At 42.1% G+C, this 134,478-nt stretch overlaps 6 protein-coding genes and 1 long non-coding RNA gene across 8 annotated transcripts in view; 5 read left to right on the forward strand and 2 right to left on the reverse strand.

Annotated features, from left to right (window-relative positions):
- The window catches only part of LOC306968933 (GTPase IMAP family member 9-like), a gene marked incomplete at both ends in the record, with an annotated part of 12,912 nt that extends 1,997 nt beyond the window's left edge, over positions 1–10,915 (reverse strand). The window contains 3 exon segments of the mRNA XM_079564519.1: positions 6,026–6,325; positions 10,710–10,785; positions 10,901–10,915. Coding sequence (XP_079420645.1) covers positions 6,026–6,325; positions 10,710–10,785; positions 10,901–10,915 — 391 coding nt within the window.
- A 1,443-nt stretch (positions 10,916–12,358) lies between these two features.
- On the forward strand, positions 12,359–14,803 carry LOC306966550 (microfibril-associated glycoprotein 4-like; the record flags this gene model as incomplete). The annotated part of the gene is made up of 6 exons (XM_079561347.1): positions 12,359–12,459; positions 12,524–12,685; positions 12,769–12,807; positions 12,874–12,970; positions 14,313–14,480; positions 14,547–14,803. The coding sequence occupies exons 1-6, from the start codon at positions 12,454–12,456 to the stop codon at positions 14,801–14,803; spliced, it is 729 nt and encodes a 242-aa protein (XP_079417473.1). The 5' UTR covers positions 12,359–12,453.
- Positions 14,804–19,429: 4,626 nt separating this feature from the next.
- LOC306970329 lies at positions 19,430–27,785 on the forward strand. 2 transcript variants are annotated; one of them, XR_013793389.1, is made up of 6 exons: positions 19,430–19,470; positions 22,388–22,443; positions 23,045–23,092; positions 24,777–24,824; positions 25,306–25,334; positions 27,684–27,785. It is a non-coding gene; the product is annotated as an uncharacterized lncRNA (long non-coding RNA). The 2 variants fall into 2 exon arrangements; XR_013793390.1 differs by having other exon boundaries at positions 19,431–19,466.
- A 13,126-nt stretch (positions 27,786–40,911) lies between these two features.
- On the forward strand, positions 40,912–43,525 carry LOC306969028 (uncharacterized protein; the record flags this gene model as incomplete). Its single annotated transcript, XM_079564638.1, has 6 exons — positions 40,912–41,116; positions 41,250–41,294; positions 41,621–41,781; positions 41,895–41,959; positions 42,392–42,492; positions 43,455–43,525. The coding sequence occupies exons 3-6, from the start codon at positions 41,644–41,646 to the stop codon at positions 43,523–43,525; spliced, it is 375 nt and encodes a 124-aa protein (XP_079420764.1). The 5' UTR covers positions 40,912–41,116; positions 41,250–41,294; positions 41,621–41,643.
- Positions 43,526–58,709: 15,184 nt separating this feature from the next.
- On the forward strand, positions 58,710–119,483 carry LOC306973710 (GTPase IMAP family member 8-like; the record flags this gene model as incomplete). Its single annotated transcript, XM_079570712.1, has 3 exons — positions 58,710–59,860; positions 59,940–60,478; positions 119,388–119,483. The coding sequence occupies exons 1-3, from the start codon at positions 58,900–58,902 to the stop codon at positions 119,481–119,483; spliced, it is 1,596 nt and encodes a 531-aa protein (XP_079426838.1). The 5' UTR covers positions 58,710–58,899.
- On the reverse strand, positions 70,818–82,096 carry LOC306969578 (actin, cytoplasmic 1-like). The gene is made up of 9 exons (XM_079565241.1): positions 82,014–82,096; positions 81,799–81,924; positions 79,958–80,068; positions 78,432–78,542; positions 77,632–77,716; positions 76,693–76,854; positions 74,890–75,075; positions 73,073–73,251; positions 70,818–71,014 (listed from the first exon to the last, which is right to left on the reverse strand). The coding sequence occupies exons 2-9, from the start codon at positions 81,907–81,909 to the stop codon at positions 70,874–70,876; spliced, it is 1,086 nt and encodes a 361-aa protein (XP_079421367.1). The 5' UTR covers positions 81,910–81,924; positions 82,014–82,096; the 3' UTR covers positions 70,818–70,873.
- LOC306968517 (uncharacterized protein) lies at positions 94,678–104,387 on the forward strand. Its single transcript, XM_079563922.1, has 2 exons — positions 94,678–95,594; positions 102,003–104,387. The coding sequence occupies exons 1-2, from the start codon at positions 94,793–94,795 to the stop codon at positions 104,087–104,089; spliced, it is 2,889 nt and encodes a 962-aa protein (XP_079420048.1). The 5' UTR covers positions 94,678–94,792; the 3' UTR covers positions 104,090–104,387.
- Positions 119,484–134,478: the final 14,995 nt, after the last annotated feature.

A 134,478-nucleotide genomic window follows, 5' to 3' on the forward strand; every position in this document is an offset into this window, starting at 1 on the left:
CAACATGCGCAACATTGTCCTCACTTTATCACTGTTTTCATTCTTAATAATAGAGCTGTCTCCAAAAACAGTGAAATTGCGAGCATGAATGAGCTTCAGGGGAATCCTCCCTCCCTCAGTCCATTCTTAAACTTGGACGATACTTTCTGTTGGTATTTGACTGAACAGCACAATCTGTAGAAGTGACTTTAATCCACTAGATGGTGATACTGTCCTACTTATTTGTATGAGGAAAAGTTCTTCTGTTCAGTGTCTGTCATGAATGAAAAAGTAACCTACGAACTTTCTCAATTCAATAATCAGCAATAAGCAACATTTTCATCAAACTTTATTATTGAGAAGCTAAAGTGTACAGCAGTTCTCACAGAGCATCTGCTCCTTAAAAAACAACATATCCAAGCATTATCTTCACAAAATATCTTCACAAGTTTCTACAAATCAGTGCTATTTACACCCCAACAAAACATCATGATATACAATTACAAACCAAACACAATATGAGCTCATTGTGCCAAAACAAGACTTAAATAATCCTAAATTGGGACAAAAACAAGGATAAAATGGACGTAAAAGAGGAAATCATGACTAAAACAGATATGTATGAAACATTTTTAAGGCTGTGTTTTTTGGAGATACATTTTGGCTCCTTGCCATGTGGAGATTGTGCCTGATATTAAAATACTTAAATAAAAGTAAATCATTGAATTGCCATGAATGGTAAATGTTCTGAACTTATACAGCGCTTTGCTACCTTCATTAAGCCCAAAGTGCTTTACAGCATGGAACCACTCACCCATTCACTCTCCAGTGTACGCAGACACTGGAGGCGACAAGGGTGAAGTGTCTTGCCCATCGACACAACAACAGTGTGCACCTGCGGGAGCACACTGTTGTTGGGATTCGAACCCCCGACCTTCTGATAGTGACATGATCTGCGCCAAACTCCCCCCCAAAAAATCCAACACCAAATCAAGTTGTAAGTTTGTGTATAAGATCTGCAGTAGTGAGTTGTTCATGTCGTCAAAACAAAACACAAGACAATGAGAAAAGTGAAGGAAAAGGAAATCTTTGACTGCACTTTTGCAATATTACTGTTTTCAGTTTATATTTAACCAAAAGTTAACTCAGTAGTAATTCTAAGTTTTTTTGAAACAGTATTATGTACTACAAACATATTACATTTGTAACTAATAAAGAATGTATTACAATGTTACAGTAACTTGCCCAACACTGATTTTAACAGACTTTTCCAACAAGTCCTCCAAATCCATACGACACAAGTGGTCGTTTGTCTTATCCCTTAATTACGACCATATAAGACGTTTACTAAAACAGCGCCCCCAAGCTCCCATTGAGGGTATGTACATTACATTTAACCCAATTCAGAAACGACTTTATTTTACGTAGTGTTTTGCGATGACGATTCCAAAACTCAAACGCAAAGAAATAAATCACAAACTTGCAAAATTAGCCCCACATGCAATAAGTAAAGCCGTCCCAGGTCTTCAGCCCCGCCAGACCTGTGGAGGAACTGAACGTCCAGCGGTGCCAAAGGCTCTCCAAGCGCGCTCTGCGCTATTACGCATCACACCTCCCCAACCGCAGCAGCGGCGACTATTCACCACTCTCATCATTTATTACATTATATGTGTGAGCTATAGGTTATCGCCATTTTACTCACAACAACAGCGACACCAAAGCACAACTCACCATTGACGCCTTCGTGTCTTCTCCTCCACGCGCGTCACTGCCAACTCCATAAACTCTCCTGTCACTTCCATCTCTGTCCTCAAACGTCCTCGTGTCTCAGACTCCGTGTCTCCCGTACGTCCGGGTGTCCGGTGACCGCGGCGATCCTCGGATCCTCCCCGGGTTCCAGTGCGCATGATGCGGGGAAACACCTCTGTCATCCCGACAAAGTCGGGCCTCTGCTCCGCTGCTGTTCTCCACAAAGTCCTGAGAACGTGCTGCCAAATGTCCTGATCAAACTGAGCTCGTTCATTTCTCCGCAGTTTCGTCATTTAAGGATAAAAACATAAAACATTACAGCTGTGTTTAGCTCGCGGGTTTTTCCAACAAGATTTGACGGACATTCGCTCTGTCCAATGAAAACACGTGAATCAGCTCGAGGGCGTTTGGGCAGGTGAGCCTGCGCTCTGATTGGCTGAAGGGTCAGCTATGTCATATCCAGTAGTATTTGTTAATAATTATCATCATTATATTATAAACAATCTGAAATAAACTGTTGTAAAGCATTTCCTCTGATGCCTGTGATTTATATGGACTAAAGCAGGATTTAACCCTATAGCAAAAGGTGCACAGGTGGGAAGGAAAAAAAAGGGTTTATGTATTTGATTTGATTTATTTATTTATGCATTTCTTATTATCTACTACTTGTGCATTTATATATTTACCGCAGCAATAGCTATTCTTTCTGGGATCCATTTATTTATATTTTTAATTGTTATTTGAGTTTTTTACTTTTACTCAAGTAATATTATTTTGAAGTAGTATCTGTACTCGAGTGTATAGTTCTCTTTTTACTGAGTAAATCTGCAAGCGGCAAACTGAAGAAAAAAATGAAAATGAATCAAAGCACAATGAATCTAAACCTGTATTAATTTTCTTGTGTCTTATCAAAAGAATTGTGATTTATTTTTTTCTGGGGTGTTTTTTACACATATCAGAATTTTCAACATTGTTTTATGTTTTTTCTCTGCTTTATCAACACTAAACCTTAATTAGACAAACATTTGCTCAGGGGTTATGATAAAATTAAGAAACAAAAACATAATTCTTATAGTTTTCATCATGTCACGTTTCATCTGGACCGTGAGGGTTCGCACATACATGTGGGTGCATGTGTGTGTTGGTTGATAATAGGTGTGTTTAAGATGCCGTTGCGGCTCGCTTGGATGATCGGCGAGAGTAGCCGGCGCAACGGGGGCGGAGAAAAAAAGTCTGAAGCCAATCCGACCCTCCACATGCAGAGAACAACGAGAGCGGCCTCAGATCACGCAGCGTCTCGTTCAGATATCGCGTTCATTTAAAGTTTATCCTAAATAAAAGTCATTCACCTCCTGCTCTGTTTCCTTTACTCCAGAGACATCATTCTTCATCAGAGAAAACTTTCCCATTCGTTTGTTTGTTCAAGTTTGTGATAAAACACGTCCTTTTAAATCATGAGTTTGTTCTGAAAAGCATCAAACATGAGCTCTATTTTGGGGGCGATGCATAACTTTAATAGTTTCAGTCATAGTTTATTTGTTCAGATCTAAAGAGGAGAGGGGAGGGGGGCGAGGGGCACGTTTCTGATCACAGCAGACTCGTATCCAATCACCTGAGCGCGAGCCGCGGACAGGTGAGCGTTTTCCCATCATGCACGGGGCCGTGGAGCCCCTGCAGTTGCCTTTGGAGAGATGCAGCTGCTGATCCAGTCGGCTGCTCTCGTTGGGGTCTCACGATCTTTCCGTGCCCCACGTGCCCCTCACATCAGAGCCTCTGGAGCAAGTCGGACAGAAATCTAACCGGCACCGAGAGTCTGCAGTCGGCTGTAAAAACTGCGTCCGTCTGGCTCATCTCAAACACACCTCATATGTGATGTCAGTGGAGCCACAGGAGGAGCCACAGGAGGAGCTACAGGAGGAGCCACAGGAGAAGCTACAGGAGGAGCCACAGAAGGAGCCACAGGAGAAGCCACAGGAGAAGCCACAGGAGAAGCCACAGGAGGAGCCACAGGAGAAGCCACAGGAGGAGCCACAGGAGGAGCCACAGGAGGAGGAGCCACAGGAGGAGCCACAGGAGGAGCCACAGGAGGAGCCACAGGAGGAGCCACAGGAGGAGGAGCCACAGGAGAAGCCACAGGAGGAGCCACAGGAGGAGCCACAGGAGGAGCCACAGGAGGAGCCACAGGAGGAGGAGCCACAGGAGGAGGAGCCACAGGAGGAGCCACAGGAGGAGCCACAGGAGGAGGAGCCACAGGAGGAGGAGCCACAGGAGAAGCCACAGGAGGAGCCACAGGAGGAGGAGCCACAGGAGAAGCCACAGGAGGAGGAGCCACAGGAGGAGGAGCCACAGGAGAAGCTACAGGAGAAGCCACAGGAGGAGCCACAGGAGAAGCCACAGGAGGAGGAGCCACAGGAGGAGGAGCCACAGGAGGAGCCACAGGAGGAGCCACAGGAGGAGGAGCCACAGGAGGAGGAGCCACAGGAGAAGCCACAGGAGGAGCCACAGGAGGAGGAGCCACAGGAGAAGCCACAGGAGGAGGAGCCACAGGAGGAGGAGCCACAGGAGAAGCTACAGGAGAAGCCACAGGAGGAGCCACAGGAGAAGCCACAGGAGGAGGAGCCACAGGAGGAGCCACAGGAGAAGCCACAGGAGGAGCCACTGGAGGAGGAGCCACAGCCACATGTGGATCATCAGTGTTAAGTCATGTAACATAAAAGTGAGTGTGTACATTTGACCATCTCAGTGTCGTACACTGGCTCACAAAGGGACCTGAAGAACTGGACACAATTGGACTGTCCAGAACTCCATGAAGCACATCTGTCCCTGCAGCTGTTCATAAGATGTTTACATCATAGGGAATGATGATGATGTTCCTCTGCACAAAACAGATCAGAAAGAATGCAACCTCCTCATTACTATTTGATAAAGTCATGTTTACATTTCTATATTTTATTAAAAGTTAAAACACACTTGACAGTCGCCTGTATGATTTACATGACGGCGGCACATGTGGCTGAGTGGTTAGTGCTCTGGCCTCACAGCAAGAGGGTCCTGGGTTCAATTCCCTTTCAGTGTGGAATTCACCTGCACCCCAACTAAAGATAAGATAAGATATGATAAGATTTTTTCTTGGCGACAGTGCCGCTCATCTGCGCACACACAATCAGACATGACGAAACATTCACACTGAACACAAAGTGCCACATCTGCAGTGTCTCTATTACATTTGCTTTAAACATAAAACATGTGCATTAGGTGAATCCTCCAGCAGGTGATTCTGACCATCAGCCTGGCTCCACATCTGGATATGGTCCCAAGATGCTACACGCTCCTGCCCACTGCTCCTGACAGGTCGCCTCAGTCGAAGGAGGGGCCAAATGCAGAGACACATTTTGTAATGACACATAAATGATCTTAACCTTTATCTGCATCATGTGTTTAGCCCATTATGTCATAGAAACACATACATGTAGAATGATTATTATGACCAAGACATTTATTTTGAATAGAAAAATAATAAAATGTGTAACATTGTTCATATAAATCACGGCATCAGAGGAAATGCTTTACAACAGTTTATTTCAGATTGTTTATAATATAATGATGATAATTATTAACAAATATTACTGGATATGACGTAGCAGACCCTTCAGCCAATCAGAGCGTAAAAAAAAGTAACTGGGGGAAATGTTGCTTATACTGCGAGTACTGAGTAACTATTTGAGCGTCTGATATTTTCCTCAAAAATGCAAACCTGAGAAATATTCTGGTATTAGGTTTATTTATATTTTGGCTGGACCAACACCACTGTTGTTGTTCAAAAGCAATAATTAAAGCAGGACACTTGTCTAAGAAGAATGGGACATTTTATGACTAATGAAGTAGTAAAGAACACATCGGAAAATGTCGGCCAGAACCTGCCCTATCATGTCAATGATTGTCTCACACATTTCAGCTTGTCTCCTAGCCATCCGTCTAAATCTAGCAATTAGTTGTCCCTCTTCTTCAGCATACCTACGCTTCAACGCTCTAAGTCTGTTCTTTTCATTTATTTTTTCCATTTCCTGTTTGTATTTCATCTCTAGCTTTTCCTGCTCTCTCCTGATCTCTTCTTCCTTCTCCTTCATAATCCTCTCCGTCTCTCTCTGAATGGCCTCTTCAGCCTCTTGAAGCATCTCACTGGTGTAGTGGCTTCCGCCGTTTATCATCACCATATTGTCAATCTACTTCCACAGCTCTTTAGCCTGGGTGCGGTCTGTCTTCTCCCTGTTATTAAACACATGGAACCTGTTTCCACAGTCGGCGACCAGCTTCTTAAGAAATTGAGAGTGATCTGTGTAATCTTCAATAGTCTTCTCATCATGCTCCAGATCATCTCCACGTGTGAAGAGAATCATTATGTACTTATCAGCATCCTCTCCAAAAACCCTCTTGATATATTCTACTGCAGCCTGTTCTTCTGCTGTGCATCGGTTTATTTGTATCACCAGCAGAAAGGCCTGTGGTCCTGGAGCCAGAAGACTGATGGCTTTAGCCGTTTCTCTCTTGATTTCCTCATTGGACAGTGAGGTGTCAAACAGACCGGGAGTGTCCACAACTGCGACACAGCGGCCGTCAACCTCAGACTCTTGTTTTTGACAGAGCTTAGTGATGGATGTTGGGCTTGCTTCGGCTGTAAACGCCTTTCTTCCCAGGATGGTGTTTCCAGAAGAGCTTTTTCCACTACCAGTTTTTCCAACCAGTGCGATATTCAGAACATCGTGAGAGTCTTCAGTACCTGCAATTACTTATATTTTAGATTATATAGGTTATGCATGTGATGTCATAAAAACAGCATATTAGTGAGCATTCCATTATGATAACAGCAGCAAATTCAGTGGATTTTCCTATTGAGCAGCGTTCAATCCTAACGTAACTTTTCAGAGTCCGTGAGCCTGCTCAGTGTTGCTATTTTTTTCTATCGTTGTTAGCATTAGCCGTCAAACATCGCAAAAGTTAAATGCTAAATCAAATTCAGTTAAGATTCCACATCCAATAACCAATAAACATCATCTTATAAGATGTTATGATACAATAAAGAAACCACAGAAATGATATAAATGCCATGAGCAGTTTTGAGTAATCCTCAAGCAAAGATAAGTTAAATTGATCTGTTTCTTCTTCTACGGCAGGGGTGTCGAACTCGTTTTGGGTCGTGAGCCAAAATTCAGCCCCCACAGTGGGTCACGGCCCGCACATATTGTAAAGGACTGTGGCCTCATCAATAACTTACACTTAATGCACTTCATCAGCCTGTGTCACACATTTCTCAAGGTGCTACATAAAGTCATTAATCATTCACTCCACGCTCAATGGCAGTAAGTTACCACTGTAGCCAGAGCCGCCTTGGGGCAAACTGACCATTTACCAAATGGCTTTAAAGGGACTATACAGAGTTTAAAAATGTTACAATTCAGTGTTTTCCTCCCCCTACATGTTCCAGCCATGTCCTAGTGTGTAGAAAGAGCTCAGACCTGTTCACCACAACTGCCTCTAAAATCCTGCACTGTCACTCAAAAAGGTGTTACTTCGTCATGCACGAGTTTAATATAGAAACTGCAGTTACGCTTAAGACCTGAAGAGGCAGTAGCGAGTATGAAAATGTCAACTTCCATCTAGGGCAGGGGTGCCCAAAGTGGAAACAATTCTGTTGGCCCGCCAGAGGGTGACCTACTTTTGCGCAGAAAATGGTTAATACTAACTCTCTCTCATTCATTTTCAATGGTAAATTTGGATGCAGTACACTGTTTGGCCACCAGTGTCAATTTGGGGGCACTGTTTCATAGCCTGATAAACCACACCCACCTTCTTTCTGCACGAAAGAAGGTGGGTCTGGCCACGCACGGTAGACAAGTTGTTGATTGGCGGCTAAGGCCTAGCCGAACCAATCACGACCGTCACAGAGAAATGAGAAGGTTGCGTCACTCGCTGCACCTCTATGTTTTTAGTTCAATTAACGTTAACATCAGCCAAAACTAATCATTGGATGAAGTAGTCAAGGATTTTGCCTCGCGTTCTCCGCGTGAGTTTATATTCACTTTATATTTGTTTAATTGGACACGGCTGTCGTCACGTCCGCTAATCGCTAATTGGTTTATTCCACTGACAATCTGTGCGCGTAAGGCCCGCCCCTTCAAACTGCTCCAATTGCTCCGTGACCAGACTAATTCCCTGCATGGAATGGACAGGGAAGAGTATGGCAGAGCCAGGCAAGCTGTTTCACTCCTTTCGCAATGTTAATATAGAAGGTGCAGTTACACGTATGACCTGAGGTGGCAGTAGTGAGTATAAAAATGACCAACTTGCATCTAGTCCCTTTAACATTAACTGTGTTTTACATTATTCAGGTGATGATGTTATGTGAGTCTGCGCAAATTGAATCTGTTTCTGTAGTTTTGGCCTCTGATGATTTTACTCTAATTTTAAGTGGGTCTGCGGGATTTGTATTTATTGTTTCAGAATGTTTTACCAATTAATTGCATTATTGTTAAATGAGTCATTCATATACACACTACATTGTGTAAAACGATAATAAAAATACATTTAAAATAAATGTATAATTAAAAAATATTTAAAAAATACATATTCAATTCGGGATGGTTCACATCCATTTCGGGACGATGTCAAATGGTTTTCGGGGCGGTGTCGGGACGGTCATGATAAAAGTTAGTCTGGAGCCCTGCTTGAATCGTTGCATTCCCACATACGAGCGATTGTGATGTCGTCACACGTTTCAAGTATCTCTCTAGCCTCACTTTGCCATCTTAAAGACTATCACTTTAAAGGTGCATTATGTCACTTTCATGTGATGTTAATGTGTATTTGGCCTTCCTCTCTTTGTTTTTCCTCCTGCAGAGGACCCAGAGTAACTGCTGTATCAGTATTCTGTGTTCCAATTTTCATTTTCCCACAGTGTGGCTCAGCATTTGGTCCACAGCCTGGTGCTATGTTTTAAGCTCAAATGTGAAGGGATTTTGTTTTGTTGAGTATTTATTTGTCATGTCTATTGCAAACTGGTTTTAGTTACAGGATCTGGCAACCCATAAACAAAGAACCCAACGTTGCCGTCATGTTACCGCTTACCTCCCCAATTATAGTTAATGTGTTCTGCAAATTAACAAAAGCAACTCAGCAATTATGAGCGACAAACCCAGTCCTATTTACGGTGTAAACACACGTCTTCAAAACACCAACAACCATGTAATCAGGTGCAGGGAGCGGCCTCACTGTGCCCCACCTCGCAGAGTTAAAATGTTCTGTGAGAGCGTGTCCACACCCTGTTGTGCATTGTGTTATGACCTTTCTTTTGTTCATGTGAAGACATAGCTGAAGCAGACACTGGAGATAGAAGTCGTCTCAAAGATAAGGTGTTTTTGCTGTTGTTCCTACAAAGCAGTATAACCACCTGGTGACACTTCTTTTTCATCCTAGTTTTGTACAGGGAGGGTGACTGCCGATCAATGAGCCAGTTGTTTGTAGCTCTGTTTGTTCTTTATCTGTATTATATTTACATTATATTATATTATCTGTATTTCACGTTATGTGAAGAATGACTATGATGATGACCATTGTTTATCAGCTAATCTCTTACAGACATGGTCAGAAGCTTGTTCAGATTTAGTTTAATCCGGAATATTTTTTTATTAATCAATCAATGGTTTTGTATAGCCCAATTTCACAACAGGAGTTGCTTCACAGGGCTGCACCGAGGCAATAAAACAAAACAGTAAATAAGACAATCATAAGTTCAGGTGAATGAAGTATCCAAGCAAACATAATAACAGGTGGCGACGAGCAGCGTGGGTGTCCCCTGTCCTTAGACTCTCCAGCACGGCAAGGAAAAACTCAAAAACACACGGGAAAACGGAGAAACCTCGGGGAGAACCACAGAAGGAGAGATCCACTCCCATGGACGGACAGCCTGAAGAGACCCAGGGCCGATGGGAGTCCCTGAGCCGATGGGCCAAGATCGCAGACCATCCAGTCCTCAGTGTCCAATTCCAGAATGTAGGGTTATTCCGTTCAGCCGGGTTCCTCCGTGCGATCTAGACAGGCACTCCTGAGGGGCAGTGGGACAGGAGACACCATGTGAACAGTGATGAACAGACTACAGATAAAGGGCTAGGAGTTTATTCCATAAAACCGGAGCTTGAAGCTGAAGGCTCTGCCTCCTACAATGATTTTCGAGGCTCGAGGAATCACTAGTCCCTAAGTTTTGCGAGTGGAGAGCTCTGGTTGGTCAATATGGAACGATAGCGGAGCTAAACCCTTGATGGATTTAAATGTGAGGAGCAGGATTTTAAATTTGATTCTAAACTTAACAGGAAGCCAGTAGGGCTGTCACGGTATGAAAATGTAACCTCACGGTTATTGTGACCAAAATGATCACGGTTTCCGGTGTTATCGCGGTATTTTTTAATGTGTGTTAATATGTTCAGAAAGCACAAGCTGAAATAGTTTCAAAAAAGTTTAACAATGCTTATTATATTTTTAAAAAAAATACAGACAAACCCTTATCAAAAGTTCAACTTTTCACATCAAAGTAAAGGAACTATAACGATGTGTTGTTGATAGTTTCGCGGGTATTACATGTACTATTTATAGCGTCAGAAACAAAGAAGAAGAATATTTTTGAACAAGATAAACCGTCTATATCAGGAATAGTGTTCTCAGTTTGTGTCCTTCCAGTGAGCTTTCACTTTGCAGATTTGGGAAATTGCCATCAGACAGTGATTATTGTTAAATTCATAATACTGCGGCGAGAGTGAATCTATTGCAATCTGCCACCGGGAGCCCTGTAATGTTTGTGCCATTGTGCGGAGGTATCCGGACACGGCTTATATGCTGGCGGTGGCGCTGCAGCCGCACTATGGGGCGACTCGTTGTCCCTCAACCCAAAGTCCCACATCAGCATTTCAGCTAAAACGCCAACGTTAACTTACTTGCTATGCAGTTGTGGAGCCGGTCATGCAGGTGAGTCAGAGGTTCGAAGTATTGCTGCCTTAGAGACACTTGTTCCTGCACGTTCCGCAAACAGGAAAACTGCCTCTATCAACTGTTCTTCAGCTTTCTTAAAATACCCAAAACATGCCCAGACTTCAGGCTCAGTCGCTGAGGCTGATCGATCCTGCACTGTCGTGTCGGACATGATTCCATCTTTGAGAAAGTTTTGTTTTGGTTGAAAATAAATATATTTTTAAAATATTTTTTATTTTCCTCACAATATAATTTTTTCATGTTTATTGCATATTAATTTCATTATTATTGTTTTCTTCATTTTGTGATTTGTTCCCTGGGTCTGACTTTGTTGATTTATGAAGATAAAAGTTAAATGAAGTTAGTTTTTCAAATGCATTAAAATGCATGGATGTACGTGGTGAAGAAGGTCCTGGGTTCGATTCCCACTTTGTGGAGTTTGCATGTTCTCGTATCTGTGTAGGTTTGCTCTGGGTATTCCAGTTTCCCCTACCACTAAAAACATGTACAATAGGACTATCAGTGGGACTTTCCTGGTTAAGTGAATTCCCTAAGCATGAAGCGGCTTAAGAATCAACAGAGCTGTTAATTAGCAACATGAGCGGCTGGTCTTGTAAACACTGCAGACCCAGTGCGACTGTGAAATGAAGAACATTTAGCTCTGGTTAAATCCAGCTCAGACTCTGATATAGCGAGTATAGTCTGTGATAAAGTCAGCTCTATGTGGAATATTGTATTTCCACAGTTCCTAAAGTTTGCCCTGGATCAACCAGTGCATTTGATCACACTCCTTTTTTATAATTTGCTCATGACTCCTAACTTTGATCTATAGAGTTTGAGATCGTGACGTCATATCGCTAAGAATCATGGGATTGGCAGTAGTGGTATACTAATAAAGATTTTAAAAGAAAATGCTGGAGTTATTGTTCACATTAAAACACTCGGACACCACAGTGTGTTAGATGTATTCACCTTTAGTGACTCAGCAGCGAAAGGAGTTGTTCCATGGCTTTTTTTCTCCACTTTTTATACTACAACGCCCTGTACAAGAAGGGCCAAAGTGAGGAGACTGAGGTCCTTCTGAGGAGACTGAGGTCCTTCTGAGGAGACTAGACCAGAAAAAGCATTACTAAAGAAAATCTGATGTTTGTTTGATCAGATGTTTAAACAGAGCCTGGTAGTCAGCTCTACAGCAGGCTAAGATCAGCTAAATCCCATCAGTGAACAGGGCTAAAGCTCCATTGGACCCGGAAGTAGAGCGATGACATCATCACTTACGTATTGGCACCTGCCCTCCACCCGAGGTTGTGACATCATCACATTCTAGAACGTGAACGCCACCTATTGCACTTTTGTCTGAGTATATGATTATTTGTTTTGGGTGGAGCTCACTGTGCAAATAAAGGCTATAATTATAATTTAATAATCATCATAATCTAAGAAGTCATGCTGTTGTCTGGTTACATTCTCCCCTTTCATTCAGTTATTTAACAACACTGGTTGTTAAAATGAGCTGGGCTTATAAAAACAGTGACACGGTGAGTCTCATCACAATCCGGAGCGCACTCTGAGTCCACACTTCAGTCAAAGGTAAGACCCAACTCGGACTGTGCTGAAGATCTCACGAAACTACTAAACCCTTTTGTTTTCACAGGAAAATCTACAACTGAAAGAGAAGTCACCATCGGTGTTTTCAGCTGGAATCTGAAAATGACGGTAATGACTGAAGGATGATTGTTGAATTCATTGACGCATGTGTTGACAGTTTTTTCTGTTTCAGCCTGTGGTCGTCCTCCTGTTTGTGGCTCCTCTGTTGTTCAAAGCCACAGCCAAACCTATGACTTTAAAGCCTGTGGACTGTCACGACGTCTTTCGCCAGAAACAAGCAAATCAGAGTGGAGTCTACACCATTTACCCATATGACCCTCGCTTTGGAGTTCAGGTACAATGACACCAAATGAGAGCCTACACAGACACCAAATCAAGGATATCCATCAAAGTTCCTAATTGTTTGTTTTTGTGCAGGTCTACTGTGACGCAGACACAGAGGGAGGAAACTGGACAGTGAGTATTTCAACTAAAGACTACATTCTTGTAATTCAAATCAATTAAGCAGACCTTTGTCTTCAGGTGATTCTGAGGAGGTCCGATGGCTCTGAGAACTTCTACAGAGCCTGGGATCAGTATGTGGCTGGATTTGGTGACACTGATGCAGAGTACTGGCTGGGTAAGGAAACAGTTTATCTCCAAACCAGGCACTAGAGTGGTGGAGGTGGTCATGGATTAGAAACTACACACAAAGCCTGCAGTTGTTGGTGACGCTCCCAAAGATGTGCACGCTGTACTAAAGCAACAACAGGACGACTGAAAGCGTTTCAAATGGTGGGGGTTATGGACTTATCCAGAGGTCCTAAAGCAAATACTAGAGGAAAGAAACAGCTAAAAGATGAACTATGAAGGTTGAAAAAAAAAAGTTGACAGAGTAGGTTTTTCTCCTTCTATTCAACTATTACTATTTTATTCTTTTTGTGAGGCAGGTTTGTTTACCTGCTTTACTAGTTTCGATCACGTCCTGTGATCTTCCTCAGAAGCGTCACCTGGTTAGAGGTGACATGTCATAGGCAGCTTATCAGTCAGTAGGGAGAGCATACGTATCCCAGGTTTGGGATAAGGTGTACGCTCCGTCGTCCCGGTTCATAGATGTTGTTGCACGTTTCCTGATCTTCTCTGATCCAGCAGTGGTACTTTTTACTTTCGACACAGATGACCGTGGAGTAGGTTTGTCTTCCACTCTGGGTTTGCCGATTTGTTCAAGAGTGCTTCGCTCACCAGTTCTCTTGAGAAAACGCGTGCGGTGCAGAAGAGCCCTTAGTGTCGGCTCAGCACTTTGGCCACAGCCTGAGAACTGTCCTGGTCAGACCAGTTTGGCCCTGGCCTTTGTTACGGAAAAGCTCGACAAAGTGGGTGAAAGAGCCATTCGGCGCACATGCGAATGGAAAAGCAGCTTAACTGGGTAGACCAGAAACTGGGCTGGGGAGTTGCCAGTGGAAACAAGGCTCACGTCTGTCACAGGCCAGGCCTCTGCAGAAGTGCAAAAGCCTGTGTTTTCCTCCACGATGCCGCGAGGATGTGAATCGTGGCGCAGGGTCGAGTGTCACTTCACGTCACTGGAACCTCGGTGTGCGTTCTCTCATAGAAACCACAAAACGTTGGCCTTTAGCCTTGATGTTTCTTATAATGATGTACTGTCTACCAAAATACCTCCTGGTTTTAGACAAAGGCCCGGCAGGAAAAGCAAGGCCACAATCTGCTGCACAGAGAGAAAGGGAAAAAGATTATATTAATATTGCCTTAGACTTAAAGCACTTTTCCAGACACTCAAAGTTATTTTTCATGCATCACGTATGTAGCCCCAGCTGTCCTGGGGCAGACTGACAGAAGTAAGTCTGCCAACCTGCGCCTTTAGCACCTCTGAGAACCACCACCTACTCTAAACAATATCGTAAGGAGCAAGTCATTTTCTGTGTACACACGGCTTTTTAGATCAACTCTACCTTTATGTTTTGCAGGTCTGGAGTTTATCCATAAGCTCACAATGCACAAACAACAAGAGCTGCTGGTGGACATGGAGGACTTTGAGGGGAATAAAGCCTCCGCTCGCTACTCTTCTTTCTCTGTTGGAGGCGACTGTGACGGATACAGACTGAAAGTGTCTGGGTTCATGAACAAAGGAGCAGGTCAGTTCAGCAGAAACAGTATAAGGCGTGAGCAGGATCATTAACGCGGTGTCTGTGTTTGTGCAGGAGACAGTCTCAGCTTTCACAACGGCATGATGTTCTCCACTTTTGACAAGGATCAGGATGCTTGGAGCCGAAACTGTGCAAGAGCCTTCATGGGTGGTTTCTGGTACAAGTACTGCCACCAGTCCAACCCGACTGGAGTTTATCTCTGGGGGAATTCGGCTTACGGGGCTCCGTCTCAGACCGGTGTCGTCTGGAGAGCTTGGAAAGGCAACGTCTACTCTCTGAAGTCCATCGCCTTGAAGATCCGCCCCGTGTAAAGCAGGGGTTCGAAAAGCAATGAGCGGGAGAGGCCATTACGTGAAACTGATCAATTTGAATGTAACATGGGACTTTTGAATCAGCAGGTTTACAGCCTCCGGTGGCAGTAACAGCTCATTGTGTTGTAATGATCTGTGTATAGTCTATTTATTGATCGTCTATTTTAATGACATACTTTAATGAGTTGAACCACAAATAAACATTCCTTAAACTTTAACATGTTTTCTTTTTTCGTCTTGTTTATGTTTTATTTTGAATGAATCAGAGGCCATATTTCATATTTCATTTTATTGAATAATTGTGTGGGATAGCAGGAATGGACAGGAACACATTTGGATTTTGTAAAGGCCACCCTGAAAATGATTTCTCTCATTGGTGATATTATTAAACTGTCATTGTTTTATTTTTGATTACGTTTTAAGTACATGAACCACGTGCGTCATGTGTGGGTGCAGCTAGGAGGAGCTATGACGCTTCCTTTAACACAGTCCCTCCTATTTCAATGAAAACAAGAGCTTTGTTCAAAGTATAGCAGGTCATGCAGCGCTGTACTTAGAAAATGGTCAGAAAGCACAGGGTTCTGAGGGAGAATGTTTAGGTCACTCATGTCAATCCCATATGTTAAAACCAGATCAAAGGTGTGTTTATGACAGTGAGCAGGTTTATTCACATTTTGTGTAAAGCCAACCCCAGCCAGTAGGGATGTTAAAATCACCTACTATTTTGTTCCAATCCAACACCATACTGGCTAAAAACTCCGAAAACTCTGTTAAGAAGTCAGATAGGGGCCAGGAGGTTGAAAAATAATAAGTAGTAAAGCTTTTTGATTTCTCCATTTGGGACAGGTAAGAGACAGCTTACAGACTTTCAAACAAATTAAACTTTAGGTTGTTTTGGGGATTTAGAACAAGATTAGCCTGTGGTTCTCGCAGCCAGAACATGGACGGGTAGATTCATTAAGCCAAACATCCTGCTGAAGCCATGTTTCAGTTAGGGCGAGAAGCTCAATAAGAGAACTTCTCATCAGGGCGGTCAGAGAGTTAATATTCAAAATAGTAGAACAGGGAATATTTAAAATTGTTTTTTTTCTTTTGATGATATATTAGACTGGAAGAGGTCTCAGAAGGGTCTTGAATCTTGTTTAGTTTTAAATAAATTCATGAAAAATCAGTAAAAATGTACATTTCACCTAAACAGAGGAGACGGAGCAGAGGGCAGGGTTTAGTCCCAGCTGCCGGAGTTAGCCTCTGTGGGACCATTGTGTTAAAGGCCGAGCTGTAGTCCAAAATCAACAGGCGCACATACCCCTCAGGCAGGCAGGAATTAGATATTGAAAATGATCTCAGAAAAGCACTTCCAAATCTTGAGTCCGAGACAGTAAAGTTTGGAGTCTAGGAGCTGCTATAGTGGAGATGTTGAGAGTGTCTGCACATGCGTGTGGACTTCATCGGCCGGCACCTTACACACAACCACAAGTCGACAACCCGTGCTCAGTTGTACAGCCAGGGAGCCCCGGCCCCCATTCCATTCCAGTCAGATGTACCTCTCATTAACAGCCAGCAGGTGTCTCTCTTGTGCAATCTCTTTGACATGGGTCCAGCCCACTCACTGCTGTTTTCAAAGCAAGGGTCCCTGGTTCACACCTGTGTCTGTAAACATATTTCACTTGTATTTACGTAATATCGAGCTGAGCTAAACTGAATCATGTGAAGATGAGGGGACAGTTAAGCTAACACTATCTCCTCCCCTTGAGTTTGGGCTGGATCTGGTTTGCGGCATCAGGTTTTTATTGAAGTCTCCCAGATTAAACAGAGACCGTCTTCAAAAGTGTCCACTGTCTCCCGTGGCCTCTTAATGCACCACAAACTGCACAAACAACACCATGCAGAAGTCCACTGGTCACACGTGTGCATGCAGAAGTCCACCAGTCACACGTGTGCATGCAGAGGTCCACTGGTCACACGTGTGCATGCAGAAGTCCACTGGTCACACGTGTGCTTTAATTTTGAGGTATTAAAAGATGCCATTTTCAGTTGATACACCAGTCATTAATGGTAAAATGGTAAATGGTCTCAACTTATGTAGCGCTTTTCCACCTACATTAGGCACTCAAAGCGCTTTACAGTAAGGATCCACTCATTCATTCATACTCCCATTCATACACCAATGAACGCAGACACTGGGGCAATGTGGGTGAAGTGTCTTGCCCAAGGACACAACAACACTGTGCACTTTCAGGAGGTGGGATTCGAACCCCCGACCTTCCGATCATGAGACGACCCGCTCTACCATCTGCGCCACTGTCGCCCCCATGGTTAATTACTGTTTCATGCAATAAGATACAAAAAAGACAGTTTCCTTGGTGGAGGCTCTATTTTTTTCATTGTCAAAAGATCAATCGTCGGACCCTAAAGCATCACATCATCATCATATATGGCCTATATGGATGTTCTGGCAAGATTTCAAAAGAATTGACAGTATTTTTCACATTTCTAGAGTTCTTTAACACGCATTTCATCTCTGATTTGTATAATAATATTCCACAACACCATCTTCAGGGTCAGAGGTTCTCTGATGGAGGGCCGGTTTTGGCCCCCGGGCCTGACGTTGCCTATCCATGGTCTAAGCTTTCATTTGATATAAGTGTGACATTGTGTTGAGTGAACTCTAGAAGAAAAAAAGTGACAACCAGCCCCTGCCCCCCTTGTAGTTTGGGATTAACATGATTGTTAGTCAGCAACAGCAGCATCAGTAGCAGCAGTAGTAGTAGTAGTAGCAGTAGTAGTAGTAGTAGGATTAATGGAAGTAGTCGGGGCAGATATGACCTTACCTGTAGCCTACTTTTACATCATTCCTCTAAACTCCTCTTTCTGTAACCTGTTACTTGAAACAGTCTCTCTTTGTTTGTGCTTCAGTTTGAAAAAAGGGACCAACCTTCAATGCTCTAAGTAAAAACTGCCTTCACTCCCTTCTCCTCTGCAGTGTTGATTTCATCACCTCAAAGTAACATATTTGCTGACTAACATCAGATCCAAAGTACACCCTGAGGCTAAAGCTAAGACTCAAATGGAGCAGAGAATACGATTAGATCTGTTCCAATACAAAGAATATGAATGCAAAGTCGACCCAAGGAATTTCCACTTCACATTTTGAAGGAATTGTTTGCATGTATCGTCAAAAGGCTGAGAAAAGTATGTTGTCAAAATGAACCCTGCTCCTCAAGTCCATCTGCCCCTGTTCCTGTTTTAACTCAAATCAGTTGTTCACTGTTTTTCAGATCAGCGAATGGAAGAAAAACCCGAAGAAATAACAGATTAAAATGGTTGCACCTTCTGTAATGTGGCACGTTCACATCAGATAAAACAAGTCATGATGTCATTAAATGAAGATATTTACTTTGGCTTCATTGTTGTTCAGCTTTTACAAGGTTTGGACAGTAGAGGGAGCCCTTGTCCATGTATCTGGGACTAGTTTTCTGTAATACTCACAGCACAAGAAGTTGGAGAAAACAGCCCTTGACAGTCGCAGATTCCCACACAAACCTGTGGAGGAAGTGTATTCAGGCTAAGTTTATTATCAAATAGATTCTGGTGTCGGGATGTGTGTTTTAAACTTCTCCACATACTCCCCAAAATCATCTCTACACAAGCTGCTCCTTTTTGAAAAGCCCCTTCACTGTAGCTTTGTGGAAAGACTTCTCTATACACAAACTAATATCCTAACTAACTTTTCTCTTACATCTCTCATGTGCTTTTTGTTTTTTATCATCCTTGTAGCTCTAAACGAAAAGAATTCTACCTGATTCATGTTTTATTATTTATGCAAAATGTCATATTCATAAATGTACGTTTTCTGGTAAAAAAAAAAAAAGTCCCCTTATAATACAATATAAAGAATCTATACATTCCTCTTCAAACCCCAAAGCAATACACACTCTTAATGCTTTAAACCTCTTTCCCCCCGCCTTAACGGAGCACGTTTCTCCAGTTCAGTTTTACCCAAATCTAAAAACTCCTCGACTAGAGCTTAAAGCCTTTAGCCCAGTATACAGCCTTATTTGGATTGAAAGCTAAGACTTATAAAAGCCATCTAAATGTTTTGTTGCTTTAACGCAGAGTTTTTGTCACATGTTTGTTGTGTTTTCGCCACTTGTCACTTTTTTTGATCATATTTTTGTCCCCTTTTTTTTGCACTTTTTTGTGGCATTTGTGTTGCTTTTTCATCCCTCTTTAGTCACATTGTCGCTTTTTTTTTTTACTGTGTTATTGTTGCTTTTCCAGCACGTTCTTGTCGCTCTTTTTTGTCGTGTTTTCATGCTTTTTCTAAAAATGTGAAAGCACATTTTGTCCAACAGGAGAAAATGTACTCGGTTGAGGCGGGGGTTAAGAGGTTAAACTTGGTCAAGTGCTGCTGGTAAACGATGTCTCAGTTTTGTTTTTATATATATTATTATGATTTTTTTTTTAACCCCTGGCATAAGTGTATGTAACTCCAATATTACTATTTAATAATAATAATAATAATAATAATAATTAAAAAAAGCATTAGCCTTTGCTAGCACGGGTCAGCGCGGTGACGTCACGTGACGCCGTCACTAAACAAAGGCAGTTTCACTTTTGATTTGTGCAGAACTCTGTGGCGCAGCTGAAGAGCGGACCGTCGGTGAGTAAAACGCGCTGTGACTTTATAAAAACGGACTGTCTTTGACAATGAAAGGTGGAAATACGGTCGAAACGCAACGAGGGGGGTTTGGAAAGAGCTACGAGCCGTGACACTTTCGTAAAATGAAGCTAAAATAGAAATAATAATAATGTTATGCAGAAAAAAGCAGAAAACATGGCGGACCTTTAAACTGGATAATACGTCTTCACTATCAAACCATAACTTTCTCTGTAACGTGTTACTCACGCAGTAAAAAGTCATTGTTTTGCTAATATTAGTATCCAGAGGGAGGTAACAGTTACACTGAAGTAACTGTACTTCGTGACGTAGTTTTGTCTCGCATGACTTTTTACTTCCACTTTAGCCTGATTCTTTTTTGAAGTAGCAGTACTCCTACTACTGCAGTCAAACTTTAGTACTTCCAAGGGACACATGGACGTTTGATGAATTTCATGTTAACCTCTTAACCCCCGCCTGAACCGAGATCATTTTGTCCAGTTTGGCTTTACCCAAATCTAAGCGCGTACTGCCTACAGGTGCTCGTCATATAATTAGAATATCAAGACATTATTTCTGTAATTCAACTTAAAATGTGAAACTGATATTTAAGATTGTTTATTGTATTTGTCAAACCATGTGAATGCTTTAAAATGATGTTTCTCTCATCCTTGATGGTGGAGCGGGGGGAGGGAGGGCAGGGAGTTCAGCTTCCCAATGGCCCTGAGTATGAAGCTGTTCTTCAGTCGACTGGACCTGACCCGTAGATTCCGCGGTCTGCTCCCTGTAGGCACAACCTTGAAGAGACTGTGTATGATATAGACTCATTACATTCTAATTGACGAGCATCTGTATGTGCCAGAGTGACGCCTCATTTGAAAGCTAAGACCTACAAAACGGATCTAAGATTTTTCCTCACATTGTCACCGCGTTGTCATCACTTTTTTGTTCCTTTTTTTCATTGCTTCTTCAGCACTTTTCTGTCTCTATTTTGCCGCCTGTTTTTCATCCTCATCTATGTGTCTTTTTTATGCTTTTCTCAAGAAGCTTTTAGATTTAGGTAAAGTCGAACAGGAGAAAATGTGCTGGTGGGAGTTAAGAGGTTAAATGAATTTGAAATTGTATCTATTTTCAGGGAGTGTTTTTTGAAAGCTCTGAATAGCTTTATGTTAGTAACAATACTTTTACTGTTACACGGGGCATTCAAAGTCATTCAATGTATCGTTGCTAAAATCAAGGCCTTTAATGTCATTAAAAACATTACATGGGAAACAACCTGGCTTTAAATGTATTATAAAATTATGACATTGCACGACAATTTTATAAGATCACAAAAAAACATATTCAGCTGCACATTTGGCTAAAACTGACCACATTCTTTAGCATTGAGCTTCCTGTTTACTTTTTTGTTGCACTTCTGTCAATTTCTTGCTGCTCTTTTGACATTTTTTTGTTGGGTTTTTTGGCTCTTTTTATCGCTTTTTTGGTTCAATTTATTTACACATTTTTGTCTCTTTTTTGCAACACTTTCATCACTTTTTGTCACTTTCTTGCTGCTCTTTTGTCACTTTGTTGTCACTTTTTATCGCTTTTTTTGTTGCTCTTTGGTTGCTTTTTTGTGGCTATTTTTGTCACTTTTTAAACATTTTTGTTGCATTAACATCCTCATTTTCTTTTAATTTTTCGTCTCCATTTTGATGCTTTTTTCCCCAAGAAGCTTTTAGATTTGGGTAATGCCAAACTGGAGAAAATGTGATTGGTTCAGGTGGGAGTTAAGAGGTTAAGTAAACCCTGTTATGAATAGTAAGTCGTACAGTATTATGAGTATTAAAACAGCAGTATATTCAGCAGTACTTTTTTTTTTCTTCTTTTACTTAGCCTCTTAACCCCCACCTGAACTGAGCACACTTTCCGCAGTTTGGCTTTACCCAAATCTAAAAACTTCTTGAAAAAGTGTAAAAAAAAAAAAGTGACAATAACATGCTGTAAAAGCAACAATAACAAAATAAAAAAGTGACAAAAACACAACTATAAATTGACAAAAGAGCGACGAAAGGCGTGACAAAAATGCGACAAAAAAGCAATAAAAAAGCCACAAAAAAGTGACTAAAAAACTCAACAAACCAGCAACAAAGGAGCGACAAAAACCGTGCCAGAAAAGCTATACGTTTGTTAAGTGGTGACGTCACAGCTCTACTTTCAGGTTTGCAGATGTGCGAGAAACTACAAAAAACTCTTCAATACTACAATCAATATTTGTGAAACTCCACAGAGAGTTACTGAACATACGTATTTATCCGGCCCATTAGTCAAAAATGCTGCACCTACTGCTATAAAAGTCATATTTACCAAAACTCTCTACATCCGTCTTAGCAGAGATAAATGCTAACAGCGCAGCAGCTATGCTAACCCCGGGAGTACCAACTTTAGTAAATATGACTTTTTTAGCAGTAGGTGCGGCATTTTTGGCTCATGCGTCTGATGAATAAGTAGGTTCAGTAACTCTCCGTTGAGTTTCAGAAATATTGATGGTTGTTTTTGAGAGTTTTTTATGTATTTTTCTCGCATATTAGCCGGTATGCTAGGACCCGGAAGTGGAAGTCGTGACGTCACACTTAACAAACGTATAGTAACACAACAAAAAAGTGACGACCAAACAACGCATTAAAAAAAGATTACAGTCAACTTTCTTTCTTATTAGATGTTACACTGTTGCTCTCCAGTCGAGAAGCTTTTAGATTTGGGTAAAGCTGAACTGAAGGAAATGCGCTTGGTTAAGGCGGGGGGTAAGAGGTTTATTATTCGATCTTTACTAGTTAAGTTATGTCACTGTTACTGTAGTAAACATTTCTTGTTACTTTTGTTTTCTGTGCTCACTGCTTTATGTTTCTGTGTTTTGTTTTGTTTTGTTTTGTTTTGTTTAGGCCTGTTTTTTTTTTCTACCAGACATCTTGAGGAGAAAGCATCATGCTGTCGACCTGTGAGTAACACCTGTGTCTGCAAGTGGAAAATTACAACTGATATCAGCCTTAACCCAGTGCATTCTCTCCAGTTCAGCCTTACCCAAATCTGAAAGCTTCTCGACTGGAGTTCACAGACTACAGGCCAGAGTAACGCCTCATTTGAAAGCTAAGACCTACAACTTTTTTGTCGCGTTGTAGCCGCGTTTATGCCACATTTATGCCACATTTTTTTAATGCTTTTTTAAAAATGCGTTTTCATAGGTTTTTTTGGTCAATTTTTGTCGCTGTCTTTTCCGGTACATTTGTGTCACTTTTTTGACTTTTTTTTTTCATTTTTTCCCCTGTTTTTATCATTTTTTGGTGACTTTTTTTAATCGTGTTTTCATTCACGTTTTCGTCACTATTTTGACGCCCTTATCAAGAAGCTTTCAGATTTGGGAGAAAATGTGCTCGGTTCAGGTGGGGGTTAAGAGGTTGTTCAAAAACATTTCATATTTTCCCTAAGTTAATCCACTTGACCCACTTCTGAGCGTGACACATTTACTCCACACTTCCCTTTCGTTTTCACTTCTTTATTTGAGTTGAAGATCGTAATTCTTTTCTGTTTTAACTTCACAGGTTTCAAGAATGAGCCTCCAAAGGTTTTCAAAAAGGGGAAGCCCATCGGTGAGTTGGACTGAAATGACAGAGTCCTGAGAGCTGACAGTGTTAACACTCAGAGTGAAGTCAAACATTCACATAAGGCCCAGATCTGGCAGCAGGCCGGGTTCAGTCCTTGTGTAGACTGTGTAGGTAAGTTTTCTGCCATCATTGTGTCACACAGTCGACGCCATCTGGTGGTGAAAAGTGCACTACATCAGTCAACCGAAAAAAGGGGAGGGCTTTATTGTTAGAGCAATCTCTGCTTTGGTCACTCTCAATACTGGTCAGGTTTCCAGCTTAGATACATAATGTAAATGTTAGTCGTGGTCCGAACTCATTCCTAGCATGTTTGTAGCATCCCAATTCTTCACAGGGACAAGTTTATAGCCACGTTTCACAACTTGCAGGGTCACTGTCATTAATGTCATAGAAATGCTAAAGAAAACTAGCCTTCATGAGATTGTTCCAAAGGTTTTATGATTAGAGGCACAGTGTTTTTCCCACAAATGTTTGAATGTATAATATACTGAAGGAAAAAACAAACACCATTCCATTACTAAAAAAAAAAATCAGGTATAGTGCTTCTAAGGGTCTCATCTCTTACTATATTATGTACTTCTAAAGTGCGAGTTATTACAGATTGTTACAAAGCAGATACAATGTACTACATGTAGTTAGGTACAATATATCAAGGTAGTGTAAAATAAAGTGTAGCCTATTGTAATGAATGAGCCTCTTTAACCAGCTGATAATAAAGTGGTAATAGTAATAAGTTGTAGTGCAGTATGGATTATGAGAAGATCAAATATCAGAGGAATAATATAATAATCATAATATATAATATAAGAGGAACATTAATATACTCTTTGGCGTGTGACACAGTATGATACACATTGACACAGTGACAGTGACCGATCTTACATTATCATTTTGTATCTGTGTGTGTGTGTTGCTTTTTGTTTCTCGGCCCATCACTGTTTTTAAACCTCTCACCCCTGGCTTTACTCTCTGGCTTTACCCAAATCTAAAAGCTTCTCGGTGTAAAACCTCTCACACAAAACTAATCGAAGCTTTGTCCTCTTTATGATTGTCACATTTTCATCCTTTTTGGTTGTGTTTTCATCATGTTTTTGTTGCTTTTTTTTTTTTACATGTTTAGGTCATATTTTTGTGGCTTGATCACAGTTACTTTACACAAGCTAAGATCAGTTTTGCAGGTCTTAGCTTTCAAATGAGGCGTTGCTCTGGCCAATAGGCTGTAACCTCCAGTCAAAAGCTTGTAGATTTTTAGATTTGGGTGAAATTGACCTAGAGAAAATGTGCTTGGTTAAGGTGGGAGTTAAGGGATTAAAACGTTCTTCAGTTAAGAAGAAGCGCCCCAGACAGTTAAGGCTTTGGGAAACTTTCACGTTTCTACTGACTCCCTGTGAGATGGAGCCCAATACAGTGGGACTAAAGCTGTCCCAGGACATGAGGGTTTGGTTGTGCAAACATTTATACAGTCAAACGAAGCATTAGTGGGAGGATTGCCTGAATCAACAGTCCAAATACAATGAGTTATTTACATAAATACATTTAGGAAAAGTTCATGGCAGAGAGTTCCACGTCCTGCAGCTCTGACTGAGAAGCTTCTGTCCAAATGTGGAGGAGCTAAAGTTCACACAGTCTCCTGTTGTCCTGAATCCTGTTATTTTCCCCATGTTGCCAGATGATGATGAGGAGGAGGAAGAATCCAATGAAACAGAGCGTCCAGACTGTGAGTAAAACAACTGACAGCTCAACTTTCTGTTACTGAGAGAAGTACAGTGTTTGAGAAGCATTGTAGACAAATGTTAAAGACATTTGTTGTTTTGTAAATGCTACAAACTGAGCCGTTTATTGATTTTGAAGACAACTTTAACGATTCCAGTAAAACAGACAGAATAAGGGGATTTTTAGAGATTATTTTCTATTAAATAAATTGTAAACTACAAGCACATTCACTTGGTTCGAAATTTCAAGTGTGTTTTGGGACAAAAATGTTTGAATGTTTTAAACTTTATTAGAATTCAATTAGTTTACAGTAAAAAGAAGAAAATCCATCGATGTCATGAGATAAATGATAATTAAGGATTTTCTGGCCCTTAAATGGACAGGACAGTCCTGGATGCAGAGCGGGGAGAGACATTGGCGATCAAAACTATAGTTACCATGAAGAGCAAGCTGTAAATAAATAATGTTGTTCGTCTCTTTCACAGTCTGAACAATTGATGGAAGCATTGACACAGTAAGTCTCGTCTGGAACCACAGAAAAACATCACATGTTCTTAAAGGCTTTATGGCGAGATGCTGCGATGAATTTATATTTTGTCTCGTTTTCTCCTTGACATCTTTGTCTAAAGCAATGGCCGCTGGCTGCTCTGCTTTATGCCCACGACACTAGAGGCCGCCATTGCTGTTTGCTGTAACTATCAACAGCTAGATCTTCCTCCTGAGATAACGCTGGGTTTTAGGCACAATTAAAGAAACCAGGCTGGTTTTCGTAAGAAGAATTTTTGAAATCTCGTACTAATGAGGGTCGGACTGTTAGCATTGGAGCAGCGCGAGCTACACGTCACGCAAGGGCCGAGAATACAGTGAAGATCCCGCCCTTATGCCCTTTTTAGGAACATGCTTCGTCAGAGCTGGGGAGGGGGAGTCTGTAAATCCGCCATGATTCCCCCTCGACCGTAGTCATTATGGTAAACGGGGAGGAGTGAGCAGAAGCTGTCCATTAATATACAGTCTATGGTTTAAAGTCAGAAAAAAACAACCCAACCACTCCTTTTATGATGTTTATCTGATGGCGTTTTGGTTTGAAATCACTCCTCCGTCTGGTATCCATTGACAAACACTGACATGTTAGGTATCGACGTGAAGCATGGGATCCCTGCCACAACTCAGCCAAATATGGTCATTTCCCTTGTGGAACACGCCAGCCACCAAAGTCCAAAGAATATACAAGCAGACCATACAAAAGTTTAGGGCTATTTCCTCCACATGAGGTTTTCATTCCACTGTTGTAACAGCATCTCCAGTGGCATGCACAGACATTTTGAGGGGCAGGTGCTCAACCAAGACAAAAGGGCAACCCCCCCCCCACGCCGCAAAAAAAAGAAGTGATTTTTTTTTCTGTAACTACTGACACTAACAGACCTTTGATTAACACAGCAACAAAAAATGTCCAATTATGTGGACCTAATAATAAACTAGATAGACCTAGAGGACGATGTAAGACTATCACAAGGCTCTGCACTTAAGATTAGCACAAATACAAATAAATTATGCAAAGGTGCTATAGCCTACACTTAAATCATCTGGTTTGTCAATATCATTGCTTTGTCCATGTCAAAAATATCTTATATAACAATAATCTTGGGCTGTTCATGTTCCTGTGCTCCTCCCACAGATGCACAGTGTCCAGAACCCAGGCACCTCCTTTCCATTCTCTCTCCTCCTCTCCCTTTATTCTCCTCCTCATCCTCCTCTCCCTTCTCTCTCCTCCTCTCCCTTCTGTCTCCTCCTCTCCCTTCTCTCCTCCTCTCCCTTCTGTCTCCTCCTCTCCCTTCTCTCCTCCTCTCCCTTCTCTCTCCTTCTCTCCCTTCTCTCTCCTCCTCTCCCTTCTCTCTCCTTCTCTCCCTTCTCTCTCCTCCTCTCCCTTCTCTCTCCTCCTCTCCCTTCTCTCTCCTTCTCTCCCTTCTCTCTCCTCCTCTCCCTTCTCTCTCCCTTCTCTCTCCTCTCCCTTCTCTCTCCCTTCTCTCTCCTTCTCTCCCTTCTCTCTCCCTTCTCTTTCCTTCTCTCCCTTCTCTCCCTTCTCTCTCCTCCTCTCCCTTGTCTCTCCTCCTCTCCCTTCTCTCTCCTCCTCTCCCTTCTTTCTCCTCCTCTCCCTTCTGTCTCCTCAGCTCAGCTCACGCTGCTCTGACCCTGGTCTACACTTAGCACCGACTTAGTCTGAATAATACAGCTCATTTTCAGAACATTTTATAGTGCAACAAAACAGAACCGCTGAAGTGAGTGACTTCTTGCGGCTGACTTTATCTGGACAGCCTCGACGCGCACGGCGCGGGCGCTGACGTCCTCGCCCCGTCGGCCCTCTCGTTTCCTTTCCCCTTAATAATCCCGTCATGTCGCGCTGGCTCGTTCATAAAGTTCTCGGATGTACTCAGTTTACTTTACTCCCGCGTCTCACAGAGATGGGCTGTACCATCTTCTCAAACGGGGGAAACACGGGGACACCACAGCTGCCCTTTATTGATCAGGAGTCGCGGCTCGAGAGGCAGAGGAGGAATGAAGCCCGAAATGAAGTTGCTGAACATTAAAACTGTATTTTCAGCACATGTTGGCTTAGTAGGGCAAATATCTAAATAATAAAAGAAATAATACTTAATATTGGGGAGGAAAAAAAAAATGGTCTTGAGAAGGGCACTTAAAGGGCACAGGACAAATAAAAGGGGCAGGTGCTTGAGCACCACCTGGGCTCTATCTGTGCACGTGCCTGAGCTACTCCTACTCCTACTCGTGCAGCATCTCGCCTTCAGACTGTTGTGATATGTACAGTATCCTATAACACTAGTTTATTCATGTTGTTTTCTTTCAGATCTGATGAAGCAGATGTTTGTGTCGACGTCTGTACGGACAAGAACCAATGAAGCAACAACAGTTCTCCTCAGTTTCTAACAAATAAAAATGAAATTATGTCCTTTCTCTGTGCATTTCTGTTCCTACATAATGTGCGTATGTTCTGTGAAGCTTCAGCTGGTCAATGGTCAGAAGGGCCCAAGGACATCTGGATTTTTTTCCATCGCTTACCGGGCTCAGCAACTGCACCTGCTAAGTCAACTGCTCTACACACCCCGCGTGAGCGACGCACTGGCTGGCCCGGCTCACTTGTTTCATTAGGGTAGGGATCTGGGAACCTAAAGATAAATCTCAACTGGCATTTCTGAACACAGTGAGTAATAGGTGTGTAACAAATGCCACAATGTACGCGATGCTCAAATCTCACAAGTTTTAGTCATTGACTTCAAGTTTTAGTCCATATTTTATAACAGAGCTCGTGTGTCTTACTGCTAAAGTGAAGGCTGCAGACGCTCCATGATTTCATAATCCCAAAAAATGAAAACAGTATATCAACATAAATTATTGGTCTTATCATTCTTCTCCATGTGTGCATTGTCCAATCACGGTAAAAGACAAAGTTCAGTCCAAATACAAGCCTAAAGGCTGCCCTGTGCATACAGTCAAAGTGAAACTTAATGTGACAGTGCGCTGCTTTGGATTTTTGGGGGCACGTGCATTTAGTTTTGTATTTCTTAAGTATTGTGATCAAAGGGGCATATTTAATCATTGAGCAGATTTGGAAAATTGGAAAGCATAACCAATTTTAAGTGACTATTAATACCAATACTACCTAATAATAAACATAGTAAGAATGTATTTGATTACTTTATATATATATATATATATATATATATAGTATAGTTCTAAGGGGCTGCCCATTCTCAGATGATTCGCAGATAAATGCCAGCGTAGTGTTGTTTTTTTTAAGCTGCTAGAATTTTTTTAGATAGAGTTTAGAGTCTGTCATGTATTGATATCAGGTTACGTCTATACGTGATTACGTATGAGCCGGATGTGAGGATTCAAGTTGAGCCTCAAGGAGTGGCACGTTTGTGGTCCGCGTTGATTAATAAAGCAACCAAAATAATACGCTTGTCATTATTGAATTCAGAGTGCAGCGCCTTATTAAGTATTAAGGTTATTAGCACTCAACAGACTCTCGGCCTCGAAGAGATTCTGGCAAACCATCCGGTGCCTCAGGAAGGGGAAGCAGTGCTTCACTAACACTGTTGTCAGGCGGTGGAAGGAGTACTTCGAGGGTCTCCTCCATCCCACCATGTCTTCTGATGAGGGAGCAGAGGCTGGGGACTCGGAGGGGGGCTCGCCCATCCCCCAAGCTGAAGTCACTGAGATTGTTAGAAAGCTCCGACAAATGTACCTGTTTAAACCGTATTGCACTGTCATAGCTAGAAGTTGCTAATTATCCTCATTATCATAAAAATAATGACAAATTCCTTTGAATGGAGTTTTTGATTGACTTTGGGGATCTGATGTAGCCTGTAAAAGCTGCAAACATTGCCATAATAAACTTTTTATTTTTTTAATCCAGCAATTTTTTGCCACGTGTTATTTCATTAGTTAAAGAAAATGCGTGAAAAGGGGGAAAAGTTACTGTTCGTCATATGCGCTGTGTGTTTGAGGCCGTGCGCTCTGTCAAAGAGCTAAACGAGTAAACCCACTAAACATTAGACGTCGTATGGACGTGCAAATCATGTCTATATTGCGTCCGTCGGTCCAAGACCAATTCTGAACGTCTAAATGACGTGTATATTATGTCCACAATTTGGACGTCTAATTATGACTAAATTTGGACGTCAATATGCAGTTCAACATTTGAACGTCAACATATGTGACTTTTTTGGATGTCATGGGGACGTCTAACACAGGTGCAGGAAAAGGACACGTTTTATTTTTTCTATTTTTTTTTTTTAACTATGATTAAAAATGTGTTACTAATCATTTATTTCAGTATGTGATATGTTCTACTAATATAGGTATTTATTTATTTATAATTATTTGGAAATGCAATATGTTAAGTAGTGTCGTCACAGTTCTAATTCCGTAAATAAATAGGTTTAGTAACTCTACGGTGAGTTTCAAAAATATTGCTTGTTGTTTATAAGATTTTTTTAAATGTTATTTTTTCGTATTTACTTGCCGGTCTGCTATATGTGACGTGACGTCACATATAGCAACCGTTATGTGACGTGACGTCACATATAGCAACCGTTATACTTGGGCTGAGTTAAACCAGTCAACAGCACTCTGATTGGATGAAATATCACCCAACCTAAACGATTTCCTCTTCTCAAAGACGGTCATTTTCTTTCATCGCTTCGCCTACGCACGTCGTCTTTAGTGAATATAAGGTAAGTTTTGAGTTATACATCTTACCAGTAGATGGTGCTGTAGCGCTACTGTGGGGACTAGAGAGGCTCGCGCAGGCACAGCTTCAGAAGTACACGAGCTGTGGCCTGACCTCCTCTACGTCTGTCCACAGGTACGGTAAAAAGTTACTTTTGTAGCTCAATCTTGGTCCAAAATCGTTTTAATCCAATTCGAAGTGTTGAATGTATGATCTGAACGAATTGTGAAAGTGCAAGATAATTTGGTTTAATTAGAAGATGTATTTTACGTTGCGAACGTTGTTCAACGGTTAAACAAAAAAACGTTAGTTAAAAATGTCGTTGTAGAATGAATGTATTGCGAAGCAAACTGTCAATGATCCAAGCAGTGTTTTGTGCTAGAGTCCTTTGTAAAACATTTTCATGTCTAATTCGTTAAATAGTATCCAAATTCAAGTTTAGTTTCAGAGTGATGAAGTCCGTTGTCGCCAGTTGCTTTCTTTTCATGTTGCCGCGCTGCGCGTGTGTATGTATGTGCGCGTGCGTGCATGTGGGAGAGATGAGACGGAGCAAGGCGTTGAAGGGAGATGAACTGTTGGACATTTAGTGGAGTTTTTTATACACTACCGCAGTCACATGGAGTTGTAAAGTGAAGGAGTATGTGTGTGTGTGCGTGAGAGACATATTTTTGAGATGGCTATGTATTTATTTTGTCAACTGTCAATAATTGTATGTCTTCATGTATGTAAATATTGAATTGAGAAGTAAACGAGCTGTGGCCTGACTAACAACGTCTCCTCTACGTCTGTCCACAGCATGATCATAGGCAACACGCTAGTTGTGTGCTACTTGTAACCGCCCAGCTTCCCCTAGGGCTGGCGCCGGTAACAAAAGCAGTTAGTTTGTTAGCAGTTACCAGAAATGTTTGCCATTTTGTGTATTTTATGAGTAATATATTTTTATAAAGTAGTTCAAATTTTATAATTTTCTGCATCTGCGAGTGCAGACACAGTCTGCCCTCTCCGCAGGGTCAGAGCTTGATATTGCTAGTGGAAGAGAATATCTCTGCTTTTTGATGAACAATGCTTTTATACATTGGAGTAATTGTTGGAAAGCTTTAGTTTTGTGTTTCTAAATTGGGCCTGTCTTTCTTTTAGGTGGTGTACAGGACTGTGTGTTTGGACTGGGTGGAACCAACCCAAAACAAAGTAAGTGTTGTGACCTCCCTATACCCCTTACAAATGTTCCAGCGAAATAGAAAGTAAAACTAAAATAACTCGGACTCGCGTCTGCATTTACAGATGGCTTTGAAAATGAGAAAATGGCGGAAACGCAAAAGAGAACTTGATCAACTTCTCCAGTGTTCAGACGATGAACAGGACTTTGAAAATTTGAACGAGAGTGAGACAAGGAGTCAAAGTAGTTCTGTCAGTAGTTCTGTCAGTGACAGTATCCCTTGTACATCAGATACTTTTCATTTGGACACCGATGTGGAATCTTATTGTAATGACTCAGAAACGGAGCCAAGTGACTCTGAGGAAACTAGCAGTTTGGAGGATGACCTGAGACAGTGGGCTTTGGAGCACAAATTGACACACAGAGCACTTAATGGTTTATTGCCCATATTAAGGACACAAGGGCACTTATTGCCTGTCGATTGCCGGACACTGCTTGCTACACCGCAGTCTAATACAACGGAGCCTAAATGTGGCGGACAGTACACGTACTATGGCTTGGAAAAAGGGATCCGCTGTTGTTTAAGCCAGATGGAGAGTAATGATGTGCACCTTAGTGTAAACATTGATGGCATACCACTTTTCAAAAGTAGTGGTGTCCAATTCTGGCCAATACTGGTGAAGTGTGGCCATTTTGATCCATTTATTGCTGCGATGTTTAGTGGCCAAAAGAAGCCAAGTCCAATCGAGGACTATCTGAAAGACTTCCTGACAGAGTACAAACATCTCAAAGATGATGGTATTATTCATGAAGGCCAGACTTACTCGGTCAATATTGATGCTATGATCTGCGATGCGCCAGCAAGGGCATATCTAAAATGTATTAAGGGCCACACTTCCTATGAGAGTTGTGAAAGATGTGTAGTAAGGGGTTCTCGTGTTGAGGGAAGAATAGTTTTCAGTGGGCAGGAATGCACTTCTCGGACAAATGACAGTTTCTCCAGAGTGGAATACAAGAACCACCAAAATGATGCTAGCCCCTTGATAGCTGCAGGAATTCCTTGTGTTAGCTCATTTGTCCTGGACTACATGCATATGGTGTGCTTGGGAGTAGTGAGGCGCCTGTTGATTTACATGACACGAGGCCCGAAAATCTGCCGTCTATCTCCAAAGCAAAGAGATGCAATTTCTCAAAAACTAATAGCACTGAGAGGGAAGATGCCAAGTGAGTTTGCACGGCAGCCACGGTCTTTACATGAACTAGACAGGTGGAAAGCAACTGAATTACGGCAGTTTTTGCTATACACAGGACCTGTGGTGTTGAAAACTGTGTTGTCCCCAGAGAGATACACACATTTCTTGTCCTTGACAGTGGCCATGTCAATAATGCTGGAGTCAGATGATAGGATTCGCAATGCCTATCTCCATTATGCTCAGGAACTAATGAAACACTTTGTCATGTGCTGTGCTGACCTTTATGGCAAGACCTTTGCTGTGTACAACGTACATGGACTAATTCATCTCCACGAAGATGTAAGCCACTTCAACTGTTCCTTAAATGACCTGTCCTGTTTTCCCTTTGAAAACTACCTGCAACAAATTAAGAAACATGTGAGGAGTGGTCGAAGTCCCCTGGAACAAGTCACCAGGCGTTTGTCTGAAATTGAACATTCACAAAAGGGCAGAAGCAAAGTCAACCTTGAAGTGTTTGCTTCTGTTAAAGAAAGGGACTGTTGTTTTCTCTTAAGAGACGACAAATTTGCTTTCATTCGACAAAAAAATGCAGATGGTACCTTTGCTTGTGAAATCCTGCACCAGCGTCACACTTCCCCATTATTTCACAAACCATGTAGCTCTGGACTTCTGAATATAGTGTGCATAGGAAGTGGTCAAATCAGGATGAAAAACAAAGTGCTGTGCCAAAGTGATCTTTTCCGGAAGGTGGCCTGCCTCCCTCAAGAAACGGGTGGTTCTGTCCTTATACCCCTTCGCCATGGTGTGGACCCCAAATGTTAAAGGTGAAATTTTCTATAACTATAACCCCGCAGGGATCACGGCTAATCACCTGTTTCCCTTTGTTGTTGTTTGTCTTTTTCTGCATGTTCTTTCTTGCCACAATTAAACTCTCTCACCTCCTGCCACAAAATGCTTTTCCCAAAGTAACCCCTCATCCCTCCTCTGCACATGATGAAACTGTCTTGACCACACCTGTCACTTTATCCACTAACGTCACCCAGGCTGACTGTCTAATGATCTTGCTGCTATTGATGAAAATCATTGCATGTTGTGCCCTCTAACCTCACAATTGGTGATTTGTTAAATGGGCTGTGTGTCCTTTTCAATAACATTGCACTATAATTTGCTTTGTACAACTATGTCTGCCACAGTGGTTCTAAAAATGGGTTTACGGGATTCCTTCATTTGGTTCTATAGTGGTCGCTTATTCACCTTATTCCGGACGTTTGCGTGGGCGCCACCATGAAATGTGCTGGCCCCTTTTCTCCTATCAGTTAACATGGGACTGGAGAAGTCCAAATAAAATCAGTCACTACATGAAAACAAAGCCGTTTTTCGGCCACACAGAGAAACGGTGCAGTGTTGACTTGCTGGTGCAAATGAACATTGGACATTTTACATAAATCAATCGACTAAACATCAGATTTGAGCAGAGAATATTTTCCCTCGTTCTTCATTTAAATGAACGGGCTTCGTGCTCGACCGGAAGTGCCAAGACAACGCAAAAGTGGGCGGGGCGGAATAAGGTGAATAGGTCTGTATAGATGTAATATAATGAAACCAGTGGGACAGTGGGACATTCAGAGTCATGGGTCTTTCAAATTAAAAGTTTGGGAACCATTGTTGTAGTCAATGCATGAGCTAAATAAAAATGCTAACTGCAATTAACTTGTATGCTGTCTTTTCCAGATATGTATACAAGGGCTGTGTGGAAGGAGGGTGACAAAGAGGAGGAGGGTGTTGTTCCAGAAGACTGGATTGACAGGCACCAAAAAACTGTCAGATGGCCACATGACCTGAGTGCCACAAAAACAGAAAAAGCGATAAGGGACAGGATAAATCCCCAGGAGGACTGGATGACTTTCCCTCTAATTAAGATAAAAATGTCATCAGGCAAGTATTAGTGTGTGTGTAATAACATAAGCAAGTCAATATATATATTTTTTTAATTCTGAATTTTAGCTAAGCGGCGTGAATGCGCCATCTACAACTTTACAAGCCATGCGGAGGAGGAGGAGGAGGATGAGGATGAGGAGGATGTGCCGATTAGATCAAAGAAGAGGGACCGCACCAAAAAAGGACTTCCAGAGGGTTTTGTAAATGGTATGTTTCTCACACTCTAGAACAGTGTTTTTCAACCACTGTGCCGGGGCACACTAGTGTGCCGTGACATATTGTCTGGTGTGCCGTGGGAAATTATCCAATTTGACCTAGTGGGTCTAAAGAATATTTTTTGAAAACAAATTAATTATTATCTGCAAATAATGTGGCATTCTCAAGTCTCTGTGCTGTGTAATGATCAGCAGAGTGACCATGTAAAACTCTTCCATATCACTTCATTTCTTTGAGACAAGAGAATTAGTGATGCATAGATGTGACAGTGTCATTGTGGCTAGCCAGACAGTGTTCCTATTCAATTCACACTTTGATGAGAAATGTAGATAAGTATTTATATTTATCTGAGGTTCGAGAGCCGGACCACACCTCCTATACGCCTCTTCCGCCCGCCGGCCTATTTAAGCCCCCCGACTACTAACCTCGTCCTCTCGTTTGGAGTTTCCGGCCGTCCAGCTTCCGTCCCGTCTCTGTTCCGTTTCCGGCGTCGGCCTGCCCGGAGGAGTCGTTTCTGTCCTTCTCCACCCCGCCACGTCGCAATCTGTTCCTCCCAGGTCTCCCGCACGTTCTCCCCGCCGCACTCATCCATGCCAGCATGACGGCTCCCCTCCTTCTAGCGCAAGCTCCAGGGTTAGCTCCGGGGCTAGCCGCCAGCCTAGCCGCCGCTCTCCGCCGACTCGGAGCTCTCCTCGTACTCTCCTCGTACTACTGTCAAAAGCGTCATGCGCCTAGACCACGGTGGCGGGATTGCAGAGAGCGCTGCGGACCGTCTCGCGCTGTTTAGGTTGTTGTTTGGCTCCAGCCTCCTCGCGATCACCGCTCCCGAGCTTCCACTTCCGGGTTGACCTCTCTCCAGGTCGCAGCCACCGGGAGCCACGTCAACAGCGCCCCTGGCGCTGCAACAACAGGCCGCGTGTTGCCTGATATCTCTCCACCTATCTCTTTCACCACGGATTTGCCTATGGTTTCACAGCTTGTTTTCACTTTCGACCCTCGTGCCTCGTCACCTGGCACTGCGTCGGGCTCTATTCCTCTTGCATCTACCTCAGGCACTGGGTTGCCCTCTTCTTTCTATTCTCAAGGTTGGACTTGGGTTTGGGTTGCCGTTGCGTTCCAGGCTTTGCTTCCGACCGAGAAGCGGGATTGCATCGCGCTCCTGCAGCGCAATTTCCTCGTCGCCCCTCGTGTTCTAAGTGGCAGCTTTTGTCCCTTTTAGGTCACTTGAATTTCGCCATAAGGATTATTCCCCAGGGTCGCGCTTTCGGTTCGTATCTCCTGGTCCTTGCCGCGTCGTCTCCCTCACTCCACGGGACATGATATCCGTCCCGCCGACGTCCCGGTTGTATACCGCCGCTGCCCCTTCAGCCGGTTTTGGGGGTTTCTACCGGGGCAGATGGTTCGCAGCTCCATGGCCTAGCGAATCATGCCGTTCTTGCGTCGCTTAGTTTGGCACTCCATATCTAACCAGTTTATCCTTAGAGCCAAGCACGTTCCGCGTCACCACAACAGCATAGCCGACTCCCTCTCTCGTTTTGCAGTTCCGACCTTCAGGATGCTGGCCCCCTATGTAGAGCCTCTTCCGACTCCTGTGCCACCATTCTTAGCTACGATCCTCGTCTTGTGACCAGCCCTAGCCGACCTTCTGCGGATTTCGTGCTGCCCCCGCACATATCGCGCACGCTCGAGTCCATGTTCTTGCTGGCTTTCTTCGGCTTTCTTCGTTGCTCCGAGTTTGCCCCGCCTTCCCTAGTGCACAGCTCGGCTAGGCTTCCTCACGTGGGTGCCAGCCGAGGCGTGCCCGACCGCCTAATCAAGATCTTAGTCCGTTGGTCATCCACAGCATACGAGGTCTACACACGCCACAACCTTGGCGATCTACAGGAAGCTCATTCCACGCTTCTCTCTTAGACTTCTTTGGGGACGAGAGCCCGTGAGCTTCCCTATCTGAAGCCCCAAAACGACAACGCCAACGTTCTAAAATAAACATCTTTTCATACATCATACCTGAGGTTGTGGTTTTTATGAGCGAACCACTTTATATTGTGAATATAGGCTACAGAGTTAGATTTTTTTTACATTTTGTGCTGGTGGTGTGCCTCGTGATTTTTCAAAGAAAAAAAATGTGCTTTAGCTCAAAAAAGGTTGAAAAACACTGCTCTAGAAAAAAAATGCCTACCATTGTACTATCTAGCTCAATCAGAATAATTGAGAGATATGCATGGTACTCACACATGAATAGTGAGATGTTTCTTGCATTTATAGATGACTACATTTGTAACCTATTGACACATTGGGCCTCAAATTTTTGACTAATGTTTATTTTTAAAAATTACAGACTCGACAGATTCAGAAGAGGGCATCACAGGTGATTTTCACTATTGACATTATTAAGATTGTGCCTTTTTTGCTTGTAGATGGATGATTTGTTTTTTTATTTTTTTTTCTCTATTTGCTTTTGTGTAGGTGGAAAACCGCCCAGCTACCCTGAGGTACCGGAAAAGCTGGCCATTCAAGACTCCAACATTAATGACTCTGCTTGTGGGTGCTGATGACAACTAATGAAACATGGAAATGTCTGGTGTATACACAGTAGGATAGTTACAAGCTATTTTGTGTTGCAGCTTCTGAAAATGAAGCCATGACTGTTACAGTGCAGAGTATGGCCAGATCTCAGGATGGCGAAATGTCCACTCGTGAGTATTTGCACGCTCCTCTCACATCTACAATCCCATTCAACAAAGATGGTTGTGAGTTAAAGGGGGGGTATTAGGCAAAATCGACTTTTTCAAGCTTTACATCATGTTATTAAGTCATTCCCTCATTAAAAACATGCCTGAAGTGTTGCCTTGGCACATTCACGTGCTTTTGAGTAATCTGTAAAAACTCTGATGGCGGCCATTTTAGGGATAGGTTTGCCTGAGTCCTCCTAGGAACGCCCCCACCTCCTGGAGACGTCTCCGAGCTTTCGTCACCAGCCGAGTAACCAACCACTGCTCCTCAGCAGAACCCCCTCCCCGCAGTGTCTAGCCCTAAGATGTAAACAGAGTCATCATGGAGGATTAGCTTCATGTGTTGTGAACCGGAGCCACAGCAGCTCTGAGACTTTTACAAAGACACACATCAGTGTTTCTGTTACCGAAACACCCAGGATTAAAACCGGTGACAATAACGCTTATTTCAGTGGCTGGTTCTGCGATCCATAGGGCATGGCAGTTGTAAAGAGATAGCCTCCAAACAGCAGTTATTTTTCAGGCAAGAGCCCCTTCCAAGCGTCCGGTGTGGAAGGTTCGTCTCCAAATAATATCCTGTGTGGCCATTGTTCACAAAGTGATAAACAGTAGCTCCTTTCCAACAATAAAAATTAAAATGCACCGATCGTAGTTTAAATACTGTTCAGACAACGAGCGCAGTGTTGTGATGCCACAGACAGCGTGTGGAGGGGGCGTGTCGGAAAGGGTCAGGGAGCGTCTTAAAGAGACAGAGGCCTATTTCAAGCCATTTGCTACGGCCATTTTGAAAGAGCAATTTTATACAAGGCAGTTATTCTAATTTACTGCATTGACAGACCAACAGAAGGTTTCGTCATTATTGTAGTGAGATATAGACTGGTGCTATGTGGCTGAAAAAAGCATAATACCCCCCCTTTAAGCATTAGTTACCATCATAGTTGTTGTTTGTTTGATGTTTCAGACTCTAGGAATCGAGCCTCATGTCACCCGTTGAACCCTGGTGCCAAATCTCGGGACAAGGACAACGTTACTCCACTTGGGAATCGAGCCTCGTGTCACCCGTTGAAGCCTAGTGCCAAATCTCGGGACAAGGACAACGTTACTCCACTTGGGAATCGAGCCTCGTGTCACCCGTTGAAGCCTGGTGACAAATCTCGGGACAAGTACAACACTACTCCACGTGAGAATTAATTTCTAGTTCCTACTGCTCAAACTTAAAGGTCCTATATCATGCAAAATCGACTTTTTGGAGCTTTTAGCCATGTTGTTATGCTATTTCCTTATCAAAAACACCCCCAGAGTGGTTTGTGGCTTCATTCACGCAGCTCTCTCCTGGTGAACGACTGAGTGTTCAGTTGTGTCGTCACAGCGGAACGGATGTGCTCGACGTCTGTAATGTAATGTCTTAATTCTATGCTTACGGCCTGATTTTAATTTGTAAAACAGCGTTTTCATTATTTCTGTCGTAAGAGAGAAACAAAGAGAGAGAAAAAATAAAAAATAAAATAAAAAAATAATAAAAAGGATGTACCCGAGGTGCTTCAAGGTCAGCTGAGGCCAAAACAAACACCCCTGAGCAGTCATGTTTGCGCTGCAGCTGAAGATGGAGCCCATTTGGAGAGGGGAGAGGCTAAATGCTAACTAAGGCTGCAACTAACGATTATTTTTCTATCGATTAATCTATCGATTATTTTTTCGATTAATCTATCGATTATTTTTCATGTTACCGATTATTTTTTCATTTAAAATGAAGAAAAAAACATTGATGTGTCCAAATGGCATGGCTTTTATATATTTATTTACTACTAGTCTATTTTCCCCACTTTTTAAAATAGTAAATGGCAAATGGCCCATTCTCTCACTTCTGGCCCTGACCCACAGTTTGACCCGCTGATTTAAAACTAACTGAAACCTGCACCTGACGGTTATTTCTGTCTGACCACTGAGAATTAGCCTGTGAGTCGCTCAACTCGTTATAGACTGTGCACATTCAGAGAACCAGAGTTACTGTAAGTTACTGTGATCGTGTGGATTCAACTCCTCTTTGAGATAAAAAGGCCACAGACACGGCTTTACTCTCGTCTATCATCAAACTACTGTCCTGATTCTCCGCTAGACACGACAACAAGAGAGTTTAAATGAGTGTGTGGCTGATGCCCCGAGTCCGCGCAGAGAAAACATGAGAACAGCGCCCGGGACATGGGGACGGGATGCAGCCGCGCATGAGGGCAGCATGAGGGCAGCATGAGGCGAAACGAGAACCGGGAGACAGACAGCCGAGCGGGGCACGAGCGGAGAAGTAGCCTACTCGCGTGTTGGGAGAGACGGGGAAGGCGGTCGGTCTCTCCTGCTCATTCACTTCAGCAGCCTGCTCCGTTTTGGTTTTATATGCGGCAAAGTAGGCGGAGAGTGCGTGCGCGCTGTCAGAGCCTGTCCCCGTAACAACGCGTTGATTAATCAGTGAAACAACACCGTAGTTTGACTGAGATACGGGGCCCTTGCAGCCGCGGGTGTTTTCGTTTCACATGTTCGTTCATAGCCGTTGTGCTGTAGCTTGGCTAACGCCAGACTAAAATCACAAGTGATACTGCAGTTGGAAATGATTGGAGCGCACACAGCAGTCTGGCGTTAGCCAGGTTAGTTGTGCTGCTGTGATATGACATTTCCGCTCGACACAGTGTGCATACAACAACATTATTAGGCCGTTTCTGGAAATACTCCCACACTTTTGACGACTTTTGCCGTGCTTTTCCCCCCTCGGTCGCAGCGTTTGCATTACGCGCAGCCACGCTGGAAGTGAAACGTAAACAAGCGACGCGTCGACGCACAAAAACGGCGTCGACGTATTTACGTAATCGACGACGTCGACGACGTCGACGCGTCGTTGCAGCCTTAATGCTAACATCTTTGGTCTTTTTGCGTTGCTGTGCCCACACAGACGAGTTGATGCGTACCTGTCTGGTCTTTCTAAGCTCAGGTAAGAACATGTCTGTGTGGGAAACACAGTGGCCTATTCCTTTAAAGCAACTCGTGGCTTTCTGGCACATCACACTACTTTGGGTCAACCCCTCTCCTTGTGAATGTGCCAAAAAAATGAGGAGGCTGAAAAGAGAGCTAAGTGGTAGAAATGGGATTCAGTATTTGTAAGACATTTTTGTGTGTGTTTTTCAGGATCTCGACATGATGCGACAAGGGGTACCTCAAGGAATGGCTCTCGCTCAAGGTAAATTGACAGGATAAAGCACAGCATCAGTAGTGGCTGGCTTCTATCAGTTAGTCACCAGCACTTCTTGTTGGCCAGCCAGTAAGGTATGACATGTTGTTTATCCAGGTGATTTTTAAATTATTGTATTGGTACTTGGTTCAGCAGTGGATCCAGCATCGCGTTCAGAAATGGCAATGTGTCCAGTTACAGGTCCAGGTCAGGGCACAGTGGAGGCGCGAGGCACAATAGCAGATCCAGCTCACGGCACAGTGGAGGCTCAAGTCACAGGAGCAGATCCAGCTCCAGACCTCGGCACAGTGGAGGCTCAAGTCGCCGGAGCAGCTGCAGACCTCGGCACAGTGGAGGCTCAAGTCGCCGGAGCAGCTCCAGACCTCGGCACAGTGGAGGCTCAAGTCGCCGGAGCAGATCCAGCTCCAGACCTCGGCACAGTGGAGGCTCTAGGTTCACCAGCAGGTCCAGGTCCAGGTCACAGCACAGGGGAGGCTCTAGGTTCACCAGCAGGTCCAGCTCACAACACCAAAATGTTTTGAGCTCCAGGCCTGACGGGTCACGCCACAGCCCCCCCTATGACAGGCCAAGATGTGGTGAGTTGTCGAATTGCAAAGTACTTTGTCTTCCATTGTTTTTGTACTGATTTGTGGTTAATTTTTCTCGTCTCATGCTGCCCAAATCTGTTTAGTTTGTCCTCTGTTAATTTCTTAATCTAACTTTCTGCAGATGCAGTGACCAATGGAAAATGGGCATTTCCATTGCCTTGGGATGGTAAGTATTGATGTATTGGTAGTGCAAGACGACAGGTCACACTGAGTGCAAGAGTGTAACTTTCATCTTTTTTTATATTCCACCTGATGCTACAATTGTGCAAATGTATGTTGTATGAGCTAGTAGCCGTGCAGGAATATCCTGTGGGGGGAAAAAAAATCTATACCATCAAATTCCAGAACTTTATCTACTTATCTTTTTTTTTTCTACCATTAATGGTAAGGAGGGGGTTTCTATCTTTTTTTAATACTATCTACAGTGCTGATTACTATAATTGCAAACTAGCCTTGCCATTTAGTTAATCATGGACATCAACTTTATTTCAGTGTATCAGAAAAAGGTGTTGACCATGCTGGTGGACCTTAAGAGCCAATTCAAGCAATCGCAACATCAGTCTTCAGCCATCCACATTAAGAGGATGGAGACTATGGAGGATTTCGAGAGGCAGGAGCAAGGCCTCTGTGACAAGAAAGCGTTTGATGCCCTGGTAAGTTTTGCAAGTCTAAAATTATATGGATAGTGTAGCATGACAAAATACAGTGCTTTCACAAACTGTTACACTACTCTGGCATCAATTTTATCTTGGACTTATTTCAACAGGTGCTCCGCCTTTCTAGAATTGGGGGAAAGGACACAAAGGACTGTGTCCACAAAGTCCTCGACAGGTATGTTTTCTACATAGACTATGAAGTTTGTGTGCTTGATGGGGTGCTCTGTGTGAACAGTTGGTGTGGCCTGCTTGCATTCATTTTTCCCCCTAGCTTTATCCTTCTGTAGCTCATGGCACACATTTTATCTATTTTCTTTTTCTATGAAAATGTTAATGTTTGATATATAATTGGAGGCATATAGAAGAAAGCATTCCATTTTTTGTCAGACATTTTTTGCATTATAGCATAATTGTCTGATCCTTCTCAACTTGTTGGCGTTTTTTTTTTTGTATAATTTTCTATTTTGACAAGTTCATCCAACATTTTAGTAGTGAAGACCAGCTCTTCTGCAACCTTGACTACACTTTCGATTTTAGTATAGGCTTGATGACCTGTTTGTTTCTAAATATATCATTGACATTGATTTACAATATCATTTTTATTTAGGCTCTTCACCAATGGCTTGATGGCCAACTTTAATATGAAGGGAAAAGGGAAAAAGGAAAAGAAGCCTTTGGAGAAGACCCTTCTTTATAAAGCGATACAAGGTATGCACATATGTTGAAAAGGGAAAGAAAGTGGTCCCCTTCCAATTTGGAAGTAATTAACTTAAAGGAATAGGCCACCGTTTTTACATACTGAGATATGTTCTTACCTAACCTTAGTCGAGTTAATATATCCCCGTCTGGTCTTTGTCCGTGCGCTCACACATACGCAGCCTCTCCCACATGTCACATAGCTCCAAAAAAGCTCACGATAGAAGCTACCAAGCTCTTCCACGTGTTCCCTATTTAAATAAAGTTACGTGATATGTTTTCAAGTGAAGTATATTTACACAGAAATGTAGCATGTCGATTTTATAAGCAGATAAAAAGGGGGACTATATTGTGAGGCGTAATGATACAGGAGCACAGCGTCCCCCTTTTTATCTGCTTATAAAATCGACATGCTACATTTCTGTGTAAATATACTTCGCTTGAAAACACTTCACGTAACTTTATTTAAATAGGGAACACGTGGAAGAGCTTGGTAGCTTCTATCGTGAGCTTTTTTGGAGCTATGTGACATGTGGGAGAGGCTGCGTATGTGTGAGCGCACGGACAAAGACCAGACGGGGATATATTAACTCGACTAAGGTTAGGTAAGAACATATCTCAGTATGTAAAAACGGTGGCCTATTCCTTTCAATTGGACAAAACATTTAATCTCCTGTTGTAGAAAATGCAATACCAACTGTTAAACATAGCTGTCTGTAACATTGCTAATCGACTATGGTAGTGGATGTATAAGCAACCTATTTTGGGGTTCAAACATGGGGATTCTGTATGACAGCACATTGCCTTCATATCTCGTTCTGTTCTACTTGTGCAGATGGAGTAATGCAATTTGATGAAACTGCAAAAGAGGCCTCCATAAGGCTGTATGCCGCAGAGCATTTGAAACATGCGCCACAAAGACGGGGAGGTGGGAATCGGGACACAGTTTAATAAAAATAATGCACTTTATTAAGCCATGTTGGACCTGTTGGACCTGTTGGACCTGTTGGACCTGTACCTGTACCTGTACCCCTGTCTTCAATAAAAAGAGAAAAAGAATTGAATTGGGCTTTATTTGTGATTAGTAAAGCACATGGCTCCTACTGGTCATGGAATTAATTGTCTGTTCCAGACATTGGAAGTATTTTGTATTTTGTACGGTCTATAAAAGTGATATAAAATTAGTAAATATTATACGTAGAAATGACGTCGACAACGACCTAATTTCGACTAGTATTGGCCCTCATTCGGAGGTCCTGGGAACGTTAACGTTGCACGTCCAAAAGACGTCAGAAAAAAGACGTCATCTGGAGTAACAGTCTGCACCTTCAGGGGACCGAAATTGGACGTCCAAAAATGACCGAAAAAAGACGTTGTTTCAACGTGTCTTTGCGCAGTGGGAAGCTGCGCAGCACCGCGGCACGTAGCTTTTATCCATGTTCGAAGAGGAGCCATTGACAGCTTTTGTGCTGTACAGGTTATGTCTTACATCTATTTACTTTTTTTTTTTTAATTAGGGAAAGTTTTCCTGGGTACTCGAGCCCCAGGTGTTCCTGTGAGAGGAGGAAAAAGTGTTTTCGACATTGTGTTCTTAAGTAACAGACACGCTTTTGTTTGATTTGATTTGATTTGATACCGTAAGTAACAGACAAAACGCGCAACAGCTTTTCCCGTGCGGTCCACATTACCACGGATCTCGAAAATGCGGACCACATAAACGCGGTCAAAAAAACTGCTACACAAAACAAACTGTCATATCAGTTGTGGGCTGTCTACATTTATATGAGAAATAAATTAAGTTATTAAAGCCTAAAAGTTCAGTCATTATTGCTCAACAGTAACACATCATACTTCAATACTTTTGCCTACTGCGTAAGCTGCAGCAGACCTATTTCCTGAATTTGGCTTTCACTTTTGATGCCTCCTCGGGGTGGGCTCGCGAGTAAGTAACTCATTTTCTTGTTCTTATTTATCACATCCCACAATCTGGAGTCAAAGGATTCTTTTGAATAAGATACGTGTCTTAGGAAATGCAAAATATATGGTTTTAAGAAATTATGGTGTAAAAATGCGTGTTGGTCTGAACTGGTCTGAATTTGCTAAAGGCCTTTGAATTTTCCAAGGGGGGAAATGACTATATTTTATTTGTCACTCACTCAAGAAGGCTTTAACGTTTTGTCAGTGTTCACTTCTTTTCTTTAAATCAGTACGTTCTAAATTTCCATGAATTGTGCGCAATGTTGCACTGGTAACGTGAAAACAATCGGTTTATAACATAATGCAGGTTAGCATAGTGCGTCAAGCTAGTCTTTTGGGGATCTTTATCGCAGCTGTGCGCGCTCCGGGTGTGCATCTCGGCTGTCATGCAGTTTTCTGCATATCACCCTGTTATAAATTGCATGGCCTATTAATACATTATTTTATATAAAACTATTTCAAAATGTAGCTTTTCCATGTTAGTCCAGATCCATATAATCTAGTTTTGTACTTTTACAGTGATTAACCAGACGACCAAGGCGTGGACTTGAGGCTTGCTTTTATGTTGCAATGTTACACTTCTTTCCTCAACTGAATGAATCAGCTGCAGCCTGCTGGTGACTGTAAGATGGCTGAAGCACCTGGTGAGTTAATTTAAATATATCTTGTACCCTAAAGATAAAGAAATGCAACTGATTCTACTATGAGGATATTGGTGTTGTGTAACCAGCATAATAACGCACACCTCACCCACTGCGGTACTTCTCAACTGGCAAGTCAGGGCAGGCATTTTGTATTATTTTTTTTAAGATTGGTGTTGGTTCTTTTAGTCAGCTTATAGGCTTATTTAATGCTAAAGTCAAAAAATAAAAACAGTTTTTTCTTCTGTGGGTCATAGCTTGTCATTCCATTGACATCGTAAGTTCCCCCGCCATACTAGCTGAGAAGCACTGGCTTTTCGTACACATGGCCCTTGGCTTCATGGGCTGTTCGTTATTGTTTTTGAACGGGCTACTATCGATGATCTTTGTAGTAAAATAAAATCTCTACACTTGACTCATTGTTTGGGATGTTGTGCTTGATCTTTTGAACCTGAAAAATAAGCGCAAGACCTTTGGGTGCTGGGGGCTCAAGCACCCGTTCCAATCAGCAAATTTGCCCTGACTTTAAAAATAATTAAATTAATTAAAACCTGTAATCACAAGGTCTTTCTTTTCTACTCATAGGAGTGCAAGTCAGTCCATTATAGATGTAGCAGCGGCGTGACATTCAGCTGGCTTAGATCAAAAGGAGAGCAGGCAGGAGTTTCCAAGATCGATTTGAATTAGTCAAAACATGTCATACTACCATGTCATAGATAAGTTTCACATTACAAACTGTTGGAGTCATTGTTTATTCATTTCTGTTTCAGCAGATGTTTTGCCACGGAAGCGCTCCGACAGCTATGGTTTTATACCACCTGACAGTGAGTAGTTATTTATTATCTTTTTGTAAAGATCGCCCTTTACCAAACGGGTCCACGTGCCAAACCGCAGTGGTTCTCAATCTATTGGGAGTACACAAGTCAAGGAAACTCTCCAATCCACTTGGAATATTTCAATCAAACACAATAAACTGTTTCTCTGCTTAGCTTAACTGGGGTTGTCTCACGATCAGAAGGTCGGTGGTTCGAATCCCAGCTCCTGCAAGTGCCCACTGTCGTGTCCTTGGGCAAGACACTATACCCACCTCGTCTCAAGTTTCTGTGTATTGGTGTGTGAATGGGTGACTGGTTCCTTGCTGTAAAGCACTTTGGGCCAATATAAGTTGAGACTATTTACCATTTTATCATTAACTGGTGTTCTTCAAAAATAATGCAAAAAAAACCCAAACTGTACAACCAAATAAAAGAGGATATGCTAAAAATTTAAAAAATTGAAACTAAAATTAAAGAGGTGGGGGGAAAAAACACATTAACATAGAGATGCACATTAATGGAAATCTGAACCCATACTGATAACTTAAACTTTCCTCACAATCAATGCTGATTGCTGATATATACAGAGCCTCTCGAAAGTACTAATACACCTTGAACTTTGCACATTTTGTCATGTTTACAACCATTAACAAAAAAATTTTTTTTTAAATTTTTTACTGAAAGTTCACACACAAGTAACAGACAACTGGGCGTGCCGGTAGCACAGCGGTTGTGCTTGTGCTTCACAGCTAGAAGGTCCGGGTTCGATTCCCACCAAGGACGGGGCCTTTCTGTGTGGAGTTTGTATGTTCTCCCCGTGTCTGCGGGGTACTCCGGTTTCCCCTACCACTAAAAACATGTACAATAAGCCAGGGTGTGTTGGAGAGTGCGCATGGGGGACGACGGATGAAAATTAGCCTAAGGCTACAATCCGGTATGGCTTGTTCATTAACTTGCACTGCCCCCACCAAATAAACCATAAATAAATAAATAAACTGTGAAGTGAAAGCAAAATGTTACACAATTCTGTTATTTTTCAAAAAATAGAAAACTGGGGTTGACCGCAGCAGGAGCTTGGTTCGCATTGCCGGCAGTAAGTCAGACCTGTTACCGGTGCGTGTTGGTCTCCGCTAGGGATGGTCCGATATGAAAATTTTCTGCCGATACCGATATCCGATATTTGCCTCACTGGTGTGGCCGATATCCGATATTTGCCGATATTTATTTCAACGTTAAAAATCAATAGAAAGGCTTACTCAAATGTGGTAAAGTTTGTAAATTGTTCCATTATTGGAATGTCTTATGCCTGGGACACATCTCACACCAGGATGACACAATCCTTTTTATTAGAAAAATATTAAAAAGACCAAATGCAATGTTGGAGTGAAATGTAATTTTGTTTTTGGCTAAATATTTACTCAGACCTACTTATTATTATACTTTCACCCATGTCCTCTATTAATGGTAAACACTGACACTGGGAATATGCTAGGCTACTATTTATTGTATTTTTTATTAAAATATGTAGCCTACCATGTTGTTTAAGCTACATGTTTTAACTTTAAACACATCTGATAAAGTTCCTTATATGAACTTATGAGGCCAGACTGAAGATTTAGAGTTGGTTTAGAGCTGGCAAAAAGCAAACAGTAGATTTACAAGATTAGCATGAGCTTTGAACTGCACCGTTTTCAATGATAAATGCGCGAACGATCGCAAATGCGTCTAATTAAATATGCGCGAAAATGCGATATGACATAACGCCTCGTTTTCACGGGTCATTAACATGACAGAAGTGAGCAGAGTAAACGTGAATACAGACATTATCATCACTGTAGTTAGACCTATATGATGACAGAAAGGTCATGTTTACGTGTCGTAGCCTTTAGCCTGTTAGCAGCTATGCTAGCGCTAACAAACAGTTATAAATCTGGCGTCAAGACGGAGAAACTTTCGCAACACTCACCTCAGATGTAGCGACAAATAATCCATCAGAAAATGATTCCTGTTAATCCGGACTCAGAATAATGTCCATGAGGCAGTTTTAGTCCAGTTTGTTGCAGCAGCAACTTGTGGCTCTGTATCTCTGTGGTGTCCAAGTGTCCGCTCCACTTTGTTTAAACTTAGTAAAAACATACTTTCTTTTGGAGACGTGTGAATTTATGCTGGAGGTTCTTTATTTTTAAGAGCCACTGTTTATTTGAGATAATTTGAATAAATTGTTGCCCCGTCTACACTGCTGCTGCATTCAGGTGCGCTATGACATTACGGTGTAGTAAATAATTCAAAGGAAAAAAAAATATCGGCCGATATTTTCCCATATCGGACCGATACCGATATGTGAAAAAAGGACAAATATCGGCCGATAATATCGGCGGCGCCGATATATCGGCCATCCCTAGTCTCCGCCAGGGCTGCCCTTTGTCACCGGTTCTGTTCATTACTTTTATGGACAGAATTTCTCGGCGCAGCCAGAGATGCGGTCGCTGTATCGGTCTGTCGTGGTGAAGAGGGAGCTGAGTCGGGGCAAAGCTCTCGATTTCCCGATCGATTTACGTTCCCACTCTCACCTATGGTCATGAGATTTGGGTCATGACCGAGAGGACAAGATCGCGAATACAAGCGGCCGAAATGAGTTTCCTTCGCAGGGTGGCTGGGCGCACCCTCCGAGATCGGGTGAGGAGCTCAGTTACCCGAGAGGAGCTCGGAGTAGAGTCGCTGCTCCTTCACGTCGAAAGGAGCCAGCTGAGGTGGCTCGGGTATCTGTTATTTGTGTGTGAACTTTCAGTAAAAAATTCAAACTAAAATCTTTTTGTTTATGGTTGTAAAAATGAAAAATGTGCAAAGGTTCAAGGTGTATTAGTACTTTCAAGAGGCACTGTATATTTTCACCTGATTAATGCGGCACGGTAAGCACAGCGGTTAGTGCTCGTGCTTCACAGCTAGAAGGTCCGGGTTCGATTCCCACCAAGGACGGGGCCTTTCTGTTTGGAGTACAAGATGTACAAGATGATGTACAAGGATGTATGAGAGTGTGTTTGAGAGTGCGCATGGGGACGGACGATGGATGGATATTAGCCTAAGGCTACAATCCGGTGTGGCTTGTTCATTAACTTGTACTGTCTCTACCAAATAAACCAATAAATAAATAAATTACATGAGAAGAAATCAATCTAAGAGTCACAGTTCTGCCCAAAATGTATTAACTCAAAATTCTAAAACGGTGTAGGTCAGAGGTGGGCAAAGTAATTTTTTTTGCATTTTGAATTGTGTTGCAGTGTAGGCGTGATGGCCGTCCTCTGCCAGAATTGGCTCAGATGGCTCTATATCTTTCATTTTACTTTTTTTTTTACATACTACTCTGGCAGTCTAACTCAATTCAGGGAACTCCTCTTGTATTGTAAAAATCAGTTACACCATCTGAGCTCTGTGTCCTTGTCCGTCTGTGTCTTTATTTTATTAATCATTTATTTTATTACTGGTTGATTACTGGTTATTTGAAACAGTTGTAACAAAGGAAGAATATTTCACAAAGAATTAGAGGCATGTCTAACGGACACAAGTCTTTGTGTTGAACTAACATTTTCTCCAAGTACTTTCTTTTCTTTTACATGACTAATTGTTTGGGCCACTACTTTTTCCTTTAGTAAAATTATTTCAAAGCAACGTTACTTGAGTAAATATTTTGGCTACTCTACCCACCTTTGAAGTAAGAATTGAAGTAATGTGGTTATATTTGTTGTTACTATAACTGCTCAATTTTGGTCTAACCTGCTCCAGTATTCACTACGGATGCAACAATTCTGAATATTATATCGACTCGTTCAGTACACTTGTGTGCTAACCAGAGGTTACATTAACCGGAAATTCTCCGTCATTCACAGAATATTTTTAGCTTTGATGGAAAATTTTGAAGGCTATCCGTCATTTTGATGGATTGAAAATCAAGCCGTAATTAAAGTAAAGACACAGTGCTGCTCTTTTTCTGACCACACAGGGTTCTCCCTCTCTAAGCAGCTTCACTGTTTAACACCGCGAGGCTTGGCTTTGCTTTTTGCACGGAAAATGAACAGCTCTTTGTAAAATTTAGTGCTATGAGCCATGGGTCTGGATAAATATGCGAAGGACTGAGAGAGGAGAGAGAGGTGTGGAGAGCATGTGGATCAGGCGGCGTGTAGTGCAGCGATGCATGCTGCTAAATATTGTCCTGTTCTTAAACATTACGTTAAAATTGAGAAAATGCAAATAATAAACTCTGATTTACATTGTATAAGTTTAATATGAGCCTTGATATTAAGGTGCTGATGATAAGTCGGCCTCCTCTTAGACTTTTACGCAGGAGTTTATAGCTACACTACTGTTGCAAAATTCGTGTTACAAACAGGGTTTCCATTAGCCTGCGGCCTACGGGTAAATGTATAAAAGTGTGTTATTAACTCAAGAGCTAATAAATTTGATTGGATTATTCATAAACTCTCCCGTGTTTAGTGCGACAGACCTGGGAGAGTGGCCGGGTTAAGAGGCTCTTTCTGAGTCTGAGCAGGCCGTCCGTGGAGTTTACCAGTGAACGGAGCCGCTCAGCGTGCGGCAGAGCTGGGTCAGTTTGCTCTAGGCTGACTTTTGATTAAATGAACCCACGCTTCCCTCTGTCCCTCAGTAACATTTCAGCGGTGAGAGAATCAGTAGCTTATTTTACACCTCAAGCCATGTTACAGGCGTGGAAGGGCATCCTACAGCCCAACCCGCAATGTGCAGCTGATACTGCAGAATGAGCTGAATAAGGACAGAGCTGACTGAGTTATTGTGCAGATGAGTGAGGTAGGCCTACGACTTTCTCATGTCGGAGTTCTGTCAATAGAAACAGCGTTTTAGACCCATTCATTCGTATTAGCACTGCACGAGCGCTTTGATATATACTTGTATATACTGTCTTATTTAGTTAGTTAGTAGATCCTTTTATCTTGCAATCTCACATTATTCCCAACATAAATAATATGCAGCCTATATGGGTATAACATTTATTTTAAAAATTGTAAGAAAGAAATTATCCTTAGCTAAATCACTGGTGCTAACCGTAGTACTTGAATCAAGACAGCGTATTTATTTGGTTGCTTTATTAACAAATGTGGACCGCCAACATGCCGCTCTCTGAGACTCAACTTGAATCAAAACATCCATCACGATGGGGACGTAATTTAATATCAGTATATCACATTAAAGTGTACCATTTTTGTTGTTGTTGTTGTTTACATTTCCATTATCTTCCTGTCTTTTTTCTCCCAATGTACTTTTTATAACTGCCTCACAACACCAGCCAAGACCCTTTTACTTGTATTAATCACATGTTCCTATCTCTCTTCAAAGTCATGAAACCTCTCTGGTATCTCTTTTGCCCTCTGGGGTCTGGTTTTCATTTGTTTCTCTGGACCCTGAGTGCCCTCTTGTGGTGTTGGAGTGTAAGTGTCAACCTTTCTATTTACTTCACTCCCCTCCCTTTCAAGTATTGTGTCCATAATGTTCTTCTGCAGTCTCACGCATCTCATATTTTTGTGTGATGTTGCATTAAATGGTGTAGTAAACTTGTCCACTTTGTCTTGTTGAACCAGTAGTGTGTCTCCTGTTTCCACTTTTGAATACTGAACTCATTCATCAGCGTATTTTTGCCTTTCCTTTCTGTTCAGTGTCTCTGTCATGTACATTCAAAGCAGAAGTTTTTGACTCACAGATGTCTGACAACTTTGCTCTCATTTTCTGAGTAAACAGTTCTGCTAGACATTTGTCTCTGATTCGATGTTCAATACACGATAAACAGTGACATATTTCCTCAGGTCTCGTTTCCAGTCAAGTCCTTCAGCTTGTGCAATCCTGTTGTGTGATAGTGATGTGTTTGGCGATCTTCTTTTTCATTGACTTCAGCCCATTTTGGTGTTGTTGTCACATGTTTGTTTTCACAGTATTCTTTGAACTGCCTTTCTCTTGATTTAATGGTAACTGGTAGTTAAAGCAATACTAAGGCCCAATCTCAATTCTCCCCCTCAGCCCTCCGCTTAGCCCTTTCCCTTCGTTTTGTGCGTTCACGAGAGACGAAGGGGTGTCCCAATTCTATTTTGTGGTGAGGGGTAGGGGTGAGGGAGAGCGTCACATAGCCCATCCAGCGAGGGCTTTGCTGATGCACACTTCAGATGAAGGGGTAGGAGGAGTTTGACGAAACACGGAAATAAGCTGCGAAATGAATTGACGAACATCATCACTAAGCACTCGTTAAACCTTAATAAATCCTTTCTGTAGTCCCTGCGGGGGTAATACAAGTGTTTATGTGATGATTGGAGGGTCTTTCATCTCCCACTGATGATCATTATTATTATTTCTTTCATTCTTTTTCTTTTCTTTTCCCTCTTCATTTCCTTTGTTTGCCCTTCCTTCATCTTTTTGTGTCAACACATAGAAACACTTGTATGATTGAGTGTCTTGAACCTCTGGATAGAAAAAGACAAAACAGAACAAAAAAAAAAAAACGGGAAAAAACCCCCATTTCATTTCAAGCCATGACATTTCGACTATGATTGACGGAGGAAATAATTGATTTCCTCAGTCAAAATATATACATACACACACATACACACATATACATACACATATATATATATATATATATATATATATATATATATATATATATATATATATATATATATATACAGTATATACATGCACATACATACATAAATACATACATACACATACACATACATATACATATGTTTTATAGTTGAAATATCAAGTTGAAAGGTTAGCAGAGTATGCTTTCAATAGACATGGCATTTTAAATAGAAGAAAATTCTGCAAGAAAAATGTTGCTTGTAAACAAAAAGAAATTAGTTCATTATCAGAATATCAATATCTAATAGAGATTTAGTCCATAGGGAAATATTTTTTTCTTTGGCTCCATGCATTTTTGCTACCGACAGTTCCATGTTAACAATAAAACGAAAAGTATTGAATCATTGAGTGCACGTAAGATTATTTGTTGATTTCCAACGAAGAACCAACATTTTTTGCTTTTAGTCCACAGAAAACCATGTTTGCAACTTGACTGCCACCGGACCGGAGCAAGCAATACACACTAATAGAATCACGAAGAAGAAGCTAACATGCTAACGGGCAAAGCTAACTGCGGGCTAACGTCACTTTAAACAGTATTTACAGCCATGATTTTAAGGTAGCGGTCCAAGCATGTCTACAGCAGGTCGGTAGCTAAAATATTTACTCAAGTAAGAGTAACTACTTTGAAATAATTTTAGAAGTAAAAGTAGTGAGCAACATAATTACTCAAGTTAGAATTACTGTATAATTGAGCGTAAAAGTCTGATTTACTGTTCTGGGGGGACCCCGAGGTGACCCCGAGGCGACACCAGGCCAGCTCGGAGACATAGTCCCACCAGCGTGCCCTGGGTCTTCCACGAGGCCTTGTCCCACTAGGACATGCCTGGAACACCTTCCGCGGGAGGCGACCAGGAGGCATTCGGAACAGATGCCCGAGCCACCTCAGCTGGCTCCTTTCTCCCGGGTAACTGAGCTCCTCACCCGATCTCGAAGGGTGCGCCCAGCCACCCTGCGAAGGAAACGCTTGTATTCGTGATCTCAATCAATCTGTCAATCAAATTATATTTGTATAGCGCCTCATGCCACATTCAGACCTAACGCGATGGTGGAGTCAGTTGTGAGTTACATGTTATCCCTATGCCAGGGTGCGCTCAGGAGCGAATGAAAGGCCGGCGGTGTGATGGATGAGAGTAGAACGTGGCGATGAGGGTGAAGGCCGTTTAGCTTGCATTTGGAGTAAAGTGGGAAAGCAATTGAGCCTCCACCACTTTCATCGCTCGAGTTGAAAAATCTGAACTTTCCGGTCAATTCACGGCACGGTGACCAATCAGAAGATGGTACTCTTTTGTGACGTGAGCACAACATGCCGGTCACATAGCGGCCAGGGAGAGGGAGAATGAGGAGAGAAGACCCGAGACGGGGATTTGATTTACGGGCTCCGCTCCACTGTGTGTGTGTGAATCACACTACAGCACTCACATCCCCGACCCCCTACTTAATAAAGACACACATGTAACCCCAAAATACCCAGATACTGATAGAGGGAAATGCAATCGGTGACTGGGACACTACTGCATTGATAAATGTATGTAAACCAGACAAAACTCAAAGACTGGGATTAAAACACTATTGGACTTATTTATTGACATGGCTGCACGTCTCACGTTGAAAATACAGACACAATAAAGTGTTATTGGGCAGAGAGGGCTAATGAGAGGGCTGTCAGTGATTATGAGATGCGGCTGAGGGCTGCTTTTTACTGTAGTCTCTCCCAGGCAGTGGCGTGCCACCCCTGATTTCTGCTGGGCCACCCCAGGTGCCATCCGACTCATGGGGCTGAGGAAGCATGAGCAAAAATATTTGAGGCAGTGTTTCCTCATAAGCACACCCCTCCCCTACTTTTGATCTGCAGCTCTGATCACTATAGTTTCTTTATAGACCACAAAATAAAATGAATATTAATGCTATAACGAACATGACTATTACCAAGCAAAAAATAATGTGGCATAATGACTGGCACTTTGTAATTCATCAAATCCAACCCATTTTGTTGTGGTGTTAGCATTAGTTAGTTGTTGGTCCAGCAAGAAGATTGTACCTCACTGATATTAAAGGCATTTGTTCCAAACTTATATTACATAAAATTAATTAAATTAGACCTAAAGCTGTAAAATAACCTGACATTTTTAATTTGGTAATCCTCAGTTTACAAACCACAAAGTGGTTATGTATCGAGAGCTTGTGCGAATAGATGTGTCTTCAACTGTGATTTAAAAAACTCAGTGATGCTATGGAGCACAAATATAAATATATTCAGGTGAAATTTTATGTGAAAGACACACATTAAGTGACACACAATCGTGAAATAAAATAAAATGTATACATCATTTTGAACTTTTTTTTTTTATAAATAAGAAACTGAAAAGTGTGGTGTGCACAAGTATCTATACCCCCTCAGTTAATACTATGTGGAACGGCCTTTTACTGCAATTACAACTGCAAGTCTGTTGGGGTATGTCTCTACTAGGGCTAGGCCATATCATATCGTACACGGTAATACTGGTACAGTTTTTTGACACCTGTGTAAACTTTCATACTGCTGTAGATGATATAATTTGCATGTGCAGCTGATTTCAGGACCACACAGAGATCACAGCTAATGCTCAGTCACTCAAAGCAGCAGCATAAACATGACTGGAGGCTTCAGGTGCAGGCGCGTAGGAACCGATAACGTAATAACGGCCAAGAACGTAGTAACTCTGTTGAGCCAATTACGTAATCACGATTTAGCGCCGATAAAGTAATAATTATTACTGGCTGGTTATTTATTGGCCTGACAAGATGAAAGTCGTTTACAAATGTAATAACTTCAGCCTAGACTACATTCAAGTAGTGATACGTCAATTTTAATTCATTTTCAGAGGAGTTGAGGGTGGTTGTCTATGGTGGGGGTAGATGTCAGGTGTTTTTATTTACATGCTTACAAATATGGCTGTTATCAAGCTGCTCTTTATAAAACACACCTAAACACAGATTACAAGAAATGCACACACATCCCCCAAACACCCCCAGACCCCCCAAACAGACCTACACCCCGCCCCGGACAAGTATATCCCCCACACACCCCAACACACCACAACACCCCTACATTCCTCCCCAGGCCAGTATATCCCACACTGCCCCCCTTGACAATCCCCCACCAACACACCTACGCCCCAAGTCTGTATATCCCAACTCCCACCTACAATACCCCTACACCACCCCAGGCCAGTATGTCCCCAACACCCGCCCAACGCCCCCAGACCTTTCCAGACCCCCCCATCATCCCTACACCCCAACCCGGGCCAGAATATCCCCACACATCCCCAACACCCCTGGGCCAGTATAACCCCCACACACCTCCAACACACTCCATCCCACTCCAGGCCAGAATATCCCTACACACCCTCAACACTCCCTAGACCCCCCAGCATACCTATACCCACTCCAGGCCGATATATCCCCCACACGCCTACACCCCAACTGGGCCAGTAAATACCCCACTTGCTCCCAACAATCCCCAGCACCTCCCCACACACCTCCCCTAACGTCCCATGAGCCTCTTTCCACAGAAACAGCCTCACTGTGATATTAGGGTTTTCCATAGAAATGCATTTTCAGGGTAAATACTCGAAGTTCAGTTTAAACTGTAAAAACAAGTTAAGTTATACTTACTATTAATACTATTATACTATTAATAAAAATCACAAATGTTTCCTCCTCTGATCAGAAGAAACCACAAATAACCCCAAAAAAAGTTAGTTTATAGTGGGAGTCAACGGGGCAGAAAATGTGAAAACTATCAAAATCAAAGTTGTTACTGATCTTTGACATAAAAAGTAAGATATTATATATTATATTTCTATGGAAAAGTAGCCATTTTGTGTGTTCATTTTTTGGTGATTGTATTGAATTGGTTATAGAATAGTAAAATATGTTGATATTTTTTCAAACTTTGGTAGTGGATTAACATATATGTAAAAAAAGTTTGAAAAAATGTTCATCTACAATATTTTTACAGCTGTCAAAAAAGTGGCATAAAATGCCACTAACATGAGATTAGGGTAGTGAATGTATTGAATGGAATCAAAATGGTGCCCTTCATATCAAAATACATCGACTAGTGACTAATGTGAATCATTGCATCCCTGGTATTCACCATGTCACACATTCATCACAGTCTTAATGATTATGTATTTACTGTTTTATCATTGCAGTGTCTGAGCTGAGGGTGGTTCTCCTGGGGAGCACCTGGAAGCAGAGAAGCGCTGTTGCAAACCTGCTCCTTGAAAATGACGCATTTGATTTATACGCAAATTGTGAATTCTCTGTAAAAATAGGTGGACCACTCCAGAAGAAGAAAATATCTGTCATTAACACTCCAGACATGCTGCTGGCAGATCTCACTGCAGACAGACTGGCAGAGTTCTTAAAACAGATAGCAGAAACCTCTGCCCCTGGTCCTCATGTGTTCCTGCTGGTTCTCCAGCCTTCTGAAGACTTCACTGAGCAACACAAAACCAGACTACAGATAGTCCTGCAGAGCTTCTGTGAGCAGGCCTTTAACCATTCACTGATGCTGATCTCCACACCACAAGTAAAGACGCCAGAGTTCATGGAGAAATACATGAACGACCCAAATATAAAGGACATGATCAGGAAATGCAAATACAAATATCTTTGGATGAACAACATTGAAAATGATGCAAACTTGAAGGCCTTTAAACGTAAAGAGCTGTTGACAAGAATCTGTCAGATGTTGGAGAACTCAGAAGAACATCTTAACTATGAACAATATGAGGAAGCAGATTCTCAACAGGTCTATACAGAACAGACTGCACTGGCAAAACAAAAATCCTTTCTATCACTTCCACAAGGTAAGTAGAGTGGTGTCACATGTCGGATGAAATTCTAAATGATTATGTTGTGGATACATGTTTTCCTTCTTCCTGTTATTGTTTTGTGTTGTCAGTTAAAATTGTGTTACATGAGCCAAAAAGGTGATGTCCTCTCCTTGTTGGATCTGCTGTCTCGGGCTGTGGAGAGGATGTGCACATTTTAGATATATATTTTAGAAATAGGAATAGAACCATCAACCTTTTGTAACCAAGCACCCAGGGCAGCATTAAAATAATTATTTTTACCTGGTTAAAGGTTTGTCTTATCTTATCTTAATAAATTAACCTATTTGTTGCCACAACGCCACCCTGCATGTAAAGCAGGAAAAAGTATTGCCCACAGTATAAGTTACGGCAGACACAGGTTCGTACTGATTTGGACAGGAGACAGAGTATAAAAAAATGGAGTAACATTTATTCAAGTTGACATTTTGCGGATGACCCTTCTGAATAGTTTCTGGTCACAATTAAGAAAAAGACCATGACAGCCAGTCCATAAATACTGTACATACATCACAATAACCAACCAGTTGACCACTTTGTTTGATGGAGCCTTTAAAGAAACAGGCCACCGTTTTTCCATACTGGGATATGTTCTTTCCTGAGCTTAGACGAGTTGATACGTACCTGTCTGGTCTTTGTGCCGGTGGAAGAGCTTGGTCGCTTCTATTCTGAGCTTAGCAGTCGGTTAACCAGCGCAACCCCATCTTCCAGACACGCGGGTGACGTCAGAGGTGGGAGAGGTCAACGTACGTGAAAGACCCCCCTTTTATGGGACCTGGTCTACACTGATTGGCTATGTCTGGGAGCATTAAGCTTAACCCACTACACATGCATCTCAATATGATGCTGTTGCCTTGATGGTATCAAAATGACCATCCACTTAAGAGAGGGTTAAGGTTAGAAGTATCTTAACAGGCATGAACTCAAATGCATGTTTCAACTGCATGTTTGACTGCAAATCCCGTCTTGACAGCACCAACAAATCCGAAAATCAGTTAGTCAATCAGAAAAAAATATTCTTGTTCTAAGTTAATGTTAATACTGTTTGTTTGGCAGGTGTCCCTGGAAGGATTGCCTTTGCACATTTCAGCATCCCCAAGTGGAACCCTATTTCACAAAGTAAAAAAAAAAAGGTTTCTCAGGGTGAGATAAACCACCTTTTCTCTAATAAATTTGCTTTGATAGTGTTAAGTATGTAATAGTGGAAATGCAGTTTCTAATAATTGTATCTTTTTCACAGCCTCTGTTCTAAGAATTGTTCTTTTTGGGAAAAGTGGTGACAAAAAAACAAAGGGAAGTAATCTTATTGCTGAAAATCAAGACACTTACTCACAAAATACAAAACATTGTGTGGCAGCCCTTGGCAAGTGGAAAGGAAATGATGTGACAGTCGTGAGAACACCAGAGCTGTTCAAACTGCATTTTGAGGCTCTGATTGAAGAAATGAGGAGATGTGTGTCTCTGTGTTCTCCAGGACCCAATGTCCTGCTGCTGTTGGTGAAACCTTCAGAATTCAATGAGAAGGACAGAGACACTTTCAACTTCATCCTGAGTCTGTTTGGTCCAGATGCCTTTAAACATGCCATGGTTGTTATAACTCATGATGAGAAGAAGCACAGTTGCGCTGATGTCCTTAATGATTGTAATGGAAGATTTTTCAACTTGTTTGAAGAAAACCGGCAGGAATTAATGGAGGAAATTGAAAGTATTGTTCAACAAAACAAAGGATCTTACCTTACAATTACAAAGAAAACGGATATCGAAGATGCTAATATCCAACCATCTCTGAACCTGGTCCTGTGTGGGAGCAGAGGAGCAGAGAAGAGCTCAGTAGTCCAGTCCATTTTAAGTCGGGCTGCAGCTCCCAGCCCAGGGCAGTGTGTCAAACACCAGGGAGAGGTGTGTGGGCGCTGGGTGTCTCTGGTGGAGCTGCCGCCTCTGTCTGGAAAACCTCTAGAGGCAGTGATGCAGCAGTGCCTCAGCTGCATCTCCCTCTGTGGTCCTGAGGGCGTCCATGCCTTCATCCTGGTTCTACCGGTGGGTCCCCTCACCGACCAAGACAAGGCAGAGCTAAAGACCATCCAGGACACATTCAGCTCTGCAGTCAATCCCTTCACTATGATTCTGTTCACTGTGGACTCAGACCCCACTACAGCTGTGGTTCACTCTGACAAAGGAGTCAGAGACGTCCAGGAGCTGAGTCAGAGCTGTGGAGGAGGATATCTGATATTCAACACCAGGGGGCAGCAGCAGGTCTCTGAGCTGCTGGAGTCTGTAGAGACTTTAAGGGCCAAGAACAAAGCTCACAGCTACACGACAGAGACACTGGTAAAAGGCCAGAGAGAAATGATCTCCACTTTGCACGAGGAAAATATCCACTTGAAAAAAGATGGTGTGAAGAAATGTAAGTATGACCGCTGCTAATAATAATGTGTTTAGATTATTAAACGGAATGATATAACTTACTGTCTGTTGTTTTCTAGGTGTTGATGGCCTGAGTTCTGATTGTCTGAGGATTGCGCTGATTGGAAAGACTGGCAGTGGAAAGAGCTCGTCAGGAAACACCATCCTGGGAAGAAAAGAGTTTAAAGCCATGTTGGGTCAAACATCAGTCACACAAATTTGTCAGAAGGAAAAGAGTACTGTAGACGGACGCCATGTTGCTGTTGTTGACACTCCTGGTCTGTATGATACCAATTTGCCACAGGATGAAGTGAATGAGGAAATGTTAAAATGTGTCAGTTTTTTAGCTCCTGGACCTCACGTCTTTCTGCTGGTGTTACAAGTCGGAAGGTTCACACAAGAAGAGAAAGAGACACTGAAATTAATCAAAAAATGGTTTGGAAAAGGGGCAGAAAAATTCACAATCATCCTTTTCACTCATGGAGATCAGTTGGTCAACAATAACATGTCAATTCAAGATTACATAGAAAGCTGTGACACTTCCTTCAAGAAGTTAATCTCTGACTGTGGAAACCGGTATCATGTGTTTAATAATTTTGATGAAAACAATCACACTCAGGTGAAAGAGCTGATGGAGAAGATCGACGACACGGTGAGGGAGAACGGTGGAAGCTACTACACAAACGACATGCTCCAAAGGGCTGAGGCGGCCATTCAGAAAGAGATGGAGAGACTGCTACAGGTGAAGGATGAAGAGATGAAAAAACTAAAGGAGGAGATGGAGATAAAACATCAACAGCAAATGGACAAACAAAAAGAAGAATATGAAAAAGAGAGAAAACAGAGAGCGATAGACTTGAAAGAAAAGGAAGAAAAGCTGAAAAAGGAGAAAGACAAGCAAAAGAGAAAACAAGAAAAGAGAGAAGAAAATGACAGGAAGAGGAAAGAACAAGAAGAAAAACGGCGTCAGGAATCGGAACAAAAAACAAAAGCCTTGGAAGAACAAATCAAATCAGAACAAAAGTCAAAAGAAATGTTTGAAATGAAGCTCCAGGAGAGCAAGAGACAGATGGAACAGTACAGAGATCACTGGGAACAGGAAAAGAAAATACTGGGGGAAAAACGAAAAGAAGAGGATGAAGAGAGACGACAACAAGAGGAAAAACGACAAGAAGAAATGAAACAGATTGAAAGAGAAAAACAACTGAAAGAGACAGAATTAAAAGAAAAAGAAGAGAAGATCAAAGAGGAGCAAGAGCAGCGCAAAAGAGAACAAGAAAAGAGAGAAGAAGAAGACAGGAAGAGGACGGAACAAGAAGATAAACAACGTCTACAATGGGAACGGAAACACAGTGAATTGCTGGAAAAAATCAAATCAGAAGAAGAGTCAAAAGAATCATCTGAAATGAAGCTCCAGGAGAGCAGGAGACAGATGGAACAGAAGAGTCAGCAGTGGGAAAAAGAAAGAATAGAACGGTGGGACAAACAACAAGCTGAAAATGAAGAGAGACGACAAAAAGAGACTCAAATACAAGAGGAAAAGAATCGATTAGCTGCAGAAAAAGAACAGATAGAGAGGGAGCTAAAAGAAAAAGAGAAGCAGATCAAAGAGGAGCAGCAGCAGCGACAGAGAGAAGAGAAAAAGAGAGAAGAAGAAGACAGGAAGAGGAAAGAACAAGAAGAACGACAACACCAAGAATGGGAGCGGAAAATAAATGATCTGGAGGAAAAAATCAAATCAGAACAAAAGTCAAAAGAAACATCTGAAGTGATGTTTCAGGAGAGCCTGAGACAGATGGCACAGGAGAGGGAGCGCTGGGAAGAGGAAATAAGAGAATTGTCGAAAAAACAAGAAGATGAAAAGATGCAATGGGAAGAGCAACAGAAAGCGCTTGAAGAGCAATACAAGCAAGAACGAGAAGAGGATGAAAAGAAAAGACGAGAAGAAGATCAAAGCAGACAAAAAGAAGAAGAAAATTTTCAGAGAACAATAAAAAAGATGGAGAAGGAAAAGGAAGAAGAGGCAAGAGCAAAAGCTGAATTAGAAAATGATTTTCAAATAAAAGAGAAAGAAAAGATGGAGGAACATCAGAGAGAAAGAAATGATTTAGTCAAGTGTATATTTAAAAACAGTGACAACGTAGAAAAGATTAATGCAATGTTGACAAAACACAAGGAAGAAATGAGTGCTGTGACCGATGAGCAGGAAAAAGAAAAACTGCAAGAAACTCAACAGAAAGATTTGAATGACCTCATGGAGGAAATATTCAGAGCTGAAGCAAAATCACGTTTGTGCATAGTTCTGTGAAATTATGATCAACTACTAATCCTGCTGTGCAAAGTGTGTAGTTAAATCTGATTTAATTATGCAGCACATTTCATAAATCAAGACTGTTTCCAAGGTGCTGCACATAACATTACCACAAGCTATAAAAGCAACAAAAAACAACAACACAAAATACATTTAAAAGCAAAACCATAAAAGACACAGAGGACCACACAATTCACGCGGTGTTAAAAGCTCGAAAAGTGTGTTTTAAGACAAGGCTTAAAACAATCCACTGTGGGGCCATTCAGATGTGTAGTCATGAGTGTTCCACAGCTTAGGGCTGACAAGGCACCATGAGCTGGAGCAGGCCCTCAGTCCCCAGTGCACGGTCAATTTGGAGGTGGGGCCAATCCATTCAAGGTCTTCAAAACAAGCAGGACGATTTTGAAATCAGTTCAATTGACAGGAAGCCAGTGCAACAAAGATACAATCGGAGTAATGTGTTTGTGTCATGTTAAACTCTATCTACAATAGGTTTACCATGGCTAAATACATTCAAAAATAAATGAAAATCTTAACTTTAACATGGCAGAGTTCCCCAAGCCAATTCTTTCTGAGCTCAGTGCTCTTAGCTTGGTGCTTTTATTAAGCAGTGAATTTGTATCTATCACTGATGGGCCAAATGTATTAAAGGAATAGGCCACCATTTTTACACACTGAGATATATTCTGACCTTGTGTCCTAAGAGCTGTTGTAACAAGTGAATTTCTCCATTGGGAGATCAATTAATTCTATCTTATCTAAGCTAAAACCAAAGCCAGTAAGACCAGTTCTAAGTCTAGTATTTTTGTTTTATAAATTTTACATTTCATTCATTCATTAAAGGAACAGGCCACCGTTTTTACATACTGAGATATGTTCTTGCCTTAGCTTAGAGACTTCACACATGCCCTCAGTTGCGTAAACACAGCACAGACTGATTTAAAGGACCTTTGGCACTTTGCAATTCAAAGTAAATGTATTTCATTTCAACATCATGGACATTGAACAGCAAACCGGAGGGCGTAACTCTGTATTGAAGACTGGCTGGGATATTTGCACACTCATCCAAGCTGCACCAAACCTCTCTCTCTGTTCTGACACATCTCCTCTTCCAACAACACAGAGCCACTCCGTTAAAGCACAAGTCTTAACAATCAGAGGACCAAAAGACAAAGTGAACTCTTGAACTCAAGCTAAAGGTCTATCTCTTCATGAAGACCAACGTGTCAGATCCAAAGTGTCACCTGTCCACACCCAGCACTTTGAGACTGTGTTGGAGTGCCTAATAGTTTTATGTGTTATGTAATCCTTGTTTTGGGTTTTAACTGAGGATGCACTTCATCATTTTCAGTCTGTACATAATCTTCATTTATTCTTGTTTTCTGTAAGCTTTAGTTCTCTTATTATTCTGGCTAAATGTAAAACTATCATCGCTTCTGTTTTGTTTTTTGCAGAGTAGAGAGAGGACTGATGTTGTATTTTCTTGCAAATTATGCCATTATTTTCCACAAAAATGAAACTTTGCGTAACAATGTACAAAATCAACAGCTATTCACAGAAATGAGAATATTAGTGATTATTGTCATGTACATTGCCAACGCCAAAAAACATGTGAATTACTAAAATAAAGTCATATGGTTTATGTGTGGGGGATTTAATTCAGAAGTAGAAAACACTCTCTTCACTGCAGACAGACATTATTGTATTGTAATTTAGTTGACTTTGTTTAACTTTAACTCCCGCCAAAACTGAGACGATTTTCTCCAGTTTAGCTTATAAACCTATTGAAACAAGTGTCAAAACGAGATGACAATGAAGATGAAAACACACACAAAAAAGACAAAAAATATGCTAGCAAAAGAGATGAAAAAGCAACAAAAACAAGAATGAAAACTCACCAAAAAAGGCAACATGGCAAGGAAAAAGATCAGCTTTTATCTGTTTTGCAGGTCTTAGTTCAAATGAGGCACTGGCCCAGGCTGTAGGAAGCTTTTAGATTTGGGTGAAGCCGAACTGGAGACAATGTGCTTGTTTAAGGTGGGAGTTAAGAGATTCAAAGACACACGTTCTATAATCTGAAGAAATCACAGGAAACACCATTTGGAGATTTTGGAGAAAACTCGTCAAATAATTAAAGGACTAGTTCACAGTTGTTCCATACTGAGACATGTTCTTACCTGAGCTTAGACGAGTTGATACGTACCTGTCTGGTCTTTGTGTCCGTGGAAGAGCGTGGTCGCTTCTACCTTCACCCGGTTTGGAGCCATAGGAATACATTGGGAGAGGCCAAATGCCACAATCGTCGGCACAATGCTGCATTTTAGGAAACTAGTAACTGGTATGTTTTCCCACTTGAAATAGCGTTCAGTTACAATACACACACACACAAACAAAAAATGAAATGCGGCCAAAACGCTACAAAAATTCAGTGAAACCATGACAAATTCATTTCCTAAAACATGACCAAAAAGAGTTGTCTTCTTCTTCAAATGTGGCAGAAATTGCAACGAAAACAACTACAACGTGCTAACAACAAGGGAAAAGTGTAGATCAGTTTTATAGGTCTTTGCTTTCAAATGAGGCGTGAGAGAAAATGTGCTCAGTTAAGGTGGGGGTCGAGAGGTTAAAATGTAGATGGAGAGCAACTGAAAATTCCAGGGTAACTGTCAAAATGCAATTCTCTGTAATTCCAAAAACTGTCACAAAGTTCAAAGTCCTCTCTTCCAGCTCAAATGAACTATGGTCTAAGTATTTCCTCATAAAGGCCTCGAAAAGTGAGACAATACCTACGTAAAACGTGTGATACTGGTCAGTAGAAAGACTTTCATAAGAATAATATGACAGGTTTGTGAATCCAATCACTGTTAAATAATGATGAGGGAAAACATTTGGACATTTCCTTTTTAGAATTTTCTTTCAAAAACTGTTTTCCTCCCATAGATATGTATTGGCACCTGATCCGACTGAAAAACAATTCTAGGACATGAACACAACCTATTAAGTTGTGTGGAAATAAAACTGTTAATGCTACAACAGTTCGCTAACATTATATAAACAGATACAATTCAAAACAAGCTAAATACATAAATAAAGCTGCAATATCCACATTTCTCCAGTGGGGCGCCATTGCTGCCTTCATCTCGTGTCCTTGCCTGGCTCTGCCATACTATTCCCTGTCCATTCCACACAGGGAATCCGTCTGGTCACAGAGCAGTTTGAACACGCACAGATTGTCAGTGAAATAAACCAATCAGCAATTCTCTCAGTGGATTTTTCCAGCCCCTTCTCATCCATGGCCAGCAGGTGGAGCAGGTGGACTGTTAAATATTTGGGGACAGAAATAGATGCAAAACTATCCTTTGGGCATCATGCAGACTGTTTTTAAAAAGGCGCAACAGCGCCTCCACCTCCTCAGAGAGCTGAGATCTTTTATTATTAACAAAGACATTTTATCTTTGGTGTACATTTCACTCATTGAAACCATCCTCACATACAATATCTCTTCCTGGTTCAACTTTCTCATCGTCAAACACAAAGCAAAACTCAATAGAATAGTAAACCAGGCCAGTAAGATCACCCAAACCCCTCAGACCCCACTCTGCGAACTGTACAGGCGATCAGTGCGGAGGAAAGCCACTCTCATCACTGAAGACGGGGCGTCACACACCCCCTGCATCCGCTCTGCTGCATCAGGCAGAAGATACAGAACCCCACTGGCCCATAGACACATCTACAAGAAATCATTCATTCCATCTGCAGTCGCTGCACTAAATAACACCCAGTACCACTGTACTTTATGTTGATCTTTTTTCATGTGATATTTTTTAATTTTTAATGTGTGTGTTTTACTGACTTTTAATTGAGCCGTGCTTAAAGACACATTTCTGCTCTTTGGAACAGACAAGGAAGTTATATTCTGTAAATTCTATTCTATTCGGGTGTTCTGCTCTGACAAAATGTCATCCATTGAGCTGCACTGTGATCAAATAATGACACCGCTTGTTGTGGAGTGCACTTCCTGTTGATAGCATAGATACATTCAGATCGAACGCGATGGAGACAGTTCTGTTCTGTTTTATTGCCTTAATGTTTGGTGCAGCCCTGTGGTAATGACACCATCTCCACATAAGTAATACTATGGACTTGAAATTTTCCAACCTTGGGCTTAACAATATCTGAGGTTTTTTGAGAGGGATTGTTTAATATCTAAATCCTAGCCTGACTTATTCAGTTTTGAATAAAAAAAAACAAGGCAGATTATTTCCGTACGTATTTTAAAACTAAACTAGATACCCCAAATCTCCACCAAAAAGTCTTTGTAACTAATACGTTAACAAAATTAAGCCATAAAATGAACCCTTGCTATATCTACAAGGATTTCGTAAATATGGGAAATTTGTGGTATTTTTATGCATAAAATGCATCATTTTCATATAACATGAAATGACAGAAAAATTTGCAATACATTTTTCCTCCATATTTACATCGATAATCAAGAGCAAAAGTTTCAAAAGTAAACAATCAAATTCCTCCCGTCTTTAACCAGAAAGCCCTTAGTTTGCAAAATGAGGAGAGCAGGAACTGAATTTTCAAAAACAAGCGATCAAGCTCCTCCCCCTCCTCCTGATTGGACCTGACAGGACTGTTCACATCTGCTCAGAAACCCAGTAAAAACCGTCCTCAGGGAGACACTTCGTGAGCGGTGATCCATATGCTCAAAGCGAAACGGATTGTGGGAAATATAGCTGACGGACGCCCCGGGCTGTTTCTCAATCCCCAGTATGCAGACTCAGTACTCGTGAACTCCGGGGTACGGACTTGCGGGTACAGACTCGGAGAACGGACTTGAGGAGTTCACGAGTTTGGACTCGGCTTTTTCAGCGTTTGGAACGAGCGAACTCGATGACATCACAGGAAGTAGCTCCTGAACACAGGGCTGTGAGCTTTTAGTACATTAAATCACCTCATATGAAATTAAGAGGGTGACACTGCAGGCGAAGTGGAAATATGTTTTTAAAGACATTAATTATACACGTTTGCAATAAACAAAAATAAGTGTTTACATTTTATACAATTTCACATTATTTTTACTATTATAGCCTTTAAATAAGGCGTTTTGTGGAAAGTCATTAAAAAATCTGATATGCAAACTGAAACAATAATAAAACAAATAGGTCAAATATGAACTAGTTTGGGGGGTTGCAAATTATTCTGAAAAAAAGAAACAATTTAGACTTTAAAATATGTAACTGTTTTTCCCATATAAAGATGTGTCTGCAGCGCCCTCTTAATAAAACAATGTAAAAGTAAAATGCATTTGTCCTCAATGACCTGGAGACACGTCTCTGAGGATAAAAGACTTAAACCGGGAACATCTCCGCGTTTATTTACATGCGCGCGATCAGCTGTAGTTCAGCTGGAGCGGCTCAGTGCGCGCAGAGGCGGGGCCGCTGCAGGCGGGGGCTCGCGGTGCTCAAAACGAAACGGATTGTGGGAAATATAGCTGGCGGAGAACGCACAAGTCTCCTCTGATGCATCCCCGGTAAAACGGGCGGAGCAAGTTCTCATCCGGGGATTTACAGCGAACTTGCTGAGAAGCGAACTTTGAATTGGAACAGGACTTGGGCCGTGTGTGATGACGTTTCATGAGTCCACGAGCACAGAAGTCCACACAAGTACACAAACGGCTGCAGTGACCCAGCGGAGCGTTACTCCCACACAAAGTGGAACTCATACAGCGTGGCCTCCAGATTTCTCTCCATCTTCCTGCATATTCCTCCAGGTGAGTAGATAAAGATGTCTGTGAGGTAGGTCGCCGTAGATAGTCGTGGGGATCTTGTTTATCATGGCACAAATCGAGGGATTAAAGTTGATTAAAGGTGCATTATGCAACTTTTAAGTAAACTTTTATATGTGTATGTATTTGACCTTTCAGAGACCCAAGGGCTGCTTTCCATCACAGTGGCCCCTAAGATGCTCATGGACCATTTGTTTTTACGGTTTCTAGTAGCCTGGCCAGCCAGAATACAAACATTTTCTATTATTTACACAGATTTTAAACATAGGTGAATTCAACATATGTGTGTAACAGCGTTTTTAATCAATATCGTTTGGAACACCTAGGACAAAGAAAACCTTTGAGATGGCAACAACAAGAAAGTTGTCTTGGAGAAGATGAAGCATCAACATCTACGCAGGTGATAATTCAGTTCCTGTCATGACAACGCGCTCTGTGATTGATATATAAAACTTCCCAAGAGTTGATTGGCCGTTTGGAAAGTTCCATATGGTCCTGCTTTTGAACAGAAACAAACAGCAGGAGTGGATGGCTCCTGCTGTCCACTTACTGGAAACCAGGCAAGGTTTCTAGTAGGTGTTCACTTAGTGATGTGCGATTTGTGACTGTCACTTTGTCACTTAACTGAATCAAGAGTCATGATTCACCTCCTCCATTAACTCATTCACTTGTTTGGTGCAGTTTTAATATATTAGACGCCAATTTGACCAGTATTTCAACCTGGATAGACTCAAAACAGACAAAAGCAGCGATTAGGAAGATTTATTGACATGTATATTAATTTTGGCGATCAGACCCCGTGTAGACATCAATGTATGAAAGTCAGTCTGGATGAACAGCTTGGAGTTAGGGATGCCTTCCCCTGGAGCCTGGACACTGGTGGTGGTATGGGAGACCCGTGAAGATGCAGCAGGGAGAAGCCGTGGATGGAAGAGGCGGAGATGGGGTGGAGGCGGGTCGCAGCCCAGCTGGGAAGCAAACAAACCATGAATGCTGGGGCTTAAAAGCGGGACCGAGGGCGATGATTGGCTGCTATGGAGGTGCAGCTCTTATGCTGATGGCTGAGGTGGAGGTGTGGCCCTCTCGGAAGAGATCATTGGCTGGAGGTATGTGATGCTGAAAATCGTCTCCCAGGTTGAATTAACGCCTTGGCTTCATTTTATTGTTCCCTTGTCACACTAGTTGCTCCAACATTAAGTGATACTACACTGAACTTTGTGGTAAAAGAGATTGGATATTTCTGTACAAAACGCGAGTTAAGCCCAACACACGCGAGACGCTTATTTTAGTGTGGAGGCTGCAGTTTTCATTCACTATGATATTTTGCCATCCACCCTAATGTTTTCATTGGTTTAAACAGTAGTTTATGTAAGAATGACTCAATGAATCAAACGACTCAAAACACCTGATGGTGAACTTCATTTAAACTCGAGTCAGTAAAATGAATCAAACTTCACATCACTATTTTCTCCGCTGATTGAACTGTCTAGAAAACTTACGAGAAAGCACTTGATCCTGGAACATCTTCGGCCCCACCGGGATGGAAAGCAAAGGCGCTAAGCTAACCACCCATACAGTCACAGGGCCTTCAGTCAGAATCCACAATGTAAATAGACTTGAAATACAAGAAAAACCAATACATAACAAAAAGGGTTTCCAAAGCTGTTTTTACGACAGAAAATGACACAATCGGATCGTAGTGTTTTGGATGGGTATCTTTAATCTGGTTTGGAAATACAAGTAATAGTAATGTGTTAGTGTGTTTCTAAGTAAGGCCTTATACGCACATCACTATTGGTTTGCCTCACAGGTAGGGATGGGTACCGTTCGTTTTTTTTCGATACCAGGTACTTTAACGATACCTGCTTTTTGGTTCCGGTGCCTTAACGGTACTTTTTTCGATACCTATGTTATTTTAATTCAATAAAAATAACGTATTAAAAGTATAGTTCAGGATTGTTTTGAGCACAATTTCCACTTAAGCAGTAATAAAAAGAAAGAAAGGACGTTATTACCTCTTAATCTGCAGAGACAGGACAGATCCACATCAGGACATGGTTTTCTTTCAGCGAAACTTTTCTAAACACACTGTGCTGTTCGACGAAGCGAAAGCAACTTCACACGTCAAAGATCCTCACATGGTGTGAGCGCTCACTCTGCCACTAACAATTTACCAAAACTGGACCAACAATGTCTAATACAGAGTGAGCGCTCACTTTCAACAAACAACAAACAATCTTTGATATTCCTGTCGCTGCAGCTGCTGTAAAGTTGTAAACAAGAGCACGTAAGCTCAGCCTCCGGGTCTGTCGCTAAAGGTAAAGACGTCTTTCTTATTGTCACTGCTCTTTTTTGCTTTTCAATTTGACTAAAAGCTCAAGTTTCTTATTCAGTCCTGGTTTAGTCCTGGTTCATAACTGATTTTGTTTAGCTCTGGGTTTTACAACCGGTGTAGTCCACGTCCTGCTCAGTCCTGCTCAGTCCTGCTCAGTCCTGACGCAGACCGCGGCTCTGCCATCTCTACAGAAGTTTAGCAAGTTATAGCTTTGCTTCGCTATAAGTTAGGCTACATCTATGAAATATATCTTTGCTTCGCTCCATTTGCGCTGAAGCCGCTCAGTACCTGCACACGTTCATGTTGCTTTTTTAAGACTCGCTGAGGGTCATATATTGACGTTTGGAGAGAAAAAGAACCGGAAGTTGGCGCCGAAAGAATTAAAAATTTTCGATACCGCCTCCGACCGAAGCTTTTCGGTCGGTTCCAAGTAGGAACCGTTTAACGGTGCCCATCCCTACTCACAGGAAGGCAAATGTTCTACACACTGACAACAGCCTAAAGCCACACTGAAATCCAAACATACACATGTGCAACTATGACTTCAGCCACATGTAATGAGTGGAGCTGCTCAGGAGCATCTGCGGTGAATGATGGCGACGCCGCACTCTTCGTACTGAGCTTTGCTGATCCACCTCTCCTCTGCGGGCAGTCCGGCCAGGATGGAGCCCCCGATCCACACGGAGAACTGCCTATGGGCCGGAGCCAAGACCTGCAACCACACGTCACAATTCAATAGATACTCAATAGACACTCGGCAACATGTCATACCAGGGCATGTGGGCTAGCCGAGAGGGAGGGAAGTATGTTATGACAATCAACATTTTTCCCTCTTTTAGCCATTTTCTGGTGGACTATAAACATATTTATCACCCATCAATAAAGTCAAGTTTTTTTTTCACAGCAAATTGTCCAGTAGATGCAAAAAAATCCTGCACTTGTAGCTAGCGTTAGCATATGTAGCATGACGCTAATGTTATTGTAATGTTATGAACTGTGCTCTACAAATAAACTTGCCTTGCCTTCAATGTTGCATTCGCCCCGTCGTTTCTATGGTTAAAATGCTCTCACCAAAGGCCTTTAATAAAACTCTAGATCAGACATGACGCTCGTTGACGTAGCAAATGTGGCGGCCGGGGGGGCTAACCCCTATAGCACCAATGCAAAACCAGGAGCAACATTTTCATAGATTGAACGGCAGAATGTGACACACTCATTGTTAGTGACTGGTTTATTACTTCTAAGTCTCATATCTCCGTCTGGATCAGCTCATTACTTTGTTTTGTCCATTCTTTCCCCGGGTTCAGTGATTAGCACTCACTATATCACTGTCCCATGTTCAGTAAATATTGGTCATGTCGTGTTAAAAAGTACAGAAATACCGTTTAAATTAGAAAACAAATGTTATATTTGATATAAATAGAAGTGAATGATTTGAAGTGTTTGACAGAGGAAACTCCATGAACAAATGTAGCTGAAGTCTGTGCCTCCGATAAAACTGGAAAAACATTTAAAAAAAACTTTATTTTCTTGCCAGTTCTGCGATAACGTCAGTCACAATTATCAAAGAGTCAAAAATAACTCAAAATAGATCAAAACAGAATCAAGGAAATACAGTGGGAAGAAAAAGTAAATACATTGTTTGGAATTTCTTACATTTCTGCCTAAATTGATCAGGAAATGTTGTCTGATCTTTAAAATCTATTAAAATCAGAAGTGAGGAAATCATAAGTGAATAAACAGCGTCTGCTTAAACTAATGCCACCCAAACATTTACATTTAATCATATTTGTATTGGCCATAAAGGAGGAGAGTGTGGAATAAGTAAGTACACCCCCTGAATCTGACTGAACTGCAGCAGTTTTGTAAAGAGGAATGATCCAAGATTCATCCTGATCGTTGTGAGCGTCTGATCTGCAACTACAGAAAACTTCTGGATGAAGTTATTGCTGCCAGGTCTTTCTACAAAACATGTTGATAAACTTGTGAATGAATTTGTCCATTGATGATATCACGTTGTCCAGGCCCTGAGGAAACAAAACAGCCCCACACCATGATTCTCCTGCTCCAGACTTCACAGTGAGGAGAGTTTTGATGTTGTTTTTTCCTCCACACATGACGTTGTTTGTTCCTCCCAGTGTCCAAGTCCTCTTTCACAAACCGAAGCTCAACAGTTTAGAAAGAACAGACAATGTCATGTCACAATGTGGCCGCCAGAATAGCCATTCGTTCCAACGTGTTACTATGGCCATGTCCGATCTCGAGTTTTATTAAAGACCTTTGGCTCTTACTGTTTGTTTGCTTTTATTTCTGAGCACTTCATGATGAAAAATCTGACCACTGCTGTGTCTGAATGTCCTCACTATTCCCAATATAGTGAACTATATCATGGTCGTTCCATTTTGCAGTAGTGTCCGAATGTCCAGAATGTCAACATTTCCAACAATGTATTCTGAAAAGTAGCAATGGTCACTAGACGGTGAAAATTGCGCCCCCTCTCAGGCAAAAAGGCAATAATCCAAGCCGTTTTCTGAGCTGACCAATATTTATCCATAAATATTAAACTGTGTCTTGAATTTGGTCGGTCTTTGTCTCAGATATACATTATTCCCGGACTTTAGTGAACTTATAGTAAATGTAGTGCACTCTTTCTGCTGGAGTTTTGGCCTCTGGTGGTGTAAAAATGTATTACAGGTATGTACAACGGAAGGATCGTTCACGTTCACTATGAATAACCGTCCAAATGTAAATAATGATGTGCCGGCAGTACCTTGACGTCGGCAGAAGGTCCCAGAGCAGTGACGTCCTTCTTCAGCCGCTCAGCGATGCCCTGGAACAGGCTGCTGCCTCCGGAGACGACCAGGTTCTTCCACAGATCTGTGCGAATGTCCGCGCTGCACTTCATCACACACTCGACGGCCGCCGTGTGGAGGCCCAGACACGCTTTCCCTGGAAAAAACACATCCCAATGTTTGTGTGAGTTCTTTGTCATCCAGGAGTTTCCAATCGTGAAGTTCAATTTGTGGACTTCACTACGAGATGAGTATGAAGACAAAAAATATCAGCACAGTCCAGTTGACGACTTAGAAAACCTTTACTGATGGTTTCACTATAATTTTCTCATGGTATAAGAGGATAAGGTTGTGGTAATGTATTTATTTCCTTGTAGAAAGAGTAAACGTCTCTGCTCCATGGATCTACATGAGGGGTGTTAATCAGGCCCTTGTCCTGTAGAGCATACATTCCAGACTATGTAAAAAAAAGTTAGTCTCTAGTCCATTCCTGTGCGGAGTTATGATTTTTTAAAGAATAACCAGAGCCAGCTTACCACCACCGAGTGTGGAGTGAATGAATAATGACTATGTAGTACTTTGAAGAACTTGTGACACAGGCTTGTAAAGTGCAATACAAGTGTTAGCCGTTGTTATTAATGAAGCTCCAGTTAAGTTGGGGCTTTGACCAAATCACAGCTCATTATTATTCATTTATTGGAAACTTTTTCTCTATAATGCGGCCCACGACCCGACTGTGGGAGCTGAATTTCGGCCCGCGCCCCAAAATGAGTTTGACCCCCCTGATCTACATTGTAGACGCAACATTTGTGACTGTAAAACAGGTCAACTCTCACTATGAACTCCGGCTGAGATGAATTCAGGTGAACAGTCTGGATGTGTGACGGGTCTGGGAGAGCTAGAAACGAGTTTAGACAATGAGTGAGTCATGGTTTGATAACAGAGTGATTCTGGTTCCCCTAAAGCTTGTCGACTAAACTAATACAAAAAAAACAAATACATTTAAATCATCATTTACAGCTTTAAAGGCTCTATACCTGATTTGTTGTCGTCACAAACAATGAAAAAGGAAAGTGAGGAAATTGTCGTCCAAAGTCATACTTAACTTTCCTAACACACTTCGAAACTTCGAAATTCTTAACATTTCACACCCTTGAAGGTCACTGTTCAGGGTCACAGGGTTTCAGTCTTTGGTAAGTTTTCAGGGATCTAGTGTTACGGGACGTGGCTTTAAGGTGCAAACATGTCAAACTCTTTTGGACGGAGTGAATCATTATTTTTGAGGGCCCACCATGAGATTTTTTCTCAAGGCATTTAAAATGACTATTGTATAGTGTACCAGTTACCAAATGTAACTAGAGTTCTCTGAACACGTGTGAACAAAACAAACAACCCCTGTAGGTTTGTTGATGAAGAGACGACTTAAGGTCAATATAAAGTGAGAATATTAATGGTGGATGTAGTGGTGGGTGTGATGATGGATGTAGAGGTGGATGTAGTGGTGGATGTAATGGTGGACGTAGAGGTGGATGTAGAGGTGGGTGTGATGATGGATGTAGTGGTGGATGTAGAGGTGGGTGTAGTGGTGGATGTAATGGTGGATGTAGAGGTGGATGTAGAGGTGGATGTAATGGTGGATGTAGAGGTGGATGTAGAGGTGGGTGTGATGATGGATGTAGAGGTGGATGTAGTGGTGGATGTAATGGTGGATGTAGTGGTGGATGTAGAGGTGGATGTAGAGGTGGATGTAGTGGTGGATGTAGAGGTGGAGGTGATCGAGGGCATGCCGGCTCACCGATGAGCGAGGGCTGCAGCAGGGCCTCGGGGCAGCGGAAAAGCTCGGAGCCGATGGTGATGGTCTTTCCGTCGGGCAGTTCGTAGTTCTTCTCCACAGACGAAGGCTCTTTCATCATCTCTGTCTTGAAGGTCAGGGGCAGGTAGCACAGCTTCTCCTTAATGTCCTGCACCACGTCCCGCTCGGCTGTGTACAGACACAGGGGTCAGGACGGGACGCCCTCACACGTCTACATGAGGTCATCTGGTTAAGCTCTCTACAACTTATAATGAAGTAATGCTGCAGACAACGGTTATGTCCTCTGTCCACATTATTCTTACTTTCTCCTCACCGCAGACCAAACGGCTACACAAACGTGATCTGCAATCGCCAACAGAGTGCACTTTATATTTTACTATAACCTACAGTATAGTAAATGAGGAGTCAAGCCGAGGGCGGGACATTCATACACAGCCAAGTGTTCAAACAGCCACAGTCAGGAGTAGGAGTGTGACAATTTATCGATTTTCCATTATATGCGGGACGATACAATACTTTTTAATCCGATATCGATACTTTTGATGACGTCATGCATATTAATGAGCGACGGCATGCATATTAATGAGGCAACAGTGCGCCACTGATTTCACAGTCAATAGAGGCCAACAATGATCAAGAATTCAGTCAGACCAGCAGGGGGCAGCACTACAGTTTTAAACACTTGGACCAGACATTGTCACACAAATAATTACTTTTAATGATAGTTTTTGTATTCATAAATAAGATTAATTTGGGGTTGAGGTATTCCTTTTTAAACAGGACTGTGGTTTCTTGTTCATCTAAAAAAAAAATTGTGATTACTACTTTTATTTTAAGGACAGACAATGCAACAAAACAACACAATAGACAAATTAGAGTAAGAGATAATATAAAATGAAATAAAATAAAATAACATAAAATTAAATGAAATAAAAGAAAAAATAGTAATTGGAGGCTGTCTTATACTTTACATCATGATTTAATTTTTCTGAAAAAAGAAAAAAAAAACTATAGACATTACTACCTATTGTATCAATATCGAGATATCTGGCATGAATGTTAAGATATGAGATGTTGTCCATATCTTTCAGCCCAAATCTAAATGTAAATGAAGTCACTGACAGATCTATACTTATTTCAAGTGTAACACAGGGATCATTTATAGACACGATGAGTAATGTGTAGTATGTTAAAATAAGGGTTAAAAGTATGGAAAGGATGTATCGTGTGTTATTTTTGTGCAATATATTGATTGTCACAGTATCGGGGAATCGTGAGATAATCGTTATCGTAAGCCTTGGATTGCGTATCGTATCGAATCGTGAGGTATCCAGAGGCACCCACCCCTAGTCAGGAGGTCCCTGAGCGAATGAACAAACAAAATCTTCACTTCTTTAGTGTCAATCCATCTTTGAAAAGGGAAATCCTCACGGTCGGACATCCTGGACTACGAGGTGAGGGCGGCAAATATCAGCTATTCATCAAAGCGCGACACCACGAAACCACTTTGGGATTCAAATAAAGACTGCATGAGAAGTTGCACTTGTGACATACAGCAGACTGACCATATTGTAGCGCAATTCTCCTCACTTGAACTTGAAATAGCTTCTCTTACATTTGTCTAAGCAGATGGCTGGTTAAAACATCAACCACTAATCTTGATCAACAGCGTGTCACAGACTAATGACATGCAGGACATTTGCTCCGATTGTTTCAGATATTTTGGTGATTGGAGTGAAGCCGCTGTACCCGCCGTGAGGATGTTGACCTGATACTCTCCGTTACCTGCGGAGCTGAAGCTGTAGCCTCTCTCCGTCAGCATCTTCAGCAGGTAGTCCGTCAGGTCTCGCCCGCCCAGGTCCACACTCAGCCCGGCGTTGGGCACAGGGAAGCCTTGGTGGAAGGGCACCGTGTGAGTGACCCCAGCTCCGCACTCCGTCACCACTCCTGAGAGAGAGAGAGAGAGAGAGGGGGTCAGAGGAGGTCAAGTTAAACAAGGGTCCTGGTCTCCTCTAGGTGGCGTTGCAGGTCCTGTTTGTCTCACTCACATAGAAGCGTCTGGGCCAATCTGAGGTCGAGGGAGAGCTTTATAATTATTTAGTCATATGTTTCTTAGCCATGTAAATAGTTGTTTTCTGGAGTTTGTTTGGTAAGGATTTAGCTATGAGTTTGTCCATCCATCCATTTTCTTCCACTTGTCCGTTGCCGGGTCGTGGGGGCAGCTGTTGGAGCTGCCCAAATCACATTGCACTAACCCCTTATGGCTCCTCCTGCAGGTGGTGGGTCCACAGGAGGACGGCCTCACGATTCTAACCGGGCCTGTTGGTCTCTCATAAGGGGCTTCACCGCTCTTTGTCTGACCCGTCACCGAGGACCAGTTTGCCCTGGGAGACCCTACCAGGAGCACGAAGCCCCGACAACAGAGCTCCCAGGATCATTTAGCCCCTCCACCACGTTAAGGTGGCAGTTCCAGGATGGGGCTATGACTTTGTGCCATTTCATATTCCCATGCTATAAATATTAACCACTGAACCACCGCATTAACTGAACAAATTTTCTGCAGTACGACATTACCCAAAACTAAAAGCTTCTCGAAAAAAAAAAACCCCCATCAAAATAGCAACGAAAACAAGCCGTGAAAGAGTGACAAAAAATGGCAGAAAAAGTTGGGAAAAAGCAACTCTTTTTAACTAAGTATTTTTCCGTTTCCTTCGGGACAGGTACCTGTGGTGCGACCGGAGGAGAACAGCGACAGCGCCGCCTGATTCACCAAAAACAAGCCGTTGATGTTGAACGTCTCAAACATGATCTGAAAAGACAGAACAGTGAGGCTGAGCACAACACACAAAAGACACCAGTATCAGAATAAAAGACTCTTTGGTAACTGGGTCTTTCTTTTTCCGGCAGCTTCTTTTTGCGGCTCCGAGACTGTTAGCTGCCTCGAAAAACTGAAGATCCAATATCAAAGGAAAGAACTCTTATTTTTAACACTAAAGATACAATAACTTACAATTGACCTTTAGGACTTATCATTTTGAGTTTAAAGTTAAACGTTTTACATTTCTATTCTCAAGCTATACATCCATCTATCCATTTACAAATGTTTTCCTCTGTTTTGCCCAAATATTTTCAAATAGTGTTTTGGGCCATTTTTTGTTAATAATATTATCCCTTTTCTCTTTTCCCAATTTCCCCCTGAATTTTGTCCTAATTTTTATCCCCAATTTTCCTCCATTTTTGCCCAAATGATTCCCCATTTTCACAGACATGTCTTGACATTGGAGATGAACCTGATATCGTAAATGTGCAGATCTTCCAAACATGATTGTTCTGTTTTCTGGTTCTACACAACAAATATTTTAGTGTTGATATCGGAAACAAGTATTGTTGTCGAGGTATCGGTATCGAAAACCAAGAATCGTTAAAGCATCAGTATCGTAAAATATAGCAGGACCCAGCCGGAGGCATAACAAGCTGTGAGGAAGTATTTGCCTGATGAAGGATCTTTAATAACGGTGTCTGACCTGAGCCGTCTTCTCCCGGTGGGTCGCGGTGTTGAATGGGACCTCGGACAGGAGGACGCGGTGCTTCTCTGGCGCCACCTTCAGCTCGTTGTAGAAAGTGTGGTGCCAGAGCTGGAACACAGGGATCAGTGGTGTTCATGTTGTGGACAAATATAATGTAGAGTTTTTCGGATCAGAGTGAGAGTCTGTGGCATTGAGTGTGTCCGCACAGCGCCACCTGCTGGTCATGGAGTGTGCTTTATTAGAATTTTCATTTGAACCAAACACATGAACATATGGACTTTTGACTTTGGAACCTTTAAAGAAATGGAGTGGAGTAAAAGTAATAAGTTCTGAACTCCCCCAAAAAACTATTCAAGTAAAGGTACAGGTCCTTAAAAACTCTATATACGTTTTTTTAGGTTCATTTAGGTTCCTCTACTGAGGGACTATAGAGAGCATCCTGACCAGCTCCATCACTGTGTGGTTCTTCTACAGAGGGACTATAGAGAGCATCCTGACCAGCTCCATCACTGTGTGGTTCTTCTACAGAGGGACTATAGAGAGCATCCTGACCAGCCCCATCACTGTGTGGTTCTTCTACAGAGGGACTATAGAGAGCATCCTGACCAGCTCCATCACTGTGTGGTTCTTCTACAGAGGGACTATAGAGAGCATCCTGACCAGCTCCATCACTGTGTGGTTCTTCTACAGAGGGACTATAGAGAGCATCCTGACCAGCCCCATCACTGTGTGGTTCTTCTACAGAGGGACTATAGAGAGCATCCTGACCAGCTCCATCACTGTGTGGTTCTTCTACAGAGGGACTATAGAGAGCATCCTGACCAGCTCCATCACTGTGGTTCTTCTACAGAGGGACTATAGAGAGCATCCTGACCAGCTCCATCACTGTGTGGTTCTTCTACAGAGGGACTATAGAGAGCATCCTGACCAGCTCCATCACTGTGTGGTTCTTCTACAGAGGGACTATAAAGAGCATCCTGACACCAGCACTGTCTCCTGCCAAAGAAGCCTCCAGCGCATCGTGAGAGCAGCTGAGAAGATCTGTGGAGCCCCTCTCCCCTCTATTAAGGACATGTACTCCACCCGCCTCACCCGCAAAGGGGACCCTACGCACCCATCACACAGTCTCTTCAAGGTTATGCCTTCAGAGAGGAGACTGCGGAATCTACGGTCAGAAACAGTAGCTGTAGTATTTGCAGTACCTCCCAGTAGTTGTAGTATTTGCAGTACCCCCCAGTAGTTGTAGTATTTACAGTACCCTCTCCATGTGGTCCCAGTGGGTTATCAGACCAGGTCAGTGACAGTAGCAGTAACAGTAGTAGTAGTAGTAGCAGTAGTATTTGCAGTACCCTCTCCATGTGGTCCCAGTGGGTTATCAGACCAGGTCAGCGACAGTAGCAGTAACAGTAGTAGTAGTAGTAGCAGTAGTATTTGCAGTACCATGTGGACCCAGTGGGTTATCAGGTCAGCGACAGTAGCAGTAGCAGTAGTAGTAGTAGTAGTGGCAGTAGTATTTGCAGTACCCTCTCCATGTGGTCCCAGTGGGTGATGAGGCCGCGCTCGATGGGGTTGGTCAGGTCCAGGACGTCTCTCTTTTTCTGGGCTTCGTTTCCAACGTAGAAGTCCTTCTCTCCCTGAAACAACCAATGAAAACACAGCTGGTGTTTTAGCCGAAACTATCTTTTGTGACCCTTTAAAGTGATAGTCTGTAAGTTTGCAAAGTGATGAGCGCTGAAAGTAAACAATCCGATTCCTCCCCTCTTTAACCAGAGCAGCCCTTCTTAGTTTGCAAAATGAGGAAAGCAGGAACAGAATTTTAATAAACGATCAAGCCCCTCCCCCTTCCCTCCTGATTGGACCTGACAGGCTGGTTCACAGGAAAAGCTCGTCTCATTGGTCAACTCAGACTCTGAGTAGTTGCTGAGATCTGGGAAGGAGGGACTTTATAAAAAATAATATATCTATATACTATATTATTACTTACTTAATATCACAATGAAGGCCAGGTGGTCGATTTAACACATTTTATATCATTTGTAAAACATTTAGACTTCCAAACTATCACTTTAACGCAGTGGTTTCCAACCGTTATTGTCTTGCGTAGCCCTTGGGCTTTGCAGTGGTCGTCCGTGTTCCCCCCTACCTCAAGGGAGTTGCAGTTTATTTAGAAAGTAATTGCTTAAATGTAGTAGGTGCAGCACATGTTACTGCAAAATATAGCTTTTCCTATAAAAAAAATATATGTTCATTATCATTTTTAATCATCTGGCAAGAGCTTTAGAAATGAGCTCGACACCATCAGAAGATGTGGCCATTTTGGAACCTTTTTCAATCTTAATTGGAAGAAGTCATACTCAAACTATGAAAGGAATATTACTTTAATGCTTGAATAGCTAGAAGATGAATACTATCCATGAACACCCCTGAGCCTCACATTGGTATGGGGACCTCTTGCTCTTTCTCCACCTGGAGAAGATTAAATATGTGTCGGGATAACAACGTTTTTGGCATATTTCAACATAAGATGCTCCATTTTGATTAAGAACAAACTGTAGGTGAATGGTTTTTCACCAAACTGTGTCAAAATAAGACTTGAATAACAATACACCACAGCAAGACTAAAAGTAACTAAAAGAAAAAATGCAGACATTAATAAATCCAGTGCCTTTTTTTCTGTTTCTGTTGAGTTTGTCGATCTACGTCCGATGAGGATTTTAACGATGTGGCGATGTGTTGCTAGAATCACTTAATATTGTAATACAATGCAATGATATATCTTTTTTATTTTTTTAGATATATTGTGCAGCCTTATAAGTGCCATTGTAAATTCGACTACTTTTGCCAGATTTTGGTGGACGGGCTGTTGGTTAGCAGTGGAGATGGGTCGTCATAAGGCTTTATTCAGGATTTTTTTTTTTTATGTTTTTTTTTTTCTCGTTCTCTTTTTTTTTTGGAGGAGGGGGGGTCATGGGTATTTGTATTTTTATTTGGGGAAGGGGGAAATAATAAAATAATAATAAAATACCTTTGTTGTTGACCTAAAAAAACAACAACAACAACAAAAATAATGTTCAATTTCCCCATTATGTTTAATCTGAAATAGTTCCAAGTACCTCTTGCTATAGGTCTTGTACCCCTGGTTGGGAAACACTGCTTTAATGTTGTGGAACAGGAAGCTGATAATGACTGAGTACTGCACTGTACTCCTTTAATTGTATTCAAATTACTCTCACAAATGAAAGAGTAACGATACCAGAACACATTCACACATTTATGAGTTATTATAAGTAGTAAAATACTTATTCTTAAATACATGTATTTTGTTGCTACCCAACACTGGCTGTTGCTGAAGGAGGTCCTGTACCTGGGTTTGGGCGTGTCCCACGACAGAGCGGAACACGGCGCGAGGTTCATCGTCTCCAACAAAACCCGCTTTGGAGGTTTCGGAGCCGTTGTCCAGCACCAGAGCCGCCATGTCTTCAGCTGATTACTGCAGACAAAAGCTGTCATCAGTACCACGTCCCTGTCTGAGCTGTCACCACATACAGTACTATACAAGAAGGTACTTATATAGGTTACCTGTGCAGGGGGGTCAGGTTGTTCTCACACGCTGTGGTTCCACTGGTGATACAGTATTTGTGGCAGCAGAGCAGCTTTATACGCCAAGTCCAAAGTGCTGTGATTAAACCTGGGAGTGGAAAGGCAGCACAAGGTCAATAAAAACACAAATAGCCTCAATAAACCTGTCATGCCTGTTGATCTGTTATTATTATTTTTTTTTTTACCATGTTGTTTTCTCTCTCTTGCTCTTTTTTTTTTTTACATTTTCAGACTCTAAACTGTGTGAAACTGAAAGGCTGTTGGATTGAAGCGTCCTGGGCTGATGGCCATGTGTGTAGCTAATAAGAGGAAGTGTGGTCAAAGCAGGTCCATAAAAGGTCAATCAAACCTTTAGGTCCTTCCTGACACAGTCTGAACATGCTAGCTCATGTGTTCTGATCAACAGTGGTCATGTTTACACTTTTCTCACATTGGCAATATCTCTTAACCCTGATGTGCTTCTGGACACTTCAGGTCGGTTACAGCTGCTGAAAATGGCAGCACTGGGAGATCATGGATTCCTGAGCTTTATGCTTGATTTTTCTCTTTAAAGGAACAGACCACCGTTTTCACATACTGAGATGTGTTCTTACCTGAGCTTAGACGAGTTGATACGTCTCGTCTGGTCTTTGTGCGTGCCCTCAGTCATGCAAAAAGACCAAAGATGTTGTTAGCATTTGGCCTCTCCCAGTATATTCCTATAGCTCTAAACAGGGGTGAAGTTGGAAGCCACCACGCTCTTCCACGGGCACAAAGACCAGACAGGTACGCATCAACTCGTCTAAGCTCAACATATCTCAATATTGAAAAACGGTGGCCTGTTCCTTTGACAGCTACTTTGCCTAATTTCTTGTCATGTCACTTCTCACGACCCTTTTGGACAATTAAAGAACAACTTGTGTCTTTGTCAAATGAGCGTTCTGCATCTATCAGTGCATCAGTTTTATTTCTATAGTGCTTTACAGCCACCACAGGAGCAAAGTTCTCCACAGGCTACAATGACAACACAGGAAGTCACGCTACACGACGTCATTCCCAACATGTGGTCTCCACCTCTCTGCATCTGGAGCCAAACATTTGTCCCCTGAGGCTCTGATTCATTAGGATGAAAATATAGAATTTAATATAAAGGCATGGTATTTTAAAAATAGATGATTGATAATGTTGATTTGAATGTGCCAATTGAAACTTTGGGACACATTTAAGTAAAACGTGACTTGAAGTGCATACGACACTAGACACAACTCTTGCTTAAACATAGTTAACACAATTATATTTAAGATTTTGCTAAAAAAATAAAAAATGGGGGTACAAATGTTTGGCTCCAGATGCAGAGAGGTGGAGACCACATGTTGGGAATGACGTCGTGTAGCGTGACTTCATGTTGTCATTATAACCTGTGGAGAACTTTGCTCCTGTGGTGGCTGTAAAGCACTATAGAAATAAAACTGATGCACTGATAGATGCAGAACGCTCGTTTGACAAAGACACAAATCATCAAGCTGTTCTTTAATTGTCCAAAAGGGTCGTGAGAAGTGACATGACAAGAAATTAGGCAAAGTAGCTGTCAAAGGAACAGGCCACCGTTTTTCAATATTGAGATATGTTCTTCCTTGAGCTTAGACGAGTTGATGCGTACCTGTCTGGTCTTCGTGCCCGTGGAAGAGCGTGGGAGCTTCCAACTACACCCCTGTTTAGAGCTATAGGAATATACTGGGAGAGGCCAAATGCTAGCAACATCTTTGGTCGTTTGGTGTGACTGAGAGCACGCACAAAGACCAGACAGGTACACATCAACTCGTCTACGCTCAGATAAGAACATATCTCAGTATGTGAAAATGGTGGCCTGTTCCTTTAAAGAGAAAAATCAAGCATAAAGCTCAGGAATCCATGATCTCCCAGTGCTGCCATTTTCAGCAGCTGTATCCGACCTGAAGTGTCCAGAAGCACATCAGGGTTAAGAGATATTGCCAATGTGAGAAAAGTGTAAACATGACCACTGTTGATCAGAACACATGAGCTAGCATGTTCAGACTGTGTCAGGAAGGACCTAAAGCACATATGTCAGAGTCAAGGCCCAATCCGGCCCGCGAGAGGGTTTTTTCTGGCCCCTGGGATTATATAATTTTATTATTAGAACTGGCCCGCAGGTCACTGCACGCCAGCAGCATCCAGGTACTTTACAGGCACCAACGCACTACATTTCCCACAATGCAACGGCGGCGCTCCGAGCGGGAGGCCACTTCCTTTCATTATTCATCAGCGGGCATTAGCATCACTTCAAAAGTCAACTTTCAGATAGTCTACCCTTAAAAATGGCAAAACGGAAGGTGGACACTGAGAACCGGACTTTTAAAACAAGGTGGGAGTCGGAGTACATGTTCACGGAGGTAGCTGGAAAACCTGTGTGTCTTTTGTGTGGAGAAAGTGTGGCGGTGATGAAAGAGTTTAATCTGAGACGGCATCATGAGATCATTGTGGGACTCCTGAGGCAGCTGAGAGGTACCGGCAGGCCAAGCGTGCTGCAGCTCGTGTGGTCGCGGAGGCTAAAACTCGGGTCTGGGAGGAGTTTGGGGAGGCCATGGAGGAAGACTATCGGTCGGCCTCGAAGAGATTCTGGCAAACCATCCGGCGCCTTAGGAGGGGGAAGCAGTGCTTCACCAGCACTGTGTACAGTGCGGGTGGGGAGCTGCTGACCTCGACTGGGGATGTCGTCGGGCGGTGGAAGGAGTACTTCGAGGACCTCCTCAATCCCGTCGTCACGTCTTCCGATGAGGAAGCAGAGGCTGGGGACTCGGAGGTGGGCTCGCTCATCACCGGGGCTGAAGTCACCAAGGTGGTGAGAAAGCTCCTCGGTGGCAAGGCTCCGGGGGTGGATGAGATTCGCCCTGAGTACCTTAAGTCTCTGGATGTTGTAGGACTGTCTTGGCTGACACGTCTCTGCAACATCGTGTGGCGGTCGGGGACAGTGCCCCTGGATTGGCAGACCGGGGTGGTGGTCCCTCTCTTTAAGAAGAAGGATCGGAGGGTGTGTTCCAATTACAGAGCAATCACCCTCCTTAGCCTCCCCGGTAAGGTCTACTCCAGGGTGCTGGAGAGGAGGATCCGGCCGATAGTTGAACCTCGGATCCAGGAGGAACAATGCGGTTTTCGTCCTGGTCGTGGCACACTGGACCAGCTCTATACCCTTCATCGGGTGCTCGAGGGTTCGTGGGAGTTCGCCCAACCAGTCCACATGTGTTTTGTGGATCTGGAGAAAGCGTTCGACCGCGTCCCTCGTGGTGCCCTGTGGGGGGTGCTCCGGGAGTATGGGGTCCGGGGCCCTCTGTTAAGGGCTGTCCGTTCCCTGTATGACCGCAGCAGGAGCTTGGTTCGCATTGCCGGCAGTAAGTCAGACCTGTTCCCGGTGCGTGTTGGTCTCCGCCAGGGCTGCCCTTTGTCACCGGTTCTGTTCATAACTTTTATGGACAGAATTTCTAGGCGCAGCCAGGGGCCGGAGGGTGTCCGGTTTGGGAGCCTCAGAGTCTCATCTCTGCTGTTTGCGGATGATGTTGTTCTGTTGGCTTCAACGAACCAGGACCTTCAGCGCGCTCTGGGGCGGTTTGCAGCCGAGTGTGTAGCGGCCGGGATGGGGATCAGCACCTCCAAATCCGAGGCCATGGTTCTCCACCGGAAAAAGGTGGTTTCCCCTCTTCAGGTCGGTGGGGAGTCCTTGCCTCAAGTGGAGGAGTTCAAGTATCTCGGGGTCTTGTTCACGAGTGAGGGACGGATGGAGCGTGAGATGGACAGACGGATCGGTGCGGCGTCAGCAGTGATGCGGTCGCTGTATCGGTCTGTCGTGGTGAAGAGGGAGCTGAGTCGGAGGGCAAAGCTCTCGATTTACCGATCGATCTACGTTCCCACCCTCACCTATGGTCATGAGATTTGGGTCATGACCGAAAGGACAAGATCGCGAATACAAGCGGCCGAAATGAGTTTCCTTCGCAGGGTGGCTGGGCGCACCCTTTGAGATCGGGTGAGGAGCTCAGTTACCCGGGAGGAGCTCGGAGTAGAGTCGCTGCTCCTTCACGTCGAAAGGAGCCAGCTGAGGTGGCTCGGGCATCTGTTCCGGACGCCTCCTGGTCGCCTCCCGCGGGAGGTGTTCCAGGCATGTCCTAGTGGGACAAGGCCTCGTGGAAGACCCAGGACACGGTGGTGGGACTATGTCTCCGAGCTGGCCTGGTGTCGCCTCGGGGTCCCCCCAGAACAGCTGGAGGAGGTGTGTGTGGATCGGGAAGTTTGGGCATCTCTGCTGAGACTGCTGCCCCCGCGACCCGGCCCCGGATAAAGCGGAAGAAAATGGATGGATGGATGGCATCATGAGACAAAACACGCGGACCAAGCCAAGGATATGGACATGGAACAGAGGCTACAGAAGGTGGAGGAATTAAAACGAGGCCTTAAATCTCGGCAGGCCCTGTTCAGAAAAGCCAAATCACAAAGCGAGGCTGCTGTCAAGGCCAGTTTTATTTTGGCAGAAGAGATCGCTAAATCAGCCCGGCCATTCACTGAGGGGGATTTTATTAAAAACTGTATGCTAAAAGTTTGCCCAGACAAAAGGCAACTCTTTTCTAACGTGAGCCTGAGCAGAAACACCATTGCTCAGCGTGTGGACGAGCTGTCCATCAATCTAAAAGAGCAGCTTGTGAAAAAGGGAAAAGAGTTCATCGCATATTCCTTGGCTGTGGATGAGAGCACTGACATTTCTGACATTGCCCAGTTGTCGATCTTCATCCGCGGTGTGGACTCCAGCCTGAGCGTGACAAAGGAGTTTTTGGCGTTACGTCCAATGCATGACACAACTACAGGACACGACTTGTATGAAGAGGTGTCAAGATATGTAAATGAGATGGGACTGCCTTGGGAAAAACTCGTGGGTTTGACAACAGACGGAGCACCTGCGATGTGTGGACACAAGAGTGGACTGGTGGCAAGGATACGGCAGAAGATGCTGGAGGAAAACGTCCCAGGTGAGCTGACAGCTTATCATTGTATCATACATCAGGAGTCGTTGTGTGGAAAAGCCTTAAAAATGGAACATGTAATGAGCACCATTACACGCGCAGTTAACTTTATCAGAGCCAGAGGTTTAAATCACCGCCAGTTCAAGGCATTTCTGAGCGAGTTAGAAACGGAGCATGGTGATTTGCTCTATCACACTGAGGTGCGATGGCTAAGCCAGGGAAAGGTGCTGCAAAGATGCTTTGAGCTGCATGAGGAGATTTGTCTGTTCTTGGACAGTAAAGGGAAAGACACTACTCAACTCCGAGATGAAACATTTTTGTGTGAAATGGCATTTCTGTGTGACATCACGACTCATCTGAATGCAATGAACTTGCAGCTGCAGGGTCGGGGTCGTGTCATCTCTGATATGTACAGCACAGTGAAGGGTTTTAAAACCAAACTGACTCTGTGGGAGGCACAGATGCGGAAAGACAACTTGAGCCACTTTCCTTGCTGCCAGACCATGAAAGAAAAGCTCTCTGCCAGTGTGTTCCCGTGCGCACAGTTTGCCGATAAAATTAGTGTACTTGCTGCTGACTTTCGACGTCGATTTGCTGACTTTGAAGCACAAAAAAGCAGGTTTGAACTGCTCGGTAATCCATTTGCAGTTGACGTGGAAAGCTCACCACCAAACCTCCAAATGGAGTTGATCGAGCTCCAATGCAATGATGCACTGAAAGCAAAATATGCGGCGGTGGGTGCTACGGAGTTTGTCCGTTTCCTCCCCGAAACAATGCCCCAGTTGCGCATCCAGGCTGCTCAAACGTTGTCTATGTTTGGCAGCACATACTTGTGTGAACAACTGTTTTCTTTGATGAAGCTAAACAAAACATCACACAGAAGTCGACTTACTGCAGAACACCTCCACTCAATCCTGAGGATTTCCTCAGCCCAGAGCCTGGCCCCGAACATTGATGAACTTGTTCAAAAGATGAGACACCACCAAGTATCAGCCACAGCTTCAAAAACGTGAACATTACTGTGCAATGACGTATTTAGAGTTTTTACTCTACTAACTAAAAGTTAAATATTTGTTTTCACACTACATGTGACTTGTGAAAAATGTTTCATGTTAATAGATTTTTGCACTTTATTATTGTATTTCAATCCAATTTGTTTTAAAAATATTTCAGTTGAGTGAATTATAGAAAATGATATTATTTATTTCTTTGAAGTAAATTTAGGCCATTTTTGTTACTGATGGTGCCTTGAATAATACAGCTTCATTCATTTAATGTTCATGTTTTGGGGATTTTTACATAAAGCTTTTGTCCCTGTTCAAAATTAAAATTTACTGACAGAGCCATAAGAAATTATTTATTTATTTGATCATATAGTAATATATTTTTAGGTTTTCAGTCTGTTTAATGGGGATCACTAGACTATCTGCGGTCATTACATTTTTTTCAATGAACATTCGATCAGTCCGGCCCTTGGCTTGTTCCTAAATTTTTCATTTGGCCCCCCATCCATTTGACTTTGACACCCCTGATATAGTATATATATATATATATATATATATAATTTTTTATAAAGTCCCTCCTTCCCAGATCTCAGCTACTACTCAGAGTCTAGTCTCCTCCCGCATTGACCAATGAGACAAACTTTTCCTGTGAACCAGCCTGTCAGGTCCAATCAGGAGGGAAGGTGGAGGGGCTTGATCGTTCATTTTGCAAACTAAGAAGGGCTGCTCTGGTTAAAGAGGGGAGGAATTGGATTGTTTACTTTCAGCGCTCATCACTTTGCAAACTTACAGACTATCACTTTAAAGGGTCACAAAAGATAGTTTTGTCGGCTAAAACACCAGCTGTGTTTTCATTGGTTGTTTCAGGGAGAGAAGGACTTCTACGTTGGAAACGAAGCCCAGAAAAAGAGAGACGTCCTGGACCTGACCAACCCCATCGAGCGCGGCCTCATCACCCACTGGGACCACATTGAAGGGGGTACTGCAAATACTACTGCTACTACTACTACTATTGAATAAAGGGTGGGCCAACTCACCTTCAATCTGGCCCGCAAAAGATTAAAGGGCCCCATATGCATTGCCTGAACAGGGGAAAGTCTATTTCATTGACATGAAAAGAGATAAAAAGAGACTCATAACTGCAGCTATTTTTGTTTTGTTTGCTTTTAAAAAATCAGTTTAGGCAATTACAGTCTATTTGAGAATTGTACTTTATAGTTTATTGGTTTATTTGGTAGGGACAGTGCCATGGTCTGGCCCTCTGGACAAGTTAAAAAACCCAAGGTGGCCCGTGCATCAAAAGGTTTGCCCATATCTGTGATAGAGCCTTCTCTTTGAAACAGCGCCCTCTTTCGGCCAGGTTTCATTAGTACGACAGTTGAAGTGGAGACTAAAAGCACACGTCTTAAACATGTGTTTTTAGAAGTGTATACCTTCATATTTATCTTTATTTTCAAATGATTTCCATGTGACTGCACTAAAATGATGCTACTGTGAAGCACATTGGTCAACTCAAGATTTGTTTTTATTCATGTACCGTGGTTATATAAATACATTTGAAATGAATTGACCAGTGAACATTTCCAAAAGTCCATGACTCTGATGCAAAGCCTTGTCTCTGTTTTTAGCATCTGTCCTGTGGATCATCTATAAGTTTTGGCAACAGTGAGAGGTGCTTTGGCCGTTGTCTGTTTGTCTAGTATAAACAGACTTCAGGCAGCTGTCATCGTTCCCTTATCATCCACGGCCAGCAGGGGGAGCAAGTGCACTGTTAAAAATACCTGGAGACACAGATAGACAGCAACAAGTTCTCAAGTGGATTCTGTTATTCTTTTAAAGATACAGCGACAAATATTTGTTTTCAGCGGTGTGGTGTTAAGAATCTACTTTTTGAGTTTGTGCAAAAGAAATATATTTGATGCTTGGATTGTTTCCTTAATGGGGGTAGATGCAGGTTGGTCATTTTATACTCACTACTTCCACCTCAGGTCATACATGTAACTGCACCTTCTATATTAAGCTCATGCGTGACGGCACTTTGGACCCGAATTAACACCTTTTTGAGTGACAGTGCAGGATTTTAGAGGCAGTTGTGGAGAACAGGTCTGAGCTCATTCTACACATTAGGACATGGCTGGAACATGTAGGGGGAGGAAAATACAAAATGTACACATTTTTAAACTCTGTATAGTCCCTTTAATTCTCACAGTGACACTAAGTTTAGACCATGGGCGTAGGTTTGCTGTCAATATTGGTGGAAACATTTACGCTCTGAACTCTTCTGCTCGTGTTCTTGCTGCGAATGTAAATGCTCAGAAAGGAAAAGGTGTGACACAATAGGAACTGTCATTGCCGAGCCAAAGTTGGTGATGACATGTCCACACCAGGCCTTAAGGAAGTGAACGCCCATGGCTGAAACTTTTACCATGTCTCTGGTGCTACCCATTTGTTTGTCATTTATACTGTGTGCTTCCTGAAGGCAGCCACAAAAGTACTTTCACTTTAATTACCTTAATTTGAGGTGAACTGGTTTGTCCCTCGGTGAGTGTTTTCTCTTTATTCTTATATTCCAAGATTTAGACAAAATGTCTGAGAGACACAACAGATGTGTTTTAGGAAATGAACTTAGTGCTGTGCATAATTGGACAAATTGAATTAATTATCAGTTATTATTTTTAATTTCTTCTGATTTGAATAGGCAAGGTGATAGTTTTCTGTTTTTCTCTCAAAGATATTGTTAATAATCCAGTATTCAAATCTCATATTTAAATATACTAAGCTGTGATACTTTTCAATTATGAAAAATGTGTAAAAATAAAATGAGGAATTGTCATTCATCAGTTATTTTGCCTACACTGCTAAAGTAATATGAAAAAATAATATAATTCTATTTGTTGAATGTCTTAAAAAATAAAAGAAATCTATCATACACTGCACTTTCTTGACAAGTCAGAAGTGCTCATTTCAAAATTTAAGATAATTGATACCAGCATCTATATACCACTGGCATTTCTTTTGAGAGTATCTCTAGTCTAGATAATAATAGAGATGATTTTTGTTTAGATATTGTTGACTGAATGGGTTGGCTTGACTTGAGTTTTTACTTTGACCTCAATCCTCAGCAGTTTAAGAATATCAGACCTGTTTCACACACTATAGGGCTTGGTCTAGAATCCGCCCTGGAGCTTGTGATTTAAACACTTTTATATTTGAAAGCAAGAACAAGATGAAACTTTTAAAGATGGAAGTGAGATACCCTCAACCCAATCAACCCAGTCTAGTTGAGAAAACAAAGTCACTGCTCCAAGGATGTCTCAGCCTGCACAAACCCATAGATTAGACTTTAGACATAGCTGATTAACTTCTGCATCTTTACCATTTCCTGTTTCAGCGGCTTGAATCTGCTGCTGACGATTGCAAAATGGCTGAAGTACCTGGTGAGTTCATTTAAAACATACAGAACCAACAGGGACATGGAAACATGGATAACATCACTTCTTTAAGATGTCCAGTATCATCATACACTGTAAATAAAAACTGCTCACCACAAACATGACAGCATTTTAGTTATTATTCATTCTTAATGTAAGATGCTTTGAAATCACTCTCCAACCACCAGGGGACTCTCACACTGTGCTTCTCACATAGCGCCACCTTATGGACACAATGGGCCTTGACCAGCGTTGGTCGAGGCGGGACTTCGATCTTGTGTACACACAACCTTATAGGGAAAAAGTGGGTTGGCGGAGGAGTGTGCTACAAGCAGCGCTTGCTGCATTACCTTTGGTCGATCTCCTCTAAGGGCACTGTCCACGCTAGCCTTTACATAGTATCATTACATTATTGACCATTCAAAGTTCTGAGAAGTACCAGTAGCACTCATTTAAGGCGTAGACTATTTCTGAAAGCTTCCAGCCAGCCAAATTGTCTTTATTGCCCATGATACAGAAAGGTGCTGCCCCTAGAAACCACTGTATCTGTAATTTTACTCACACCATTGTGAGCTCTACACATATTAAAATGCACCAGAACAGAGTGTATTTTATGAATTTCATGAATAGCCATTTTTGACAACAGTAAAAGAACCAACTGAAAATATTACATATTACATCTGAATTCATAAAATCTTCCAACAACAATTGATGTACAATTGACTGTACTTCTGACATATGTACAGTGCCAAATACTTTTTCATATATCTTCATGCATGTTCCCTTCTAAATGGATAAAGTAATACCCATACCTAAAAATAAATCACTATCATTTTCATGCACCTAAAACTGCCCCATTCGTCTCCTACTGTTACTGAGTAAAATCATGGGCCATTTTGGACTCTAAAATCAACAAATCCACCAAACCTCCACAAAAACACGGCAAAGACATTCAGAAGTATCCAGACAGACAATATGGAAGAGAAACCACAAATGCAGTTAGCAGAAAAAGTGAGGGTATTTAACAAGTGCAGGAAACCAAACTTCATAGACTATGTTATCATAGACAGTAAGCTATCATGGAAACAACATGTAAATCAGATTTCTACCAAAATGGGTTCTGCAGTAGCGTCTATCAAAATGTGTGCACCTTTCCTAAATCAACATGCACTGAAGCAGTTCACTCAAGCACTGTTGTTATCTCATTTGGAATATTGTCCAACAGTTTGGTCGCCTATTAATGCTGACATGATCGAAAAACTACAAAAGATCCAGAACAGAGCTGCATGTTTAGTATGAAAAAGAGTTATAACATAGATATATATGTAAGAGCAAATGTAAGAGAAACGCATCAACATCTGAAAAGGTTTGTCTGTGAAAGAGCGACTACTGCAGTATATTCATTACCCACTTTCATGTGTAATGTTTCAGAAACTCAGACTCCATTTATACTATATAAACATCTAGAATTCAGCATAGGAAAACATGGATATAACACCAGACATGCCATTGGAAGAAATATACATTGCCAAAAGTGAGTACTAATGCTAGAAAACATACATCAATATTTAGGGCGACGTATGAATGGAATTGACTTCCAATACACAAAAGTACATCTATAAAATAATCTTAAAGGGGTTAGATGCAAGTTTGTGATTTATACTCACTACTGCCATCTCAGGCCTTATGTGTAACTGCAGCTTCTATATTAAGCTTGTGCATGACGGCACTTCAGACCCGAATTAACACCTTTTTGAGTGACAGTGCAGGATTTTAGAGGCAGTTGTGGTGAACAGGTCTGAGCTCATTCTACACATTAGGACATGGCTGAACATGTAGGGGGAGGAAAATACATCATTTTAACATTTTTAAACTCTGTATAGTCCCTTTAAGAGATTATCTTTGTGGTAATGGAGGATGTCAATATACAGTACAATATAATTCATTTGTCATTGTAGACGGTTGTTTGTGAATTTGTCGAACTTCATTCAGTTCATAGTTTCCCAGACAGAATAGCAGCATCTTGCTGCTGCTAATGGAATCCCTAATACCAAATACATAATAAACAAGCTTCAGAAGGGCGGAGAGAGAGGCAGCAGCCCTCGCTGAGACTCAGCTTCAGGCTGAAACAGTGGACACGTTGGACACCACTCAAATGCGCAAATTTAACGAATAAAAATAATTTCAATGATCATAAACTTTCACATTGGCTGCGGAGAAGTTGCAGAGTTCGGCAGTAGTTGTAAGGAAATGATAGCTTATTGGAACAGTTGCTACAGTTGCAGGATTCTTGGATGGGGTGAATAAATGTAAGTTTGCTTTGCGCTCTGTTTGTGAAATGTGCTTCTATCTTGGGCTGAGCTGTACACGAGGAACAACGATGCAAAAAGGAAACACAGGTCTTACTACCACGACCACCTCTGATGCTCTTCATTCATCAGGAGGTAAACGCTGCCCAGCGGTAGTGACACACAATGACTTGTAAACACAGCCGTTTTTGACTTTGTTGGCGTAACAAATGCAGCCGCTCATGACAGCTGCTTGCATCCATGCGTGTGCACAAACCTGTGCATAAATGAGCAACCGTGATGAGCTCTGACCCACTTCCTTCCAGCATGCTGAAGGGCTTTTTCGCACATGGGAATGGTCCGGATGGACAAACGTGAGTGCGCCTTTAGAGGTGACTGAGCAACGAAGGCGCTTGATGAAGTCAGCTGCTTGTACACACCACCGCCAACTCATGTTTTTCACTAGAACAAGATTGTGTTTGTGCAAGATCAAAGGCACGCCTCAACCAACGCCATCCTTGCGCCAGGCGAAAGATCGGCCCAAGATACAAATACAGGACAAATTATTACATTAAATTTAAACTACTTGAAATGTCAATTTTACAGACACACACAAAGACAAACATGTTTCCTATTCAAACAGTTGAATGTAATCATGAATGTAAGTTATTATCAATAATTGTACGATTTTTGCTTTTTCGCACAGATAAATTAAGAATTCTATTGTTTGGAAAGAGTGATGACAAAAAGATCAAGCTCATGAACTTCATAACTGGGAATCAAAGCAGAAAACCCGACTTGGAAGCTTCAGGCGAGTGGAAAGGGAACCATCTGAAAGTTGTGAGGACCCCAGACCTGTTCACTCTGTCGGTGGAGAAAGTCATTGGAGAAATTAAGAACTGTGTGTGTCTGTGTTCACCTGGACCCAACGTCCTGCTGCTGTTGGTGAAACCTTCAGAATTCACAGAGAAGGACAGAGAAACTCTCAACTTCATCCTGAGTCTGTTTGGTCCTGATGCCTTTACACACGCCATGGTTGTTATAACTCATAATGATAAGGAAAACATCTGCGTTAATGAGGTCCTTTGTGATTGTAATGGAAGATTTCACAACATGTTTGAAGAAAACCACGATATCTTAATGACAAACATTGAGATTATTGTTCAAAAAAACAAAGGCTCCTTCCTTACAATCACAAAGAAAACGGATATCGAAAATACTAATATACCACCATCTCTGAACCTGGTCCTGTGTGGGAGCAGAGGAGCAGAGAAGAGCTCAGTAGTTCAGTCCATTGTAAGTCAGGCTGCAGCTCCCAGCCCAGGGCAGTGTGTCAAACACCAGGGAGAGGTGTGTGGGCGCTGGGTGTCTCTGGTGGAGCTGCCGGCTCTGTCTGGAAAACCTCTGGAGGCAGTGATGCAGCAGTGCCTCAGCTGCATCTCCCTCTGTGGTCCTGAGGGCGTCCATGCCTTCATCCTGGTTCTACCGGTGGGTCCCCTCACCGATGAAGACAAGGCAGAGCTACAGACCATCCAGGACACATTCAGCTCTGCAGTCAATCCCTTCACTATGATTCTGTTCACTGTGGACTCAGACCCCACTGCTCCAGCTAAGATCGCCTTTGTTCAAAGAGACAGAGACATCCAGGAGCTGAGTCAGAGCTGTGGACGACGATTTGACTTCTTTCACCTCAGTGACAAAAACCAGGTCCAGAAGTTGATCGACATGAGTGCTCCAAAAGAACAGCCTCACATGTACACAACAGGAATGTTTTGGTCAGCACAAGCGGAAAAAATCAAACAACAAACTAATCTCCTAAAGACTTCCATTTGCAGTAAGTACTTTACAGTTTACTGTTTTAACAAAAAATATGGGAGGCAATTACATTAAAGTGAACTTAATTGCCACTATGATAACTCCGGTCTAAGCTTTCGAACATAATACAGGCAGAACTCTGTGGCTATAATGCATTTAATGCCGCCCTCCTTTAACCTTTTGACATTTTGCCATACTATGGACCATAAGCATTATATTTAATTGAAATGTTACGTGAAAGACACACAGTAAGTGACACACAATCATGAGGTGAAATTCAATTCATTAATGATTTGATTTTTGTTTTTTATAAATAAAAAACTGAGAAGTAGGGTTTGCAAAAGTAGCTATACCCCTTTCCTATTAGTGCAACCAACTGCCTTCTTCAGTTGCCTGATGATTTGTGAATGATCACATGTTGACCCAATGACTACATAGAGTCTACCTGTGTGTAATTTAATGTCAGTTCAAATACAGCTGCTCTGTGATGGTCTCAGGTCTGTTAGAGACTATTGTGGAGCAGAAGCATCATGAAGTCCAAGAACACGCCAGACAGGTCTGGATAAAGTTATTGAGAAGTATAAAGCTGGGTTAGGTTATAAAAACATCTCTCAAAGTGCAGTTAAATACACCATCAGGAATAGAAAGAGTCTGGCATCACTGCAAACCTACCAAGACCCGGCCGTCCTCCTAAACTTACTGACCGAACAAGGACAGCACTGACCACAGCTGTTACCAAGAAGCCTACACTGCACAAATAAGGCCATTTTGACAGAGTGGCTAGAACAAGCCATTTTTAAAAGAAAACCATAACAGCAAACAGGACTTCTTGTAGTTTTTTTTCATTTAAAATTGCCACTTTTCCTTGTGCAGTGTATGGCTGTATCCGAATGTCCACACTATTCCCTCTATAGTGCACTATATAGCAGAGGTGGGAGACTCGAGTCACATGACTTGACTCGAGTCAGACTCGAGTCGCAATTTTAGGGACTTGAGACTTACTTGACCAAAGCTCCGAAAAGACTTGACTTGACTTGGACTTGCTGTTTGTGACTCGAGACTTAACTTGGACTTGAGGCCAATGACTCTCAATGACTCGCTGTGACTTTATAGTTATTTATTAGAGTGAAACTGTCGAAAGATCAGGATTCATTTCGTAAAAGCGGCGCATCTATGTTTACATATGGTAATTAGCCACATGCGTGTTCGGTTTCCCAACACAGCACTTCTAATCAACACAGCGCGTAAAGGCAGGAGGAAATACGAGGTCGAAATACATGCATTAAAAGTTTTCTAAACCGAGTGAAGCGGTTACGGACAGAACAACTTTTGAAACAATGGGCTGGACCTACAGCGCAGACGGAGCCTCCAGAACCACCATGTAAGAGCTGATTCATCAACAGGAATCTTGGGGCTTTTCGATGTTTTAAGGCGTTCACACAAAGTTGACAGCATTTAATGGCTCTTTTACGCATCCGCCACAGCCCAGTGACAGCGGGACTGAAGGCTACGCGGAATCTACTTTGAGCAGGGGCGAATCCGAGTATACAGGGGCTGGGGCATTACAGGGGAACCACTGACAGAAAAACTGACAGAAACTAACAAAAATAAAATATTATTTTATATTTATGTTTCAGACTGCAGGGAAAAGCAGCTCATATTTAAAATACTATATTTCATATTTTTTAAGTCGCCCCCCGGGCCCCCTTCCTTAAAATGCTGTCCCAGCAATTTCGTACATAGACTGTTTATTTATAATACATATGTTTTGAATGTTGTGGCGTTTAAATATTAATTAGACTTTAAATCCAAATCCATGAGTTTTTAAAAGTTTGATTTTAGCCTAAATTTTCAAAATTACGGTATCTTGAGAAAGCACTTGTTATTTTCAAGATTAAACACATGAAGAGTAGACACGCTGGCGTTTGTGACTTGAGGTGACTTGCCGGCTAAAGCAAGACTTGACTTGACTTGACTTTACAAAAGCTATGACTTGACTTGACTTGACTTGACCCCATGACCGATTGACTTGGACTTACTTGGGACTTGGACCTTCACGACTTGGACTTGACTCGAGACTTGCATTTAGTGACTTACTCCCACCTCTGCTATATAGTGCTCACGCCATTTTGTAGGGGTGTCCTAATGTCCAGAGAGAAAAAAGTAGTCCACTCGAAATTTCCCACAATGCATCTCGAAAAGTAGTGAGCATCGATGGTCACTAAACGGGTCAATATAGACCACAATGCATTGCGAGAGTGGGAGAAGAAGGCCTGACAGAGACAGGTCTTTGAACTAAACAACACGACTGAAGTAAATCAGCTGTTTCAGTCGTGTGTTTGTATTTCTCATGAATAAACGACCAAAATATAACCGGTTACGGTGAAAAGATGCTAACGTTAGCTTCTTACCTTTAGCTTGCGCTGTTAAATGACCGACAGCTTCCTCTCAAATAATCCAAGCCATTCACGTAAAATACATGTGAAATAAAGCGTATCTGACTCGTATTTATCCATAAATATTCCACTGTCTCTGAGTTTGGTCTTTATCACAGAAATACTTTATTTATACTTATTTTCAATTAATTTAGTTTTATTATTATTATTTTATTATTTTCTAATTATTTATTATTATTATTTTTTGTTGTTATTTTTACTCTTTATTTTTATTTTATTTTATTTTTTCCTTTCTTCCTCAAGCGCCAGCCTCTGACACCCACCATGACAATTCCCATAATTAATATTACTAAAACTCACGCGCACACGCACACACACACACACACACACACACACACACACCCACACACACACACACACACACACACACACACACACACACACACACACACACACACACACACACACACACACACACACACACACACACACACACACACACTCTCTGTCCAAGGGGAAAACAAAGAAAAATACCTATACAATGTACACAATACACGTGTCCACTCTTGTTGTCTTTGTCTCCCCACCCATCAATGTATGCACATAGCTCTGCTGCCTTTGTTTGTATTTGTGTAAAAACTCAATAAAAAATAAATAAATAAAAAAATAAAATAAAAAGAAATACTTTATTCCCAGAGTTTAGCGATCTTCTAGCAGATGAAGTGCACTCAATCTGCTGGCGCTTCGGACACCTGCCTGTGACCTACTTTCGGCACGTCTCTGAGCTAACGCTGGGGTGACTTTTTTTTCCTTCCTTTTTTTGTGATGATAGTTTTAATTTAAATTTAAATGACATATAAAATGCCTGTAAAAGTGCCAAAACAGTCGTTCTGTTTCATAAAATAAACGTTTGTAACAATAAATAAATTCAGATTAACAAAAAAAAAAAAAAACATAACTGCATGCCGCAGCGCGCGTGACGTCACCCAGCGGTGGAGAAAGTAGTGGCTTGTAGTGGCCGAATCGCCAACAGAATCAGTGACTATATAGTCGACTATATTGTGCGGGCCTATGTAGTGAATGAGGGGTTAGGGAGTAGGGTGGACATTTGTATACAGCCTATGACTAATTTTTACTTGTCAGAAAAAAATTGAATTTCATTTCACTTCATGATTGTGTGTCACTTTGTGTGTGTCTTTCACGTAAAATTTTAATTAAATATATTTACGTGTGTATGGTCTGCATAGCAAAATGTTGAAAAGTTAAAGGAGGGCCGATACAAACCCACTGTACTGTTTATATACTGGTTCACTTCAGTGCAATTGGCTATTGCTTTCTATTCAAAACTTCAAAAAAACTCCTCAAGGAACTGCCTGTCTATGCACATATTTTTCTCTCAGTGAAAGTCCTTGTAACAACTGAAAATGGAAAAACTGGTGGCAGAACAGTGAGTAGTAGAAGTAGAAAACATTTACCGTTATGAATGTGTTCTTGTAAATCAAGGTCTCAGAAATACAAGGAAAACAAGGAAACGTGAGCGTTTGTAGTTTGATTTAGCAGTAACAGTACTTTCAGTTTCAATGATACCCGTGACATACAGTGCCTCTCGAAAGTATTCATACACCTTGAACTTTTGCACATTTTGTCATGTTTACAACCCTAAACATAAAGATTTTATTTTGATTTTTTTACTGAACGTTCACACACAAGTAACAGACAACTGTGAAGTGAAAGCAAAATGATACATGATTCTGTTATTTTTCAAAAGTGAAAAGTGGGGCTTGCATAAGTATTCATACATCATGAATACTTTGTGGAACCCCCTTTTGCTATAATAACAGCACAAATCTTTTGGGGTCTGACTCTACAAGATTTGCACATGTAGAGACTGACATTTTAGCCCATTCCTCTTTACAAAACAACTCAAGCTCTGTCACATTAGAAGGAGAGCGTTTGTGAACAGCAGTTTTCAGATTATTCCACAGATTTTCAATAGGATTTAGGTCAGGACTTTGACTGGGTCATTCTAACACATTAAGATGTTTTTATTGAACCATTCCATTGTAGATTTATCTTTGTGCTCCGGGTCATTGTGCTGCTGAAGGTGAATCTCCGCCCCAGACTCAGCTCTCTTGCTGACTCCAGCAGGTTTTCCTCCAAAATGTCCCTGTATTTGGCTCCATCCATCTTCCCAGCTATTCTTACAATCTCCCCAGTCCCCGCTGAGGAAAAGCAGCCCCACAGCATGATGCTCCCCCCCGTATATTTGACACTGGGGATGGTGCACTCAGGACGATGAGCAATGTTAGGTTTGCTCCATACATAACGTTTTGCATTTGGGCCAAAAAGTTCAATTTTTGTCTCATCTGACCAAAGCTCCTTCTTCCACATGGAGCTGTGTCCTCCATATGACTTCTAGCAAACTTCAAACGGGATTTCTTATGGCCTCCTTTCAATAATGGCTTTCTTCTTCCACTCGTCCATGAAGGCCAGATTTGTGTAGAGTAAGACTTATAGTTGTCCCATGTACAGATTCCCCCAGCTCAGCGGCAGGACTTCACAGCTCCTCCAGAGTTATCTTGGGGCACTTGGTTGTATTTCTCACCAGTGCTCTCCTTGTTCAGTTTGTTAGTTTACGTGAATAGCCGTGTCTTGGTAAGTTGGCATTTCCGAATGATGGATTGAACAGTGCTCCAGAAGATGTTTAAATCTTGGGAAATCTTTGTATATGTCACGGGGCTTTGTGCCCCGAACCTTTAAAACAACTTGGTCCAAAGAGGAGTAGCTCTATTAAAACAACAATACAGAACGCAGATAAAAGTTTATAAAGTTTATTTACTAAAATAATAAAAGGGTTTAAAAGTGTAGTCCCAGCATCTAAAAAAAGGGGAATTTGTTTGTCGATAGGTGCGCCAGTCCATCCGGGGGGAAACGCTCTGCTGGTGTGGAGTGCGCCGTCCACGTCTGCGCGTAACGGGGGCTGGAAGTAGGACACAGGCCGTCAGGACAGTTGTTAAACTTTCACGAAAAAGTGTCAAACAGGACGCCCAAAACGCGCAAGAAGGCCACTTAGCTTAGAGGGGGATGGCGAACTCTCCCCCTCCACTGTTCCACCGGTGCGTCCGCTCTCCACAGCTCCTTCGTAGCTCCGATGGTGCCGCTCCGAGAGGGAAGCCTAGAAGACAGGCCGTCACTACTACAGGCCAGTGACAGTTGTGCCGCCGGCGTGTGCACTGAGTCCCGGCTGGTCCCCTCGCCCTCGTCTGGCTGCTCCGCAAATCCGCGTCAGAGTCCGGTGCCATGCGCTCCCCGACTGCTTGCTGTTCGGCGTCTGAAAAACTGTCTTCCACCCAACACGCACACCTGTGCCCAATTATTTACTGATGTCGTGGGCTGGGTCACTGTTCCCACTCGCTCTGGTCACGCCCAGCTCTCACACCCAGTCACCCCGTGACATATAACTTAACGCTGCTTTAAACTTCTCCACAGCTTTATCCCTGACCTCTCTGGTGCTCCTTGAGCTTCATGATGTTGATTAGTGACCAATACACTCCGACCACAGGTCTGAGGGCCTAAAAGAACAGCTGAAATTAAACTGAGAGTAGATTACACACAGGCGGCCTCTATTTAACCATTAGGCCAAGGTGTGAACATTCTGGAGTCATTAGGAATGTTATAAAGGCAATTTAATGCACTCAGAAAATGCTGTATGAATACTTATGCACACCCCACTTTTCACTTTTCTATTTTTTGAAAAATAACAGAATCATGTATCATTTCGCTTTCACTTCACAGTTGTCTGTTACTTGTGTGTGAAAGTTCAGTAAAAAAATAAAAATAAAATCTTTATGTTTAGGGTTGTAAACATGACAAAATGTGCAAAAGTTCAAGGTGTATGAATACTTACGAGAGGCACTGTAGTTGTGTTTAAAGTCTGCTTCCATTGGAAAAAAAACTCCAGTGAATTCATGGGAACTAGAAGCAATGCTGTAAATAGAGCTAACCACGCTTTTTTGTTGTTGCTGTCACAGGTGACCAAGAGAAACTGAGTCCTCAGACCCTCAGGATTGTGCTGATTGGGAAAACTGGCAGCGGAAAGAGCTCATCAGCAAACACCATTCTTGGACGAGATGATGAGGTTTTCAAAGCTGACTTAAGCCAAACATCAGTCACTAAAGTCTGTCAGAAAGAACTGAGTACAGTTGATGGACGCCATGTTGCGGTGGTGGACACTCCTGGGCTGTTTGACAGCACCATGTCCAATGAAGAAGTAATGGGTGAAATGTTGTCCTGTGTCAGTCTGTTGTCTCCTGGACCTCACGTCTTTCTGTTGGTGTTAGAAATCGGGAGATTCACAGCTGAAGAGAAAGAGACACTGAGACTTATTAAACACAATTTTGGGAAAGATGCAGAAAAGTTCACTATGATTCTCTTCACTCATGGAGACATGCTGAAACAGAAGAAACACAAGATGTCCCTCGATCAGTTCATCAAAGAAAAATGTGACGACTCTTGTAAGAAGTTGATCTCAGACTGTGGAAACAGGTACCATGTGTTTGATAATCTAGACGAGAATAATCAGGATCAGGTCACAGATCTGATAAAGAAGATTGATGACATGGTGTTAGAAAATGGAGGAGGCTGTTTCACCACAGAGATGTTTCAGGAGGCCGAGGCGGCCATCAAGAAAGAGATGAAGAGAATACTGCAGGAGAAAGAGGAGGAGATGGAGAGAGAAAGAGAGTTTCTGAAGAATAAATACAAACAGGAAATGGAAGAAATAAAACAGAAATTGGAAAAACAAAAAAATGAAATTGAAAAAGAAAGACTTGTTAGAGAAACAGAACTAAAAGAAAAGGAGCAGAAGATTGAAGAGGAGCGAGCGATACGAGAGAGAGAACAGAAGAAGAGAGAAGATGAGGACAAACAAAGGAAAGAACAAGAGGAACAGCAGCGACAGGACTGGGCAGATAAACACAGAGTGATGGAAGAAAAAATAAAATCATCTGAAGAGTCGAAAGAAACGATTGATCAAAAACTAAAAGAAACTAGAAAACAAATGGAACAAGAGCGAGAAGATTTAGAAAAGGAAAGACAAATGTGGTGGGAAAATCGAAGAAAAGAAGAAGACGAGAGACGAAAGGAAGAAAAACAAAGACTTAGAAAACTCCAGGAGGAAATCGAACAAGAGCGAGAAAGTGAGAGGATAAAGAGACAGGTGGAAGATCGAGTCAGACAAGAGCAAGAGAGAAAAGAAAGACACAAGTTGGAGGAAAAACATCAAAAACAAGTGGAGGAACTGAGAAATACATATGAAGAGAAGGCCAGGAAGAAAGCAGAGGAACTCAACGACTTCAAAGACAAAAAGAAAGAGGAAATGGAAGAACTGCTTAATCGTCACATAAAAGATGTGCAGGATCTTCAAAAACAATATGAAGATGAAAAGAATGACATACGCAAGAATTATGATACAACTCTGAATGAAAGTGAAGCTATTCTTAAAAACCAAATCACTGACTTACAGCACAAACAAAAACAGGAAATGAGTGAGATGGTGATTTGCATCTTGACTAAAAAGAAAAAGAACAGAAATGATATTCAGTCCATGAAGAAAAGACACCAAAAAGAAATAGAAAATGCTTATGAGGAACTTGAGGATGAATTTAAAAAGAAAGAAAGGAAAGGGCTGAAGGAACTGAAGACCAAGTTGGATAATGCCATCAAAGATCTGAAACATAACACAGTCAACAAAGAAGACCTTAAGAATGAAAAGAAAAGGCTGCGTTTAGAAAATGAAAATGAACAGCTGGAATTGAAAACAGCGCTTCTGAAAGAACAAACCGACAGTGAAGGTCCAAGAAAAGCTAAACTACAGAAAAAGCACCAACAGGAGTTAAGTGATTTCATGGAGAATCTCCTAAAGGAAAATGAAGCACTGATAGCTGAACTGAAGAGCAAACAGGAGAAGGAGATGAAAGAGCTTAAAGAAAAAATGACCCCTCAAAATGAGGAGAGCAGAAAAGAAACTGAAGAACTGGAAAAGAAACATACTGAGGAAATGAAGGAGTTAAAAGACAAACTTTTAACTCCTGAAGAAAAGCCATGCTCTATTTCATAAGGAAACAAACATGTTACTGATGTTTAAAGAAAACAAATTAAATCCAAAAGAATTCAACAGATTCCATTACGCTTATAAGGAAGATCAAATGGATAAAATATGCATACATGGTACAATGTTGAATCATAAATAAAGAGTGCAGATATATGTATTTTTAACTTGTTAATTTCATTGATTCTGTTTGATTTGTCTTAATGGGAGTGACAGACTGCTGCACAATTTACTTCCTATATACTTAAAGTTGTTGACACAGATCTGAATAGAACGGTTTTCCGCCTGATTTTAAAGATGATTGCAGTTGAAGACCGCATAGACTGTTCTGTCGATGATTCTGTTACTACTACTGTCTTGACTTTTCTTAATCAATATTCATCAATGTGTTTCATAATCCTGTTGTTTTTGCTGCCCATGCCAACATATCAACAAAAATGGGTCTTTATTTTTGTGTTGTCTTAATACATAATGAAACGTACACATATAAAAAAAAAGTTTGTATTGTTTCACAAAGCTTATTTTGTAATTCTAATTTCTCCGTTAATTACATTTAAAATAAATAAATAATACGTTTAAGTTGTAAGTGGTGTTTAATGGGTGATATGTGGGCCTTGACTTGACTCTTTTACTCACCACTGCAACAAGTGTTTTCAATTTTATAATTAAACCAAAATAATGACTAGCCAATAACTAATTACAAAGAACTGTCACAAATAAGTGTTTGTTTGTTTGCTTGTGTTTAACCCTTGTGGCCTGTTGGGGAATTTTGTGCCACTTTTTGCAATGTTTTGCTCTTAATTGCTCTTACATTTTTTGTTACAAATATGTATTTGATAAACATTATCAAAATATAATTTTAAAATTTGATATTGGTCACTGATGCAGCCTGTACAAACTTACTACCTAATCTTACATACGTGTTTTGTGAACAGTTTTTTTTCCACATAATTGTGATAATCCACCTCAGTTCTGCACAAAACTACCAAAGTTTGAAAGAATATCAAAATATGTGTCTATTTTATAGCCAATTCAATAAAATTACCACAAAACACACAATGCCTAATTTTCTATATTAAAAGTGAGTTTAGGCAGAATTTGGATTTACATTTGAAAACACTCTTGGGTCAAAGATCAGTAACAACTTTGATTTTGCCTAATGTTAAGTTAGTGGCATTTTCTGCCCCATTGACTCCCATTATAAACTCACTTTTCATGGCTCTGTCGTCACACTTTAAAATCATATATATTTTTTATATTGTTTCTTCTGATCAGAGGAGGAAACATTTGTGATTTTTATAGTTCAAACTGAATTTCGAGCATTTACCCTGAAAATGCATTTTCAGTGCATTTCTATGGGGAAAACCTAATATCACTATTTACTGGTCCAGGTGGGGTGTTGTGGGGGTGTGTGGGGGATAAACTAGCCCTCAATGGGGTATAGGTGTTTTGGGGGGTCTATGGGGTGAGTGGGGGGTATACTGGCCCAGGGGTGTTTTGTATTTGTTTGTTTTTTGTGTGGTTTAACATAATTATTTGAAAAAAATATTGTATTATGTGCAATTTTTTATGGCAGTTGAAAAAGTGGCATGAAAAGGGTCGTGCTTCTCAACTGAACACAAGGGTTAAAATGAATATATATAACAATAGACTGAAGTTAAAAGGAAAGTTTGAAAAGTTTCAAAAACACAAACAAATATATGGTACAATTTGTTTTAATAGCAGGCACATTGAGTTGCCTTGTGTACGAAATGCGCAGTCTAAATAAAGTTGCCTTGCCTTGTTTCCGTTGGATTATTATCTTTATGTTTCATAATGTAGCAATTTGGAAATGTCTTTGTTTATGAAATGTGCTAAAGAAATAAGCTTAATCTTAATATTTTTCATATGAATTCAATATTGTAGCCCAGTAGATGTGTGGGCAAAAACTTGTATTACTTTCAAATCAAATAAAGACAAACAAAAAAACGACACATAATTGCAGTGGGTTATTACAAGCAATACTACAGCCTGCATGCTACTCAGGGTGTGGAGGCTGAAGAAGGAGAAATGAGGCCGGTTCAAATTTGGCCACGTGAAGAAATGGATGGGCACAAATAAGGGTTATATCAAAGCCCATCACACACAGGATGTTACATACTTAGTAACTTTTAGAAGAGTACTTCTGAGAGTAGTTTTATTTAAGTTCTTAAAGTAGAGTAATATGATTTTGAAGCACCAATGAGCTCCATTCATGTTCTAAGTTAGGTTTTTAAGAAGTCTCTGGAGATGTCCCAAATTCACAAACGAGACACTATGAAGCACTGTCCTCTTTATCATGGCATTTACATCATATTGACTATGTAATGGTCCGACTAGGAAAAAAGCCTTGGAACATCACTCAAAGTGATAAATACAACTTGTAAACTTGGAGATGTTGAGGACTTCGAGTTGAGATACAGATGAAGACAGCATGGCGCACCCCAGTGGAGACGAGCAGCTAATGATAACACTTTAACAAAATCACTGCGACAGTAAAGTGAAGGATACTTTCAGACACAGTCTTCAATAGAATGTTATTTCACTGATTTTCAATTATGTCTGAAGAAACGTTCATTCATTTCTCAAGCCCTGACATGGCGACGTGAAAACAGGAAGTGACCTCCCTCTCTCCTGGTGCAGCTGAATTGTTTGCCTTTTTCAGTGAATTGTTTGCCTTTTTCAGCGAACCACGTTGTTTTTCTGGATACTTTTGTACGTCTTTGCCGTGTTTTTGTGGAGGTTTGGTGGATTTGTTTACTTTGAGAGTCCAAAATGGTCCTGAAGAAAGCAGCTTTTTGAAGGTAAACAAACTGCTAGCTTATCAGCTAAACCCATTTGAGATCTACAAACATCTTCTTCTGAGACACTGAACAGTGAAGAGGCACCAAGAGCCCCCACACCTGCAACACGGAGGAGGCGTCACAAGAGGAGAGACAGGAAACAACAAAAGGGACCAACGAGGAGATGGTGATAGACTGTGGAGGGAGCTGTGCAGGAGGAAGAGGAAGGACGAGGTGGAGCTGACCAGTGCAGGACACCACGCTCTGAGACGGGGACAAGCCCAGGAGGCGGTGCACCGTTTCAGATCATCAGAGGGGACAGAGGGCAGCTACAGTTTCTCCATCCTCCAAGGTCATGCGGGTGGAGTGGCTGAAGGACAACGAGATCATCGACCCGGCCGAGGACAGGAACTTCTACATCACCGTGGACACAACCTGATCATCAAGCAGGCGCGTCTGTCCCACACGGCCAACTACACCTGTGTGGCCAAGAACATCGTGGCCAAGCGCAAGAGCTCCACCGCCGTGGTCATCGTCTACGGATTTCCCATCAACCAGTGCTCCTCCTGTGACCAAAACAGTGAAGATGGCGGCCTCGACACAACCGTCTTTCACCAAAGAAAAAAAAAGAGTGGTGCGCACTGAATGGGTGCTGCTGCCGGATGCTCTCTCATCGAATGCAATTTCTCCATCTGTGAGATCAATAAAGTACCATCTTATCTTATCTTAGCATTAGCATCGTATTAGCTGACTGTTTTAGCTTTAGCTGTTTGTTTACATACGACTTTATTTATTTGTTTATTTGGCTTATTTGATAGGGACAGATACACATAGACAAACTGCAGGCTATGTATGCATCGTGGTGCAGAGGCTCTAAGGTCATGAGTTGCCTGTCGGCTGGAACGCAGCATAAGGACAAACAAATGCCTCTACACTTCTGTATATGGGCACGACAAGAGCGTCATCAGAGGCTAGAAGCACTCAGTTACTCATGTACTCGAGTAACTTTTAAAGTAAATGTGGTTTTTGTAGTAATTTCATCACACAGTACTTTTACTTCTACTAGATTAGTATCAATAACTCTTAATTCTTTTGGACTTTGTGCAGAATTATGTTGTGTTATAAAAAAAGACAAAATAAGAGGGAATAGCGTGAGGGCTAAATCAGGCCAATAAGTCTGAAATTTTCCATAAAATATTAACCTTGACTATGAAGATAATTTCTGTCATATAGTTCTGTCATTGACTTTTTAAAATGACAGAATAGCGAGGGCTCGACTATGTTTGTTCATTTGCACCAGCGCTCCAAGAAAAATCACTGAAAAATCACACAAAAGTACTGGCAGAAAATGACGTTATTCCTTCATAATGTTCCGTTAAAACTGTGATGTGTGAGTTCATGGTACACCGTACAAAGTTTATTTACAGGAAGTGAATTGGAAAATGACAGGTAAAATCTGTGCCTGAGTCACATACAGTTCAAACGAGCCTTTAAAAGGCCTCTGACAAAGGAGGTGGTGACAGTGGCGTAGAAACGGTACCAAGGGGCCCCAAGCAAGAATGTCAGTAGGGGGCCCTCTGGTGGCCGCCCTGTGTACTGCGCACTGGCAAAGAGGATGTGGGCAGGAGTTGGTCACCAAACAACTCCCATAATGCAGTTCTCTGCATAAATTTCCCTCAGAACAGAAGCTGGGGTTCTTTAGGTCATAATGAGTCACAATAAACTGATTTCACTTTAGAAATATAATCTGGTGGAGCCGTGAGTAAAAAGTCTGTCACTGCTCATTATAAGTTAACATTATAGGGAACCATGAGTCACTAAAGCAGCAGCAGGATGGGGATAAACAGCGCTACAGCTGTTAAGTGGAGACATGGTGTAATTGCAGCGTCAAAATCTTAGAAAAACTGTATATCAAGCGTTTGATTCGAGTTTATAAAAAATTGTGTCAGTTCCCCGGGGCCTTTGCCTGTTGGGGGCCAAAACGTCAAAATGCATCACACCAACGAAATAAGGAAGAGAAATGCCTGAAAATATTATGCAAAGAAAAAAGCCTTTGTAGCTACAATATAAAATATATATATCAGATAATTTTACAGTTGTTAAATGTATTTCACTGTTAAATTAATGAGGGAAGTCACAATTTGTATTTGGGATGTTACTTCAAAATGTGTTTAAAGAAAGTAGAGACTGTGGTTATCAGAGAAGTACAACATTCTCTGTGGGACAGTGAATATTGGTGAAAATGAGCAGAAACCCTGACAGGATTTCTGCAAACAAACAAAATTGGTCACACAGTATTTTATGGCAGGGTGGGCAAACTAAGGCCAGGGGGCTCAAATGGGGCCCACCTATCGCTTCAATCTGGCCCGCAAAAGGTGATAAACCCAATATGCATTGCCTAAAACAGGGGAAAGACCTATATTTTCATTGACATCAGAAAGATAACACATTACTGCAGGTAGTTTGTCTTTAGGCAATTACAGCTTACTTCAGAATTGTACTGGTTTGAAACAACTCCTATTCTAGCCCCGGTCTGGCCCTTTTGGCAACTTCAAAACCCAATGTGGCCCCTGCATTAAAAACTGCTCATATCTGTTAATATTTGTACTTGTCACGTGTGAATCCTGCCATGGGCCCTTCACTTGGTCATGTGTCTTCAGTCCAACAGGTGGCAGCAGAGAGTCACAGAGTCAGAGCCACAGTCGTCCTCTGATTACAGCGGAAAAAGGATGAGCTGAGTATGAATCATTCAAACAACATAATGCAGATGATAGTGAATGTTAAGACTTGGCACATTTAAAGCAGAGAACAAGCTTCATTTAAAAGTAAAGCATAAGAAGTGGCATTCAGGATGTTACCTTCCCTTGCATGAAGCTGGTGGACAAATAGCGCCATGCAGTGGTTGGATGGTGATACATTTATTTGGTATTTGACAGAGACAGTACACACTAATGAATAAACTCATACATTAATAACATCTGAATGTTTGTTCTTGCTCAATAGAAAGAGATTTAGGTGCCAGGGCAGGTCATACAGTTCAAACACATTATGAGAATAAATATGCAGTTAGTATTTCTAAAACAACCCGTGTGCAGAGGATCCTGACACTCGGCTCAGTCCTGCAGGAGATCTGCACAGGGTCTAATGAGCACATCGCTGACTGGTTTTTTAAATTGAGTCCTGAATGTGTTAAACGTGGGGCGTTCTCTTATAGTGAGAGGACTGATGTTCCAGATGTTACAGCCTCTGACTGACAGGACAGTCTAAAACACTTCACAGTCTCCTCTGACCATAGACCGAGTGGCTCTGCCAGGAGAGGACTTCCTTCATGTCCTTTTGTGCGGTTAAAGTCATCTATAGAAAACTTACAAACATGAAGAAACATGTGCAAGGCAAATCCATAACATCAGTGAATGTTAGAAGCTTCAATTATTATTCACCCATTGGCATTAAACATTATTTCTAACATTATTCTGTTATCAAACAAATGCAAGTACTCAGTGACAATCCTTACACTTTTACATTCACACTGGAGTCCAACCAGTACATCACTTCAAGAATAATTCAAGTAAATGTGGAAGAATGTTTACCTTCATTGGAGCAGATGGATTGTTGTTAATTCACTCATTTCATTGTTTTGTGAGTCTATTATTCATTGTAGAGTAGTTGTCACTGTAAAATAAATCACCTAACCCCCCAGGCTTCTAAAATAATAATATAAAAAGTGATCAATCTACAGCACCAATGTGTTTTGCAGAAGCGAGAATATTAAGGAAATCCACTGAAAAGCAATATTATTTCCCACTTCTGAAGAAAATGGATTTCGTGACTTAATGTGAGGTAGATCCATTGTGGACACATGCAGCAGTCAGCCCCGAGGAGGACACTCCCTCCTCCTGGAAACCTGAACAGACACTTTCACTTCAGGGCACATTTTTCGTCTCTCGGTAAGTCACTGCTGTTCAGAATGTTTTAACTGTGTTCCACTTCATCTGTCTGAAAATAAACGAGGAATCTCTGCGTGTGCGACATCCAGGGAAGTGTTGAAGGTTTGTCAGATTAGTGTAACATTCCTCTCGTTTGTTTTCACTCATGTTGCTGATGAACGTGACTTACTTCAGTTTCTGCAGTTGCAGTGTAGTATGTGTCGAGTACAGTAGTACACATGTGTTGTCTAATATCTATCTCTACATATGAATGGGGGGAAATCTACTGGACAAAAAACTATGAGTCCATTTTACTCTGAGGCCGGTAATAAGTGATTTATCCAGTTACAGAGCTGTATCATTTACAATTGAATATAAGCTGCACGTTGTCATATGTTTGACTTCACACAGATGCACACGTGGGGTCAAATATAAACTCAGTCAGGGGTTGCTATTCTTCAAAATCTTTCAAATGAAAAGTTGTAATATATTCAAATTCCAGGTATTCCTCATACAACATGTTTGTGACATGAGTCCATTAGCATTTTTATTTATTTTTTCATTAGTTTTAAGATATTGCAGTTTCTGTATTGCTACCCCACTCTTCCACAACTGGGGTCAAAAATGACACCAAGCAGTTTCTATGGAATCTTCTCTGAACCTTTAATTAACTTTGACTGCCAATACTGTCCCACTCACACATCTGATGTCAGCAGTCTCACCACCCAGGTCATTTTTACACAGCAACATACATGTCAGTTTTACCTCCATTTATGATTTATTTTTCATTGACAGATTACAATGTGTGATCAAATTAGTGATCGAATGTGTGAAATGTGTCGTCAGATTAGCCTATTTCATTGTTAGCTGACAGCATTGCATTAAAATATAAAACAAATCAGAAAATTATAATATTTTATAAATGCACTGTAAGCCAAAATCATCCACATTATACCAAAGTCTTGACATTGCACGTAATGTGTCTATATCATATAATAGTTTCACATCTTTGTACCTGACCTAGCTAGCTAAAAAAAAACCTTCGTTTGAAAGATCTTGAAGAACAAAAACAAGTTTATTGCAAAAACGCATTGATTGTAATTGTGGAGGAGTGGGGTAGTGATACAAAAACTGACATTTCTTAAAATTATTGAAAAAATTCAAAGAAATGCAAACGTCCTCATGTCACAAACATGTTTTATGAGGAATACATGGAATATGAAAATATTACAACACTTCATTTAAAGATTGTGAAAAATAACAACCCAGGTCATTGCAAAAACGCATGACTTTAAATTGAAGTCATTGTTGTCATTTTGCTCGTGGAAGAGTAGGTATGACGATGTGCTACCTGAACCCATTGTCTCCTATTTGACTTTACCCAAATCTAAAGGCTTCTGGTCAAAATGGCGGCATAAAGGAGACGAAAATGAGGATGAAAATGGGAAAAAAGAGCGACAAACAAAACAAAAAGATGAAAAAGTGACAAAAATATGCCAAAAGCACCACAGAAGAGCCTCGGAAAAAGTTATGAAACACAACAAAAAAGTGACAAAGGAGCCCCAGGAGAGTGACGAAAGAGCAACAGAAAAATGTCAAAAATGTGGCCAAAAAAAAATTCCAAAAAGTGACAATGTGCCAACGACGCAAGGACAAAGATCCATTTAGATGAGTTTTGTAGGTCTTAGCTTTCAAATGAGGCTGGTGACTCTATAGGCGGTAACCTTTCAGATGTGTAGATGGGTTAAGAGGTTCACCCCCACCTTCACAGAGCACATAATTCTCCAGTTCAGCTTTACCCAAATCTAAAAGCTTCTCATTTGAAAGCTAAGACCTGCAAAACTGCTTGTAACTTTTGTCTTGCTTTTCTGGCACATTTTTGTCGTTCTCTTGTCGCTTTTTTGTCTCTTCTTTATTCCGTTTTCAGTCTTGTTTTTGTCACAATTTTGAGGCTTTTTTTCCAAGAAGCTTTTAGATTTGGGAAAAGCCAAACTCGGTTCAGGCGGGGGTTAAGAGGTTCAATAACAACACCCACTGTCAGATCAAACTACATCAGAATCAGTGTTGAAAAGTGTTGATCATGTGAAAATGAAGTCAAACAGAGGAGCTGGAGCTGAGACATATTAAATATTAAATGTATTAAATATGAACATGTCACATCTGGCCAGAGGTGAAGAAGAGTAACATCCATAATGTAACATGTGCTGCTCTTTCTGCAGCCTCTGCTGTCGGGGTCAGAATGGCTGAAGCTCCTGGTGAGTGCTCTGTTCAAACAATATGGAGCTGTTTAATGCTTTGATTTGTATATGAGAATGTGAATAATAAATAAACTGTGCTTCCCAAAGTGGGCGGGCGTCTCAAGATGATTTCACAATGAAATAAAAAGAAAAATGCCACTATTTTTGTATAATTCAACTGAAATCCAGCCAAATGTCAGAGTGAACTGTTTAAATACAGTTCTAGACTTGATTTTAAATGTGTGAGGCAATAACAACAAAAAATGTGTAGGGGAGAGTGGGGTAAGTTGACATTTTGGCATCACTTTATTTTACAGTACCTTGATACATTATACCTAAATATAGTACAATGTAATGTGCTCTGTAACAGTGTGTAATAACTTGTACCTATGTAGTACATACACAATGGAATAACTTGTGTTAGTACTTTGTAAGTACGTAATATACACGAGACCCTTCAGGTTAGGGTTGAATGAACGAATGAATGAATAAATATTTATTCTGAATTTATATGGAACTTATATGAACTCAAAATACAACCTGCCGTGATATGGGCAGGTGTGAGATCAATATTAAATGTGCAGATCAATACATTTTACATATCAGGAAAAAAACAATTTTGGGCATCACTTTATTTTACACTACCCTTGATACATTGTACCTAACTAAAACGGGCTTTGTAACAATGTGTAGTAACTTGTACCTAAGGGTTCGATACACAATGGAATAATATGCGTTTGTGGTTTGTAGGTACATAATGTAATGAGACATAACTCTAACCCTATCCTAAAGGGTGTCGTGTCCTATTACATTATGTACTTACACTAGTACTAAGTACTAACTACTAATACAAGTTATTCCATTGTGTACATACTACATGTACAAGTTATTACAGATTGTCACAGAGCACATTACATTGTACTATTTTTTTTTGTTGCACATTTTAGATTAGGCTGTCTAAAAAGGAGTGGGGGGGGGGTAAACACTTGTTTAGTCCCCCCATTTTTAAGTACTCTCAGTATCTTGTTGTATTTACTTATTTACTTCCCTCTAACAACCATTTGAGCTTTGTGATCTAAATCCAAGTTGTCAGGGATACACTGTGAATACGACCTACCAATCGACATCTGATTTAGGGTTAGAGTTAGAGTTATGTTTTATTACATTATGTATTGACAAACTACAAATACACATTATTCCATTGTGAATGTGACCCTTAGGTACAAGTTATTACACACTGTTACAGAGCTCATTACATTGTACTAAATGTAGTTAGGTTCAATGTATCAAGGGTAGTGTTGGGTCCATATGGATGTTTATTCACAGCAGATTGTTCAGTAGAAGCGAAAAAACAACAACAGTTGTAGCTCGCGCTGGCTAGCGTTAGCTTTGTGCTACTGCTAAAGTTAGCTAGCGTGAAGCATCATGCTAGCTTTCTCCGTTATTGTTGTATTTATGGGCTATTACACCACTTTGCTCCTCACCATGTCTTTGTATCTTTACTTAGTGGAAAACTATATCAACAGTTCAGCGTTTGTTAAAGTAGTTTTTGAATAATTAGAGAAAGTTTAGATTTTTCTCCAAATTGTTTTCCCCCTTAACTGTTTAACATGACCATACATGGGCGATTCCAGAGATGCCGTATGTACGTTTGGCCGGCAGATGTGCGAGAAACTACAAAAAACTCTTTAATACCACAATCAATATTTGTGAAGCTCAACAGAGAGTTACTGAACATACTTATTTATCAGGCCCATTAGCCAAAAATGCTGCACCTACTGCTATAAAAGTCATATTTACCAAAATCTCTACATCCGGGTTAGTGGAGACAAATGCTAACGGTGCAGCAGCTACGCTAACCCTGGAAGTAGTGACTTTAGTAAATATGACTTTTTTAGCAGTAGGTGCGGCATTTTGGGCTAATGTGTCTGAGAAATAAGTAGGTTCAGTAACTCTCCGTTGAGTTTCAGAAGTATTGATGGTTGTTTTTAAGAATTTTTTATGTTTTTTTCTCGCATTTTAGCCGGTCTTCCAGGTCCCGGAAGCGGAAGTGGTGACGTCACACTTAACAAACGTATAGGAGGTATTAAAGGAAACATACGGCTCCTTTCCTCACTCCCTCTGCACTGACACATATAGATGCTCCTTGTCACGGCTGACGATGACACACGTCCAGGTAAACGATAAGGAGAAGGAGCTTCATATTCTTATTGACACTTTTTAGACGCAGCCTCTGTCTCTGATGGATTGGACTGCACCAACTTGAACTAAAGCGTAGGGGTGTTCCACTCAAACACCCCTCTGACTCTGAGTTAGTTCAACGTCAGATGGTCTCTCCGCGCCACAGAATGAAAAGTGTGATGTGAAAGTTCTTTCTGATTTTGAGACATCAGTCATTTTTTCATAGATCTTTTTTTTTCTTCTGGTGGCCCAAAAGCATCACGGCCCACCGGGAAACGTCCCAACTCTCCCGATTACCCAACACCCTATTGGATGCTTGTATTTGGGGGCAATGTGGTACTAATTCTGCAAGGTGGCCGAACTTTTTTTTTACATTAATATTATATTAAAAATGTAAATGATGGACTGAAAAATGTGTGTTGTGGGAATGTCTCATCTCCACCCTCATGCCTTTTGGAGATCATTTCATCCTCCCCTTGCTCCCTCCTAAACTGTATAATGAAATATGAACGTTTTGTGTTGTTCCAGAGCCGGAGCTGAAGGTGGTTCTTCTGGGCAGCAGCTGGAGTCTGAGGAGCTCCGTGGGAAACCTGTTACTGAACCAGACTGTGTTTGATACAAAGACGGAACCTGAAAGCCCCGTGACCCAAAGTGGACAGGTCCAACACAAGAACATCTCAGTCACCAACGCTCCAGGCCTCAGTGCGGACAGACTGACGGAGCTCGCTGGTGCTCATGTGTTCCTGCTGGTTCTACAGCCTGAAGACTTCACCGAGCAACACAAAACCAGACTCCAGTCAGTCCTGGAGAGCTTCACTGAGCAGGCCTTCAAGCGCTCTCTGGTGCTGATCTCACCGGCCGCAGACATGATTCCGAGCGCCATGGAGCTCTACACCAACGCTTCACCGCTGAAAGACATGCTCAGACTGTGCAGGGACAAGTGTTTCTGGATGGCGGTTTTGGATTCAGAGCTAAACGTTCTCAAACACACAAAGCTGTTGAGGAGACTGGGTCTGATGGAGGAGCAAAGGTCTGAGCAGACGGCTGAGCTGAAGAGAGCCTCGCTCAAGTCAAGTAAGAGTCATGCAACTGGCAGACTGTGATAGGAGCATCAAAAACAACGATGTTCTTATCACTCAATACACTAGTTCTAATCAATCAATCAAAGTTTATTTATATAGCACTTTACAACAGGACTAAAGTGTCAAACGTATGCTGCAAAAACAATTGAGAAAAGTCATTTTTTTTTTGCCAAGAAAGAATTAATGCGAGTTGGAGTCCAATTTGATACTTTTTAATGACATGTAAGGCCCTAATTTTGGCACAAATAAATTAATGACTGACAGATTAATCAATGACTCTTAAAGGGATATTTCAGGATTTTTGACATAGGGCCTCATTTCCTAGTTATCCAGAGTGTTGCTGATTTCTGGAGATATTTTTTTTGTAATTCATGCAGTTCTTATGTTTGAAGAGTTTCGTGGCGCTAGGCTAATGCAAGGCTAGTGCATTTCTATGGTATCAGCTAGCCTGCTTTAAAAACAGTGTGACCCGCTCCACTGAGCACCTGAGGCAAATCACTTATAACACCAGACTAACCATATACATGTCTGTGTCCACAGAATAATTTTTGGAATATAACTGACCTTGCATCACATGAATGATCGCATTTTACTATTTTCTAGCAGATCACTCCGCCGCCGCGTAGCTTATACAACCACAAAGCTGATGCTGCTCAAATATAAGTTCTTTTAAATGCAAAATTGTTAAAAATTATTCTATGGACACACACGTTTATATGGTTAGTCTGGTGTTATAAGTGATTTGCCTCAGGTGCTCTGTGGAGCGGGTCAGACTGTTTTAAATGCAGGCTAGCTGGTACCATAGAAATGCACTAGCCTTGCATTAGCCTAGCACCACAAACACTCCAAACAGAAGAACTGCATACATTACAAAAAATATCTGTCCAGAAATCAGCAACACTAAAAAAATAGACTAACATCAAGTACACATTCTCTCTCTGCCTTTGCTGATCTGAGCATGGACAATGAGATGTTCCTTTCTTTCTTTCTTTTTTTTTTTTTTTTACTTTTATTTAACGAGGAAAGTCCCACTGAGATTCAGAATCTCGTTTTTAGGGGAGTCCTGGGCCCAATGGACCCCAGTGTACATGTTTTTAGTTGTAGGAGAAACCGGAGTACCCGGAGGAAACCTACACAGACACGGGGAGAACATGCAAACTCCACAGAAAGACCCCGTCTTTGGTGGGAATCAAACCCGGGACTTTCTATTAATAATAATAATGATAATTACAATAGGCCCGAGCCCTGCAGGCCGCTCGGGCCTAACAATGCATCGGTTTTATATAGTGCTTTTCTGGACACTCAAAGACACTTTACATTATTCATTCACTCCATACATGGTGGTGGTAAGCAATTATTGTAGCCACAGCTGCCCTGGGGTAGACTGACGGAAGCAAGGCAACTAGTCTGCGCCATCGGCCCCTCCGACCACCACCAACCACTCACTCACTCACTCACTCACTCACTACATTCTCCCAGGCTTCCTGGTGTTTCCTGCATAGCTTCTGAGGTCTGACAGGATCGGGCAGATCAAAGGTGGTTTGGCCAATTCGAGCTGTGACACACAAGTGCTGCGCCACCGTGCACAGGGACAGAGAGGGAAATTCAGGACCAATCGGGGGGATTTTTTCTTTTTTTTAATAAGATCCTGTGCCAATTGTGGCTTTAAAAGTTTTCTTTTTTTTGCTCCAAAATATTTCAGGTAAATTTACTTTGCATTCATTATACATAAAACAATACATTTTATAATGTATTGGAAGTGCTGGAAGTCCCCCCATGACGGAACCTCCAGCACCTCATCTTCTGTCCCCTTTGTCTGAGACTTTTAATTTTAAAGGACCCTTTAAAAAAATGTTAGTTATCAAAAACCTTTATCAAGTTCATCAATAATCTGCCTGGAGCTGGTGTTACCTGCACACATTTCACTTTGCAAGAAATATAGCTTTTTTTCTGCTTGTATTTTTGCTGGCATTTGTAGGAAAATAAATATTTTACAAAGCATTTTATCTTTCGTTAAATATTGTTTCTCTTTCACAGCTTCCACTTTAAGAGTCCTACTGTTGGGTAAAAGTAACAAAATGGCGAAGCTCAGTCACTTCATCACTGGACACGTGTCCGTTCATCTGAAAAACAAACACAGCGTGGCGGCGTCGGGCAAATGGAGGGGAAACAAAGTGACTGTGGTGAGGACCCCGGACCTGTTCAGCCTCTCGGCGGAGGCTCTGACCGAGGAACTGACGAGAGCCGTGTCCCTGTGCTCGCCGGCGCCCAACGTCCTGCTGCTGCTGGTGAAGCCTGCGAAGTTCACCGAGAAGGACCGAGAAACGCTCAGCTCCGTTCTGAACCTGTTTGGACCGGACGCTTTCAGACACTCCCTGACGGTCCTCATGAAAGACCGCAGCATGACCGCGAGCGCCACGGAGCTGGTCTGCGACTGCGACGGCAGGTGCTACAACATGTCTGAGGCCAACCACGACAAACTTCTGGAGAGGATCGCGAGCACCGTGATGAGAAACAAAGGCTCCTGCGTGACCATCGTAAGCCAAAGCGAGCCCAGTCTTCAGTACCTCCGGATCGCGCTGGTCGGGAAAACCGGCAGCGGAAAGAGCTCCTCCGGGAACACCATCCTGGGACGAGATGAGTTTTTCACCAAGGAGAGTCAAAAGTCCGTCACTAAAGTTTGCCAGAAAGCGGAGGCCGAGGTGGACGGGCGCCACGTCACGGTGGTGGACACTCCCGGGTTGTTCGACACCACGCTGTCCGGAGATGAGGTCAACGAGGAAATGCTGAACTGCATCAGTCTCCTCACTCCCGGGCCTCACGTCTTTCTGCTGGTGCTGCAGTTCGGCCGATTCACCCCGGAGGAAAAAGACACGCTCGCTCTCATCGGCAAAGGGTTCGGGAAAGAGGCGGAGAAGTTCACCGTGGTCCTGTTCACGCACGGAGACAAACTGCAGAGAGCCAAGATGTCCATAGAGGAGTACATCGAAGACTGCGACGGCTCGTTTCAGGAGCTGCTCTCGGACTGCGGGGGCAGGTACCACGTGTTCAACAACCAGCAGAAGAACCACCTCTCTCAGGTGAAGGAGCTGCTGGAGAAGATCGACGACATGGTGAGGGAGAACGGAGGCTGCTGCTACACCAACGACATGCTCCAAGAGGCGGACAAGCAGTGAGGAAACCGGGCTATGGACTACAAGGGTACGAGAAGGAGAGAGTCCGAGATGGAGAGAATGTTAAAAGAACAGATCATGGTTTTTCCATACTGAGATATGTTCTTACCTGAGCTTAGACGAGTTGATACTGTCTGGTCTTTGTGCGTGTCCTCAGTCACACACAACCACGGTCTTCCACGGGCACACAGACCAGACAGGTGCACATCAACTCGTCTAAGCTCAGGTAAGAACATATCTCAGTATGGAAAAAAAACAAAAAACGGTGGCCTGTTCCCTTCATACAAACATGTGTCTGCATTCTAAAAGGAACTAATCTTAGTCCTCATGCATTTTCAAAAAAGAAATACCAAATAAACCAAACTTTAAAAAATGATATTCAGTATCACAAATACTGACATGTTTGGTGTCCATGTGACCAGGCCACCAAAGTCCACATAGATGTACATCAAAACAACTTTCAACGGGATGAGGGATGATTCAATATCTTATTCCTGCCAGATTTATTGAGCTTTGAATAATAATAAAAAAAAAAAAGATATTATCTTAAAGATCTTTTCACTAATAAGTAGTTTATTAAAAAAACAGAATCCAAAATCCCTGGCCGGTACTCCAGACCACTCTCCTCTCTGTGTTCTAAACAGGAGAGTTTCTTTCGTTCAGACAGAATTGGGTCTGGCTGGTCAAGCAAAAACAAAATCCCCTCTGAGCAAAACAAAAAATATTTTAAACCTTGCTCTGTCCAATATTTAAATTGTGTATCAGCAATTTCGGCCATTTTTCTGCATAGAATTTCCCCTCATATTCATGTCTGTCGTCTACAACAAAAGTTTCCAAGAGATGTCTCTACATTTCCTTTTTACACCCACAGTGTCTCGCCTTTTATCAAATGGACCTGGTGGTCATCTGTTAAGGCTTGCCTCCATTGTTCTTTGGCAATGTCTACACAATGAGGTGCTGAGTCCAGAGATTATTTTTTACATTTTTGTCGTGTAACTTTACAGTGCGGAGACCTTCGGATCAAGAATTTAATACACAACTGAATACTAATAAATCTGAGTTAAATTCATCACTTTCTAAAGAAACGGAGCCCCCTCTGGGACAGGGGCACTCGGAGAATAAATGAAGGTTAAGAACTACGGTTACAAAAAGTGTGTGTTGTGTGATGTAAAGACTGGTCTTTTATATTGTGCAAAGTGAACAGAACTGCTCTGTCTGATCCTGGAGTGTGATACTGACGTGCAGAACTGTGTTTATCAAATAAAACCCGTACAGCAGGTTATGTGTGAAACGTTTCCTCTTATCTGTTCATCTGTAATCGCTGCTGACACTGGAGCTGTGTAGTGTGTGTGTGTGTGTGTGTGTGTGTGTGTGTGTGTGTGTGTGTGGGGGGGGGGCCTATTGTTCATTGTTCAACATTAGTAATAAAACCTGGTTACTGGTTCAAGGACAAGCTGCTCCCACATAAAGTAGCTGCTCTTGCAATGAGGAAATGTCTTGTATGTTCAACACTATCAGAAGCAGTTATGTATAAGTAAGTGTTGTACCGTAGTCTTCCAGTGTGTTATTGCACTTTGCTCTGTGTGAATGACTCTACACCTTCTTTATGAAGAAAACAGAACACACAACGGTGATGTAGAGCTAAAGATATGGCCAATAGGCGACCAGAAAGTTTTCTCAAGCAACTGTTTTTTTCTTTGACTGTGAAATGTGACAAATGTCAGATAATGAGAAGCTTGAGTTTAGATCTTTTTTGTTGCAGTGTTGCTTTGTGGATTCTTGTTTGAGTCCATCCATCCATTTTCTTCCACTTTTCCGTTGCCGGCTCCTCCTGCAGGTGGTGGGTCCGCAGAGGGACGGCCTCATGGTTCTAACCGGGCCCGTTGGTCTCTCATAAGGGGCTTCTGACCCGCTCTTTGTCTGACCCGTCACCTATAGGACCTGTTTGCCGTGGGAGGATCATTCGGGTGGTCAAGCCCCTCCACCATGTTAAGGTGGCGGTTCCAGGAGGGGTCTTGTTTGAGTGTTTGTGAAATAACATGAAGTGAGCGAAAAGGGAAAGGCTCTGCATCAAATCTGTAGCGTTGCAGTAAACAACTCGTTGCCACAGGCGTCACACGGACCAGGACACGCCTCGCAGGCACTTTCAATTTGAGCGGAGTCCGCAGAGAGACGCCTGCGCCCAGTAAGTGCTTTCATGATTCAAACACATCATAGGTTATATTTGTGATTGTTGTTGGGGATACAGACTGTTCCAAGTCTTCTGTCAGCACAGGAGCACGTATGTTTCTACTGTGATGTTTGTTTCAGGCGTGATCAGAGTCAGCATGTGTGAGCTTTTCAGTGACCGACTCAAAGTGTGTGACTGTCCTTTAACAGCTTCATTGTCATTCATTTTACAAAGTGAATGTCCCTGATCGGATATCCAGCTCAACCATGCAGAAAGAGAAAACTGCAGTATTGACACATAGTGGCACAGTATGACAAAGTATCACTTTCATGAACTGTCGGGTTCGTTTTGTAGCATTTCTGCAACAGTGACCTTGAAAAGTGACTCTGCGAGTGTTGAAATGTGCTGATAAATTGTTACTATTATTATTATTGGTCGGGACGGTGCATGTTAATGAACACACATGGGACTCATGCATGTAAACACGCCACACCGGGCGAACTTCCATCCCCCAGTCGCACTCTCAAGCACACTGTCATTCATCCAGGCCCATTGTACATGTTTTGAGTGGTAGGGTAAACCGAAGTAGACACGGGGAGAATGTGCAATCTCATTTTTGCCATTTCTCGAAGATGGTCCTTTTCCCCGAGCACAGATTCTCAAAAAAGATGAACTTGTGTCGTCAAAAGCTCAGTGTGTGTTTTTAAATCAATGCTGTGCTTAAAGCCACAGCGCGCAGAATTTTACCCAATAAATAATAATTTATTTTCTGACAGATATTTCCATCATAGAACCTCATAAATGTACAAACAAATATTTATGAAGCTCACCCCTGCTAAGATATGACTGTAAACTTTACTGGGAGTGGGCACGTCTCCAGCTCGTCTCCATGGAGATGTGACGAAAGATTTGAGATTTGTTTCTCATCCAAGTCCATTCTTTTATTACACACTGCAGTAACAGCATTTTCTGTGTCATTAGGAACATGTTGTGTTTTACAGTATAGTCCAAAATGTTACGCAGTGTAGCTTTTAAGGGGCTATATGCAAGATGACCATTTTATACTCACTACTTCCACCTCAGGTCATACGTGTAACTGCAGTCTCTATATAAAGCTTGTGCATGACGGCACTTTAGACCCGAAGTAACACCTTTCTGAGTGACAGGGGGAGGAAAATACCTAATTTTAACATTTTTAGACTCCGTAAAGTCCCTTTAAAGGAATAGGCCACCGTTTTTACATACTAAGATATGCTCTTCCCCCCGCTCACTTCCGTCAATAACCTTTAGGAGTTACTGCGCGGACGCTGTGCTCCTCGTATCATTACGCCTCACAATATAGTCCCCCTTTTTATTTGCTTCTAAAATCGACACGTTACATTTCTGTGTAAATATACTTCGCATGAAAACACTTCACGTAACTTTATTTAAATAGGGAACACGTGGAAGAGCTTGGTAGCTTCTATCGTGAGCTTTTTCGGAGCTATGTGACATGTGGGAGAGGCTGCGTATGTGCTCCGTTTGCGTGACAGAGCGCACGGACAAAGACCAGACGGGGATATATTAACTCGACTAAAGTGAGGTAAGAGCATATCTCAGTATGTAAAAACGGTGGCCTATTCCTTTAAGAGTATACACAGCTGTGAATCATTCACTCCACAGTCAGTGGTGTTAGTGGCCTGACGGTAATGTGTCATGTGCCACATCTGATCACAGGGCATTCTTATTATTCAAACTCTTTTTTGCTTTTCAATTCCATGCATTCATTGTTTTTGCTGTACTTTATTAATATAAGTTACATAATTGTATTTATTTGTTAGTTTATTTGACAGGGACAGTACACACTAATGAATATTTCTGTAAATGTGTCAGTTTTAGCTGCAAAGCTAGTCTATAATGCCCACAACAATTATAAAACATATAGAACAATTTAAATGCTGAGGCTACATACTTAATATAATACAGCATTTTGTTAATGAACTCATGCATTAAAAACATCTGAATGTTTGTTCTTGCTTAATAGAAATAGATTTAGGAGCCAGGGCAGGTCATACAGCTCAAACACATTATGAGAATAAATATACAGTTATTATTTCTAAAACAACCCGTGTGCAGAGGATCCTGACACTCGGCTCAGTCCTGCAGGAGATCTGCACAGGGTCTAATGAGCACATCGCTGACTGGATTACAACCAGTTTTTTTAATTGAGTCCTGAATGTGTTAAACGTGGGGCGTTCTCTTATAGTGAGAGGACTGATGTTCCAGATGTTACAGCCTCTGACTTAATGTGCAAGAACACCACAGCAGCAGAAACATCGTGGCTGAAGTGTCATTGATGTGTAAGGTGTAGAGAAGGTTTGTAGACATGACCAGTCCTTTGTATTCAGTGAGGCTGTTTTAGAGGAAACACGTTAAGTCAGGGGTGTCCAAACTTTTTTCCTGGGGGGCCGCATACTGAAGCGTACACAGGGTGAAGGGCCATAGATCGATGGTTAGTGCCGCAAAACCTTTGACTAGCAGAGGTTTAAATTGCGCCCCACACCGTTATTTATGCTCAAAACCTTCATGCAGCTCTGTCTCACAGTAAAAGGTTAGTTGTTTGGTTAGAATTGCGTAGAATTATTACATTTCAAATAAAAAGGACTGTCTCTGATGATGTGTCCACAGCAAAAAGGCAGAGGGCCACCAAAAGTTGGTCTGAGGGCCGCATTTGGCCCCCGGGCCGCACTTTGGACACCCCTGCGTTAAGTGGTAAGAAACATGGACATCTCCAGTTCTGCTTTACCCAAATCTAGAAGCTTCTTGAAAGAAAGAGTCAAAATAGCAACAAACAAGGATGAAAATGCAACAAAAACAACAAAGAAAAAGGTGACAACAATGTGCCAACAATGCAAGGAAAATCGTAGCTCAGGTATGTGGGTCTTAGCTTTCAAATGAGGCGTTGCCCTGACCTATAGTCTGTGAGCTCCAGTCGAGAAGCTTTTAGATTTGGGTAAAACTGAACTGGAGAAAATGTGTTTGGTTACAGCGGGGGTTAAGAGGTTAAAAGCTTAATGACTGGAGAACTTGCCGCCTCTAGGCCAGTGTGGGGCCTCATTTGAAAGCTAAGGCCTACAAAAGTGTTTGTAACTTTGTCGTCGCAGCGTTTATGTCACATTTCTGAAGTGTTTTTGCAGTTTTGTGTTTTTGACCATTTTTTTCAAAGAAGCTTTTATATTTGGGTAAAGCCACACTGGAGAAAACGTGGTGGGTTCAGGTGGGGGTTAAGAGGTTAAAGATATGATAACTGACAATGAATAATGACATAATGATGGAGAGGGGAGTCAGTTGGAGCTGGTGCGGTGGGAAAGTTGAGATAAGGCAGAGAGTGAGAGATGGTGGAGATTTGAAGAGAGAGAAGAATGAAACAACCTCATCTGTGTTTATACAGTGGAAGGAAAAAGTAAGTACACCGTGTGTAATTTCTCACATTTCTGCCTAAATCGGTCATAAAATGTGGTCTGATCTTTATTAAAATCACAAGAATGATTAAACAGTGTCTGCTTAAACTAATACCACCCAAACATTTACATTTGATCACATTTTTATTTGGCCATAACATGTAAACATTCACAGGAGAGCGTGGAATAAGTAAGTACACCCCCTGAATCTCGCTGAACTGCAGCAGTTTTGTAAAGAGGAATGATCCAAGATTCATCCTGATCGTTGTGAGCGTCTGATCTGCAACTACAGGAAAACAGTTATTGCTTCAAAAGAAGAGTCAGTAGATATTTAGTACAGGGGTTCACTTACTTATTCACACGCTGTTGTGAATGTCTCAGGTTTTTCTGCAAAACATCTTGATAAATTTGTGAATTAATGTTTCTATTGATGACATCACGTTGTCAAGGCCCTGAGGAAACAAAACATGATGCTCCTGCTCAGGGTTTAGATGTTGGAGCTGCTCCATTTGTCCTCCACACATGACGTTGTGTGTTCCTCCCAAACTATTCAACTTTGGGTCCATCAGTCCACAGTATATTTTTCCAGTGTGTGGAGGAAAAATGGATCAGCACCAACATCTAAACCCTCCCCTCACTGTGAAGTCTGGAGCAGGAGATTCATGGTGTGGGGCTGTTTTGTTGCCATCAATAGACAAAAAATGTCAAGGATATTAACCTGAGACATTCACAACAGCGCGTGAATAAGTAAGTGAACCCCTGTATTAAATATCTGCTGATTCTTCTTTTGCAGCAATAACTGTTTTCCTGTAGTTGCAGATCAGACGCTCACAGCGATCAGGATGAATCTTGGACAAAACTGCTGCAGTTCAGTCAGATTCAGGGGGTGTACTTACTTATTCCACACTCTCCTGTGAATGTTTACATGTTATGGCCAATACAAATATGATCAAATGTAAATGTTTGGGTGGTATTAGTCTAAGCACACACTGTTTAATCATTCCTGTGATTTTGATAAAGATCAAACCATATTTTATGACCAATTTAGGCAGAAATGTGAGAAATTCCACACGGTGTACACACTTTTTCCTCCCACTGTATGTGTGACGATATAAACTCATATCTGTGTTTACATCGCAAACTTTTGGCTCAAAAGATGAAGTTCGTTGGAGGTTTCACTGTCATCGCAAAAATCCAGACTCACCGGTTTGTGCCAACGGAGCGTTTGTGACAGTGACAAAAAATGTGGTGATGTTTGGCTTTGGCTCCACTGTGGCAAAACACTGTGGGTGTGGCCGAGCAGTCCCCCCTCGGTGATAAAATAGTGTCCCCCACAAATATAAACTGGAGTGCCACTCGTTATCAGTCTGACTTGAGGAGACATTAGCATTAAAATGCCCTCTTAACTGTTTGTCTAGTCCTTTCATTTTATTTTTAATGGACTACGAGTCCAGAATAAAGTTGAATTGAATTTACTCATCACAATGTATGTCAAACTGGACAGGGTTTTGTTTGTTTTGTTTGTTTCTTCTTTCTTTTCAATATTGTTATTATAATAAAATAAAAAAATAAAAACTATATTAACTAGGATTTATCTATTTCTCTCATTTTGTAAGGGATGGTTTTCTGTGTAATGTTTTCGTTCTCATGGGGATGTGTGGAAGTGTAAATGCAATGATGGTAACGCTTGAATAAAACATTTAGCACAAAAAAGAATAAAATGAGTTTATCATTCAGACTTTTTCAAAATGGGATTTTTGAGGTTTGTCTTCACTTGCCTATTGCTTTTTGTTGATGAATCTGTGCAGGCACAAGCCCATCCACGGAACTTCATCATGGCATCTGCAAAAATTGGTAAGACTAAATATATTGAGTTTTAAAAAGTATTCTGCTTTTTGGTAGGTTTGGCTTAAGCTCCCCTTAAGCCCCTCCCACCCATCCCTCACTTCTTGCTCCCCTTCGCTGCACAGCTGTTTCACCGTAGAGTAAAAATAATAGCACTTCCTATGCACAAATATAAAAGAATTTCTAAGTTGCTGAGTTAAAGGTGCATTATGCAACTTTTGATGTGAAAAAAAAAGTTGATATGTGTGTGTATTTGACCTTGTAGTGACCCAGCAGCTCTATGAATGAACAGCATGGCACATTTAGTATCGATCACAGTGGCCTCCACGACACTCCACGATCAATTTGGAGTGTTGGTTTGTAGGTTTTCTGGTGAGAGGGTCGATCGGCAGTGAAAACCTTCCAAATGATTGGTCCTGGAGCGTCTTAGAGACCACTGTGATGGAAAATAAAGGCGCTATTCTGAACACGTGTACAGCCGCTGGGTAACTTCAAGGTCAAATACACACAAATATAACTTTTTTTTCTACATAAAAAGTAGCATAATGCATCTTAGTTGTATGTTGAATAGTTGTAAAGGAAATTGCGGATTATTGGAATAGTTGCAGTATGGCCATACCGCCTTTGCTCTGCCCGATCCCGTCTGACCTTGGAAGCTAAGCAGGGAACGGCTTGGTCAGTACTTGGATGGGAGACTGTTTGGAAACAGCATGAAGCCTAGTGAGTGTAGTGAGTGGTTGGTGGTCGGAGGGGCTGATGGCGCAGACTGGTTGCCTCGCAGCCGTCAGGGTTCCATTTGTCAGACACGAGGACGAGAGATGTTGAAATCTTACCTTTACATGTTTCGGCCTTCATCTGCAGGCCGTCATCAGAAGTGTCACTTATCAGCTGCCCTTCCGTCCAAGGCGTGGCCAGCTATCGTGTCCTATCGGGCTTTCTATCGGGTCCCATCAGGTCCGTCAGACTGGCCACGCCCCCTGCCACCTGGTTGATGCTGTCGGTGCACCGTTTTCTGATTTGCATGGCTTAGTCTGACGGACCTGGCCACGCCTCGGAAGGGAGAGCAGCATACGAGTGACACCTCACCGCATGCTGAGGATACATCTGATGATGGCCTGCAGATGGCGCTGAAACATGCAAAAGTTTCAACATGTCTAACCCTAGTGTCTGACAAAATGAACTTTGAAAGTTGTGCTGTAACACATGTGGACACAAAGAACGTTTCTAAGTTTACACTGTTATTGCAGGTGAACTTGGTCGGAGGCGTAGCAGTAGTTTTCACTTCTTCCCACCTCACAGTAAGTTTCCTCACTCACTAAAAAGTCCAAGGTTAAAACTACAGAAAAGTCTTTTGAACATCCTTTAACGATTACTTGCAGTGCTGTTCACTAACAATGTGTTGAAATAATAAAATCTAAAGCAAAAGCGATGACAGACGTATGTTTTCCTCCCAGTGTCTGAGCTGAGGCTGGTTCTTCTGGGGAGCAGCTGGAGTCAGAAGGCTTTAGTGGGAAACCAACTTTTGGGAAAGACAGAGTTCACTCAATGTGATAAATGTGTAAAAGGAAGTGAAACATTCAAAGACAAAACACTGACTGTGGTCAACACTCTAGACGTGCGGAGCTCCACCACCTACCAACAGCTCCATCAGATCACACAGGACATCAAGACCCTGAGTGCCCCTGGTCCTCATGTGTTCCTGCTGGTTCTACAGCCTGAAGACTTCACTGAGCAACACAAAACCAGACTACAGTCAATCCTGGAGAGCTTCAGTGAGCAGGCCTTAGAACACTCACTGGTGCTGATCTCCACACCACGAGCAGAGACACCAGGGTTCATGGAGAAACATATGAATGATCCACAGATAAGAGGAATGATCAGGAAATGTAACTACAGATATCTGCACCTGAAGAACCTGGAGTTAGAAGAACTTTTAACACGATTAACCCACATTGTAAAAGAGAACAATGGAGAGCATGTTAGATGTTTGTCCACTCTGAACCTGGTCCTGTGTGGGAGCAGAGGAGCAGAGAAGAGCTCAGTAGTTCAGTCCATGTTAGGTCAGGCTGCAGCTCCCAGCCCAGGGCAGTGTGTCAAACACCAGGGAGAGGTGTGTGGGCGCTGGGTGTCTCTGGTGGAGCTGCCGGCTCTGTCTGGAAAACCTCTGGAGGCAGTGATGCAGCAGTGCCTCAGCTGCATCTCCCTCTGTGGTCCTGAGGGCGTCCATGCCTTCATCCTGGTTCTACCGGTGGGTCCCCTCACCGACGAAGACAAGGCAGAGCTAAAGACCATCCAGGACACATTCAGCTCTGCAGTCAATCCCCTCACTATGATTCTGTTCACTGTGGACTCAGACCCCACTACAGCTGTGGTTCACTCTGATAAAGGAGACAGAGACGTCCAGGAGCTGAGTCAGAGCTGTGGAGGAGGATATCTGATATTCAACACCAGGGGGCAGCAGCAGGTCTCTGAGCTGCTGGAGTCTGTAGAGACTTTAGGGGCCAAGAACAAACCTCACAGCTACACGACAGAGACTCTTCAACAAGCTCACATCGAGAAGATAAACTTTCTCTCCAAGGAGCTGCAGGACGTGAAGACAAAAGTAGCCAGCAGAAGTAGGTGATTTCATATTGTTCTCTGGAATAGGACATTACTATTTTATGACATTTGCATATTCCGGCTTACTGACATGTGACATAGAAGTATTATTATCTTGAAATAAGAACATTTGTCCTTGATTTGTGAAACACTGAGAACAATAGATGAACTGCTCTCTCTGATGGACAACAGTGGACCACCCCCTGCATGAGCCGGTGATGAGGCAGAGGAGCTCCTTCAGTCCAGAGCCGTTAGGCTGGATAATACATCCTTGTGTGGGAGGGGGTGTAGTTGTGGTTGAACTAAACTCTCTGCACTGTCCTATTTATGTATGACTAACGTATGAGGCTGAAAAACTGGGGATCAATAAAGGATATTGAATCGAGCTAGTTTCAAGTAATCTGGCCATGGGGACCGTTTTTCCCACTTAAATTAAGAAAACACTTCAACAACCTCACTTTAGCCTAACTTGTAGTGTGATGACATCTTTTTCCTTAACTTAAGTGTAAAAACTTGCTAAATGGACAGATTTCTTCATGTGAGTTACTCAAAGCGAGGACAAATGTACTTATTTCAGTGGGTTGTCTCATGATCGAAAGGTCGGGGGCTCCATTTGTTTCACAAGTATGTTGCTGGAAAATGTGTTGTTGGTCTATGTCATTGCTATGCTATAGGTTGCAAAGTGTTGTCGTGCATGTACATGTTGCATATGTCTATGTCGCACATGTGTATGTTGCACATGTATTTATGTCTATGTTGTACATGATTATGTTGCATATGTGTGTGTTGCATATAATGTAGTTCATGTTGTTGCTTCTTGTTGTTGGTAGCTGTTGTTATTGCTCCACCCATTGCCATTAATCAATCACTATTGAAACATATCTGAGGGCAGACCAAAACTGGCTAATAATATTAAATTATTACTGCAATTTTTTTGCTGCCTAAATGCTGAAGTAAAAACATAATATATATTCAATGTCTCTTTTTTTGTTAAAATAAAAATAATTAAGACATGAATGAGAGAAGTGGAAATAAATACATTCATAAATAAATGTGTATAAATGCAGACTTAAAATATTGTTTAATTATTTTTATTTTAACAAAAAAAGAGACGTTTAACCGTATATAATTTGATCTCAGAAATTTTGCACCAAAAAAAAAAAATCTAATGTGACCCAAAAATAGCATGTTAATTAAAAATTTAATATATATAGTTAAGCGTTTACAGTGATAATTTCATAATTATTTGCTAATTAATTAATTAATTTATCATTTTGACAGTTTTAATCCCCCATACAGATATATGTGATTGATTAATGGCAATAACAACAACTACCAACGACATGAGCCAACAGCAGAGAGCAACGGCAGTGACCAATGACAGTCAAGACATGTGCAGATAATTACATAAATTAACCACAGGGGGCAGCAACATATACCAACAACATGAACCATCAACAAGGAGCAACAGCAGTGACCACTCCCAGGCAGTGAAGTCATGTGCAGACTACATTATATTCAAGATACACATAAGCAACATATTCATGTGCAACATAGACACAAGTGCAACATATACTTATGGGACATATCCATGTGTAACATACATGCACAACAACACTTAGCAACCACATGTACACCACAGACATAGGCCAAAGACACATTGCAATGACATAGACCAACAACATCAACACACATTTCAGCAACTTATTTTTGAAACAAATGGAGCCCCATATGGGGGTTCGAATCCTGACTGGCGTTGTGTCCTTGGGCCAGACATTTCACCCACCTTGCCTCCATTGTCTGTGTACATTGGTGTATGAATGAGAGAGTGAATGGGTGACAGGTTTCTTGATGTAAAGCGCTTTGGGCCTATGTAGGTGGAAGCGTTTAGCCAGTTACCATTAGCTCTAGATTCCTCTGTGTTGAATATATCAGCAGTTCCCACTGTCTGTTGTTCTGCAGGTGAAAGTGTGAGGATCGCTCTGATCGGAAAGACTGGCACCGGGAAGAGCTCGTCCGGGAACACCATCCTGGGAAGGGAAGAGTTCTACACCAAGCTGAGCCAAAAGGCCGTCACTAAGGTCTGTCAGAGGGCGGAGTCTGAGGTCGACGGGCGTCACGTGGTGGTGGTGGACACGCCCGGCCTGTTCGACACCACCATGTCTCAGGACGAAGACAACGTGGAGCGGCTCCGATGCATCAGCCTGCTGGCTCCCGGGCCGCACGTCTTCCTGCTGGTGCTGCAGATCGGACGCTTCACCGAGGAGGAGCGGAAGACCCTGGAGCACATCAGGCAAGGCTTCGGCAAGAACGCCGAACGCTTCACCATCATCCTCCTCACGCACGGGGACAAGCTGGACAACAACAGCGTCTCCATCGAGGAGTACATCAGCGAGGAGTGCGACGACGCGTTCAAGAAGGTGGTGGCCGAGTGCGGGAACAGGCTCCACGTCTTCAACAACTGCGAGGTGAAGGACTGCGGCCAGGTGAGGGAGCTGATGAGGAAGATCGACGGCATGGTGAAGGAGAACGGAGGCGACTGCTACACCAACGACATGCTGCTGGAGGCGGAGGCGGCCGTTAAGAAGGAGATGAGGCTCACCATGAAGCGGAGGGAAGAGGAGATGAACAGAGGGAGGGAAGAGATGGAGAGGAAATATCAAGACGAAATGGAAGGGATCAAAGCGAAACTGAACCTGCAGAAAGGCGAAATCGACAGGGAGAGGCGGCAGAAAGAACTCGCGGATAGGAAAATGAAGGAGGGTAAGAAACAGATGGAGAAGTGGGAGACGGAGAGAAAGGAATGGTGGGCGAAGCGTAAGCAAGACGAGGACGAGCGGAGGAAACTCCTGGAGAAATACCAGCAAGAGAAGGACAAGAATCTCAGACTGGAGAGAGATCGAGTCAGGCAGGAGGAAAGAGGGAGGAAGGAGTCACAGGAGAGTTTTCAGAAACAAGTGGAGGAAATAAAGAGTGCGTATGATGAAGAGACGGGAAGGCAAGCGGAGGAGTTCACGGAGGTCAAAGAGCTCCTGCTGGAGAACGTCGGGTCGCTGATCGATCAGTACGTACAGGAGGTGCAAGGTCTTAAACTGCATTATCAGGAGAAAGAAGAGCAGATGAGGAGGGAGAAGGTGAGGATAGAGGGGAGGATGAAGGAAAGGCTTGATCAGATTGAGAAAGAAAGACAGCAGAGGAGGACACAGCTCAAAGATCAAGTGGTGAAGATAAAGCTACGACAGAAGCTGTAGAGGAAAGAGCGACAGGTTGACCATAGTCGTTGTGTGGACAGAGAAGACATTGAACCTTCTGCCAGTTTTTGTTCCATGTGAATTTGGCCCAGGAATTTCAGAGACACAGTGGGTTACACAGCACCCCTTTAACTTTTCGACATTTTGCCATACTATGGACCATAAACCGAAATATATTTAATTGAAATGTTAAGTGAAAGACATACACTAAGGGTGACAGAGGACTCTAATTTGCATGCGTATCTTTATAGTTTGATTGACAGTTCATGTAGCCAATCACAAGTTCGGTTCGATTCTCTTTAGTTGTCGGGTGTGGAGCGGACCTCGTAATATTAATAAGTATTGGTGAGAAAACAAGAGCACACCCCCCACAAGTCAGGTATATACTGTTTCGATATATTGTGTATAATTAGTGCATGCTGTAGGATGTGTTTTCTACATTTTTATAGGCCAATTTAGCTATCTGCTAACAGCCTTGCAGCCTGCACATAGCCATTAGCACATGACACATTATCTGTGTTACAGAAGCACACACAAAAATAGGACAACCCATGCAAGTAATTAATAAAGAAGACAAACTCTGAATCATCTCCACATTCTTGCCGATGCCCCCTGGTAGTCACAACAAAATAAAACCAGTCAAATTAGGTCTCCCCATAACACTAAGTGTGTCACTCACTGGATGATTTGTGTGTCACTTAGTGTGTGTCTTTCACATAAAATTTCAATGAAATATATTTTAGTATATAGTCCATAGTATGGCAAAATGTGGAAAAGTTAAAGCCCATGCTTATCCATACCATTGTGTGAGCCATAAACCAAGTCCAAAAACATAAGCATTTTCACCATTAACAGTTTGCTCCCAATTTTGAACTATAGGCCGTTGAGAATATTGTGACACCATCCATCCATTTTCTTCCACTTGTTCGTTGCCGGGTCGTGGGGGCAGCTGTTGGAGCTGCCCATATCACATTGCACCAGCCCCTTATGGCTCCTCCTGCAGGTGGTGGGTCCACAGAAGGACGGCCTCATGGTTCTGACCAGGCCTGTTGGTCTCTCATAAGGGGCTTCTGACCCACTCTTTGTCTGACCCGTCACCTATAGGACCTGTTCGCCCTGGGAGACCCTACAGGGGCACCAAGCCCCCGACAACAGAGCTCCAGGATCATTCGGGCGCTTAAACCCCTCCACCACGTTAAGGTGGCGGTTCCAGGAGGGCAATATTGTGACACAACCCATTAACACCATGTTGAGATGGTACAATGCCAAATAAAGTGCACTTGGTTGGATGAAAAGATTACGTGCCAGTTCATAATCCCCTCTTCAGTTTTTTGAGGTGCTATTAAACTTTAAATAAACTATAAATATGCAATGACTCCCAAGACCACAACGCTCATTACGCTGCCCAATGCATAACATCTATATATTGCATTGGTTCTCAACTGGTGGGTCGGGATCTTATACTATGTTCAGATAGAGGTACAGACTTGTGGAGCTGGGAGTTTTTATCCACAGACATGTTTCTAAAGGTTTGGCATAACTGTTTATGTGCGTTTTTGTTACTGTTTAAAAGTTTTACGTGACTTTTGTGTTAGACTTACTGTCACTCACTAATACAATTAAAGTGTGCATTCGGTGTTGGTTTACAGCAGGGGTGCCCAAAGTGGGGGCCAAATGTGGACCTCAGACGAATT

This window comes from Gobius niger, assembly GCF_951799975.1.
Source record: "Gobius niger genome assembly, chromosome: 1".
In the NCBI taxonomy this organism is placed as follows: Eukaryota; Metazoa; Chordata; class Actinopteri; order Gobiiformes; family Gobiidae; genus Gobius; species Gobius niger.

What these genes read in the sequence shown, in the direction of transcription:
- LOC306969578 (XM_079565241.1), bottom strand. Translation starts at nt 81,909, where the DNA reads ATGGCGGCTCTGGTGCTGGACAACGGCTCCGAAACCTCCAAAGCGGGT. An exon ending in CTACAGCTTCAGCTCCGCAG is followed by an intron (nt 75,076 to 76,692) that starts GTAACGGAGAGT and finishes GTCTGTACACAG; the next exon opens with CCGAGCGGGACGTGGTGCAG. An exon ending in GCTGCAGCCCTCGCTCATCG is followed by an intron (nt 73,252 to 74,889) that starts GTGAGCCGGCAT and finishes TGTTTTTTCCAG; the next exon opens with GGAAAGCGTGTCTGGGCCTC.
- LOC306968517 (XM_079563922.1), top strand. Translation starts at nt 94,793, where the DNA reads ATGGTTGTTATAACTCATAATGATAAGGAAAACATCTGCGTTAATGAG. An exon ending in CCTAAAGACTTCCATTTGCA is followed by an intron (nt 95,595 to 102,002) that starts GTAAGTACTTTA and finishes TTGCTGTCACAG; the next exon opens with GTGACCAAGAGAAACTGAGT.